Below are 142,298 nucleotides of genomic sequence, written 5' to 3' on the forward strand. Positions count from 1 at the left end.
AGATTCAAAAACAAGAAACAGGAGTTTGTTTGACCTGAAACAAAACGTTTCATCTTGTTTGTTTACTTTTTTCCCCGACTGAAGTCAGGTTTATGCTGATTTCCTTTTTCTTTCAGGTTCATTTTTAAATAACAAAGTGAAAAGCAAGGAGGCTTCGTATTGAACCTGCCAAAGAATGGTCAACTTCTGAGCGCTCCCAGAAGGAAATGGGAATGTTAGAAAAGCTCAATATTAACTCTTTCATTGTTTTCAAAAGAAAAAAAAAAAAAATCTCTGCTAGCCCTGTTAGCGGAGTTTAGCCGGAGTGCACAAATACCGCTGGGTCCACAGATCTCTTGTTCTGTGTGTCTGTATTTGCATTTGGTCAGAGCACAAGGGGGCTTCAGAGCCCAGCTCTTCGGACCGTGGTGCAGGTAGAGCCGCTCCCTGGGCTTTGCTGTGTCAGAGGCAGCCGGTGCACAGCGAGGACAGAAGGTCCCGAGGACACGACACCGGGGCTGGGAGCAGGGACAGGTGAGTCCGGGAGAGGCTGCTCATGCAAAGCAGCCGCTCGCAACAGGAGGGAGCTGTGGCCAGTACAGCCACGCTTGCGCTGAGCTCTGCTGATGCCGTGCCCCTCGGCAGCCCTGCTGGATCTTGTTTACCGCAGAGCCAGGGCGAAGGTGGTGCCTGGGCGTTTGTGCTTCCCCTGGGGAGCCGGCGATCTGCTGGTGTGCCGGGCTGTTTATAGCATAACTCCGGGTAACTCATTGACCTCCGCGCCGGCGGCTCTGCTAGGAAGCGGAGGTTCCCAAGATGATAAGCTGCTCTTGGAAGAAATTCCTTTCCCTGTGCGAGGGAGTGGCGGCGCTGGGCACGCTCGCCCGCCTTGCAAACACGTACACAGCCCCGTGCACACAGGCGGTGCGCACCGCGTCCCGGCGCCGGGAGCGTTCCCCTGGGGGACGCGGCTTGGAGAGTTTGGAGCTTCATGGCCAAGAGTTCTCTGGGAGGAAAGCGGTGCTGGGGAGCAGAGCAAGGGGCCCCGTGCAGGCGTGTGCGGAGGAGCAGGTCAGTACAGCCGCTCGCACCGCTCTGCCATGCCGGGTCTCGCTGGGTGCTGGTCGCATGCCTGTGTCCTTGGTCCTCAGCTGAGCAAACACAGCTGGGACGTGGCGGTTGCAGGCGGCTGGAGCGGTCCGGCACAGGGACACAGCTCAGTACATCCAGGTTGGGGCAGAGAGTTTGCATTTTTAGTCTTGGCTGAACTGGAGGCTCAGATGTGATGGTGATGAGCACACTGGGGAAGGACAGGTTTGGTTTGGGTCCTTTCTACCCAGGAGCTGATGGGAGAAGCAAAGGAGAAAGCACAGCAGACATGTTGGGTTTAGGAGAGCGGATTTGGTCCCGGGGAAGGGTGCTGCTGTGTGGCAGCCCTGGAGGCTGACAGTGTCCCCAAAGCTATGTCCCCTAGACAAAGGGTGCCCAGGCAGGCACCCTGCCTCCTGTTTTGTGCCCTGGGGAGGGAACCACGGCCAGCTGGTGAGCTGCAGGGGCTGCCCGGCTGGCATGGCCACACCAGCTGCACAGAGGGAGCAGAGACCCTGGAGAGCTGGGATGGGCAGAGACCCCCAGCCAGCACAGCCTGAGACCCTCAGGAAACTGTTTCTGAACTTACTAGGGCTGGGCTTTACCAGGGAGGGCAGGCTGAGGGCTTCAGCAGCAGCAACGGGGGCTCTCCAGGGGTGGTAAGCAGCAGGGCAGGCAGTGGAACTAGAGGTGTTTGGGTTGCTGGCTAAAAGCAAAATTCTGATCAAACAAGAGGGTAGAGGGGTGGGTTTGGTCACTAAGTTATCTAGGTAAAAGAAAAGAGAAATTTCAAAACTACTAAGAAGGACGTTTTTGTTTAGAAAATGAAACATACCATCCAGTTGATTTAAAAAATATAATATGGGTAGAAGAATTTGATGCTAATTGGTGAGCAGGTATGGCTAAAACCAACAGCGTTCTAAGTGAAGCAAAAATCTTTGTCAGAAAACACCTGCCCTGTTCGAGTGCTGACCGCTTTGACAGCATGGGCCCAAAACAGCACCATCTTTCATGCACAGATGTGCCTGACTCCATCACTGAAACTCAGGTTGTGTGCTTGGAGCACAGGCAGGCAGAAACCCGTGTCTGGATCTGAACTCCCCCTCCCATTCCTGCACCTTCAGAGCATCCCGAGGTTGACTGAGGGAGTTTTCTAAATGCGGAGCTTTCCAGGGGCGACGTGCAACAGGAACAGACAGTGTGCTTGCCACAGGGAGGGCAGCGCTGGCCTGTCCCAGCAGCTCACCTTCCTGCAGGTCCCGCAGCTGCACAGCTTGGCACGGGAAACATCAGCTTGACTTCAGCACGCCAGCAGAGAGCTGCAGTGCTCTGCACCCCAATGTCTGGGGCTGAAGTGACCTCAACATTTCAGCATCTGGTTTCTCTGATGAGGACTAGAAATCCCCACTCCTTCAGCCTTCTTGGCTGGCAGGCTGGTGCCTGGCCAGGACTGCATGGAGGCGTCGCTCAGTGCAGCCTTCCTGCAGAGCCTTTTGGTTTGACTTTGCTTTCGTTAGAAGTTTCCTAGCCAGCTCCATGAATCTGTCTGGTGAGAAATGACTCACTGGAGTAATTACTCACTACTCTGGAGAAGCTCAAGGCCCTGCCGTGCATTGGGATGCAGCCTGGCTGCCTGGGAGAGCCAGCGATGCTCCTGAGCACACCACAGCAAACAGGTCACTGCTGTTGTGACAGTGGCATTGGCAGGTTGCCGAAGCAAAGACCAATCCCTGAGAAGACTTCCCTATCTGTGACTTCTCTCCCTAGACCTTTTGGGTTTTATTTTGCAGGGGCTGTGTTGCTCTTCCCCAGAGGTGCTCTGCGAACATCTGCCATCTGTAGCTCAGTGAGACCACACAGCTGGTCCTGAGTCCTGGTCCTGGAGGCTGGGGAAGGTCAGAGCATGTGAGCGAAGAGGGAATGAGACTCGACCCTGGGCAGCCCAAGGGATCCCACGCAGCAGCCGAATCGGTCCCTCCTGCTGTTGGCATCTGGGGTTCAGACAGTTCAGATCTCAGAGGTGAGATGAACCCTACAAGCCCTGCAGGAGCACACGGCTTCTGTGCTTGCAGAGAACTTGTGTGTGGCTTGCCTGGACATCGCTCTGCTCCGCTGAGGTTAGTGTGGAGCGGGCAGTGCTGCCAGCTGCCATCGCTGTGAAACAGGGAGAGCGCCCGCTCGGCCGGGCAGGAAGGTGGCCCAGGACCAGCTGCACAGACAGCCCTGGATGGGGGATGCTGATGGGTGTCCCCGCAGGTGAGGCAGGTGCCGGCCACGGTGTCAGGAACAGAGTGGCCTTTGGAGGTGTGAGGAGATCAGCACTGAAGGGGCCAGCGGGAAGCTCAGGCAGGCTCGTCTGAGCACAGGGCTCCCCATGCCGCGGCGGGCAGGAGGAATGAGAGGAATGTGCCACGTGGGCTGGGCGACACGCTCCCAAAGGCAAGGGTGAGCGGAGCCAGGGCAATGGCAGGGCCGGCACGGGGGGTTGAGAGCATCAGGAGTTCTGTGCCCAGCGCTGCGACCCCCAGCACAAGAAATACATGGATCTGTTAGAGAGGATCCAAAGGAGGGCCATGAAAATGATTGCAGGGCTGGAACCCCTCTCCTAGGAAGAAAAGCGGAGAAGATTCCAGGGAGACCTTTTTTCAGCCTTCCATTACCTAAAGGGGCTTATAAGAAGGACGGAGAGAGGCTTTTTAGTAGGGCCTGTAGTGACGGGACAAGAGGCAATGGTTTTAAACTGAAAGAGTGTAGATTTAGATTAGACATTAGGACGAAATTCTTTACTTTGACAGTGGTGAGACACTGGAACAGGTTACCCAGAGAAGCTGTGGATGCCCCATCCATGGAAGGGTTCAAGGTCAGGTTGGATGGGGCTTTAAGCAACCTGGTCTAGTGGAAGGTGTTCCTGTCCGTGGCAGGGGAGTTGGAAAAAGGTCTTTTAAGGTCTCTTGGGGGACTTCAATTTACCAGATTTCTGCTGGAAATACAATACAGAGGAAACGGTCTTGGGGTTTCCTGGATTGTGCGGAAGACAAATTCCTGAGACAACTGACCAGTGAGCCAACCAGGGAAGGTGCCCACTGGACCTGTTGTTTGTGAACAGAGGAGGACTTGTGGGTGATATGATGGTTGGAGAACAACTTGGGCAAAGTGATAATGAAATTAAAGAGTTTTCAGTGCTCAGAAAAGGAAAAATTTCTTCATGGAAAGGGCTGTCGAGCATAGGAACAGGCTGCCCAGGGAAGTGGTGGAGTGACCATCCCTGGAGGTATTTAAAAGACACATAACTATGGCACTTTGGGACATGGTTTAGTGGTAGACTTGGCAGTGTGAGGTTTCTGATTGGACCTGATGATTTTAAAGGTCTCTTCTAGCCTAAATGGTGCTATGATTCTATGATTCTATCCCAAACCATTCCGTGACTCCGTGCCCATCGCCCCCGCCTCGCCGGCAGCCGGTGCCGGTCAAAAGGCGCATTGTGCATTGACGCTGGGGCCGAGCCGCGGTGCCGGCCGGGCAGCGAGCGGCCACTCGCCCCGCAGCACCTGCCAGCTCAGGGCTGGCGGGGTCGCTGGACACATGGGCTGCTGCCTGGGGACCCCCTGTCGCCAGGACCTGTCCCTGGGGTGCACAGGTAAGCTGCCTGTGGGGATGCCACAGCCCTGCCCTGTCCGAGCGGGGCTGTGAGAGCTGAGGCTGCAGAGCTCACCCCGCTGCTGGGGCTGCTGGGGAGACTGACGCTGAGCACTGGCTCACTTTGGTGGCTTGCCTGCATTTCCCAAGGCGGCCACTGCTGTCCCCTCCTCTTAACGGGTGCTTGCTGCATCGCTAGATTTGGGTGTGTGGGGGATGAGGCAGAACATTTTTGCCAGGGAGGGGAGAGGGTAACTTAGGGGATTGTTTTATTCCCATGCTGTTGGTTTTTCAGTGCCCACCTTGCCACCCCTGTCCTGCTGCCACTGCTGCCCAGCAGCACCCCAAGCACTGCAAGGCTTGCAGAGCCCTTGGGGTGCTGGCAGCCCCCGACACGCGATTCCCGTCCTGGTGTGCAGGAATGAGCTAATGGGGCTGTGCTAACGGGCTGGAGGAGGGAGGTGGCTCAGGGCCAGGAGCTGTGGCCACGCGTCCCCCGGGAGAGCCGGTGCCAGCGGGTGCCAGGAGCACTTGAGCCGCGGCTGTTGGGACCGCAGCCCTGGGCACTGGGACCTGCGCTCGGCTCCGGGCTGGGGCTGTTTCCTGACCACTGTTACAAAACACACCGGGGAGGTAAATGAGTCACTGACATGACCGGGAACAGCTCCCCACCAGCAATTCCAATTGGTCTCTTGAAAATACTCTCAGTTCCCTTTCTGAGCCTGGCCCTAACAAAAATAAACACTGAATCGGTGAGTGCAGCAGGGAGTAAACCCATTTTTCCTCTCACCCAAGCGAGCCCTGGCCCCTGCCTGGCTCGAGACCCACCGGCATGCTTTGCCATGCTGCTAGCAGAGACAACAGCAGCAGTGTCCAACCTGCCACCTCCTTTGGCACATCAAATGGAGACCTCTCAGGCAGGGAGCATCCTGCAGGGGATCTGAACGCCTCTCCCCACCACCTGTCTTCCCCAGGCGAAGAGTGTGACTCCTGCTGCCCCCGCTCGCCTGTGCTCCTGCCGCGCTGGGACCTGCATCACGCCGCAGCCGAGTGCCAGGGAAGATGGTGTCGGGAGAAGACCATGGCATCAGGTACCTGTCCCCGGGGAAGGGGAACCAGCCCCTGCCCACCAGGCCCTGCCAAACCCAGCAGAACCCACCCGGGTCTGCCGGGAGGAGAGGAGGGGAGGGAGGAGTGAAGCAAGCGGCAGGCAAGCCCAGCCCAGGCAGGAGCCAGTTTGGGTTTAGCTCTGGCTCGTTTTGCTTCCCTGTCTCCCTTTCTGCCATGTGTGCTGGATGAAGTCCTTTGTTAAGTGTGTTCAAATCAGCTGTTGAGAAATGTAGAGCCTTTTGTTTCAAAGAAAAGCTCATACTTTATGTGTCCAGCCTTGAGCCATTCTTTTCCACTGCTAACTATAACTAAGGATTATAATTCTGAGTGCAAATAACAGTTTATATTACTGACTAGCAAAGCTGGCTCAATAAAAAGAACTGTAGAGTACAGTTATGGTCACAGAAGTGACTTAGAAAAGCTGCTGCATGTTCCAGCTCCAGATCTCTGGGTACATGTTTGTCTTACAAATCCAATCTAATCACTGACAAAAACTGGGTTTTAATCTTGTTATCCCTCCACAGCCAATACAGCTGTGGAAGGGCAAGCAGGGTTTTTATGTGCCTCAGCTTTCATTAACATAATTACCAGCTGAAGTTTCAGTTCTCGAATCCTTTATAGCAATAGTTGACAATGTGTGAAGCATAGAGTATGCAGCTTGGATTTCAGATACCGACCAGAGCAAGCAGGGGAGAAAATCTCATTTTGACTGTCAAACTGATGAGCAAAGAGTTTTGCAAGTCCTTGGCTCTCCCGTGCTGGGGAAGTGCTCTTGCTCTGAGTTCTCCTCCAAAAACACCCTCTGTGCCATGGGGTCATGCTTCTACCAGATCTGCTCAGCGAGGGTCTGTCCCAAGAGCAAGGAGGAAAAGTCCCCTCACTTCAAAGCCACTCCAGCACTGGAAAGAAGCCAATCATCAAGGGGATCGGGTAGTTAGGACACACCAGTCCCGTGGATCTTGCCTCCACCCTTGAGTATGATTGTAGAGTGATACCAGATTCGCACAGTCCCCAGCCAGATCTGCAGTGCAACCATGGGCTTTGCTTTCAGGAGGCATGGTTAGGGACAACATCATAGACCTTTGCCACAAAATTTGACAGCAGCTCTTCTGTGTCCCCCCTCCTTGCTAGGTAAGGTTGGTACATCGGAGCCAAGCGACCCCGCTACCAAGGCAGCAGAAAGTCCACCGGACACCCCCTCGGTGCTGCTGGCTGTCGAGGAGGGGTTTCCACCAGGTAGGATGCTGCCTTGGGCATCACTCAGGTTTCCAGTAGTTGAATGTAGCAAGATCTGGCACTGCAGCTAACCGAGCTCCTGTCGTCGCTTGAGTTTCTCATCTTGGCTCTGGGGCAGGATGACAGACTGCGTTTGTGTTGTTTGAGCATCACAACCGGGCGAGGGCTGGAGGCACTGGTGGGGCTGGCTACAGGGAGGTGGTGCGGTGGAGTCGATGCCGTGTGGTGTGGAGCTCCTTCTCCCCCTTAACCCTTCACATTTCCTTTTCTAGAGATTTCACTCTTCTTCTCCGTTGAGAGCCGCTCCTCCCGGTGCCTCAATTCCCAGCTCCAGGAAGCAGCCAGAAAGAAGCTGTGGGCCTTGGAGAGTGACGACAGAGGCGTTTGTGCCCTGTTCAAGGTAGGACACCCAGCCTGGTAGGGCAGAACGTGTACTGGGAGGCTCCTGACGTGATGGGGTGTGTGATAGGACATCAAACCAGCCAAGAAAGAGAAGCTTCTCCAAGGATGCTGCTGCAGGGTGTGTTCCTGCACACAGGGACTCTGCTGGAGACCAGAATGATGGGGGAAATGAACTGGTAAGAGGCAGATACAAAGTTGAGCCTCGTGTCAGAACCCTCATACTGGAGTCTCTGAGCTGCCTGAGGGATCACACAGATAGCCCAGGGGTGAGTCTAAATAGCTGGCGTTTCACAGGGCTGGGATCACCAAAGCTGTACACCAGAACCAGGTTCCCAATGGAGGTGGCATCTTTGGACATGCACAGGGGTTCTCAGAGTATTTGCCTTCACACAGAAAAACCGCCATAGGTATAGAGACGTTTCTTGGACCGAACTCTCCTTCCCTGCTGGTTTCTAAGGCCCTGGCTCCTCAGGGCTCCCTGCAGAACTTCCCAGAAGATGTGGAACAGTGCAGACAGACCAGTGCCAGCAAGAGCGAAAGGAAAGCTGCTCCCTCGAGGCACAGCCACTGCTTGTGGCCTCAGAGCTGCACTTTGGAAGCTGTAGCTGCCCTGACTGAACATTAACATGGCTGGTATGGTTCAGGTGTCTGGATTTCAAAAGCACGGTGGTCCTGTTGTGCGCTACAGGGGAAAAGATTTGTAGGAGGAGGTGGAGCTTCTTTGCCCTCCCATTGCTGCACCGTGGGGAGCTGTCGGCAGGTGCTCCATCCCTCCTGGCTGAAGGACTCAGGTGGCTGAACCACCCTCCTGTTAACCCCAGGCAACCCACTCACACACCTTCGGTCTCAACTATGCCCATAGATGAGTGCCTAGTCTCATTCCAGGGTCTAATATTACTCCCATGCTGAAAAGGATACCCCCTCTCAGAGTCCCAGGACCGTCCCTTAATCTTGCTTTGTCTTCCGAGTGTAGGAGCTGTCAGCCAGGCTGGTCTGTATGCAAGCACAGGAGGATCGGTTCATCCTCACCTTCAAAACCCTAGAAGAAGTCTGGAAGTTTTCCACGTATTTGACTTTAGGTAATGTTTTCAAGGTATGGGAGATCTGAACAGTGCAATAAGTGGCTTTGGAGAAAGAATTATTTGACACCCAAAACCCAGTGACGTAACAGGGTAGACAGATAAAGAATATGAGTTAGAAATCCTTGGTGTCCATCTGCAGATTTATGAAACCGCTGTCTGCATCAGAGAGACCCAGGAAGGATGCCTTTTGGGTGATGCCTCTGTTGCATTTTGGGGATGGAGACCGAATTAGAGGCTGTTGCCTCATTTATGGCAGACTGGGAGACATCTGAAGAGCATGTCACCCCGCACAATGAGGAGGGGTGCTAGCACTGCTTTCTCTCTTGCTTTCTTAGGGTATGTGGGCAGCTGTTTGGAGCAGCTTCTCTTTGACCAGGAGTACTGGCTAAACTGTGCTCTGATGGAGGACACAGAGGTCAGAGTTACTGTGGATGAAGATCGCCTGGCTGCCATATATAGGGGTCTGCTCCTCCAGGAAGGTGAGGAGGGACTTCTCTAAAGCATCTCAGCAGGGCTGTGTTGTAGCTGTGTCTTGCACTGTTGCCATTGACCTGGCCATGACTCCTTCTATCTGCAGGTAACTTTTTTTCCAGAGCAGTGCCCAGTGCCTGGCAGCCAGAGCAGGAGGGAGAGGAAGGTCTGCAGCTCTGCGAGAACATGCTGATCCACGTGAAGAGCATTGGAGAGGAGTCCAAGTGGGAAGGAATGTCCTTACTGACAGGTCAACGAGGTCTGGTGCCTCTGTCAGCTCTGGAGCCAATAACTCAGCCATTTTACCAGTAAGTAGACTGGCCAATTACTAGTGATCAAGCCAAGATCCTTTCCAGATCCTGAGTATGAGCTAGCACCAAGCCTGGGGTGAGACACTCTGCCTGCCTCTGGCAATGGGAAAGAGTTACACAATGTCATGAGGATATACATTATGCATAAAGACAACCACTGGAACCAATTCAGGTCCTGTTAATGGGACAGAGCAAGGATATGCTTCAGTTATCATTCTTGTATGATATTGATTTAGGTCATACAGGAGATTATTTGTGATTTACAGGTGAATACCTGGGAGAAAAAACATAGCCCAAGACTTAGGCAATAGCAGTCCAAGTGGGGCCCATAGCAGCTCCGGCACTCCGGGGGGACAGAACATCTGTCCTGCTCATGTGAGACCATCCCTGGTGGTGGCCTGAGGACAGAACTGCTCAGAAAGGACCAGTGTGGTTCCCCTTTGCCTTGCAGGTGGTTCCTGAAGAATTATACTGTGAGTTTTGGCATCTCCCAGGAGATCAGTGGGACAACCTCTCAGCCAGTTGGTGAGTGATACCTGTGTAACGCAGCTGCCCTTCCCAGGGAAGGGCACGGCCCTTGCAAACCTGGGTTTGGCCACAAATGCAAAGGGTCTGTCTCTTGCTCTGACAATAACACTCCAATGCAAGGTGCTCTAAGGGAATGCTCTAACTCTCTTGAATGGAAAACAGAGCTTGAAAATTGCATGTTCTTAAAAGGGTGATCTGAAGAACACAGAAGGCTGCTGGTGGCATCCCTCTGCCACTAGTTTTTTCTATTCTGCTGCAATTTTATCTCTCCTTTAATTCTTTCAGGACTGAAGTTTTAAATAATTAGGCTTCATTGTGCCCCCCATTCACCAATTAGCCCCAGGCCATTCCCACCTGAACATGGGCACTGTTCAGAGCTTGCTGGCCACAGGAGGTCACTGCAGGTGTGAATTTGGTGTGTAGTGTGATGGACATTTGTGCCGTTAAAGATGTCACTCCTGGCAGAGAGTTGAGACAGCACAGCCTCTGTGAAGCCCCATGTTCCCAGCCACCTTCCATACTGCAGCTCTCAGAGGTTTCAGTCTTTGGCTGCATGGCGTTTATCCCAACCTCTAGTGTATTTCATTATAATCCTCTTCTCAAGAAGAAGCTGCAGTCCGAGAGCACAATAAGTTTTAGGGGACTGAGAGGCAGCCTTCTCAAGCTGAAATCATGGTCCCTCCTTGACCAAGTCTTTCCAGCGAGGAAGCTTTAACAGGGGCCTCACACTGAAATGCCCTTGTTTGCCTTGGTTTCCCAGTCAAAGGCAGATGCACAGCCACAGAGGACCACAGAGGAGCAGCATGGGATGAACTGAGTTTCTCCAAAGGGGACAGCATAGAAGTCATCGGCTTCCTCATTCCAGGACTCCCGTGGTTTGTGGGCAAATCCCTCAGCAGTGGGACCATCGGCTTTGTCTCTACCCAATACATAAATTCCAAGGCTTGTGAACCTCTGTAAGTTTAATGCTACTATCTAGATTAATTTAAACTCAGAAGGAAAGGGATACTCCAAGTATCAACGCAAGACTATGTGAGAGTCCAGAGCAAGTAATGTGCTTTGCAAGGCCTTCATAGAGGATCCATTTGGGGTCTATCCAGAAGCACTGGCCAGGCTCTGCTGCCAACAGGCTGCAGGAATCTCTGCCCAGATGAAGCAATCATATTCCACTTGCCACTGGTGATTGTTGGAGAGTAACAGCTCTGGCCCTGGGCTAGACCTGGCTTTGTGTTAAGGCAGCCCAGGACATCTGTGTACCAGACAACCTGGCTTCAGAGTTTCACCTGGAAATGTTCTTGACTTTGTAGCTTTGTCTGAAGGGCTGTGAGCCTGGCAAGGGTGTGGAGAGTGATCACTGCTGAGGCTTCTCCTCCAAGAGTGTGTGTGGGGGGATGAGGCCTTAACCTGTTGCTAGGTCTGTTGGGCTTTTCTGGGTTAGGCTCACTCCAGGTAAGCCTTAGGCACTTTTCTCTGACACTACAGAGAACAGAGAGGAGATCAGATGAGTCCCTGGCCTCAGAGAGGGCTTCTGGAGACAAAAATGACCACTAGGTCCCTTCCTCTTGCACCCTCCCTGGAGAGGCTGGATTTGAGAGCCCTAATGGGGAAGGTGTCCGGACTCTTGTATTCATCTGCAGAACTTTTCTACTGGGAGGAAGAGGAAGGGTGGGAAAAGCCATCCCACAGGACAGCTGTAGTGTCAGGGGATAGGGACACACTGACTGTTTCCCATGATGTCTGTCTCAACCTAGGGGAAAGGGCTCAGTGTTTCTGAGCGAAGAAGAAAAGGCCCCGCTCCTGCGCATCCCCTGCAATGGTGGCGAGCAGCACGTCACTACCCTCCTCGGTGACCTGGCACGCACTGACATCACCTCTGTGTACCGCCTGGGTGAGCTTCCCCGCTCCTGATGTGCTCCATGGCAGCAATGCTGCATGGTGTCTAAAGAGCTCCACGCTCAGGGCTTTGCGGGGGACACGACCTCCATGCCCTCTGCTCAGCCTGGTTGTGAAGGCTGTAGATACCCTCAAGGGATGGACCATGCCACACTGCAGTTTGCAGGGGTCTTCTCTGCTTCCAGAGCAGCTCCTCAGCTGTGGTTCACCCTGGCAGATGCTGCTCTTGACTGCTCATGGCTGTAGGTCCCTACCTACAGCAGGTCCCCTGCTGCTGTCTGACCTTTGGGTGTATATGGAGTGGGATACACAGCTAAAGTGGCAGGTGACATCATCTCCATGCCCACAGCAGGAGCCAGGAGGGCGGGATTCCTGGGTGCACTTTTGAGGTTCTCTATGCTTGCTGTGTGGTTTTGGTCCACAGCTAATTATCTCAATTTCTTGCTTTCTCACTACCCAGAAACACAATGTGGCCATGCAGGCCTGAGCCTGCGATCTCCTGGGGTTCAGGAAACTGCCCAGACCAGCCCATTCAGGTGCAGTGAGCCCAGGGTACAGCCTGTCAGATATATTCGCATATCTGAAACCTCTGAATATGCACAAAAAGGCTCTTAAAAGAGGCAGATACAGTAAAATCCACTTGTGAAAAATAAGACCTGCTTGTTCCCAAGTAACTATACTCGTGCCACCTCACCACCAACTAAAAGCTGTTCTTCGTGGTCTAAGATGGAGCCAAGCACCAGCAGACAGAGGGGTAGAAACTGCAGCTGCATGTGGTGCCTGCAGCCAGAAGTGATCCTGGTCTCCCACATCAGGTCTGGGCTTTAGCAGAGCAGCAGCAGATCTCAATAAGGTTTCAGCACTGTGTCTGCACATTAACAATGACCATGGCTTTGGGCCTTTTGTTTTCTCTTTGTCTCTTTGTGTAGATGGTTTTGAACCCACAGCCATGCTCGCAAAGGTGCCATCAGGTGAGTATGTGGAGGGGACAGAATGGGATGTTTTTATGATGACTTCTGAGGGTGAATTTTGACATGACAAAACATTCCACTATGGTTTTCCTGTCCTTTCCAGGGGCTGTTCTCTGTGGCTGTAAAGATATCCAGCTGCTCCAGTCTTGGGAGGAAATAAATGATGTGGTTACGACCAGCACCTCCGAGTTGTCTAGCCCAGGGAGTGAATCCATCCCTCCTATGTTGGAAGATTTTCTCCTGGAGAAGCTGGATGATTTTGATGATCCCAAGTTCTTTATTGACCTGAATGCTGGACACATGGAAGATGCTGATGTCTTTGACCCCATATTGACCTTCCTTAACCAAGACAGTTATGTGCCCAGTTTTCAAAGCCTCTATGATCTCAGTTTTTCCTTTCTCAATTCCACTTTTTATGGTTTCTCTGACGAGGATGAACTGGTCTTGTACCTTGAGACATCCAGGAACTGGGCCAAGAGGACTCATTCAGTTTGGGCTCATGTCAGGCTCTGTTTCCTCTTGGGTAAGCTCTGCATCAAAAAGGTAAAGTTATCCCAGGCCCGAGTCTACTTTGAGGAAGCCATGAGCACCCTGGACAGGGGTTTTGGGGACCTGCCCCTGCTTGCTGCGCTGCACGTGAACCTGGCCTCCATCTACTTGAAACAGAACATGAAACACAAGTTCTCCTCCCTGCTGGGAAAAACAGTGGCCTTGCTTGTCTGCTTGCCCGGCCACTCCTTCAGCTCTGAGAACGAGCTGGAAGTCATGATGTACATCCTGAGGGAAGCCATTGCTGTGGGTAATGTGCCCTTGGAGGCACGGGTCTGCTTCCTTGTTGTCAAGCTTTTCCTACAACTGGGCAAAAATGATGAAGTGCTGCCCTTTACCGAGCATCTTCAATGTCTCAGCACCACTTTACTCAGCCCGGGCCCTAGTTCTGTGCCGCTGGATGCCACCCCCATCTTGAGCTACCTGTATGACAAGAAGTACTTGCCAAATATCGCACTGGCCTCTGCCAGGTTGTTTGTTCCCAGTGGCATCAAGGGGGCACCAACACCCATTTGGAGAGCTGGCTTCATCCTCCAAAATGCTTCCAAGCTCTTGGGAAACCAACTGGAGAGGAGCAGCATCCCAGCACTGGCTTGTTTCTACCTCAAGCAAGCACTGCATTTCTCCTGTGAGAGGAGAGCTGTGCCCATCCAGAGGACACTGTGTGCCATCTTGTCCAGGATGTACCTCCAGCATGGAGTGTTGGACGGGGCGGTTTGTTACGCAGCCACGGCCGTAACCCTCAGCAGACTCATGGGCGAGGAGGAGGCTTTTGCGTCTTCCCTGTCTTTGGGGTGGATGTATCTCCTGCACAGGCAGCCGGGCCCGGCTGCAGACATCATGTGGCAGCTCTTGCGCTCTCTGCACAGGACAGACGGCGTGACCCAGGGTGGAGCCGTGCACAACCTCCTGGCCATTGCCCTCAAAGGAGAAGGGCAGGTGCAAAAGGCTGCAGAGAACTATCTCCTGGCCCTGCACAAAGCCAAGGAGACCGGGAACAAGAGGAACCAGGCTATTGCCCTGGCTAACCTGGGGCAGCTGAGCCTCTCGCATGGGGCAAACCAGCTGTCTGAGCTCTACCTGCTCCAGTCGGCTCAGCTCTACGCTGAGCTCCAGGGAAGCGAAGACCTGGAGATGGAGTTGGTGCAGGTGCTGCTGTGGCTAGCACAGGCCATGGTGAACAGGCAGAGGATGGAAGATGGCAAACTCTGTTATGAACTGGCCTTGGTTTTTGCCCTGAAGTGGCATAACATGAGGAGTGAGTACAGCTTTGCGAGGGCAGTGTTCACCTCTGAGCAGCACCCTGTTGGGTCCCTAACGCAATCCCCTGACCTGTCCTTTTTCCCTTCCCTGTACCATGCAGGTCAGCTTCACATCACTGAGTCTCTCTGCCATTTCTACAGCAAAGTGTCCCCCGATCTCCAGGCCTGCATCACCTACCACAAGCACTGGGTATCTTTGACACAACAGCTGCAGGACAGGAAGCTGGAGGGCAATGTTCGGCAGACCCTCAGCCAGCTCTACCAGGCTTTGGGCACATCTGAGTAAGTGCTGTCTGTGGCTGTTAGATGCTGTTAGAGTGGGGTCCCTGCCCACCCAGAGCAAGAGCAGGGGTTTTCCTGGGGTGCCCTAGAGAGACAGCAGCTCTAGCTGCCCCACAGGTGGGCTGCTGGTTAATGCTGAGATTAACGAGCTTCGTGGTGCGAAGGGGAGCAGTTCAATGTCAACCGGAGCGCCGTGACAGCTGGGCAAACCCTGGGCTGTTAGTTGGGACAGAACTGGGGGCTGGCCCAATACAGTTTTCCAGAGGGACATTCAGCCTTGATTGGAGGGGACCCAATGACAGGGAATTTGTCACTTCCTTTGGAGGCTTATTGCAGCGATTAATCACCATTCACCAGTAAAAATAGGTTCCTTATCTCTTATTTGAATAACTCTGGCTTCAGCCTCCAGCTGCTGAGTCTGCCCTTCCTATCTCTGCTGGAATATTTTCCCCAGGGAAGTACTTAAGACCCTGTATCAGCTCACCTTTCAGTCTCCTGCTTGACACACGCAAGTGTCTGATTAGTTTAGGCAGGACGGGAAAGGAAGAGACCTGGACAGACCACAGATCTTTCTCAGTTTTTGAAAGCAAATGTGTTAAACAGTGGAGAGCTAGAGCCCGTGTCCCAGAAGGACAAATTGGGAGTGGCTGTCATTAACTGGGACCTTAACCTTCCCATGCTAGGTCACAGTGAGTTCAGAGGGAAGGTATTTAGGAAGCAGACGCCTGTCATGTGAACGGTGCTATTTAAGACCACAACGCACCCCATTCCCTGGACACGAAGGACAGCTGGAGCCCAGCTGCCAGCAGGCAAGACACCAAGCAAGCAAACATGCCCTGGGCACTGCCCGGCGCTCCCTTTGCCACAGCTGGCATGTCCAGCCCACTGGCTCACCCTGCTGCTTGTCCCTTTGGACTCTTGGGGGGTTTCAAGCCTTCCAGGGGCTTGAAAAGGGGCTATAAGGTTTTGCACATGTGCCCATGGATATGCCTCTTTGGCTGCACTGAGGGATGAGCAATAAGCAGATGTGGTTTTGGGTGCCAGATGCTGTCTGGAAAGCAACGTGTCCCTGCCTATGCTCCCCTGTGTAGCTGGGAGTGACTTTGGGGCTTAGTGTAGGAGGAAAACAGGGTTTGCAGGTGACCTGGACAAAACCCTCTTTATCAGCTGGAAGCAGCAGTGGTGGGGAGCAGCCCCTTGGGGAGCAGGCTGCCTTGCGGCTGCGCTTAGTACTGGGGTCCCCGGCTGATCTAAGGTTACCAGACGATACACACACGTGCACTAAAGCGTGGAGTCTTTGACGATTTTACCAGGACACACTACTCAGAGATGTGGCTGCCCATTTGTCTGTAACCTTTGGCAACTATATGAGAAGACAGGATCGCCAATGGGGAGGTGTCGTGGGAGCTTTGCAGCTGGTTGCTGGGGGTGTCCTGTAATTTCCCTGCAATGGCTTTTTGCCTCTTCACCATCACAGGGCTTTGAGACTGTCCCTGGACTGCACCAAACAGAGTCTAAGGATCTTCATTGACCTGGAGGAGACTGTGAAAGCAGCGGAGGCCTGGCTGCAGGCAGGCAGGCTCTACTACCTCCTGCAGGAAGATGAGCTGGTGGAAATGTACTTTCAGGTATGGACAGGTGGCTGGAGTGGTCCCATTCTCACCCTGTCTCGCTGCATCCCCATCCCAGCTGTGTGGCTTGGTAGGAGCCTTTTGGGGAGGGCAGACCTGGAAGAGAAAGTTCTTACGAACAGTGTAAACCTGCTGCTGGAAGGAGGGGCTGTTGCCTTACACTCATGCATTATCTGGGACTAAATTTCCTATCTTCCCATCCAAATGCTGGCTTTAGAGAATTCTTGGGTGAAAGTGAGTGAATTTATTGATTAAGAAAGTGCTATAGGAGTGCCAAAGGAAGCTGGAGGTACCAGGTGACTGGTTCCCATTGCACATAGATAAGGGGTAAGGTGCCAGGAAAGTGCCTGGAGACTTCTTGGAGTAGAATACTAGTGGCTTCTTTCCATCTCTATCACTATTTTATCAGCTGAGCTGCAAAGAGGGAGAGCAGCTCATAAAATCCTAGGTCTCCCTCATTCAGGGAGCAGCTTCTGTTAAGATGGGAAATTCTTTGACGTGCCCGGAGTGAGCAGAGCAGAGGCTGGTTAGGTTTGGTGGGGTTTGCACTGGGCTGGACTATCCAGCAAAGCACCAGCCTGGACACGTGTAGATGATGTTTTGGGTCTTTACCCTGTTAGCCCAGCAGCACTTCTGAACTGGTGGGGCTGGGTGACTGAGGCACATGGTGTTGGGAACAAGGACAGAAGCCTTTCCCATCAGCCACACCAGCCTGCCCTAGATCAGGTTGGCTCACGTTTTCAGCAGGGGCTAAAGGAGGGGTGGCTTTCCATTAAGGAGGGTCAGTTGACGTCAGATCTCAGCAGGGCATGTCTGAGTCCCTGAGGGGCCCCTTCCCGGGAGAGGTCACCAGCAATGACAAATTGTCACGGGGTAAGGAACAACCTGTTCTGGCTGGAAGGTGGCACCAAGGCCAAGCGCATATTTGGCACAAATAACAGTTCTTCCCAGAAGTCAGCATACCTGCCCTCCCTCCTGCGGGCTCTGCCCTTTCTCTGTTCCTTTCGTCAATCTTCACGTTGGCTCCATCACAGCAGTGACAGACCAGGGCCAGGACAGCTATGCCATCCCAGCTCTGAATCCTGATGCTGTTGGATATCCCAGCTGATCAGCTTGTCGCACTGACCCGCACAGGGATGGGTTATCTGGCTTCTGGCTCCATCGTCACACACATCACTTGCAAATGCAGCACAACAGCCCCACACACCTTCTGGCCAACCTGCCTCCAATGCTGTTTGGAGTGCTGGGGCTCACGTTGATGATGACTTGGTTTTATTTAATCACACCAATGTCTATGTGCAAATGTCTCTTTCCAAGCCTTACTCCAGTTCCTTTTCCTCCTAGGCAGCCATTCAGACTGCTCTGAAATCCGAGAATTTCTCCTTGGCCATGGATCTTTATGAAAAAGCAGGTGATACCTTTTTTAGTGGCAGCCGAAACAGGGATCGAGCGGTGGAGTTTTATAGGGTACTGTTCCCTGCCAGCGTTTCTGTTCTGGTGTTGTCACGAGGCGATGGCCATGGGGAGTTTGCCCCCGGGCTGGCTGCAGCTCCGCATGGCCAGACTGGAGGGACAGAGGGTGGAGAGGGGTGAGCTGGTTCTGAGTGTGCCACACTGCAAACATCGCTGCAGGGGAAACCTGGAGCACAGATATATTTTGCAATGGCTGCAGCTCACCCCAGAGATTATTTGGGAGGTGGGAACAGGGTCCTTACTTTACAAGTCCTGGCAGGGTTAGGTGTGAGCCAGTCGCTCCTGGGGACATGCTCAGAGTCAGAATTTCAGGCACCTAAGGAAGGGCAAAGATGTGGGGCTCAGGTTTTGAGAACCACACCCTGGGATTTGAAACTCATTTTCAGGGGAAAGAAGGGGCTAGAACTTGAACCTGAACATCTGCCTGCCAGGTCAAACCCTTGGTCCATCTCCTGCTGCTCCGTCACCCCTCTGTGGGCAGCGCTGTACCGATACCCCCAGGAACAGCTTGGACTCACTCTTCTCTCTCCTCAGGGAGGTGCTGTGCCCTTGGCCAGGAAACTAAAGGCCACTAAGACAGAGCTACGGCTGTTCAATAAGCTGGCAGAGCTGCAGATCGGGCTGCAGGGCTACGAGAAGGCGCTGGAGTTTGCCACGCTGGCAGCCAGGCTGAGCATCAGGGTCGGTGAGTGCTGCACACCCGCAGGATACCCGGAGTTACGGGGTCCTGAGGATGGGGTTGCCTTTTGGGATGAGAACAGTGTGCCTGTGAAAGGGAGATCACCTGCTCTCATAAGACTGATGGACCTGTTCTTATCCTAAGTGGTAACATCTTTTTAAGGCCCTTCCCTTTTGGAGCTGCAGGACGGCCACGGGGGATTGCTGTGCCGTGGTGGTGGTGGGACCGGCTGAGCAGACGGTGGTTGCTACACTGGGGACGGGAAGTCTGACAAAGGCACAGGACTGAACAGTTCCTCTCTACCCTGGCTCTTCTGATAAACTCATCCCTTCCCATTATACAAATAGTTTGAATGGGCAAAATGCCAGCATAAACGTCTGAGACGGAACTAATCTTGTAATAGCCCTTTGCGGCACCCAAGAAATCCCCTGATTGAATGACATACTGCCGGGCAATCTGTCCAGCCTTGGTATCAGCAACCCTGCCAATGGCTGTTTTCTCTGAACGCAGTGTCTCCTTATGAAGACGTCCGTGCCCCCAGGCTGAGCCAATGCATCCCCACGCAGCCCAGCGTGCCGGGCTGGACATGTATTGTGAGCACACTGCAGGCTGACTCTATCAGCAACTCTTTTCCAGGAGATCAATTGCAAGAGCTGGTTGCATTCCACCGCCTGGCCACAGTCTACTATTTTCTGCACATGTACGAGATGGCAGAAGATTGCTACCTGAAGACACTCGCCTTGCGTCCCAACATGCTGCAGTGCTCTGGAGAGGCCCTGTACTACTGCAAGGTCTATTGCCACCTTGGCAACCTGACCCTGCACAAACTGAAGGTAGGAAACCTTTCCATGATGATGCGTTGAGAGCTCTGGTCTTTACAGAGAGCTGGGGGTAGAATGTTGATCACATATGCTGGCAGAGCAGCCACACGTGTAGACAGTTGCATCCTGTGACTCTCCATCCTATCCACAGCTTCAGAGTAAATGCACATGATGCTGGCACAACCAGGTTTTGAAGGGGGAAAGACAATTTGGAAGGAAGTGCTGGCACTTGGCTGCAGCTATACAGAACCCATTTCAATGAAGTCAGGCGTCATGGGGTTCTGCCTGGAACCACCAGCCTCTCCTCCAGCTCCCTTGTACCCTGTGACCTTCAATTAAACCACTTCCTAATGCCTGCCCTGTCCTTTACGGTTAGGATGAACAGGATGCAGCAGCCTACTTCCTCCTGGCCCTCGCCGCAGCGACCGAGCTGGGAGACCAGGACCTGCAAGGCGTCATTCGCGCCAAGCTGGGTGACATCCCCGGGGCCCTGCAGGGGACCGAGAGCGCACCGGGCTGTGCCACGTACCGGCCCAGATGGTTGAGCGAAGGTGGCCACATCGTCTGACCAACCCGTCACTCCAGGGACTCCGGTCCAAGGTGTCAAGCAGCATCGTGCCATGCCGCTGGCACTAGTCCACGTGCTCTCCAGGACAAGTGGCCCAGAAGGTCCCTGCGCCACATCCTAAGGAGCTGGCAGCACTTGGTGTTCTTGTCTCTGACAGGCAAGGGACCAAGAACTGGGGCCCTGCCCTCATTTTTGGGGAGCAGGGCTGTGCATTGCAGCCCAAGTGGCACATTGAGGCTGGGAATCTGGCAGGATGAGGCCCCAGCAGCAGTGCTGGGGTGTGCAGTGCAGCAGGGCTGAGTGACAGACTGCAGTTCCCTGCCCGGGACAGCAGCAGGAGAGCGCTGCCATGTGCCTGCCCGTCCCCCCCAGCTGCCCCACACACCTCAGGTCCAGTGGGGCAGCTCAGCCCCAGCCAAATGTGTTTTAACTTGAATAGCAACTTCTTTATTTATTCCTGTCTGGTTTCCGTCCTGTCTGCTCTGCGGAGGTCAGTGACCCATTCTTCTGCAGAGCCTGGGGCTTCTTTGGTACAAAGCCCCACCAAGGCAGAATTAGGGAAAGCAGGAGAAACTAAAAGTGCTGGTCAAGCCTGGCCTGGGGACAAGCCCATGAGCCCACCCTCACCGCAGCCCCGCGGCTCAGCCTCAGCTCTGGATTGAGGCAGCTGTGTTGGCTTCTCCTGCCCCACAGCCCATGGCACTTTCGGCATCAAAAGCATGAGCACACTATGGGTCCTGCATGGGGAAAGAGCCACCAGCCCTGGCCCACCCCAGGCTTTGCAGCCCAGCACTCTCCTCAGCCCCTGTTCTCCAGGCTGCGGACCCCGCAGGACGCGGGTGCACGGGGAGCGGATGGTGAGGCTGGACCCGCTGCCCCTGGCTCGCACCCAGCCCTGGGCAGGGGTGCTGGTGAGGCGCAGGGGGACTTCTGGTGGGGAGAGGCAGCTGTGCTGCCTTTGCATGGGCCATTGGCAGCACAGGGAGAAGCCGGCCGCCTGGCAGGCAGCAAGATGCCTTCAGGTAGCCTGAGCTACATGGCTGGAGGAGACGCAAAAGCTCCTTTGCGGAGCAAGCGAGGGCAGCGGGAGGCACCAAGGATGCTCGTCCTGGGGCTGCTGCCGGCACTGGGAGAAGCACAGAGCTCCTCCACAGCCCAGCTCACCACCAGGGAGCAATAAATGCCCACGTTTGCAGCCTCAGGCAGGCGAGTGCTGCTTCCCAGCTAACGCCAACCTCAGGTTTCAGTTTGGGCTGGTGCAGAGGGAAGAATTAGCAGTTTTTCCAGCTCATCTCTTTGCTTTGACAACCAGTGGCCAGACACCCAGCTAGGGCTTCACAGGGAGACCCTGTTCCAAGTCCTTCCACCTCCCTGACGCGCTCCAGTGCTTAGAAATGCTAAATGCAGCACATTTATTTCCTCGCTGCTCTTTGCAAATGCTGAGTTCATTTTACCCTTCTAATCCCTGCGAGGCATCCATCATTGGGGCAATGAATAGTTTACTGCTTGTTTACTGAGCATTCCTGCAATGCCATTAGGGGAGACTCAGCCCTGAGCTCAGAGGAGGTAAATCTTAATCCCATTCGAAATATAGCAAGCTTGGGGGAGAACTCGTCCCCAGAACACCCCTGCCTCATTGTTCGGGGCTGCCAGTTCTCAGTGCAGGTGGCTGGTGATCGCTGTGCTAGGGCAGGATCTTTTCAGCAGTTTTTCAGGTCAGTTCCCCTTCTTATTTTCATACATGAGGAAAAACACCATCTCACATCTTCGTACCTGAAAGCAGGTTGACAACTGTATGTCAGGCTATTGAGGGGAGGGGAGAGAGGCTTTGATTGCTCTGGAAGACCTGCAGGTCTTCATGGTGTAGAAATGCCCTCCCCTGGCACCAGGACATCTCTCCTGCCATCCCCAGCCCCTCACTCAGGGATGCTGCCCAGCCCCACAGTAACGTACCCGCAGCGGCTGCTGCTCCTGGTCTGGTCCCCAGCAGTTCCCTTCGGGTCCCTGGGATGAGGCCCGAGGCCACCATGAGGCTGCTGCCCAGCCGTCCCAGCAAGGCTTCTGCTACCACTGTGCGGCTGGTCAGGCTCTGCATCTGGGGGCTGGGACGTGGGTGATTGTGGGAGAGCCCCCAGACCCACACCACTGGCCAGTGGCTGTTGTGGCTCTTGTCAAAGTTAAGCCCAGTGGAGGGTGAATCATGCAGAGAGCATCCCTGCTAAAATACCCCTTCCAGTGCCAAAACACAAAGCCGTTCCGCCTAGCACCAGTGAGAAAAAATGGGCTTTGTTTAAACCTAGAGGGTCAGTGTCTCAGCTGGTCTAAATCAGCTAAGCTTCCTGAAGTCAGAGATGTTCTGATTTGCAGGGTCTGTGGGTCTGGCTCATAGTTCTTGACCAAATGTGTCCTCTTTAAATCACAGCAAACAAGTTTGTGGTGCCTGGGTGGGAGACGTGCTCCTTGGGAATGTCCCATGAAACATCATTCCCCCACTCCCTCTTCCACCCACCCACTCCCACATGCTGTGACAAAGCTCGCCTGTTTTCCTGGCCAGGGCTGATTAAACTCCATAATGATATCGGGAAATAGAATGAAACTTGGAGCAGTCAGTCGTATGAACCAGCTCCTGGGCCTGCGCCCGAAGGAGGGTGAGGATACCAAGTACCTCCAGCTGCCAGCGCGGTTCTGTGGGCAAATGTGCTTCAGGACTTTGTGCTAGAGGAGGTCACCAGGTGACAGCTCAGGTTTGGGGGCAGCCAGGCTGGGGATTATCACCCTCCATCCCTTCCCAGATGGAGGGGATATTGTCCATCATTCCCAGGTCACGGTGACCTGGAGCTCTCTGTCTTTTAGACACATCGGGAGGCACCTGTGTGTGTCTGTAGTGAGGGAGCGCAGGGACCATGTAAAGAGCACGCACTCAAGGTTCTGCAGGGTGCAGAGCCTGGCCAGAGCTGTGATGTTGCTCCAAGAGGAGGCTGGAAGAGCAGGACTGTAGAAACACGGGAGGTATTTATCCTACAGTAGGCACAGGCCACCGGTGTCCAACCTCCTTCACCAGCACTGATGTCAGCCCAAACAGACAGAGGAAGAAATAGGGGAAAGGGAACGGATGGATCAAGTCTCCTCTTACACCAGGTGTTGTCATCTTGCTGTGGCTCATGACATAGTTCTGAGCCGCATGTGACTGTCTGCTCCATGCCGAGTCCCAGGAGTTCTCCTTCCTTCGATTCTCGGCCAGCCAGGCTGGAAATAGGACTGGTGGGGACCACGCGCAGCCACACGTGTCTTCAAACACCTGCTAAAAGCAGCACCTTCCTCTCCATAACTTCCAGAGGGTGAAGGGTGCTGTGGGAACCTCCTCGCTTTGGCTCCAGTGCTTTTACGTGCCAGCGTCTGGACCTGGTGCCAACCCGTCCTGCTCCAATAGCTCACCACTGCAACCCTCTGGGCACCAGTACTACCAGTCCTGACGTGAGCCCGCCTAAGAGCCAATGCTGGCACTCTGACCCCATTTTTGTTTAATGCCTCGGGGCACCATTTAAGGACTAGAATAAAGAGGGAGTGGATTTCTTTAACATATGCTCATTCTTGGTCAGTGGAAATACCATGACAAGAATAATTTTTGCATCACCTTAGCTCTGGCGTGAGCCTCCCAAGGCATTAGGAAAAAGGAAGCACTGATAACTGTAAATAGAGATACGGACAGAAGTGTAGAGATTGCTAGATTTATTTGGGTTTACATGAAAACTACTCTTTCCTGCAGAAATGTAACACCCAATAATAATAATTATTATCAATAGATGTCTTTCATCATTCCTTCAATGTACAGTGCTGCAAATCTTCACTGGGTCTGTGCTGGACAGAGGTTGGGCAGGATGGAGAGACCTTCTGCACCACACAGCTCCAACCCAGCCTTTTTCCTCTCCGTGCCTCAGATCCCATGGGTTAAACAAGGGATAGAAACCTCCTGTAAGTACCGTTGAAGGCTGGCAATTGGGCAGGGAAAGTGCATGCTGCTTGGGAGGGAAATCTGAATTTTGGTTGTATGCTGCACAGAACTGGGGTATGGATGAGAGCCACCTGTCCTATCCCAAACACCTGAACCTGGTTATCCCCTTAACCAGAGGAATCAGCCACAGCTGATGCTGCTGCATCACCCCTGCTAAAAGCACAGATAGCTCTGTAGAGCTGCTCTGGAGCTCAATGCCTGGGTTTTGTATCTGAATCTATGGATGTCACATCATTTATCCAGCTCTGTCAAGCCTGGATTTTGGCAGAGGCTGGTCTCCAGCACAGCCTGCCTCTGCTGCAGGCTCCTCGTTGCTGTGGGGATCAGAGGGTCTGAGACAGAGGTAAAGCTGGGCTCTGATTTCAGAGGTGGCTGGTCCTCTCCAGCCAGCATCTTCCTGTGTTGCTTGGAGCAGTAATGAGAAGTTGGTAAACACCAGCTGTTCTGCTAAGCAGAGGTGAGTGAAGTGTGTAAACTGGACAATTTAGATTAAAAATTGTTTATTTTTCACAGCAACCTGGGTTTTTGTTCAGTGATAACTGAGATCATAAATATGTATGCCAAACAGCGTATCGGAGGTTGGTGTCGGGAGGCTGAGCAACAGCCAAGAGTCACTAACAGCAACTGCATGTGCTTAAATAAATCTTCCCTGTGCTGCAGTAGTGTGGGCAGCAGCACAACACAGCCTGTGTGTGCTGAGATGGGGTCTGTGTCTGCACTGCTGGTCCCTGTCCTGGAGCTTTGCTGTGTCCCTGGGCAAGGGGAGAAGCAAAACCCCAAGGAGAGGAAGGACAGCGCAGCTGGGAAGTGGCCAGGGAATAGTGAAGTCAGATGTAAAAAAAATTCCCCACTGAGCTTAAATACTTCTTATGCTGAGATGACACCGGGCATGGGTCAGCCCTGGAGCTGTCACCTCTGCTGTCACCGTGCACACAGGTATCACCAGGACTTACCAGCACTGATCTCCGGTTGCTTTCTGCTCTTGTGGGCACTTTGCGTTCAGCAGGACTGACTGGAGACCGGTGCTGGATGCTGTGCTGTGCCAGGGATAACATCTCTCTGGGACTGGAGAGAGCAGAGAGTGTGAACTGGTAAACATGGTGCAGAAAACGTTATCCCTTCCAAGTGTACAGCTGGTAGACACCATGTGTGCTAGTGACAGGGACACATGCAGGGCGACTGGCTCTCCTGAGTACCAGCTGATGGGCAAAGAGCAACACGTTCCTGTCTTGTCCCAGCTCTGCAGACAAATGCGACGGTGCCAGGGGGCACTGAGGGTCCCAGCTAAGCTGCCTGTAGCTCCTCAGCTCCCCCAGGCTTGTTCCAGCAGCTCTGGCTCCTCCGAGAAGGAAACACGGACAGGAAACCTGGTAGCAGGAGGCTCCCCCCACAGCAGCACTGGAGACAAGTGTAGGAAGCAGCACAAGTGCCAACAATTCCTGTCACACTACAAGAGAGGAGGGAAAACAATATTACTATTTGGCTGCCATGAAGGCTGTTGGGATACAGTCCAGGATCGGGATGAATACAAAGAAATGAGCCCCTGAGCATCAGATGGCTTTTGAGAAAGGAAGAATGAATTCTTACATAACCAAATTCCCTTTGTGCACTGGTTATGGGATGGTGGTTTTATTTTGCCTTTTTTTTTTCTCCCCTTCTTTTGCACCTGCTCTGACAGTGGTGCTGGGACCACACAACAATGCATAAACATACATCTGTGTTTGGGGAGCAATTTACATCCTGACTCTAAGGCTGAATTCTGCCTGGGACACCTTCGGCTCCTTGCAGCTGGGTTCTGAATTGCAGCACAACTTTTGCTACTGCTGTCCAAGACTTAAGCCATGCTTGATCCCAAAGTATTAGTGCAATATTAATCAGGTTAGAAAAAAAACTTGCTCGAGTGCTTTGGGAAGGATTTGCAGAAGCTGCTTTATGACTCTGGTGCCTCAGGCTCGTGTTTGTCTGAAGTCTCTTCCAGACTTCCATACCGATCAGCTGGGCTTTCCCACCTTGTGGTCTGGCAGAAGAACCAGCTGTGTGCTCTGGTGGTGGCACCTGCAGGGATGCTCTGTATCCCTTGGGCTGCCAAACTTGGCAGGACTGTCATTGCCTTCTGTCCTCTGAGTCTCCATCATTTTAGGTCTGTTTTGGAAGCTATTTGATGTTCCAGAATCTCCAGTCTTTGGGGATGACAAGACCTGCTTTATACGTGGCTGTACCTGCAGAGTTTGTGAGTCTGTCCTGGCTTCTGTTAGTCCTTTATCAGCTCTGTTTTCCTTGTGTGTCCTGCTAAACTCCTCAATAAAATGCCTTTGTCTGGGATTTACATTTTTTCCTTTTAAATCTCTTTGATGCTATCTTGATAAACTAGAAGACGTAGCACTTGTGGGTCTTAGTTTAGTATGGTTTGTTCTCAGATTCTTTCCAAACCTACCTTGAAAACTGGCTGATAACTACTCTTCTGAAACCCTCGGTCATAGCTTTGTCAGGACGGCTCTTTCCTTCACTTTTCTGCTCTGCAAGCTTTAGGATAACAAGTTTTCTTACCATGGTGACTGCACAGGAACCATATGCACATAATTTTCCATTGTCATGTTTTTCTTGGCACCACCCACGACCTTTCTTTGCAATTAGCTTTCTCTTCTGCTTTCTCTCTCTGCCTATTCTCTTGGATGTGTTTTGCCTTTTTCTCTCTGTTTCCTTTGCTGGGCTGTGGAACATTGCTGACCCTTGTTCACTCACCCAGCAAGCCTGACCCTTCCTCAGACGAGCCCCCTCTTCCCATTTTGTAGTGAACAAACACGGCTCTGGAGGTTGGATTATTTCGGATACTGGACAGCAGCACTCTGCACATCAGCCCAGGCGTGAGCTCTTTGGAAAGTGACACCAAAACAAGGTGGGGAAGCCAGATGCGGGGAGAACATCCAGGCTGGCAGGGGCTGGAGGGACCCCCGGGAAAGCCTGGGGAGGGCAGGCACTGGTTACAATAGCAGCTCAACTTTGTCCTGATCATGGTTCGTGTTTATTTTTGCGTCAGCCAAAGCCTCTCACCCTTGTTCGAAGGCAAGGGAAAGGAAAGGGCTCGTTTCCCTCAATCAAAGAGGATTGACAGCAGTGGTTTGGCAGGGGATGGGTTCAGGGTGCCTGAGAGAGTGGAGTTGTGTCTGTGAGGCTGCCTGAGCTAATGGCCTTTAGCCTGGAGAGCAGGAAATATTAACGAGCTGTTAATTACTCTCGAGCTTCTCCCTCCCACACATACACTCCCTGCACACATGCACTATGGGGATGGGTGAGGTGGCATTGGCAGCATAGCCAGCAGATCCTGGTGGCAGGAGGCTGGCTGGGGGTCACCCCCAAGGTGCTCAGCAGCTCGGAGCCTCACCCTGTGGGAAAGCAAGGGCCAGCCTCAATGGGCTGTAATGTGTGCTGGAACACATGCTCTAATTTATGTGTATTTGTGTGCTAATATGGATTCAGATGGGCTTTGTTATGGATCTGAAAGCAGCAGTCGAAAACAGGGTACAGCTGCTTCGGGAGATGCTCTTCAGGCTCCGATCTGCAGCGGATGCAGCACGTGTGGACTGCGCACCACACTGCGACTGATCTACGGTGCTTCCCTGCTGCAAGATGGAGTTTTCAAAGGCCTTGGAAGCAGGTGGTGCTCCAACAACCACTGGCTTATGGCCTCATCTACTTCCCTCACAGCACCTTTTAAAATCCCCCTTCTTTTCTGATTATTCAAGTTTTTATCAATATTAATTCTGAAAGTTATCATTCTGGGCTCCCCAGGACATTCACAGGTGTTCCCCTATTGGCCCTTGATCTCCTGGTTTAGCTTTGTAGAAAGACATCCCATTCTCATTTCCAAAGCCCGCAAGTAATAGCTGTTCTGCTATTTACTTACCTTGCTTCCCATTCTGAATGTGTCTGATTTTCATTGCCAGGCTCTGGATCTGCCTGTGTCTTATGCTACTCAGCTGAAGACCTTCTTATCATCACAAAGCTTTTTTCCACACTGGCATTTATAGCCTGTAATCAAGTTACCCATCTGTCTTCTTGTTTTCAAAGAGAATAGATGGAGTTTCTTTAATCTGTTACCACAAGTCCAGGTTGCCAGATGCTTTTTTTTATACATAGAGTGCCCCTCAGCAAGAGTTGTGTCATATATGTGCTGATGGAGCTTTTTAAGGAGAGGAGAGAGAACTTCCCTCCAAAACTGGATTAATTTTGCTGTTCAGATTGGCACCGCACTCGCCAGTTTTGATGCTGTTCCCGTATATAAATGTGTTTAATGTTCAGTTCCACAGATTAATAAACAAGACCCTTTTCTGGCTGCCTTTAGTTAGGCAAGATGATGTGTTTATACTGCAAGACTCAAGCCCTGTCCTGAAGCTTTTACAATGTCATGTGAGACAAGATACAACGAGGGGAGTTACACGGTCATATGAGAAAGCACCAGGGATACCTGGGCACAAATGCCTGCTTTGTGCTTACGAAGATGGCTAAACTGAATTCATGTTTTAGAAGAACAGAAATCAGTGGTGACATGAGGGAAGCATCAGCCACAGGCACATTCAGACAGCCAAGGGGCAGCACAAGTCTGGGTACCATAGGCGGATGTGAGGATTCGGATTCTGAGCCCGCTGTCTCTCAGGATGGGCAGCCAGCATCTCCTTCAGCTGCTCCCTGGGGATGGGAATGTGGCTCATGTGCTGGGAAGAGCTGACCGAGGGTATCGGGCGGGTGATACAGGGGTGGCAGAGGAGGAGGAATAAGATATGGAGGGAGGCTTGGTGATGGGGACATGCACAAGTGTGTTTTTGGAGGGTGAAGGACAGTTCGGACACTGATTTCTTGGCTCTTGGTTCTGTGACAGATCGGCCACGCCAGGCTCATAGGGCTGCAATCACAGCTCCCAGGGACGTACCATGAATAGCCACAAACTCGTTATCATTGCTCAGTGACCTGTAAATGAGCCTGGCCATGACTGTACTTCCCACCCCTGAAGATTCATTCACTCTCAGCAGTTTGATAACACCAAAGAAATAATGAAATAGGTTTTAAACCCAACCTGGGAAGCTTGACTGTGCAGGAGATTTCCCACAGCCCCTCGGTCGGTCTCTTTGCTGCAGGGGCTCTGCAGGGGTGTCCGTGCTGGAGCCGCCTCAGCCCAGAGCTGCGTCCCTCCCCACCGTGGTGGAAAAGAGCTGCGGGAGCAGCACAAGCGATGCTGGGACATTGCATTACTGGGTTCTTCATGAAACAAAACATTTCAGTCAGGTAGCTCCTGGGATAGCTGTGGGCTTGTGAGGGACAGCATCTCAGGCTCTGAGTCTGCCTGAGAAAGACACGAGCTGGTGCTGGAGGTGGAAAAGGGTTCGTTCCTGTGGCTGCTCGGAGCGGGCTCTGCTGGGTTGCCCTGGACCTCTTCCAGAGAGAAGCCCAAGCAGGAGCCTGTAGTCACTGCCCACCAGAGCTGCTTTACATACAGGCATACATCAGCTGAATTCATTAGTTCGGTCTTAGTGAGACAATAATTGCATGTTTATAAAGAAACAACAGACTTTTGAAAGAAGATTGAGGTTCAGTGACTGCCCAGGAGACGTGGATTGATTTCCTGCTCGTCAGCCAATCTTTAATTATTATTATGTGTCGTTGTATTTAGTTTCATAAACAAAAGGCAATGAAGACCAAAGAGATTGATATTAGACACCTATAACTTAATTTACAGATAATAGCTTTATGAGCTCAAAGCCTGGAACATTCCAGGAGAGCTTTAGCCCATGTCCTGGAGATAAGAGCGCTCACAATAGCTCTACGGTGGTTTTAAAAGAGAAGCCAGTGGTCTCTCCCAGCCCTCCTGCTGACATCTGCGGTGCTGGGCGCTCGGGGCGACAGCAGCACCCCAGGGTTCAAGTGTCTTGAGTCTCTATCAAGGCGTGTGTTGTTCTCACTTTTAAAAGCGCTCGTATTTCAATGTATACCAGCACATTATCTCGGAAAGCCTGCCCCGCGCCTGCTGCTCTGCAGGGTGCTTAAGGGGAATGCCACGCTGAAGCACTCGGTGGCCCTGTCATTTCTTGTGCATGTCATGGCTTCATCATATGTCTCGTTAGTTAATTAGAGGAAGGAAGAGCAAGCGGCAGAAGTCAGAGGAGTCCTACAAAATGTGTGAAAATGTCAAATGAGCTCAGAAAGTAAAGCCCACGGTGCTGCCCTTTGCGAAAGCCACACTTTGGGCATCTTGTTCCTGTCGCTCAGGATGAACACAGAGCGTGGGCAGATCCTTGTGCCGTGCCAGGACAGCTCTATTAGTGGAGAAATACACTGAGTGCGGTGTCTCGCTGCTGCACCGTGCCCAGAGGGCACCTCCTGTTCACAAGTGACCATCAGCAACATGCCACGGCCCCGGCTTTCAGCAGGGACCTTTCAGCAGGGACCCTCCTCACAGCACAGCAGGGTGAAGGGAGCATCTCCTGGCCACCCGAGGGCTGTCCCCCAGCCTTTGAAGGTGATTTCCAGCACTGCATAATTTTTACGGCGCTTCAGAGTTGGGTTATGCTGCCCTTGGGAAGCCAGGCTCCCTGTTAGTCATGTGGAGAGGTGGCGGCTGCTCTGCTCCTGGTTTGCCGTGGGCAGTCTCTGCCAGCCGCATAGCTCCTATTAATTTATTTACCGAACGAGCGGTGTTTCCCCAGCTCTGCAGCGCTCAGCACCCTCAGCCCCGGCCACAACCAGCCAGGGAAGCACCAACTCCCGGCCCCACCGGTGCTGGAGGAGGACAGGAGATGATCCTCAGTCTCTGCCCAAGAGGCAGAGCAGCAGTGCTGAATTTGTCTCTGCCCAGATTAATTTAAAAAGCAAAATAACTTGCCGCAGTTCTACCAGTGTCCCTTCTGCAGCCCACGCCGTAGGCAGTGTGTACATTGATGCTGACCCAGGCTCATGGGGGACAGGGGGAGCAGGAGTGAATCCTCCATTGCAAAATGCATACAGTGCTTTCTGGAATTTGCTTTGCCATGTGGTCTGCGATATTGATTTTTAAAACCCTTCCGCTGGCTATTTAGTTCTGAAAGCAAGCAGTGAGCTCTAAATTTAGGGAGTATATTGTACCTGACTAATTTTATGGTCTGCATTGCCTTTTATCTTGGCTCGCTATTAATTTAGCAGCAAATCTCTGTGTTTGTCAGTTGTGATTCCTGGGGTACCATATAATTTCGTTTGTAAATTGATTTGTGCTTTCTGATACTTCAATAAACCCATTTGGTATAAACACAGCTCTTCATTTCCCTGTGAGTACGTGGTGAACAAGCAGAAACTGAGCACAAAAACAGACATTTATTTAACCATAAGTATAACAAGGGGAGGGCAGCAGGGACGGGGAGGTTGGACCAGCAGTCTGCTCATGGCCACTAAACAAGGTGATGGTTACAGTGCAAACTAACCAGCAGTTTTGTCTTTTGCAGGACCTAATGAATGCAATATCCTGCTTATTTGCTGCTCCTTTTTCCCAGTTCACGTGTCCCTATTCTATGTGCTCGTTCTCACCATCCCCTTCTCGTGCCTGATTTCTTAGCAGCCTCACCAGTTGCATATCCAGACCCCGAGTGCCACTGTCAATGCGGCAGGAGAGGACAGGCATGGCTAATTTGTATTTCTTTTTTTTCAAACAGCTTTTCGTCTGTGTTCTCCTGCAGGATGCCGAGGCCACTGCATGGATGGTTCGTCATTCTCACCCTGCTCGCATTTCTCACGGGGAGACGGGCTGTAGGTTGAGGCTCAGCTAGATGGCTGTGTGGCCACTGTGGCACCTTCAGCACACAAACGGCTCTTGAGAGCCTGCAGTAACTACTAATTCAATTAATTTGATAGCTGACACCCCAGCTCTAGGTGGTGGGTGATTCACAACAGGGCGCTTGTTCGCAGTATTGGCTCAGAAACCTTTTTCAAGCTGGAAACCATGTGAAACGCTGATGAAGACGGAGGAGAGACACGGCGTTCTCAGCCCAGCATCCTGGTAGGAGAAGGGGCTGGAGCGGAGCGCCATGCGATGAACCCCTGGACCAGAACCACTGCCTGGTGGCACGTGGCTGGTGCCCCCATGGGACCAGGGAACCCCGGGCAACATGGACCAGCTGCTGCAAAGCTGGGGGCGCTAGGTCTGACCGCCCTGGGGTGCCAGCGCACTGTCACCTTCCTGGGGAAGACCAGGAGGAGATGGGCAACCATTCCGGAGGCTTTTAGTGCTGAAGACGTTGCCATTCACATGCATTTATCTCCTACACTGTCCACGCAAAGGGGTTTGCAAGGAGAGTGTCAAGTTTTGCTGACTGCATTGCTAACGACTTTGGTATATGGGGTGCAACATATAGTCTGCATGAGCAGCATCCTAACGAGAGCAATGAGGGCTCGGAGTAAAGCTGCTGAAAGCCAAGAAGATACAGGGGGTGCTGGGAAATGCCCTGGTACGTGGGGCTACACTGCATCCATGCAGTAAGGTAGGCGGTGGGAAGGAAAAGTTGCAGAATATCAAACTACAGGCAATGGAAACCACCTCTATAAGCTGCTTTTTAGTGTGCTAAATGGAGAGACTTCCTTTTGTTTCTATAAAGTGAGGCTTTAACGTCTCCCTTGACAATCAGCAGAAGGTAGTTTTAGTAACCATTCTCCTTTTGTCACTTATTTTATAACCCATAAGCCAGTATAAAGGCACATGCTTTGATTACTCTATTCACTTTCTCTTCAAAGCTGTATGTTCTGTTTCCTTTTTCCCCAGTTAATGAAGCTCACTGATGTGATTGCAGATTGTGAGATACATGAGCTGCAGAAGTTTTATTTCAAATAGCTGCCAATTGTCATTTAGACTTCTTCCTTTTTGTCTTCCCAGATCAATACTGTTCTTAACTGTTTCAGATTGGAGAAAAGCCATCAAGATATTCTATTTTCACAAAAGATACATGATTAGACCGCTAGTTTTGAGCCACTAATCATTTGTATGTTAACGATTTGTCCAAAGGCACTTTATTTTTCATTTCTGATACATTTTTTCAGGAACAGAAACATCAGGAAGCACCAGCTAAATTAAAACTTGACTTTTTGTATTGTAGCGCATCGATTACTTTTGAGCGTTAAAGCCTTTGGAAAAATATGGATAAAGAGTTTGAAAACCAGTATAAAAAGCGAGCCCGTTTCAATCCTCAGAAATAAAACAACATGTTTTCGGAAGGATCTTTTGCACAAATCCCTCTTCAGCGTCTGCTGCAGGCGCTGGCTGGGAGATGTCTGTGTGGGAGAATGAAATTGCCCAAGCCGCGCCGACTTAATGATGTCGAGTCAGATTTATTTATTTATTTCAAGTCTTTTCATCTCTCAACATGGGGGTTGGTTTGGTTTGGTTTGGTTTTGTTCTTACCAAGTCTGAAATGCTGAGGGGAATGAACTGTGCAGAGAAAGGGAAGTCAAAGAAACCACAGAGGTCACAGAATCCCGGAGTGTCAGGGGTTGAAGGGCCCTGGAAAGCTCATCCAGTGCAATCCCCCCATGGAGCAGGAACACCCAGCTGAGGTTACACAGGAAGGTGTCCAGGCGGGTTGGAATGTCTGCAGAGAAGGAGACTCCACAACCCCCTGGGCAGCCTGGGCCAGGCTCTGCCACCGTCACCGGGAAGAAGTTTCTTCTCAAATTTAAGTGGAACCTTTTGTGTTCCAGTTTGCACCCATTGCCCCTTGTCCTGTTATTAGTTGTCACCGAGAAGAGCCTGGCTCCATCCTCCTGACACTCACCCTTTAGATATCTGTAAACATTGATGAGGTCACCCCTCAGTCTACTCTTCTCCAAGCTATAGAGACCAGGACACTTTACCAGTCTATTTTATCACCCCTTTAATTAACTCATCGCTGAACAGTGCGCCCACCTCCCTGTGGACAGCAGGTAGATGCTTCTTCAGCCCGGGGAGAGGTGACAATACCTGCGGTGGTCAGGGCTGGGGTGGTGGGTGCCACCGGGGGGGCTGAGCCACATTTCCCTTCCAGGAGCACTGAGGTGGGCCCTTGATCTGCCCTCTGATGACCCGTCTCTTTGTCTACTTAACACATATTCCCCCCACAAAGCCTGTGTGTGGGAACTGGAGGGCTGTCCTGCTCCCCCAGTGACACCCTTCAAATGACACACAGAATCCGTGATGCAGCCAAAGAAGCAGAACAGAGAAAGAAGCTCAAGTGGCTGCTTTAACAAAATGCCTCTTTTTTCTTCAAAATGCATTGGCTGGATCCTGATGAAACCTGTTATTAAACGAGCACCCTCACCTTTTTAATTATCTGAGTTGTTTGTAAAGTGCTCCCAGAAACTGGAAATCATATCCTCTCCTCCGGCTCTTTGTTCATTTCCATCTGGGGGAAATTAATGAGAATTCATTTATAAAATTATTGGCACCCCAGAGCCAAAGGCAACGGGCCTCTCAAAATGTCCAAATAAAAAACGCTCTAATGAATAACCACTGCCAAATGGCCGGGCACAGAGGAAAAATAGGACAGCAAACAAAACTAAACACAAACTTAAGCAGTTGCCTGTTAAGCGGAGGCTGCAGTGATGAGTTCTGTGATTCACAGCCCACCATCCACCCACCATCACTCTCCACCGAATGATTCAAGGCAGATGGCGTCACCCCAGTGCCCTGGGACTTGCCTTTTGTCAGTGAAAAGAGAGGGCGGAAGGCAGTTGGGATACTCTAGACCTACAAATGCATCTTAAATTGTGACAGTAAACTTGCCATTTTGCTCATTGCAAGGACAAGTCAGCAGGTCAAAGCCTGCCTTGAGTTCTCTCCTTGCCACCATGGGGTGGGCAGAAGGTTCAGGTGAGGAAAATGATCTTGGGAGCTGAATCTGCAGAGGGACAGGGGGAGCATCACCTGGTCCTGGATGGTGGCGTGAACATGGTGTCTGCTGCCAGCTGGAGGGAAGAGGGATGGAAAACCACCTGTGCTGGACTCCGCTACATTGAGCAGATAGCAGCAACCTACATATTTTCAGCACACTTTTTCTCCCTGCATTCAGCTGGCAGGCCATAGGGACCCTTCCCCAGCCACCCCTGTCCCCCCCACCCCCCATGGTGGGAGTGGGCTCGGCAGCGTTCGGGCTGCACTTGCAAAGGCTGCATCAATATTCATCTCTTTGTAAACGCAAACTGCCCCTGCTGCTTGGAGTCGCTTCAGATTATTCATATCGATTCAACACTGTTAATGACTAAATACAATGTTCTTCAAAGCCTGCGTTCGACAAGAAAGCTTGATTGGATTTACTGTTTTGAGGTTGGGTGGGTTGTTTTCAGTTATGTTGCTGATTTTTTTTTCTCTCTCTCTCCTTGTGGAACATTGTGTCATTTTGCAAATGAAGAATTACCCTCTTGCCTTTTTATTAAAAACTTCCATCTCTGAAGGATTCACATCCTCCTGCTTAATCAGACAACTGATCCACTGCATGTCCCACCGCCACCCCCTGGGCCCTTTCCCCCACAGCCATCACCTGCTCCTGTGGGGCCAGCAGACTGAGCCGACCCTGCCCAGAAACCACAGGCTGGAGAACAGGGGACTGAACAGGTCCCAGTAAAGGCAGACGACTGCAAAGCACCTGTCTGTGGGTGACATCCCTCGGGTAGGGAGAATAACCATTACAAAACCTGGTGCTTGTCCTGGAGAGAACTTCATGCGCCTACTGAGCAAGTCAGAAGACAAAATGCAGAATAAGGTGATTTAGTTGATGTTACCAGTATCCTCTTGGCAGTGCTTGGAAGGAATCCCCAAAACCCCAGTGCAAAGCACTGTGCAGTTTTGCCTTCCAATAGTTTACCAGGAGTCTGTCCATCCATCCATCCATCCATCCATCCATCCATCCATCCATCCATCCATTCCTCCCAGACTCCCAGCCTCCGTAGGAGATGTTCAGACTTAAATCTGAAGGAGGGACATGTTTCCATGTAGGACCAGTAGGATACAATTGCTGTACATATCTGGGGCAATAGCTATAAGTGAACCAATACATAGTTTTACTGAGAGGTGTCATAGTACTTATTTTTCATCTCATCTTTAAGACAGATAGCATGTGAGGGCTCAACCGCACATGTTAAAAAAAAAAAAAGAGAGAAAAATAAAATAGAGAACACAACAGTGAAATTGCTGAGTTGCTGCTGGTTAGTGACAGTTTAAAAAGAAGATGTGAAATCAAAGATTCAGTAAAAAAAGCCCGTGACCTGACAAAGGACAGAAACTCTGCGAGAAGCAGTAGAGGGAAGACAGATTGCAACTCAGCAAGACGGGTCCATGGTGGGGAGCAGCAGAGCCCGGCGTTTCCCAGCGCCTGGCAGCATCCCTGCCTGGGGACAGGGACACGGATGGGGACAGGGACACGGCTGGGGACAGGGACACCGCCCGCCCGCCCCAGCCCAACGCAACGTGCATGAGCAGCGAGATGGTTGCTGCGTATGTGTGGGCATGAGTAGGGTTCTGCTCCCCAGTCCCTGCACCTGAGAGGAGATGGACAAAATAAAAGTGACCCAGAGGTCTGGGGTTACATCTGGTTAGACTCAACGAGATGAAATCCATTTTGGGATCTCTAATGGCCCTCGCTCGGCGGTGTCACACTGGAGCCAGGATATTAAGGGCACCTGTCAGGGCTATTTTAGGAAACTGAAGCCTCCTGCCTGGTGCCCCCCTCCCCTCTGCACTGAGCTCACGTTGTGTCAAATGAGGTCTGCTGGAGCAGGGTGCATGGAAAGTTGTGGTTGTAGTGGAAAGGGGCTTTTCTGAGCCCCCTTGTCACTCCAGCCGGGACTCTGTGGGTTTATTTTCAGCATCCTCTGTGCAACTTCCACCATGAGGTTTGGGATGCAGCTGCGTAGCTCAAGCTTTGCCCATCCCCGGTGACAGCAGGAGGGTTGGGGCTTCTCCTGGAGAGCTGCCACCTGAAGCTGAGCTGTTCTCCCATGGGGAGAGCCAGGGTGAGAAGGGAAATGAGTTCAGTGTCCGCACATGGACACTTCCCTCAACACAGTGAGACAGCTTGTGTGCTGGTCGTTTACAAACAGGCAAAGCAGCTGGTTCTGACCTGCCGAAACACGATGCTTTGGGTTTCAGATGTTGGTCTTTATGTCAAGCCCACCAAGAGGTTGAAACCCCCAAGCCTTCATGCCCTGGTGGGTCTAGCCTGGCTCTGACCCATTGCACCAGGGTGAAGGCAGCAATGACTGGATTTGATTTTCCACAAGAGCTGTTTCTGGAACTACCTCACTTTTTCTCTTCCTGATTACTGCCACAGGTTACAGTTCCCTTGGTTTTAAGTAGCAGGAGCGGGGCTGACCTGAGGCACCTCTCCATGGGCAGTCAGGCTTGGATCCAGCAAAGCCTGCCCGTGCAGGCTGTGGTTGGGAGAGCTGCAGATGCAGAGTGCTTTGTTTGATCCGGGACAACATGGGGAAAAACACAAAGTGTGTTTTAAAACACATGGGGACAGAGTGTGTTTTAAAAGAGAGACTACCAGACAAACACGTTAAGCATTCTGCATGCAAAAGCAGGAGGAATCCTTCCTGCAGCTGAAGACAGACCCTGCTGTGACTTGCATGTGAAATGAACCCTTGATGAAGGAAGGTAGGTACACATTTCCTCATCAAAGGAACAGAGTTTTCAAGATTATGTTGCAATTAATTCAATTTAATGTCAGATCCTCTTTTTTCTTGTCCCATTGTCTCCTCCAGTGCTTCATCAGACTCAAGCTTTCTCTTTAGGAATTCTGCTTCCCAGCACACGGGAGGTCACCACCACGGTGCCAGCTCCCCCAGCAACACGTTATGGAGGCAAGGGCTCCTCCTCAGCCTCATGACATTTCGCTTATGAGCCTTAAAACCCAAAGGTGAAAAAGAGAGAAAACAGCACAAAGTAAGAAATGGTCAAATAAAGGAGTTAGTGCTTCATTTAGGAGATGCCTGATTTAACCCTGGTACTGACACGTCCAAGCCATGAGCTGGATTTGGATATATTATCCACCTTTCGCTTTCAGCCTCCATCATTGTAATTGCAAACTTGGACTTTTTCTCCTTCTCTCAGTCTAGATACAGGGAAGATGTTCCAGAGAGCTTTATAAGCCAAGGACTTGGGTTTTTCAAAGCTGCTGGTGGCTTCTGATAGGGAGCTCAAGACTCAGTCACACACTGATGATTCAGTAACAAAGCTACTCCCAGCGATGGCTTGATTGATGAGGACTCCAGTAGACTCCTGCCTACCAACAAGTGCATCTCCAGCCACCCAGCATGGTCCTGCAGAGCCTGGTTTCCAGCTCTCTGAAGGCATCTGAGATGAGCAGGCAATGCAAGCAGCCACTTGTGTCTCCTGACAGAGACCCCTTCCTGCAGTGAGGGCACAGCCCCTGCCAGTCTGCTCATCATCACATTCCCAGGGGGAAAAAACAAACCAAAACAAAACAAACACCACACTATTTTTCTTCACTGCTGCCAATAGGAAAGTCAGCAGCCTGGGAATCCTCCCAGTTTCTCCCACCCTGCTTTCCTTCCCCTCCCCCAGCTCCCCTTCTCTGAAGGACAGAGGATTGCCAGAACATCACAGCCAGGGTGATCTCCACAAACACCAGCAGCAGGTACATTCCCACAGCATCCCCTATTCCAAACACACATGAAACAAAGACAAATCCTTCTTTCTCTCTATAGATGCAGTATTTCCCTCCCTTAAGCTTTCACGTGCAACCTGGATTGAGGAGCTCCCCCATTAGCACTTATTTTACACACCTGTGGAGCTACTTTAGGAAACAGCACCAGATCCTATTCCCTCCACAGCATAGCCACAAAAATTAGAGCTGTAAATTAAGGGCAGCTGTGGAGAATGTAACGACTCATCTGTGCAAGAGTGGCTGCTGGCAGGAATGAAGGGAAGGCAGCACTGGCTGCTCAGGTATAAATAATGGTTTGTTTCTGATACACTTTGGCTGGGGAGCTGCCAGATTACCCAGGCTGCAGGTTTATGGCTGAGGAAGTATGTTCACCTCTGTCGGAGCTGCTCGTGTCTGTGTCTCTGCTGGGCATTCCTGATGGCCTCTATGTTCTCCTGCAGGCAGGAGCCAGGCTGAGCCCTGTGCCTGGGGTGCTTGCTCTATTCTGCAAACTGCATTGCGCAGGCAGGCTGTGCTGGCTCTCTCCTGATCCTTCTCCTAGGGTTTCATATGCCAACCTAATCATCCTATCTTTGTGGCTGGTGTTGCTGCAGGAAGGAGTCTCTCCTGAGATTTCTCCTTGGAAATGTCTGTCCCCACCCCAGCTGCTGTGGAGGAGCCCTTGGGGATCCCCTGACATGGGGGAATGACCTTTTGTATCTATTTAGTTTAGCTATGGGAAGGGTTGAGAGACCTGTGGTTTGGTTCCTAAGGTAGGAAACAACCCTTTCACTTATAAATTCTGTTGCATCAGCAGGAGAATTTTATGTTGCTGAAGGCTGCTCTAATCACTAAAAAACAGAAATATATCTTCCACTGAAGAGTATCCCTGCACTTGAGCAGGGAATACAGATACATCTCAGCCCTCTGCATCTAGAGATAGAAGGAATAAAACAACTTCTGTTGTTTTTCCTTGCTTTGGCTTTGGAACCATTAAGGGTGGAAGGAAATGGAAGAAAATGGGGAGATCCATGTGGGTGAAGCTTGAGCTTTGTCCATCTGACCCTGGCAGAAAGCAGCAGGGCTCTTTGCTGGGGCTCCTGTCCCTTTGCAGGGACCCCCCGAGCTGCTCATGGGTGGGGAGGACTGAGCACCCCTGGCCATGCTGCTGCTTCTCCTCTGCACTGGAACCCCCGCTACCTGCCCCAGGCACAGCGGGGACCAGCTGAAGGTCTCAGGCAGGCATAAAGGGCACTTCTGTCATCAGACAGACATCTGTCCAAAGCAGGACAGAGTCAGGGACTGTCCTGGAGAGATTAACCCCGAAAAGGGGATGGAAAAACAGCCCTGACATGAACCTGCATTCCCTGTTAGAGAATCTGGAGGGAAATTCAGCCGCAGGTGCAGGACCTGGTGAGTCAGGCTCCTTTTTCTCCCCTCTAATTATACCACCCTGAGAAGGGTCTCTGGGAGTTGGGACTGGGTTACGTGAGGTTGTGGGGCAGCCTGAGCAGGGGAGGGTTCCAGGGAAAAGTGCAGCTTTGGTAACTCTGGAGGGCCTGGTGTGGTGTTTGATTTACACCTGTGTAAATGAGAGATGAGATCCAGTTTTGATGTGGCTTATCAAGAAATACCACCCTGAAAACCAGGCATATATATGCATGTGGGTACAGCATCCCTGAAAGGAGCATTCTTCTGTCCCACAGAGCTCCTGCAGAAGTGCCCACGCAAGAGTTTTTCTGTTCCAGAAGACGACAAGCTAGATAATAAATACTGGGGAAAGCTGTGAAGGATAAATTGCTGCTGCAAAAAGAAATCCCTTCAGTCTGGCAGAAGCTCTATTTATCTCCCAAAGACTTTAGTCTCGGTCTATCCCAGGGGAACATTAATGGAGCTCATTAGGAGCTCCCATGACAAACAAAACTTTGTCACACACCAAAAGGACAGGCAAGTAATTCAGCCGGCTCCCTGGTCCCCCCCGGAGACAGGAGGAGATGCTTCATGCTGCAAATGCTGTGCCAGGGGACAACGTGACGGTGCCACTGAGCGACCTGTCTGTGTAGGGGCTGTACAGCGGGGCTGCTGGTGAACATCAGGTCCCTCTCCCTCGAGGTGCCGTGGGCTGGGCACCCACCTCCCTGTCTGAGGAAGGGGCTGGAGGCGGCAGGCACGCTCCCCAGGCTCCGTCTGTGCTCTGCATCCCCAGGAGACACCACGGGGCTGGGCTGATGCTGGTGCGTTTGCCTCGTCATCACCTTGTCACCCACCTTGCTGCTATGGATGGTCCCCAGCCCTGACCCGAGCTAATCCCAGCTCCCTCTTTGTGGAGTCACAGTATCACAGTATGTTTGGGATTGGAAGGGACCTCAAAAGATCATCTAGTCCAATCCCCCGAGTCACATTTGATAAAGTCCTGGAACAACAGCAGCCACTTGTCCCGTCACTCCTGGTCCTGCTCCCTTTCAGTTTGGCACTGCTGTTCGTGGGACAACCCTCCTGTGGTCACACGCTCATCAGGTTAAATTACTCAGTTAGTGACTACATTCATTAGTCAGATATTCACACATCGTGGTGAAGAAAATGAGGCCGACTGCTGCAGTGACTGCTTTATTGCTCAGTCTGTTAAAAGAAAGCTGCTTCCCTTTTGCTTCTCCCCAAAAAGCTGAATAATCTAAAGGTCAAAAGGATGTCTCAGCATGAATCAGCCAGGAGACATATATCTAAGATGAAAGGGATTGTCAGTCCAATTAACAACCTGGGTTCCTGTAGCAGCAGGAATTTTACGTATAAAATATACTCTATTCAATGTTTCATCTCCGAGCCCGGGTCTCTCTGGAAGCCTTTCTTCTCGAGTATTTTTCCCCATCTCCCTGCTGTCCCAGACATCCCTCAGTTGGTAGAAGCTGTTCTGAAACCAAGAGTGTAAATTCTCTTTTTTCTCTTCTTCCCCAGAGACAGTCTGTCTCTTTTTTTGAGGTTAATTAAAACTACCAGATTTTCACATTGCAGCTCCCTTCCCAGGTCAGAGGGAGGCAGCTGAGCATGTTGGGCTGTAGCAGAGAGCCAGGCCCTGGGTTTCAGATCATAAACAGGGCATGAGCTGAGCAGCCAGGAGATGAACCTCCCTTCCTCTGCCTGGGGATGGGGCTCCGAGCTGTTGGTTGTTCTCGGAGCCGCTCTGCACATCACCGCCTGCCCGGAAAGGGAGGTCACAGAGCTTTGGCTGCATGGAAAGACACTATGGGTTGATTCACGCATAGCAGGGGAATATGCACTGTGGAAGCTATAAGGGGTGAGTAAATGTTGTTGGATGCATACATGAGGCTGTATGAACCCCATCTTTGTGACCATCCATCAGGCATCTGCTGCTCCAGGGGTGCGCAGTGCCAAGATGCCCATGGTCCCCAACATGCCCACGGTCCCCTCCATGCCCAGGACCTGCGGCTCCTCTGCCCCACTGCAGCTGGTCTCTGCCACCAGCAGAAAGAAACGGCGGTCTGGAAAAAGGGTTTGCTCAGAGCGGGTTAAAGTCAGCACGTTACACCACGTGTAACAACTTCTCAGTGGAAATGAAGATGAGCTGTTAATGCTCTGTGTTGGTGCCGGTTCCTCAGGGACGCACGGGGCACCCGCATTAATACCCTATTAGCACATTAGGATTCATGTGGGCACAAGGGAGTCTGCACCAAAGGAAAGAATAGTGATGAGGCCATTATTTTGTTGGACTTTCTGGAAACACCAGCATCCCCCAGGCAGAATTAGCACAGGCAGCAGCAGTGTTGTGGGCAGGCCAGGAGGACTCGGTGAACCCCTGGGACCTCGAAGCACCCAAACTGCTGCTCTTACCCTCTGAATCCCAGTCCGATGGGAGGTGGGAAACCACTCCAGCGCTGCTGTGGTTGTGCAAGGAGGCTGCTCCCTGGACAGGGATGGCTTGTAGGAGAGAGGGACTTGACACTACATTTGCATTGAGGCCAATATCCCATCCTGATAGCAGCACCTGATGTCCCAGAGGAACACAGGGAATACACAAAGCAAGTAAGTCCTGGCCAAGTGGACAAGGTTTTCCTCTTCCTCTGCCAAAAGAGTAACACAGCAGCATTCAAACCCAGAGGGCTGCACTGTATTTTAAGCTCATCCCAATTCACTCAGGGGAGCCATCAGACTGTACACAACAGGCTGGTTCCCCAGCCATGGGAAGGTGGGAAGGATGCAGAAATGCCATGCTGGTGGAGGAAAGCCCCCCTTGCCTTGCTCTCTGATACCCTCGTCTGGCTGAATCTGGAAGCTCAGCCTCCCAATGGACAGGACAAATCCATCTCAAATGGGTCCTCCGCAGCTTTTAGGACAAATGGGTGGGTTTGGGACCATGAGTGCCTAAACCGTCAACGGGTGAGGGGCGGAGGGGACATGGAATGTCCTGGGAGATGTGCCTGTGGGTAGATGGGGACTCCGTTTCTTCTCAGCAGCACACAGGGATCAGTGCTGAGCAGGCAGGCTCCTTCTGCAGCCCGTGGCCAAGAAATGGAGCCGCAGCTGCGCTTTGGGAAAATACATCCCCATATCAGAAGGAGAAGAGCAAGAAGACAAAATACTCTTAGAAAGGGATGTACAGCTCAGGCAGTTGCTCCATCGGGCAGCTATAGAGTGCTAAGCTAAGGGGAATTCACAGCAAATAAAAAACCAAACAAACCAGAATTTAAAAACATGTTTGCTTCCTTCAACGTTATCCAGCAAGTGGTTTCCTACCAAAAGTAACCTTGGAGATGCAGCCGTCAGGTTGACACGGCATCACGCCGCTCAGCCCTGCGGTCCCCAGCTGTGCCGTGGTGATGCTGCTCTGGTACATTCTGTAATTGCTAACAGTGCTCTACAGCTTGCAGCCGCCCCAGGAATCAATGCTTAAATAAGCACAGGGAAGTCTTAGCTAATGAAATGGGTGTTCATTTCTGTTCTGGGGACGGGCTTGTTCTCTTGTTCCTGGGGGTAAAACCAGAACCATGGGCTTCCCCTGAGGTTTCAGGGCATTTGCCCCAGGAAAGCTGCTTTGCTGTCAGCCTCGCTGCGACTGCTTTATCTCCTTTGTCAACCCCACTGCCTTTGTTCGTCTCACTGGTGCCATGTTTTGCCCACCCCTTTTTGAGCAATCCTTTTGGCTGGGAAAAACACACCTTAGCTGCTGGGAGGCCAAGAGGTGGAGATTGTCCTACGCACACAGAAAGAAGCACTGATGAGGCTTCAGGACTTGGCATGAGCATCTTGTGGGCTAATGGTCCCCTCTCCCTGCAGGACCCAAGAAGAGAGGGGAGGCTGCAGGCACAGTCAGGGCTTCGGGTGGCAGAAGAAGTGGTGTGTTTGTTTGCAGCAGGATGAAAACAACACTCTTTGAAAGCTTTCCAGGGACTTGCCCTGCTGGTGTATCTTTATTAAGGGTGTCAGCTTTGGAGCTCTTCTGGCATCCTTGGGTGCCACCACATGATCTGGCTCCCATCAGCAAGAAAATCCTCTCCTGTGAAGTTCCTCTGTTGGATCGGTGCAATGACTGTCCCTTTTCAGTCCACCTCCCTGACCCTAGAAAAAGCATCTTTTCCCCCTGCTTCCCTCCTTCAAGCCCCCATCTAGGGGCTGTGTTTCTCTTCTCTATCCCAGCCCAGTGTAGATACAGGTCACTATGCTCAGCATCATGTGGTAGAGAAGCTTCAGCCTCTGGCTGGCACCTTTCAGCCGTGCCAAGACTGCTGCAAACTTGCCATCCTAGTCCCCATTGCTGTCAGCAGTGAGTTCTGAGCATCTTGCTCTGGACCTGCTCCCTCCATGCCCACGGAGGTCCCGGTTTGCCCTTCCAGCCCCCAGCTGGGACAGACCTTTTTGCTCAGCAAATCTGAGCCCTCTCTGTTCATAACAAGCCTGGCTCTTCTGCATTTGGGGCTTGCTAATCCCTCCTGCCATCAAGCACACTCCACAAATAGCACCAAGGCACCGCCGAGCGCACTCTCAACAGCAACAGGTGCCATCCTGGAGCCGCCGCAGCCGACCAGGCTGCCCGGAGCCCCCAGGCCCCAGCCGCTTGGCAAACACAGGGTAATTTCTCATGCCGTTATCCTGTGGCTCGTTGCCAGGGGCACCTGGGATGCATCAAAGGCTGAGGTGCAGGTGGCAACACAGGAGGACAAGAAAGGGCTCCCCCTCCTCCACTTGTCCCACCAAAAATCACATTGGGACCAGTTAACCCCAGGGCGGGGGTGTCCGTGTGGCACGAGGGCTCCGTTGCCAAGGGGGATTTCCAGATTCCCATCCAGAGTTTGCACAGGGACCAGTGCGAAGCACTAAACTGCAGCCGCAGGATGGAGAGCTGGAAGTGCCATTCAACTCTGGTTAACCACAATTTGGGGATCAAGGAGGCAGATTCCATCAAAACCATATTTTTCTCAAAAAATCCCACGTCATTTCTGATGACGCTTTCATAGGGGTATCTCTGAAACATTACAAACTTCGTTTTGGTTTGACGCATTCATTTTGCTTTGGTTTTGATCATAGAACTGAAAAATTTAATTTCCTCTTCATTTGCTTTGTCCCCGAACGCACTCGTCCAGATGATGCTGAGGGCGGTCTCATTTTTCCCCTCCCCCTCCTTTGTTATTTAAAAAACCCCACAAAAAACAAACCACAAAGCTTCTCCAGCTGCAGGAGTGTAGAACAGTCCGTGGGTCAGTGCACTCCACTTAGCGTTGGAACAGGGAAGGTTAAGAATGTGGCAATGGGGATGTGACTTATTTGTTTTTTTGAAAGGAAACATCTGAAATGATTTTTCAATGATAACAAACATTCCCTGTAAAACAAACAATCAACCAAAACCGAAACAAACAAATCAAAACCTTCCCAAAACCCTACCTTTGCAAGCTTGATGCTCGTTGTGCAAGTGCTTTCTGGTTCTGCAATTTTTGCATGTTTCTTGCAAGAGTCAGCAGCCGATGCTCCGGCTGGACTTGCACCCCAGTCAGGGTGTGCGGGATGCAAAGGGGAATGTGCTGTTCCCCAAAGCAGGACAATGCTGTATTTATTCTCTGCCCTGGGAACGCTGGCACCAGGAGCGAAATGCAGCTCTCATATAGCCCAGTCCCCATGACTGCACCCGTGCAGCGCCATTGAAAAGGCTGCGGAGGGCAGAGCAAGTGGCCAGGATGTGTCTGACCCAATGCAGGTGTCTCCAGCCGAGCTACTCCAAGGCGCTTTTGTAATCTTGGTAGAAAAATAGCCTGTCTAGAGAGACAGTTTACCCTAGCGCAGGACAGTCATCATTTCCTGATGTTTAGCTGACCTCTGCTTAACCAGGGCATACACTGAGATGATGCTTGCTACCCCGGGATGTCTCCTCTGCCAGACCTTTATTCTCCTACTTACCTGCTCTTGCCTATTTAGATCTTGAGCCTTGCAGGACCAGCCCCTTTCCTGCATGGCTGAGGTGATAACCAGAGCTGTGGAGCTCCCTGATTCGGTTGCTGGGTTGCTATTGCCATTGCAAACACAGTTAATAGTCACCCGCACCCCTGGATGCCCATACAAGCCTTTCCTTTGGCTTGGGTGGGCTTTGGATGAGGATTAACTCTTAAAAACACTGGCTCCCCATGCAGGCTGAAGTCAAGACTAGCAGCAAAGTAGTTAATGGTTAACAACAGCATTAGATATTTCTCTACTCTTTCCATTTCCAGTCACAACAGTCTTTAGAGAAGCAGCTTCAATAAAACAGCCTGGTGTTTGTAATGCCCAGATATATTTTGCTGTTTTTTGGTGTTTTGGGTTTTTTTTTCGTTTTAATTACCATAATTTCCATTTCTGTAACACCCCTTCTTCCTGTTTTTCCCTTCCTGCTGTCAGATGACAGCCTGGTCTGTGCAGATTCACATTTTCATTATGAATTTCACTGACAGACACATATAGAAAGAACAGCAAATAACCCAGCCCCCATTACTTCCTCAACTGATGAGTCAAAACCATTCCCCTCAGCATCAGGATTCTGCAATCGAAAGGTGACCCCTTTTATCAATTTCCATGGAGACCAAACAGGGGGTTTAAATGTTCTCCCATAATAATCACAATTACGGTAAATTACCAGCACAAAGTTATTTAATCCAACATTTGCTGGGATTTGTGCCTATAGAACTGAAAGCAAATGTGCCTGGGAGACCCAGCAATCAGGTCCTGCCTGGAGAGGCAGCGCGGTGCCAGCGGGGGCTGCTGGGGCTGCCACATGAGGTTTGGGGGTAAAATCGGTGCCGTGGCAGCCGTGCCCTTCGGGGCGGTGTCAGGACAGGGGAGCAAGACCAGGGAAAGGGACACGTCCTCCAGAAGGCAGATAAGGGAGGGAAGGTACTTGCTGCTTATGCCCAGCTGTGTGATTTTAAAAAGGTGCTAAGAGCTGGGGGACCATTGAACAAGGGGATGTGGCTGCGACTGGGAGGGACCACGGGTCGGTTTGGGAACCGAGCCACCCTTGTGGGCATGGTCCTCTCAATCCTCCTCCGTCCCACAGGAAAATCCGTGCGCAGAAGCAACAGGGCACTGCAGGAATGTGTCCTACAAGGATTGATGGGGACTGGGAGCTCTGCTTACACAGCAGCTAACGACCCTAAAAGTTGCAGCTGGAGCAAACAAACATTTCTTTCCTCCTGTTTTGCCGCTGGCCGCATGTGAAAAGCCCCTAACTTCTCTATAGCCTCTGCTATTTGGCAGGTAGCAGGAAAGCGTGGAGCTTTTTATTAACCTGTTTACATCTGCAAGTCAGGAGGTGCCTCATCCGCTGCAAGAGGTGACAGTGCCAGAGCCTGGGATGAACAAACAGGTCAGAAAACAAGGAGCACAGAGTGAACCTGCTGCTCGGTGTGGGTGAAAGGGGTCGTTTGATTCCTGGAAGGATTAAACTGACTTGTAAAATAGCCCCATTCAGACAGCAGCATTTGTGAGTGCTGACATCCCAGCTTAACGAGGTTCTTTACCAGCCATTTGAGAAAACAATTGTACATGCCGCTCTCAAGAGGTTTAAGTTGCCATAATTCATGTTCATACCTCTAACCATGAAAGGATGAAGAAAAGGTTTATTGCAGTTATGTGCTGCAATAATCTCCTCGTGGCTCTTTTATCTGGATTGCTTTAAAGCTTTAGGAACTTTAAAAAGATATTTGGACATGTTCTGGGATGTCTGGAGGCAATGGGGCTGCGTGTACTCTTGGCAAATAAGGTTCACAATTTATCCAGACCCAAAACCCAGGGCTGACCCCAGAACTCAGTAAATCCAGATACAAAGTCTGGGAGATGGAGAATCGGGGCACTCCAGGCCCTCCAATATTTTCAATTGGGATGATTGTCTAATCACGAATTCTGTTGGAAATGCGCGGTTTTGATTATATTGTTGTTTGGGGACCAAATTCTTCTTTTGACAACTGCTTCCGAAAAGCTGTGGTGTCACTGCCACCCCGCCTGTATCACTGGGAGAACAGCTGTGGAGTGAGAGGAGGAGCGGAGGAGCCTTCTGCTCTGTCACCAGCCTGGTGTTTGGGCACAGAACCAGCCCTTGGGACCACACGCTGCCACGTGGGAGTCTCCACATTCCTCTGTTGCCATCCTGTGAAACCCTTGGGAGACTTAGGACCCTCTTTCATCTGTCTTTTTTTTCCTCCTCCTTGATTTCTCTGATCTCTCTCCCTCCTGCTCCGCTCCACAGCTCCCGCAGGACTGATACATACGTGGGCTGCCTTGCTGCTGCTCAGCTCCTCTCTCGCCTTGTCCCACAGCCCCATTCCCAGTGCCCAGAGACATTGCAACCCGTTACCCATCAGCAAGCATCATGGAGAGGCCCTGCAAGCTGCCCTGGTGCACTTTGTGTTTTGATTTCCCCTGGCTGTTCTGCCTGCATTCAGCCTCTCCCAACAGCCCCCAACACCCACAGGCCCTTTCTGCTCCCGCCGTCCAGGTGCAGCCCCTTCCTCTGCCGCCGCTCGATAAACAGCATAAAAACGAAGAGTGGGATGAGGAGGACTTTTCATTCTTTATTTGTAAGAACAATTTGTTCGGTGAGCAGAACAGAGCTCTCACAATCACAATGGTGCTCTGGCCGAGTGCTGCACACAAAGACCCCCCCAAGCAAGCGCTGCCTGTGGAGCGTCACCCACCTCCACTGCTCAGCCTGGGCTTTGCTGAGATGGAGACATTGTTGTGTACTGTCCCCAGCAGCCGTTCGTTCCCCACATGATAGGAGTGCTCATTGCTAACACTGATCTGCCTTCGGACACATCTCTGTGTCTGCACCTTTCCTGCGCCCCACATGCTTTGCAATGAGGGGGAGAGCAGCTGCACAGCTGCTGGGGACACCGGGCATTGCCAGAGGTCCTGGCTGCTCCGCTGGTGGGTGCAGACCCCTGACAAACTGTGCACGGGACCCCTGACAAACTGTGCACGGGACCCCTGACAAACTCTGCACGGCTGAATTAACAAACAGGCTCGTTCTGTGCCTGACTATGAGAAAGAAAGACAGGGAGCAGCAGTAATCAGGGAGCCAAAGAGATTCCTGGAGGAGGAAAGAGGAGCACAGATCAAGTGGCAGAGCCTGACCGGTACACAATGAGCAGCAAGTACTTGAAGAGCATCCCTAGGAATAATGGAATGAAGTTTTCGGAAGGAAATACAGGTAGAATACTGATAGCAGGTCCTGACTTAGACTACAGGGCAATCTCCCAAAGGACAGCACAACAACCCTGGTGTCGGTGCATTTAAAAATAGACCCAGCACACCACTGCTAAATGTAATGCATGGAACAAGCCTGAAGGGTCATAGGCAGATGGATTTGCAATAAATCTCTTCCAACTCTTCCAACCCTGCAAGGAAGCAATAAGCAGTAAACAGGTCACTGCTTTTGGGCCATGCTGGCAAATCACCAGACCAAGGGTATCCCTTTCATTGACTGCAACCTGGTCTCACACGTGAGAGGATTTGTGAGAGAAAGAGCTACAATGATCTCATGTGTGTCTCTAACCTGAAAACTAATCCCAAGGGCAGTGTTTCTGTGACTAGAGCCATCCAGAAATCTTCTGAGGAACAGGTTTTCGTTGGGAAATATTTCCATCCTGTGTGGTGGTACACAGGTCTGGACAAAGCCTTGGTGGGGCATCTTGGAGGGAAGGGTAAGGGAGAAACCAGGCTTTCCATAAAACAGGACAGCTGACAACGAGTGGATGCTGCCAGCGGGCCAGTATTATAGCAAAATGGGTAGAAACAGCCAAGGCTGAGCATGAGCCGTTACAGCACAGCTACAGCGTTATCTAGAGAGGCTCATGTTTGCCGGTCTCAAACTGGTGGTGCTAAATGGGTCTGCATGAGGGTGTCTCTTCTGGACAGAGCAGAAAAGGCTGCCAGGTATTAAACCTCTGTGTACACACTGCTGGGAGCTTGCCTGGCTGGAAATTTGGCCTCCTGTGAGTGTCCAAAGCTGGGATGTACACATAGTAAGTTTGCTTCATTACAGCTGGGAACACACGACCTGGGCAAGCAACTTGCACAGACACACATACCCTGCACAAGCACGGGTGCGAAGAAAATCTAGCTAGAGGGGCTCTGCAGAGCTTATGCAGCCCTACAGCTGTCCTGCTGTCCTTCCCAACAAAGGTTTGCTCTGCCTCTTCTTAATTCTGGAAAGATCAAAGTTGCGCACTCAACCCAGGCAAAGTATTTCTGGTTTAAGCGCAGCGGTTTCCTCCTGCCCCACGTGCACACGCCATGTGCACAGATCCAGCCCCCCCAGCGCACACCGGCCCCACATCCATTGCACAGACACAGCACACGCTCCCCCACTCCGTCCTCTCAGCTGCGGATCTTTGTGGGGAAGGTGCTGTTTTAGCAGCTTTGCATCAAGCAGCAAGAAAATAAATAAATAAATACAATTGCACATGAGGAATGGGGGTTTGCAGCTGGAAGCCCAAGAGAGAGGGTCTGAGATGGGGCTCCTGGCACAGTTTGGTACCGACTCGTCTGCCCAAATCTCCCGGAGCAGCTCGGTGATCAGTGACCTGCAGCTGCCCAGCTGGGCACGGCGGTCGGCGGCTGGGACACCACCTGCAACCAAGAAGTGCACATTTTCCTGTTGGTTTTGAATCAGTTTTACCTAATATTTTCTGCCTGAGCCCGCTGTCACTCCCTCCGTCTGTCTCTTTCTCTTCTTAATGAGTTTTTTACACGGCTGAGTGTGCAGCCAGCCAGCACGCTCATTTCCACAGCTACCGGAGAGGGACGGATGCTCTACAATATTTTGGGGCTCAAGTGTTAAAACTTGGCTTCCAAGTGTGGCTGGTCATGCCAGTGTGTGACTGCTTGCAAGTAAAAGGATTGCCACATTCAAGCCTTTCTCCTGCCTGAAGTGCAGGCATTACAGTTTCAGATTTGTAGGCATATGGAGCAAACAAAGGCCCTGTTACATCTGCGCTGTGCAATGTCAGCCCCATCTAGCAACAGCTCTGCACTGGGCAGCACAGTTGAATACTGGGCAGGATTTGCCCTGTGCTATTATAATCTGCTTGTTTGTGAGGGTCCGGGCCCCACATGCAGTACACATAGGCCTAGAGAGAAAAAGAGGTAGACCAAGAAGACACCAGAAGGAGAAACAAGCACAGAATAAATCAAAGCAATCTTCCACGCTCCTTCCCTCTCAGTCCTGGTCAGGTTCTCATTCTGTCTGGAGCATGTCCCGCCGCTCTTCACCTGACCACAAGGCATGGACCTTGCCATGCCGCTTCCAAACCAGCCACCGGAGATGGCCACGTGGTCCTGATACCCCCTTCCCTTTTTAAAGTGCTTTCCAAGGATGCTGTGCCAGGGAGACCCCTCTGCACCTTTTGTGATGATTCGGACATTCCCCTCCTTCAGTTCACAGGGCTCCTGTAGCTTCTTCCCAGAGCCAGTCTGGTATGCAGTGACTCCCGCAAAGTGCCTCTCCTAGTGCCGGCCCCCCAGCTGTGTCCTCCGAGGCTAGCAGAGCCTTTCCTGGTCCTCTGGTTATCCTCCATCAGCTTCTCCTTCAGGTGATGCACGATGGGCTATGGGTTGGGATGAAGACATCTGCCAAGGCAATCACTTCCCACAGCATCCCCGGGCTCAGAGAAGCAGGGCCATGCTCCTAACTCGACCTCTTCAGAGCCCTCATGAGCTCAGGATGGTGAGGAAGAGAGGTCAGCCCTTCAGCTCTCAACCATTCCTGGACACCCTGGGATCTCTGTGGGACAGAGAAGGAAAGGAAAAAATGGTCAGTTTAGCATTGTAGAGACTGGGGCAGAGGGGGGATTCAGACGTGATGATTCTCCTGCAGTAGCTACCAAAAAGCAAAACTTCTTTGCGTGAAATAATTGGAATAAACAGATGCATCTCTACAGATACACTCAGGTCAGCTGTCCGAAAGATAACAACACATTTCCTTCTGGTTTTAATATCTGTGAATCTACAAAAGGGAAGAAACAGGGCATTTTCTTGATTGTCAGGAAACCTGAAGGACAGACATGTTAGATGGAAAAATGAGAAATCAATCTTGAGATAAAGGAACAAGTATGGGATATGCCTGTGCTTTCATTTATTTTAAGGTTATATTTTAATAAGTGCATGTCAAAGATTATGGTCTGTGCTTGTGCGGGAAGAAAGCAGCATTTAAAACCAGAAAGCCAAAGCTCGTATCTGTTCTTTGGGAACACAACGTCTCCCTCTGAGGCATCCTGGGTATCCAAGATGTAGTTGTATTTCTTGTGCAAGTCAAAGATGAAGTTCCAGCATGCGAGAGATGGTTTGCAGTGTCAGGTGCCGATGTCTCTTTCAAAAGACTGCTCACAACACACACAGCCCAACTCTGTGCTGCACTTTATTTCCAAGGATGCTACTTTGCACAAAAGAAGGAAGAAGAGTCTTCCCCCTCTTGTGTTTCCTCCTCCTAAAAACCCCCCTGGACCGCAATTCCTTCTGCTGGTGCAGGCTGTGCAGTGGGGTGTGGGCTGGGCTGGTGATCATTACCACCGAGCCGATGAGAAACTGATTCGCTAAATCAGCTGGATTTAGATGATCTGGACATGTTAATTGCTACTGTTTAGTTCTGTACATGGATCGCTGTGGGGTCTCAGAACCTGGGGGCATCACCACCGTAGCCCAGAAATCTTACGGATCAGAAGCTCTTTAGAAAATCCCTGAGATTTTCCACAAGGAATAACAGCAGCTCCACAACTCCAGCAGCTTTCACAGACAACAGCCCTACAGTCATTCAGCATGGCAGCGAGGACCGATGGTTTAACCAGGGAGGAATGCTATACCCAAATATGAAGTAACAACAACGAAACCAGTGACTTTCTGCAATGTGGTATGCTAAGCATGCTGGAGTTTTTCCAGAATAAAACTAGAATCTCTGAGTGAAGCTTCTCTGCCCTTTTTCATCAGCTTGAAACCAAAGGGCTCTTCTTTGGCTATCCTATAGATGGAGCTTGTAAGCTTACAAGGAAATCTGAACTGTGCTGTAAGCTTCCAGGGCAAAGCCACTGCTATAGAGTTCAAATGGGAAGGAGGAGGGAATTCTCCAAACAAACTGCATGTCTGCATTGAGGAGACAAAGCCGTGAAGCAGAGCAAGGTTATGTTTCTGATTCTGCATCCCTCAGCCACTGTGATTTAATTGCCTCCTTTCCTAATTGGGAAGAGCTTTGCTCTGAAATGGTGCTACTATAACCACCCTCATCCCTCACAGGCCAGTCCTGAGGTCCTGACTTAGCTCTTCCTAGGAACCCAAAAGAAGTCAATGTTTCTTCATATCTGGATATTTAATGACATGACTACTATAATAGTGACTTTCTGGTATTCCAAATCAAAGCCACGCACGAGAGTTTTGACAGGAGACAGAAGTGCCATGTCCTCTTCCTGCTGCCTTATTGGATGAGCTTCACGTTCAAGCTCTGGTTTCTATGGCAATAGTCAGAGTTTTGCTTCATGACTGGTAAACTCTGCCTCTCCCCACCAGTAAACGTATAGGCTGCTAGTGAGAGCAAAACGGGTGGGAAAACTGGGGCCGTGCTCCCTTAGCTCCCATTTCATCTTCACGGGGCCACCTCCCAACCAAGAGTGCGGACAGGGAGGAACCTCCGAGCTGCCACCGGTCCCAGGTTCAGCCTGGGCTGCTGAACCCCATGTCTGGAGCTCAGAGCAGACATCTGTCCCCAGAGCTGTACAGTGTGGATGTGGGAACCATTTCATGCACCCGGCTGGGGTCCATTGGGGCTGGGAGCATGGAGAATGGTTTTATTTCTCCTGTTGATGATAGCTGTGGCTGGACCCTTGGATAAGAAGTAGAAAGGGAAGGACTGTGGTTCCCTGGTTTCTGAGGTTCTCCTGCTGCCTCCCACCTCTGCCAACATGGGGGAGGCTGAGAGATTGGTAAAGAATGGCCTCAGCTTTTTGGAAAAAAGCAAGAAAGTGTGAGCTTAGTTCCCTGGGACACCCGTGGCCCTGTCCTGCTTTGTGGCACCTCCAGGCTGCCTGGTGGTTCACACGGAGCTCATTTCAACTCGCTGGCTTTAAAGCCATTATGCTACACATGGCTGCATCTCACTGTGTTAAAACCAAGCCACTCAGAGCAAACGCGTGCTATTAAAAAAGAAAGTCACTTATGAACAATGAAGAGACTGGCCAGATGCCAGCAGAAGAGGGGTGTAAATCAGCTTGTCTCCACTGGTTTTAATGGAGCAAGGCTGACGGGCTCTGAGGCCACTGGGCTCTCCAGCTTCCCAAAGAGCAGCCACCAGAAATCCAGGCCCTCCTTGCCCAAGTGTCTTTAAACAGCAAGGTTGTTTGCGAGGGGAAATACCCACTTCTTGTCTTCTTTTGCTTAAATCTGCAGGCTGGAGGCAGAGCAGAGCAGAGAGGCCAGTACCGTTTTAACAACCAGACTTTCATGTCTAGCTTTTAGGAGACAAGGTGGGAAAACGTAGAAAAGCAAGTGGGCAAGGATCAACACCCTGCATGCCGCCAGTACAGAACACCTACACCAACTGCTTGTGCCCTCTCAGAGGAGAAGAGCGCAGCCAGCATTCCCACCTCTCCTCCAGCCCTCAGCACCAGTTGAAAGGGTAGGTCCTCCACATGCCCTGTCATCTAGGACCACCCATTCCTCAAGACATGAAGATACCACTGCCTTGCTCTCCATCATCATCAGCAACACAAGCCAAATGGTCAGATTCATCTCCATATGACTCTCCTGGAACAGGCTATGGGACCAATCACTTTACAGAAGAGCACTGGTTTATTCTTGTTTCACCAATGACCCACTATACGGACTTCTTCAAGACCCAAACTGTAGCGAAGGTGCAGCTCATTTGCATCAGCATAATGATAGTGAAATCCATGGAGTTGTTCTCCATTGTCACCACAGTATCCAGAGCAAACCCTGGCCTACTGTTCAGTAACACAGTGCTGAGCCCAAGTACTTTTGCTCTTGTTCCGGTGTAAATCAGCAGCAACATTCTGAAGTCAAGGGAGCCTAACTTTCCTTTACACTGCCATTACAGCGCTGACGTCAGTGGAGTGATTTCAGATTTATGTTAGTGTCATTGAGAAAGGAATTAGACCTAATGATTTACACCACTGTAAAACGAATGTGCAAGGAGAACTGGGTTTGCAGCACACAGTCCCGTCCAGACACTGATGGAATACAGGGCCAGCAACCCAAATAACGGCGTAATCTGAAGAATCCTTATTTATGGTCTTCAAATGTGTGCGCGCACGTAGGAAGGAGGTTTGGAAGATGGCAATTAAAATAAACAGCAGATCACTTCCCCTAAACATCTGCCTCATAAAAGCAGAAAATCAGATGTTGCCCTGGAACGCATGCTATTTGCTGCTCCGAGTAACACAGAGGGAGCACAGCTTGCCTGACCTCTTCCAACGTTTCCTCTGCCCTGAGATCTGAATTCCTCGGGGTTCACAAGTCAAAATATAATATTCAAAACAGAAGTCAGCTGAAGAAACCTCGCAGCCTCTGTTCCCGACCGGTGCCTGTTCACCTGTGGGAAGTCTGGATTTGCTCACCAGACAAACATCATCGTGAGAGGACGGACCACCCGTATCCCACAAAGCAAGGGATGTGTGAAGACAGGCTACACACATTCATCTTGCTATCTATGTAGACAGCTGAACATCACTAATTTACATTCCTTTATTCTGTTTCAGTACAGCCCTAGAAAAGGAGGAACACTAATGATGAGATCACTTTTGGTCATTGGTCATAATACACACCAGGATCAACGGCAGCCATTCTGCAGGGTGAAGATTTGATGAGAAAGTAAAAATGACCCTTTCAGTCAATGGGAATTGACTATTGCCCACATGGTCACAGTGGGACTTAAAAATGCCTCCTAAGGGACATTTCCTAGGGGGTCAAGGAAGGGATGAAGACGGAAAAAATTCCCTCTTTGGCCCTAAACTGCAAGTTGCCAGTAGATTGTTTTAGTCATTTTCCAAGTGTTCTTTGAAATCTTAGATTTGCTTCACTTAATTTGAGGCATCTGAGCTAGAGAAATGGACATCCTCAGACCGACGTAGCTATCTGCAAGGCAGCTGAGCAGATATTCCCCAAAGCATCAATGGGATTGGGGGGGAACAAGGGCAGAACAAAACAGGGTTTCACTCTACAGCCTCCATGCACTCCAGGCAAAGACAGCCTTGCATTGCACAGTTTCTGCATCTATTAATAAACGGGGGTCTTCCAATCTAGTAAAGATTGGCAGAGGTTGTCTACAGATTCTCCCCTCTTTCCTTTCCTGCCTCTTCAATCTCTCATTAGAAACTCTTGGTGTCTTATCATGTTTCAGCAACCTGTCATCTACCATTTGCCAACAATTCTTTCTGTAATCTTCAAGTAGCATATATTAGAAGTGCAGGGTGTAAAAAGAATCCTAGGGTACAACAACGTTAAATGAACCACCAGTTACTTCTTCACAGATCCAGGTAAAAAAAGCACCAGTTAATATGTGCTAAGAAGCCGGGGTGTAACATAAAGACACAAGGAACATCAAAATGTACCGATCCCAGAGTTAGGCTACTTCATGACCATACTTACTTAAGAAATGAAAAATTCACATCTCAGCCCTTTCAGTTTGCTGTAACTCAAACCTGTGCTTTAGGCATCTCTGTACTTGGCTGTACGAGGCCATCTCTGGGTGACACATGGCGATGCTGCTTGTTTTGTTGCAGGGCTCTGACACAGCATCTTCCCTCCAGAGTTCATCCACGACTCCGAGGTACAAGTCACAGCCTTGGGAATGCCTGTCAGCGCCTCTCAACACCTTGTGACGTACCCATCAGCTCAGGGGTGGTATTTCTTCCCTGTCATTCTCCCACTAGTTTGTGCTTGTTTTATATCCCTTCCCCATGAGCTCTCCTGTGGGCAGGGATCCAGCAGCCAATGCAACAAAGCCAAACTTTAACACAATTCCCAGTTAGTGTCAGTTCTCACCACATGTCCAACCTGCTACCCACTAGCCAGGCACCAATTTAACTCCATACCTCCACTTGTTGGTTGTGGTATCAAACTCCTCTGAAGTCCTATGTCCTCTTTGTCTTTAATCACCAGCTGAAGAACACAGATCTCCCACCACCAGGATATCTGCCAGGCTCTTGGTGAAGATCATCAGCTCTTAAATTGATGCAGATGGCAGTCCCATCACTAAATTCCAAATCTGGATCTTCATTTACTTTGCCGAGAAATAATGTCCCAAGCAAATTCTAGGGTTGAAGGACTTCTCCTTTTCCTGACAGAGGATCATCAAAGTAGCTCTGGAAAGCAGCCAGAATGGGAACAGCTGCAAAGCAACAGGCTATTAAAAGCTGTCTCATTTCTCTCTCATTTGCTTGCCCCAGCTTTTCTGAGGGGCTTGTTTATTTCTTCCTCTTCTTCTTTTTTTTTTTTTTTTCTTTTTAATTTTTGGGAAGTAGGAAGGACTTTATTTGCTTTGCCTTTTTTTAATCATTGAGCAGATTGGAGGTGGTTCCCAACAGAGCAACAATTATCTTTGAAACTATTACTCTAAACTGTAAAATCCTGCAGTCCCCCAGTGGGGAATCTTGACTGTCAGAGAGCTGGGAGCCTTGTGTAATGCTTTACTGGGGTTTTATGGGTTTTGGCAAATAATTTTTTTCCTTCTTGTGTTTTTTCTGACAATAGAGAAATGTTCTAGGGCATGTGCTGCCATTGTGCACTCAACTCTTTGCAGGTGATAAGACTTTATCTAAGTGTTGCAGCTGTGACTATCAGGGCAAGTAGGACTGTAGAAAGGGAAGATGCTTTCTGAAGCCTTGATGGAAGCGGTTTACTCTGAAATGTGAGCTACTGCCTGTGCACATGATGCAAGTGTAAAATACCCTGTATGTGGGATCTCACTATGCTCTCGAGGTACAGAAACACAGTTTCATGGCTACATGAAAAACCACATCCTTTCAATGCTCTGCAAATCTGAAATTATGAGAGATGAGTGTGCTGTTATAACCCGTCCTGGCTGCTCATGGCTTGGACTGGTGTACTCTTCACTGGGTAAAAAACCTTTTGGATAGCCAGACCCAAAGAGTTGTGGTCCCTCAATGACTCCAGTGAGATCTTTCCAGGAACAGCCTTTAATAGTGAGACCCCTGAGCTGGAAGACAGGGATGGGGAGCAGACTGAAGAATAATCCAAGGGGAAATGGTAGGTGACCTGTGACACCACTCAGACTCACACAAGCCAGAAGGGATCCACCCAGGGGTTCTGAGGGAGCTGGTGGAGCTGCTCACCAAGCCACTTTCAATGATTTGTCAGCAGTCTTGGCTAATCAAGGAGGTCCCAGTTGACTGGAAGTTGGCAAATGTGACACCCAAATACAAGAAGGGCTGGAAGGAGGATCTGGGGAATTACAGGCCTGTCAGTCTGACCTTGGTGCTGGGAAGGTCATGGAACAGATCATCCTGAGGATGGGTTTATGAAAGACAGGTCCTGCTTGAACAACCTGATCTCCTATGACAAGGTGACCTGCTTAGTGGATGAGGGAAAGGCTGTGGATGTTGTGTACCTGGACTTTAGTAAAGCCTTTGACACTGTATCCCCCAGCATTCTCCTGGAGAAGCTGCAGCTCGTGGCTTGGATGGGTGTACTCCCAATTCAGGGACCCAATCCACAACCAGCGACCCAGCTGGAGATAAGGGAATGGGGAAGAAGGTCAAAATCCCTGCTTCTCATTCACTGGCAAACATCCAAACCAGCTGTCCTGTGGTTGCTTGGACCACAGAATCTCTCTTTTTAGAGAAATTTGGTGCATTTTCTACATGTATACACCCGTAACTCACAGACAGCTACCCACACTGTTCTAACCTAAATTCTGCCTCCTTGAACCGAGCATTTCCAGGATGGCTGTCAGCCTGGAACAAGGTAGAACTCAGGCCAGCTGAAACTGGGCATTACCGTCTCCCCCTTTGGAAACACAGAGACTCACGTTCTCATTTGCACTTTGCTGTGAGCTTTTGTGATGCTGCTGAGGTTCCCTCGAGACTCTTCCTGGGAGGACAAGGCAGCAAGAGAGTGCGAGACACAGCGGACGTCCTCCCTCCATCTCTCACGTGCAGCTCTGCGCCGTCTCTCCCGCAGGCGCTGTTCCCATGTGAGGATCCAGTGTGGATGATCTCTGATCCCAAGGGCACGAGAGGAACGGCCTCAGATGTGGGAAATGGTTTACAACCGAGTCCTTTATCCTCAGGCAGCCTGTGAACCCCACGCTAGCCCCAGGGGCTAGGCAGAGTGCAGGGAGGCTGAACAAGAGCCTTCCACCACAATTACTATAATTGCTGTGCCCTGCTGAGCATCCACATGCTGGGAGCTGGTGGGCACTGGCGTTTCCTTTCCTGCTGGGAAGGAGCAGAGCCTGGCGGAGACTCGCTGGAGAAGGACACGGGTGGTTTGTGTCCATCACACTGCAATGCTCCTGCCTCTCAGCCTGTCCCCACACTGCTCTTTCTCCTGCCTCAACTAAAGCCAGAGTGTGATGTGCATTGGGCGCTGACACCACGAGATGCTGGAAAGGGCCTGAAGTGAGGCCAGATGGAGGAAATGACTCTTGTGACCCTCCTTGAGAAGAAAGGAGGGGCTCCTGCCTGCAGGTGTGGCACTGTGGTCCCACTGTGGTCCCACTGGCAGCCAGGAGGCAGGAGGAATGGAAGTCATTAGCCTGTTCATGTCAACAGAAAACCACTATTTCCCTCATTTTCAAAATGGTGCATTTCATCCACTGATCTTGAAGCAGTTGGGAATCAAGTTATATCTCTCCCACCCAGCAGATCATGGGTTAGGATCTGACCAGGGTTGCTTAGTGAGCCAAAGCCACTAGTATCCAGGTCTGGTTTCCAAACCTCCAATCTTTAGCCAACTCTCTGCACAGTTCTGACATCCCCTGGCAAACATGTGAGCTAACACTAATGCTAGTTTATGATTAACATGACTAATGAGGTAATGCAGATAACTACTTTAGACTCAGAGACATAGTGGAAGCCATTTCAGCACAAATAAAATTCTTTATTCAGATAAATCCCTTCCTTTCCCTTAGAAGAACATATTCTCCAGAGCTGCGTAGTACCCACCTGCTTGACTTCTTGTCATTGGGATGTGGCAAAGAGGACGAGGGGCAGGGCAGGAGCTGTGAGAGGTGACCATGGGAGAAATTCAGATCTTGCAATTTCAAATCATTCCATCACGTTACACAAATTCATATTTGGTGAGAGGATTCAGGCCATGGAACATCTCAAAAGCAGCTGTTCCTAAATATGACTTTGGGGATATATTTTTGTTTTTAAGCATCACAGCTTGGGAAGGAAAGAGGAAGAAATCACCAGTTTCTGTTCTGTTCCCATCCTGCTGGTGGGGAACCTCACCCAGAGGTGTGGAAATATTTCCGGGGCTGCTCAGGACAGATCGGGTTTGTTCAGAGGCTCAGGGGGCCTTTTAGCCTGATGAAATGGAAGCTTCTCTGATGTACGGGAATCAAAGTAGAAAGAGAAACCGATGAAATGTTAACGCTGCAGCAGGGCAGGAAATGCTCTCTTCTCTCAGGAGTGGTTACGGTGCTCGTAAAGGTCAGGGTTTCTTTTTTAGAGCCTTAGGTTTTGACAACATTTGATGTGGTGAGGCATTGCTGCTGCCACGTGGAAGTAAGAGATATGCTGGTGCCCCTTGGGGTAGGCGGTGGCGGCCTGAAGACTTGAAGCTGGCACGAACGTTAATGGCTCAGAAGGGAGCAGGCAACGAGAACAGGGGAAAGCAAACAAAAGAGGGAGAAGAAAGAAAAGCCACAGGTTTTAAAGTTTTTCTCATCCAGACTTAGGGGGCCCGTACAGTTTGCCAACACTCGGGGAAAGGCTGTTACATAAATGTGATTCAGCACAAAGAAACCATCTGAAGACAGGGAGTGGTTCTCCACTGGTGGCAGCAGTGGCTCTGGCTAACAGAGTGTGGAAATAACACAAACGCAGTATAAACAACATGGCCACCCTCTTCACAGCCCTTCTCCATAGCCGTGCTGCACAGTGACTGTCCCACGGGACACGGTGGCTCTGGGGAAGGTGGAGGTGGCACTAACACTCCCTGAGCTGGCACCTTCCCTGTGCGTTACAAAAGGATGTGAATGTGGCAGAGCCGTGCAGAGCACAGCCCTGAAACCAGACCTGAGGCAGGTGGGTCCCCACATGATGCTGTTTCCCACCTAAGAACAAGCGCAAAGTCTTATTTCCCAGACTGAGCAGCGTGTTATGCCCCTCAGACATTCTCCCCATAGGCTATTTCATAACTGCTCACACGCCTCAGTGCAGAGCATCTCTTGGCTCCTTCCCATCCCCTCACAGCACTTAATCTAATAAAGATCTAACCTATTTTTCACCTTACACAAGAGCAACCTAAAAGCAAATACATTCATTTCACACTATGTATGCTGGAGTCACACAAACAACTTGAAGGAGAGTCTAAGTGGCAATTATTGGCAATCACGGTTATATCATTGGTGTTTGGAGAATGCTGCTCTTAGGAGGTCTTGTGGCTCTATCATCCCATTAAATCAGTGGCAACTACATTAGAAATACATAACTGTGTGGGCAGGGAGAGAGATGGAGCCCTAGCCATCCTTTAGTTCTCCCTTGTGCAACTAATCTCCAGTAACTTTTTCAAAAGCATCTCTGGAGCTTAAGTCACACTTTCAAAATTGCCTTGGCTAATCGCTCACTCCTGGATAAGTTATTACTTGATGAATGAGCGCACCCTCAGCAAGTCTGCAGGTGACACCAAGTTAAGTGGTGCAGGTGACACACCTGAAGGACAGGGTGCCATCCAGAGAAACCTGCTCATGGCAAGGGTTGGACTGGATGAGCTTTGAATGTCCCTTCCAACCCAAACTATTTTATGATTCTATGAAAGTCCTGACTCTTTTCTCTTATCCTGCTCGCCCACATCACATGGCGGAATTCAGAGGTTTGTGCCAGGGCTGACAGGGCTAAACTTGTGCAGAAAACACTCAGCCTCACCACGGCCAAGTCCACACTACGCTCTGGTTTCCTTCATCACAGCAAAGCCCCAGCCAGCCGAGCAGCGCTGGCACGGCGGGTGCTGCACGGGGCCGATGGTATCGCGGGCAGACACAGAGCAAACAGCATCAAGGCAGCGGCAGCCAGGAATCCACGGGTGGAGCGGGCATCGCACCTGGGTAAATACAACCCCTGCAAGAAGGCCTGTTTTCTCAGAGCCTGGCTTTGAGCTGGTGATTGCACCACAGCAGCCCTCAGGGGCTGTTCTGCTTTGCTCTCTAGCAAGCACCTTCTTCAGTGAGTGAGCAAATGGTTGGCATCTGCCACGGAGATATAAAAAGACTTTCCTGCGAGGTGGAGCTCGACTTGTTGATGATCTCATGGTTTCAGTCACGGTGACCTGCTGCACTTGCTGGGTGCACCCCTTCCTCCAGCGCCCTTGCCCTTGTCCTCCTCCATCAGCAGCTACTTCTCTCTTCATCTGAGCCCTCAGACAGGCGGGCTGGCTTTGCCAAACCCATCCTTTACAGTCCAAATCTCACTTGCACACAACACAACAACCTCCTGGTCCCCAGAAAGGGGGCTGGAAATGATACAACCCTTGCAGAGGTTGACCAAAGGAGAGGAAAAGCCCAGCGAAACCTCCCCAAGAACATGCAGAAATGGCAGCGGCAGAATGTGAAAGGGACACTGGGTTCTCATTTCAGTTATTTATTTATTGTAATTTCCCTGCTCTTTAGGAAGGGCTGAATCTTACCTCGCAGCATCGTGACCCTGCAGCAATTGCAGGCTGTGCTGTGAGACCCAGCTGTAACCAGAAACCTCATTTAAAAATGGAAGGTCCTAAGACCTGCAGGAGTGACAGCCCTGGTATTTACGAGGGGTTTGAGCAGCTCATCTACAGCCCTCTGATGGCCTGATATGGAAGGGCTTTCAGGTTTTTTGTACTTTAAATCAGTTGCGTGGTTATGACAACACTGAAATCTGAAGGTCTCCAGCTTCTTATTGGAGAGTGCCCAGCAGCTGTATAATGTTGTTTCCTTCACATGTGACTCTGTGATACAAGGGCTCTCTGCAATGGCCAGAGGACAGAGCAGCACTCAGGATCGCAGGAGTTACCAACTATGTGCTAAAATGGCCAATAGATAACCCGTGGTGTGTAATGAAAGAGTGGTTTCTGTGGCACAGAAATCCATCCAGAGGGAGTCCATGTGGAAACTGTAACTGAGCTTTTCATAAATTACTGGAAGTCAAATGTTAACAACTTCCATGTAAGGAAAGATAAAAGGCGTAGCAGGTGAGATGCACACATATATTCAGCTCTATTATTCTCGCCTCAAAAACCTGTCCAGCCAGCCCTTTAATCACTCAACAGCTCATCTCTAAATTGTCTCTATTATTAACAATAAAGAGCTTGTTATTTGCATCACCATCCGTTGCAGCAGCTGCAGATGAGGATGCCTGAAGTGAGAGGCCCCGGGATGCCTCTGCTGCCCTCCTTGAACAGAGATGCTCCAGAGGAAGGATTGAAACCATAATTGTGAGCAAAGGGGTAAACCGAAGGGGACCCAGGCATAGGAAACAGGGTCCCTCTGGGGTGCCCCAGACCCTTCTGTCTAGAGAAGAGGTGGGCACCCCCTCGTCCTGCACAGGGCAAACAGCATGAAAACCTTTCAGTTGACTTCTGACCACAATACACACATCCCTATGTTTACACTAAAGCAGAAAAATCCTCCAAAAATGCACAAAATTACCCAAGCGATCTAGTTTCTATTAGTCACTTTACTTGTAAAAAACAGTAACTGGAACTCCTGGCTATAATCACTGGGGATTTCCTCAGGCAAGGCCATAGCTTGGACCTGGCTTTGCTGGTGCTATAATTAGCTTGTATACGGAAAAGTACCCGTTAGCATTCATCAGCTTCTCTGGCCCAATTTACGTTGATGTTCATGATGCAATTGCCTCTTAGAGTCGACTTCTTGTATCACCTACAGAGAATGCGGCATCCCTGGATGAATCATGCAAGAAGCACGGGGGGAAGAAATAAAGGTCTCTGCAAACACAACCTCTTTTATCATTGGCTGAAGGAAGGAAATTTTAACATGTACGCAGAGTTAATGAGAACGGGAAGCTTTTGCAGGGGATGCAGTCACTTTTAGATTAGGCAGGATGACTCAAGACTAACTGATAAATATAACACAACATGGGCTTCTACTGCTACTAGGCAAGGGTTGCCCTCTTGGAGCAAAGGGTGGTGGTTTATCCTTTGGTGACCCAGCCCCATTCTCTCGCCCTGGGTGGCAAGGCGTAATGACCTAGTGGCAGTTGTCTTACAACCTCACAGTACTTTAGGTAAGCTCTGGCAAAGTAACAAAAGAGTTTAATTGTTAATGAAACTGGAGCAGGCTGAGGTTCAGCTTCCTGCTGCAGAAGCCAAGAAAGGACAATATCTGGCAGTTGTGAAGCATCTTCTCTCCAAACTCCGGGACACCGCTTGCAGAGACACTGTCCTTCCAGGCACCGCGCGCCTGGATGGCTCCGTTCTGCAGGCAAGTGCACCGAGATGTCAGATGAGTCACCGCCGCAGAGCGTGGACCTCAGTGCTCCCGGCTTCTAATCTGGGTCCTGCATCGTAGATGTTTGTCACTGCGGAACAGGGTGATATTTTCATGCTGTATTTCCTCCCGCAACCTCACATAAAAGCTTTTGCTTCGGAGTGGACTGAGGTCTTGAGGAATTATGTACAAAGCCTGGGTAAACTTTTTGGCACTACCGACTCACATGTGTTTCATTAACAGTGCGTTCTCTCCCCAGTGGCAATATAACCCAGATTGCTTTTCAGGGGTGGCTACAGATCCTGCAAACTGGGGGTATCTCCATGTTACTCCCACGGTGCCTTGCACAGAAGGACAACTCCATGGATGGACCATGGATGGTTTTGCACCTCTAATACAGCCAGGGTCCTGCCAGCTCCTGGTCGGGTTGGGCTCCCACCTCCCGCAGGAGGTCTGACTGTCCTTACCCCTCCGCACACTGTTGTCAGCCCATTCATCGCACTGACAAGTGTGCATGATGGACACACCAGGAGAAGTGAGCTACACTGCCCTGTCCCTTCCAAACCATAGCCACTGGCTGGCACACCTTGCATTGTAGAGACACCCCAAGATAATTAATAAAAGGCAAAACAAGAGCAGCAAAACTCCTGGAGTGCTGCTGATGCCGAAGCCCAAGCAGCATCCCTAGTGCCACCCAGGTACCCAACCCTTCCCACAGCTCTCCTGGGAAATCCCCTGCGCACCCCGCAGCTGCATCTCCCGCTTATCGCCAAGGTCATGGCCGCAGCGGGGCAGGGAGACGGCTGTCCTGATTTGTCTCCGTACCTGTCAGACACACTCACTGCAAAGGCGCGTGTGCTTGCAGAATGGCAGGAATGCCTGCTCCGTACCCTCCCGAATCGCGCCTCGGCAGGCGGCAGAGCGGCCTCTGAGAACGAACGAGCTGGGCTGTTCATTTGGGAGGAAATCATCGCCCTGCACAGAGCTCCAGCAACTCGGGAAGGAACCTGGGAGCTGAGAGGAAATAGTGAGTTATTGCTTTGTTTAATCCTGCCCTGCTCTAAGGATTAGGAGGGGACTTTCCACATGCATTGGCTTGTCTTGGTGTCTTCTACAAGGAAGAGGAGGAAACAGATGCTTCAGGAATGAACCAGTTTGTAGGACTCAAGTGCCCCAGTTCCAGAAGGGGAGAGATGGAAAATAAGCAAAATAAAGATGATATATTAAGATACGGACATCAGGCTGTTTTCATCTGTTGTCCATCACTGATTTTCTCTGAGTGTATCTATCTACAGATGGAGGCTCCTAATAGAAAACACATTTTTAAATGCTCTTTTAAAGCCACCTTCTAATTTTTTCAGCACTCAAGGACATCGGAGTTAAAAACCCAAGCTAACGCCAGCCAGAGAACAAGCGGGCACTACACGAGCATGTCTGCCCCACTTTCCAAATCAAGATGCTGCTATCCCCAGCTATGGCTTTTATTCAAAAAACAATGCATTTGGCAGGGACTCTTCTTGGCCATTTGGTTTGTGTTCCTTTGAATGACGCTCACAAGCATTTCATCCCACCCATAGGAGCTCTTTCTTAAAATAAATGCAAGCAGAGACTGCCACGTTTTCCACTTGACACCAGCAGAAGTCTGCTGGGGAATTCCAATTTTGCCAGGAAATAACTTGGCCCTGGGCTCCTGGGTGCTGGATGAAGCCCTGTGAGCTCTGCTTCATTCCTACACAGCATAGAGGGTTGTGTGGGTGCCTGACCCCGAAACCCCCAGAAGTTTTTTGTCCCTTCAGCCCTGCGCAGAGCCGAAGACCCAGAGTATGCTGCTGGGGATGGAGATGGTAAGAACCAGGTCTGTTCCCTTTCCACTGTCAGAGCACCTGCTTGGGTTGAACCTTCCTGACACATCGGGAGAGGCATTTCACCAACAGCAGGGGCTGCTTCTGCGCTCAGAGGCTTTATACGCTTCAATGCAGCGGGCAAAGCCTGCTGCCAGCACAGGAAAGACAATGTCTTCTGGTCCAGCAGCCACACAGGCTCCCACGTAGCCCTTGTTTGGCAAAACACAGTCCCTGTGCCAGGACATCTCTCTGCAGCCACTGTTGGGTCCAGCAGCTGCTGGCTCCTGCCTCCCACCTCCAGCTCTGAGCGAGCTCCCGTGTGGATCCCAGCAGAGGGCGATGGGGCAGCTCTGCCAGCACCGCTGCTTGGGGACCCCCCAACGTCCCAAGGAGATGGAGGGTAAGTCTTGTCAGAGGCCAGAGGCAGCTCAGGACGGAGGAGAGGAGAGGATGAAAGGTTTCTCCTTTCCCAGCTGTCACGGTAGGAAGGGCAGGACCGGTGGGCACGTTGGAGGGGTCACTGACAGCGATGCCAAAGGTGCAAGCCCTGTGCAATAGGAGGGTAAGATGCAGATCCAGGCAGCAAAGCACAGAGAGAAGAAAGCAGAGAGCTTTGCCTTGTGCAGCAGTTGCTCACAATGAACCAGCTCTTCTTCAGCATCTCCCACCCCCAGGAGAAACCGAACCCTGCACAAGGCATTGGAGACAAGGGAAAGGAGAGTGTGCTGAGCAACCTGCCTTCCCCCTGAAACAGCCAGCCGAGGCAGCACTCAAACAACACCTCCCTTTATCTCTCACTAGCCCTCTCGGTGAATCAGGTGCTTGCTCTGCCTCAGGTGGAAAAATTCCAGCTCCCATTTGTCACCGGTTCCCTGGCACGGTCCTGCTGCACAGCCACCTGGCTCAGCTGCTGGGCTCTGAAGCTCCTGGCAGCGTGTGCTCTCCTCACATTGCTCATCGCTCGGGTGATTTGGGTTTAAACATCACCCCACCGCCCTGTGCCAAGCCCTGCCCGCTCCCTGCCCAGGACATCTTCCACAAGTGCTGGGTTGCAAGGGCAGCACTGGTTCTGTCAGGCAGGAGGAGAGAGTAATGGTGTGAGACAAAAATATTTGATGCCATTTATGGGTAAAGGCAGAATGTTTTATCTTGGTTGAGGTTGTTTTTCCCCTGCTCTTCCTGAAACTGGAACCCCACTGCAGGGGGTAGCATGGCACGGGGCGGACAAGACCGTCTTCAAAAATAAAACAACACTTGCCTTCCTTGCTCTGGGAGTGTAAATTAGGCTGGACTCTTGCCTTGGACAACCCCCCCCCGATGCTGGGAACACGCTGTGCATGCTTTGCCTCTCCAATGGACACCCTCTCTCACTCACAGCTCCCCAGAAATTCTATAGCACTGAGAAACTGTCCCCTCTTCCTTTGTCCTGCCAGAGCTGCTAAATCAGACTGACAGCAGGCAAGGAACCCCCGGGGTGGGAGGGAAGAGGCACCAGTCAGGCTGCCTGCACTGAAACCCAGTTCCTGCTGTCATGGCATTTTCCAGCCCTGTTTCTTCTCCTTCCAAATCCCTTTCCAGCCTCTCCCTCCTCTTCCACATGGGATCCAGCCTCTTGCTTTCCACCTTGAGTTTCCTGCTGGTGTTTGAGTCATTGTCCCTCCTAAGTCCCTTTTCTCATCTCCATTTGTTTCTTTGCCATTTTTTTACACTATCCTGGGGCTATATTTCATTTTGCCTCTGTTCTCCGGTTGCTTCCATTTGCCTCTCCAACCATTCTCCTTCAAGTCCTTCTCTTTCTTTCAGTTTTTCATCACCAGCCTATACACTGGATTTATGACTTTATTGGCAAAGTTGATGGAAGGCTCCTTACAGACCCAGCTCAAGCTGCACCGTCCAAACCTATGCTAAAAAAGTTGGCCCTGTCCAAACAGTTTTATCATCATTTTCCTCTCCTGAGTTTTGCGTGTTAAATGGAATTCTGAGGCAGAGAAAGACAATATCTCTGAAATAACTTTGACTTTGTTATAAGCCTTTGGCTTGGTATATTCGTATCAGAAAGAAAAATCCCCAAAGCTCTGCCATCTGTAGAAGCTGAAATCCTACCCTGCAGGCAGACTATGGTTGGACTCAATGATCCGGAGGGTCTCTTCCAACCGAAATGATTCTATGATTCTCTCAGTGAGTCCAAGTGTGCTGCTCAGCGGTTGCTTGTCCCCGGCATGGTGGATTGGAGCCAGCCCAGCCCAAGACCAAACCTGAGCAGATGCAATGCCAGCATCCCCTCCCGGGGTCCCTCTGGGGTCCAGCGGGACATTGAGAACTGGCAGGGACACCTCGTCATGCCCCCAGCCAGCAGTTCTGCATTGCCCCACGCTTCACACTTCAGACCAAAAATCCTTTCCTCCTCTCCAATTCATTTCTGTGTCTCCTGGCCAACACCCACAAGTCGTGCCTAGAAATCACAGCCCTGCTGCTCTCTGGCTCGGAGGCTGATCACAGCCCGGCTCTGCACCCTGACCTTTCCTTTCTGGGAACAGCTCGCACCCCTCGCCTCCATCACTTGACTCTCCCCACCGCCAAGCGAGAGGCAGCCCAGCCCAGCCCCCTGCCCGTGTCCCGCCTTGTCCTGCCCGCCGTGGTGGCAGCCGGTGTGTCATCGCCTCCCGGGCCGTGGGGACATGCCCACAACTGTCCCTTACAGTCCGCTAGCAAATGTCAGCTGGGCCCCTGCGCAGGAGGGCTGGGCCGGCAGGAGGAACAGCCTGTACATCGCTCTGCTGGGGACAGAGATGTTCATTCTGGGCTGGATGACACTCCTGGAGGGGTTTCCATGCTAAAAATAGGTACCCTGAGGATCCCCTTTTAAGAAGGGTCTTTATCTGCAGCAGGGACCCCAGAGGGATGGGGGTCCACACAGCCAGCTTTTAAATGAACTGAACAAATCGTGCTACGTAGTTACTGAGGAATGGCCACAAAATGTCCTTCTGCGGTTCTGCTCCCCCTTTTTTCCTCCCATGTGTCCCCCCTACAGCTCCCCTTTGCCTCAGCTGCTGTGCTGAAATGCCATGAATCAACTCCAATAGCGGTGGATTGTGCCTCAGCTTAGCGCCTCCCCCACTTGCACATCTATAACTGTACATACTCTTACTCTGTAGTGCTATATTTGTATATCAGCTGGAGACAGGAGGACCTCCAGGTTTGAGTGGGACTTGTCTCCATTGCCTCTCCACCACCACTGACATTGCTCAGGGCCACATGTCCCAGGGCAGGGACTGTGCTGACACCCCAGTTGTGCAAAACCCTAGCAAGTTCACAAATGACTCCACTTTTATGAAGCTGAAAAGAAGAAGAGAACAACCTGTGCTTGCCAGGAGGATACAAGGGGAGGGGTTTCTCTGAGCTACAGCACTTCAAAGGGCTGGTCCTGGTGAAAGGCAGGTCCCTACCAGCACCCGCTGCAACCCAAAGGAAAACGCCATAGTCCAGGGTACGACACTGCTCTGATGTCTGTGCTTGAAAACATTGTCATGCTGAGGAACGCTTACACCTCCAGACCAAGCATGAAAGCATCTCCCTTCCCCTCCCACCTTCCACGCCACAGACCTGTGTGATCAGACACTGACCCTGCTACAAGCAGCCTGTCAAGATCACTCAGATTGTCAACCAAGTCCCTGTCACGACCGATTTCAAGAGTTACCTTCCAGCTCCCACCATGGCGGCTGGCACTGCAGTCCGGCTCAGCAAGAGCGCAGGAGCAGAGCAACACACACCCCAACAGAAAATCTGTGACCTGACGGGTTACAGCAGCTCTTTCACAGATGACAAGCTGGGTGGAAAGAGGTCCTGCTTGAACTGGGCTGGCTTGGAGCCTGACAAGACACAGGGGCAGGAAAGGCATCGCAGGGCCCAGCACAGCAAATCTGGGAGAGCATCCTACAGCCCAGCCTAGAAAGTCAACATCTCTCCATATCGAATTGCTGGGCTGCTGTGAGGGTGGTTCTCATCTGAGCACAAGGGAAGTGGTTTTTTATCCTTTTCTTTAGCTACAAAGCTGTTTGTATAGTCCTTCGCATTCAGCAGCTCTTCACTCCAGCTTTAAGACTAACTTGTCCCATGCTCAGCCAGCCTCACAGTATCACAGTAATAATCTGTGTTACAATGAGGTATCACAAAAGACCTACAGTCAAAGCTTATCTCAGCATCGTTCTCTTGTGCGAGCCTGGCTGCATGCTCACTCGCTTCCTCTCTGAAACCACCAACAGCAACATCTTCCTATTTTGGTGAGACACAGAGGTCAGCTGGGGTCCCGGGCAGAGGGCTGGGAGAGGGGGTGGCAGCCTGCACCTGATCCCACCCATCCCCAAGCAGAACAGCCAGGTGACCATCTGAACAGTGAGAAGAGATTCCCTGGTGGCGGGGTATTTAGGCAGCTCCTCCACTCCGCTCCCCTGCACATCAATACAATGGGGCTTCCACCCCCTCTGCTACACACAGACGTGCTTCCTTACTCTGCTAAGTGTGTATCAGAAAATCAGCAGCTCTCTCACCAAGCTGTCGGCCAGGCCTACAGAGACTTCTCTAGCGCTTCTGCTCCAGGTTTTCCCGGGGAAAAACTGTCACTCATTTCCAGACATGAGACCAATACAACAGGATGGGCATTTCAGACTTTGGAGCAGGGACCCTGCAACCCCGTGGATATTTCACACTGGTTTTAAAGGCTTCTTCAAGGCTGCCTAGCCAATTTACTGTCCACACTGTCCATCCAACAGCCACTAAGAACGGTGAGAGCCTGACACCACTGTCGTAGGCGCCATTTGTTCTGATGCCAGCAGGCTTGGGCAGCAGGAGCAGTGCGGCTTTGGGAGCAACAAGCAATGTTTTGGCAGTGTCGTTCTTGCTTGGACTGACGGCTGCAAAATATCAAGATGAGGGCAGTCCCCACCCAGGGGCGAACAAGCATTTCCTTTAGACAGAGAGAAAGAAGAGATTAAGGAGGGATTTTTCACACTCGTGTACACTTAAGAGGAAAAAATATTTACATGAGGGAGAAAGGACTTGGCAGGGTCTCCCCAGAGGCCGCTTGCTGTTTATGCATTTCTCAGGACTGGGCTGAGGCTGCAGAGCTCGGCAGCGGAATCCGGACCCCTCTGAGCCACCGAGGAGGCGGCACAAGTGGGGAGCTGCGTTCAGACCGTATCTGGGGCTGGTGAGAGAGCCTCTCGCCATTGCTCCTGTTGCCCACGCCTGCGATGAAGTCATGTCTGTGAGATGGCAGGTGGCTCTGGCAGCGGTGCTGCAGTTTCCTAACGCCTTCCCTTTGGCATCACTGGAGGACCAGGGCCAGGAGGGGCTGCTGGCAGCAATCACCAAACACGCTGGGAAGCAGAGGCTGGGCTCTAAGCATCTCTTAGGACCAAGCACCTTTCTATGATGGGATGTGAAATGTTCTCCAGTCTGAATGTCCTTTTTAACCGGGGTGGGGGGAGCTGGATGGCAGCTGAGGCTTCCCCCACAGATGCTGAAGGTCTGACTGATTCCTTCTTCAGGACCCTCGCAGTCAGCAACAGCTTGCATTTCTAGCTGGGGGTCTCTATCCCTTGAAAGCACAAAGTTACAAACCCATAAAATATTAGAATTTGGGCATCTGCTGTGTTTAGAAGTGCCTGGTGTAATCCCTCCCTGTCCACGCTGCAGAACTACTCCCCACTGTTGTTTCTGGAAAGGAAAAGTTTTGAAATGTGCAGGGCACACACACCGGCCTCTGCTGCCAAGTCTTTCATCGTGGTCTTAAGTGGCATAAAGAATGTGAAATACCCATCATTGCAACATGCTGGGCTGGGATCCTACTTTACATTAACCATACTCTTTCTTCACCCCCACCTGAAGCAATAAGAGCACCAGGACAACAGGGCTGGGCCACAGGTAACAGAGAACAGGCCAGGAGACTACAGTACTTTTCCAAAGACACCCCCCAGAAGCACTTCCAGTCCTAATTAGGAGATAAAAGCAGCCTGGGACAGACAGCAGTGACATACAGCACTGTGCTCCTGTCACCCCCGTTCTGCAGGGCAGTTCAGAGTGGAGGCAGCACCGGCTTTACAGACAAGCCCTGCACACATTTGGCAGTGTTTCATATTTCCCATCCCAACCATCTCTGCACTGGACATCTGTGTTGCTTCCCAGTCCAGGGGAACACTGGCACTGGTGACCAGCACCAGCACCAGCTGCAGCGGCCCCACCACTGTTTCAAGTCTAAACAAACAGGAAAACAGGTGGATTTTTAAAAACCACTTTGTCTGTAAACCCTGACAATATAAGAGGTGAAAAGCAGAGACGCCTTTTTACAGCGAGGTGCTGGGCAGCTGCAGTTTCCTCCCCGGTTCCAGGGCTCAAAGCGTTGGATTAATTAATGAAATGCTCATCTGCTCGAGGAGGCTGCGTGTGCCTCCCCACCAGCACCAGGCTATTCGGATGCTGTTTCTTTTTAATGAGCCCTGAAGGATTCACTAGAAGAGTCTTGGAGAGTATGGGGGAAATACAGCCACCAAAACAGCCTTGACACTTGACTGCAAGCATACCATAAATACTCTTTATTTAAACACAATGTCAATCAATAGGACCTGCAATAAATACTTGAACTTTTGAACATACAGATCTTCATCTATGTCTCTACCTAGCACAACAAAACATCTTTACATTTCCTTGTTTATACACAGATCTATGTATCAGTCTATATAAATAATGGAGATATATATACACGCATATATATCTATCTAAATATATATACACTTGTGCAAAAATGACCTTACCAAGGATAGTAAACAAATATTTCCCAATCCACTCTCGCTGGCACTGGCAATATTGCACCAAAATTCAGTTGTATGCTTCTGCCATTGGGAGGGTGAGGAAATGGGAGAAAACCTGAAATTGCATGCGTGCAGAAGCAGCAAATCCACTTTCTTCATGCCGAACAACATTTGTAGAGGCTCAATGCCCCCTGAAACACTCTGCTTGATTCATCACCCTTACACACAGCAATTCCAGCAGACACCCACTGCCAAATCTAGGGGAATCAGGTTTGTATTCTGCTCTTACAACACTTAGCAGGAGCGATAACCTCCTTCTAAGTTCTGTCTAAACTCAGTTCCACGCGTGCACTGCTCTGTCCAGCCCCAGGCTGTGTCACTGAGACCCCAGGGGAGCATCTGTGCTCCTGACCAAGCTGGCTGCACTTTGTCCTGTGGCAAACACGAGCCTCTGTCCTTCAGCCGAGGGTGCGAGAGGCAGCAGTTGTGCCACAGCACCTGCCTGTGCCCTGAGGAACAGCTCCAGCGCATCCCTCAAGAGGCAGCGCTGGGTGAAATATTTGCTGCCCAATTCTGTAATATGATAAAAAGCACCTACAGGTTCCCATGGGTGCCCCGTGCAGCTGGTCACCCCACGGGAATGTCTCTGATAAGACACTGTAGCTACCCAGCTGCCAAATGATAGTGTCCTCACAGCCCGGGATGTGTGCTCATTGCAAAATGTTCTCTTTGCCCCCAGGAAGAAAGGTTAGGACTAATACTCGCTTTCAAAACAGTTCCAGAAAAAAAAATAAATAGAAGAATAACAAAGGGAAGAAGTGTTCAGGCTGCTGGGCTCAAGTCTTAAAAGAGACAAGCTTTCACATTGAAAAAGACTTTGTTGCAGAGAGAGGAAATGCCCAAGAGTGGCTGTGGTCCTACTCATAGACCTGAGAAACCAAGCACAAGTGCAAAAACAGTGATGTAAAGGACCATAGTCCTTGCCAAACACTGGGCTCAGGACCCTAGGGTCGCAACACCTTTCTGCTGAGAACAACATTCAAGGCCAGCGTGGCTTTTCAAAACAGCCCTTGCTCATCTGAACTGGAAGAACAACCCTGGGTACCACACACATTGCAAACCTGAAGTGCAGGCACCGATACTGCGCTTACAAGGTTAGCAAAAGATGTGAGTCAGCCAAGGTGTGAGGTATGGGATCACAGAATCATGTTGGTTGGAAGAGACCCTCAAGATCATCGAGTCTAACATAACGCTGTCACCAAACCATGTCCCTAAGAACCTCATCTATGTGTCTTTTTTTGAACACCTCCAGAAACAGGGACTCAACCACTTCCCTGGGCAGCTTGTTGCAATGTTCAACAAACCTAATATCCAGTCTAAACTTCCCCTGCCACAACTTGGGCCATTTTTTCTCATTGTATTGCTTGCTACTTGGGAGAAGAGACCAACACCCTCCATGCTCCAAGCTCCTTTCAGGCAGTTCAGAGATCAGAAGGTCTCCCCTCAGCTCCTGTTCTTCAGGCTGAACCCCCCAGGTCCCTCAGCTGCTCCCATCACATGTGTGCTCCAGCCCCTCATCAGCTCTGTTCCCTTCTCTGAACTCATTCCAGCACCTCAAGGCTTTCTTGTCATGAGGGGTGCAAAACTGAACAGAGGATTCAAGGTGGATCCTCACCAGTGCAGAGTATAAGGGGAATGATCACTGTGCTGGTTCTGCTGGCCGCACTGTTCTTGATGCACACCAGGATGCTGGTGGGCTTTTTGGCCACCTGGGCACACACTGGCTCATGTTCAGCTGCTGTCACCAACACCCCCAGATCCTCCTCCACCAGGCAGCTTTCCAGTCACTCTTTCCCGAGCCTGTAGCATTGCATGGGATTGTTGTGACCCAAGTGCAGGACCCTGCACTTGGGCTTGTGGAACCTCATACAGTTGGCCTTGGCCCGTCAATCCAGCTGGTCAGATCCCCCTGTATGGCCATCCTACCCTCCAGCAGATCAACACTCCCACCCAACTTGGTGTCATCTGCAAACTTACTGAGGGTGCACTTGATCCCCTCATCCAGATCATTGATAAAGAGATTAAACAGAACTGGCCCCAATACTGAGCCCTGACGACACCACTCAAGACCAGCCGCCAACTAGATTTGGCTCCGTTCACCACAACTCTTTGGGCCTGGCCCTCCAGCCAATTCTTTATCCATCAAAGAGTATACCCATCCAAGCCATGAGCTGCAGCTTCTCCAGGAGAATGCTGTGGAATACGATGTCAAAGGCCAAGTACACAACATCCACAGCATTTCCCTCATCCACTAAGCAGGTCACCTTGTCATAGGAGGAGATCAGGTTGGTCAAGCAGGACTGTCTTTCATAATCCCATGCTGACTGCACTGATCACTCAGTTGTTTTGTATGTGCCGTGGGATGTCACTCAGGATGATCTGTTCCATGACCTTCCCAGCACCAAGGTCAGACTGACAGGCCTGTGATTCCCCAGATCCTCCTTCCAGCCCTTCTTGTATTTGGGTGTCACATTTGCCAACTTCCAGTCAACTGGGACCTCCTTGATAAGCCAAGGCTGCTGACAAATCATTGAAAGTGGCTTGGTGAGCAGCTCCCTCAGAACCCCTGGGTGGATCCCATCCAGCCCCATGGACTGTGCTTCACCGGGGCTGGATACTTCTGCAGAGGCAGCTGGGGAGGGGGAAGACTGGGGTGACACTAGTGATCAGCCCAGCAGGCACCTTCCCTGACTCCTTCTTTCCGTCCCCATTGCCCAGAGACACAGGCAGGTGCTGACTCGGTCGGTCGGGAAATCTTTGCTTCCCTTCTGCTTTTAGAAGGATGGCACCTTCTGTCTGCTGACAGAGAACAGAGAAGGGAACATGCAAGACAGGCCATTCTCCCTCCTGCCAGAGGAATGAACATGCTCATAAAAGCATCTCCTTGGGAAATGAATCCATCATACCAATGAAAACAAACTCTCAGAGGCAGAGTGCTGGCAAAGGGAGGAGGACAAAAGCCCTCCCCTTATCCAGCGCGGGTATTTGAGACTCCTGGCAGCAGGAGAACTGTAATGCCAGAAGGGCAAGAGATTGCAGCTTGCTATGTACTCCTAACCAGCCCCATCAATACCCTCCCCCCCACAGCAAAAACATATTCTTTATAGTAAATAAACACAGGAATAAGCCCTTTGAAAAAAGCCTGGTGGCTGTGACATGGGAGACCCTGCTCACACACCCGTTCCCTCTCCAGCAGCCGGGCTCTCCTTTCTACACTACTAATCCCTGGCCTGTTCTCAAACTTTTGGGCACATTTGGGAACTTAAGTCTCTTCATTCCCTCTCTGCTGTATCCACTGCCTTGGTAGCACCCTTAGGCCGGGGCCCCACCTTCACCTGAACCACAGGAGGGGCCACCAGCTGTAGACTTGGCTACACAGCCGAGGTCAAGCTCCTCATGGCCACCCCAACACCCCACAGCAACACGATACGCGCTGACAGGCAATGCTGTGCATTAGGAACTGCTCAACAATTTGGAATACAAAGTGCTTTGGGATCCTCAAGAGGCGCTTGAGTCCCACTCCAGGGGGTTCTGCTCCCGGACCCTCCCTCTGCCAGCCCCCCTTGCACTTCCACACTTCCCCAGTGCTGGAGCAAGCAGCCGGTTGTATTTCAAGGCCTGGCTTCCCAGAAAGCAAAAGCTCTCCAGGAATGCTCCCAAGAGGCAAAGGACTGACATAACTCAGCAGCTCTGGGTACTCTGCCTGTTTTGGAGGACAAAGCAAAGACAGCCCCGATGTGGAAAGTACAGCTGCCTGAGTCACAAGCCTGACTTACGGCAAGGATGGTATTTTCTAACAACACAAAATCTGTGTTTGTGATGCTCATCTTGACTAAGACTTCAAAAACAATAACAATCTGTCTGGCCAAAAGCAGCAAATGTCCTGCAAAGCTCCAGTTAGCTGAACACACCGACAGGCGGGGTTGGGCACTATCCCACCCGTGCTCTCTCCACCTTTGTGACAATGGCATAAGGAACAAACCAGCAGCACAGAAGGCAGCCTGCTCTGTTTGCAGTAAGAATTTGGTGTTCTGTCACAAAGATTTTCCTCCAATGAAGACACCGATGTGATTTATCAGATGCATTTAAACTGAGCCAACTCCCTGCTAGTGTAAAATCCTAATAACCCTAAAATCAATTTAAGCAGCTAGTGTCCTGACTTCAGTGCTCTATTTTTTTAATGCCTAGCATGTATCTATAAAATTCTATTTTTATTATAAAATATTGTAACAGGCCAAAGGATTCATTTACACAGCTTTTCTTTTTCAACCATGGAACGGGATAGGTTTGTTGTTTGGCTCCGGTGGTGCCACAATATTTTCTTCACCAATGTTTCTCTTTTTCAGTTCCACCTGCCCCCAGAACCACAGAGTTCATATTTCACAAGTTTTACTAATGTTGCCTTAGAGGAAATAAATCAGTTCTTCACCACTCAGAATCCACTGCGAGCCTGAGGTTTCCTAACACTGTAGCTGAGCACTGGAGTACCGAGGGCAACTGCCCAGTGCAAACAGTCCGGTGTCCCCTGTCCCTTCCACATCCACGTGCTCTGGATCCTGTGGTGATTCTGCAGTTAGGCACTTCCTCATCTCTCAGCTTTGGCTCCACACAGCCACAACATCTAAAGCATGAACACAGCCAAACAAACAGACCAGTTATTTAGACAACAAAGTCCTGGTCCACAACATGTGCTACTGAAATGCAAATAATGAATCACTGAAAACATACAGACAGCAACTGCAATGTGGACACTGGACTTCTTTGTGCCCCAGGCTCCTGTCCGAAAGCCGGTTGGAGTTTGGCTGCTGATCCGCTGGCCCTGGTCCCCTGTCAGGAGCTATCGCTGTGGGACACGTCCTCCCTCTGTGCCCTTGCCACCCGCCAACCTGAGCTGCCGCTGGGCATTGCAAAATACAGCAAGCACCTGGCAACATGAAAAACACAGGAGATTAGACACCGGAGATACTGATTGCTAAAATCAGAAGGTTAATTTTCACTTCCCCTTGAGTGCTAAATAATACATGGCCAGCACCCACCTAGAGTGCACCTCTAGCCCAAGAGTGTGTACAGCACCCACTGCACAGCACGCCAGCCCCTGGCGTTTCAATCCTTGTGCAGTATGAAGCAAACAGCACCTGACTGCAAGTCCTGGTCCCACACCGGGTCTCCCGTTGCTGGGACAGCTTGTTAATGTTTATCTGAGGAGCAAATGTTTCTGCTGACCTGGGGCCTCACACGCCACACCATGCCATCACACCCTGCCTTGCCCAAACGGCTCATGCTCAAAGTACCTCGGGCACTGCTGACAACCCCACCGAGGCAGCAGGTGAGGGTACAGACAGGTGCAGGCATCGAAGCTGACAGTGAGAGGCAGGAGGGAAGGCTCTCAGGTACATTCCGCTGGAAAGGCAGCGAGCGGAGCTGAGGCAGCACCCATCACAGGGCTAGAGGGCAACAGGACTCTTACAGGGGTTCCTCCTTCTCAGCACCCTTTCCAAGCAGGATCCAGACTGCTTTGGGAAAGAAAGCAGGGAGCACTAGGAGTTTCCAGAGGTGGGGTGTGAGAGCTCCAAGACAAGTTTGTCGCTGCCCTGCACCTTTCAGCAGCTGCAGCAGAGATCAGCAGCAACCCCCCTCTCTCACAGCCCTGCCAGGGGGCATTCCCCTCCAGCGCTCCCTGGGGCTGCCCCTATGGTACCAGCGCATGGGGCAAGTTCTCAGAGCAGCCAGGAGATGCGAGGCTACACAGGGACTGCAAAGAGATGTCGGTAGCCAGAAACCCTGGTCCATCCCAGCCTCCAGCCTGCCCGGGACGGTACACGCTGCTTTCTTGCAGTGCTGCCTCGAACTCCCCTTGCCGCCTGCAGCGGGGGGTACCAGCCCTAAGGGACTCATACCACTGCATCTGCAAAGCTCTGCCGGGGCCCCAGCGACCCCCAGACACCACGCACTGACCGCAGCACGGCCCCACCAGCAGCGCAAGCAAAACCCCTGGAGTGCGGGATAAGTGCGTGGAAATGCGGGGCGGGGGGGGAGAAAAGCCCGCACAGCCGCGGTGCCCGAGCACCCCCCCGCGGGACACCACGGCCCCACGGAGGGCAGAGAGGTCCCGTGAGCACCATTCCCCTCCACCTCTCCCGAATGTTTCTGAGAACACCTCGCACTTGCAAACCTCGAGTCCAGCCTTTCACACAGCAACAGCGGGTGAAAGCAATGGGGGGGCGAGGAGGGCGGCTCCATTTCCACCCCCACTGCTTCCCTCCAGCTAGGGACTTCCAGAGCTCTCGGCAGCAGTGTCCCTGTCCCCGTCCCGGGGTGTCCCGCAGCCCACACCTGCCCGCCCGTGTCTGCGCCTCCGTGACAGCGCTGCGCGCCCGCCGCCAACTCTCGCAACCCGGGAACAAAATGCAGAGCCTGCTGCAAGGGGAAAAAACCTTCAACAAACCAACCAAGCAGCCTCCAGCCGTCCCGCGGCCAGAGCTGCGCTTCAGTCCGCCACAGAAAACAAAAACACCCCCTCTCTTCCCACCTCCTCGGGCTCACTGTCATTTGAGACCAAGTTAAACAAACCGGGCAATTTAAAAGCTTTGGTTGGAGCCTCCACAAAAGGATGGTCTGTGCTTGTAGCAGCATTTCACCCAACTTCCCAGTACCACATTCCTGAGTCCCACAGTCACAGTCTCACATTCTGGGCAAATAGTCCGTTTATTTCTATTATTATTATTTCAGCAGAAAGTCCTATACCACTCGGCAAAAAAACATTCGTTGTCCCTGGGCGTTGTTTAAACTGTCCCACTGACGGCGATAGCCGACACAGCCCTACTGAGCCGCGCTCAGCCCTGCTCCTGGCACCCCTTAAGCCCCATGGATTTTGGCGCAGGGTGCCACCTCCGCACAGTCCCCCTGTGGGGAACAGCACTGGCACCACCGCTTGAGGTTGCCGTCCTGGCTGGGGTGCGGTCCCACGGCCACCGGCTCGGTTGTGAGAAGGGAAGCGGGAAGACCCCGCGGGACGCCCGGCTCCGCAGGCAGCGCTGCCCCCGGTGCAGCCCCGAGCCCGCTCCCGCAGCCACTCCCGGCTGCGAACAGTAAGGTCATGAGGTAGTGAAACACCGGCCACGGGCAGGAATTTCCTCCGGGGACGAGCTTTCTGCACAGCCTTAAATTTCTCCCCACCCCTCCTCAAGGGACCCACGGTTGTGCCCCTAAACAGGCAGACTGCGAGAAACCCCCCCGACCCTGCCCGGGGTAACCCCCCGATCCTGCCCGGGGTAACCCCCCGCCTGTTTACCGAAGGTTTGCTGAGGTTTGGGTTTCTTGCAGCCATTAGATTTTAGGCGCGCTCTAGAAAAGGATCATTATTATTATTAACGGAGGGGTTTGTTTTCCTTGGAGAGAAAGGCTCCACTTTCTAACCAATGTGTGGCACGCCAGAGCCCGTCGCGTCTCGAAGCTACCCGCTAGGCACAGTACCTTTGCAGTGCGAAAAGTCCTCGGCATGAGGGAAGGATCCCTCTTCGCAGAGCAACTCGCAGGTTTTGTCCGATGCCAGGGGGTAGCCGTTGTCCTCCTCGTTGTACTCACTCCTGCCGTTGCTGTTGGAGTAGCCGTTGACATACATCTTCGGGGCGGACCTGCGGAGGCACAGGAGCTCCTGGAAGGCGTACCTGAAGTCCGGGCTCCGGCAGTAGATCAAAGGGTTGAAGCCAGAGTTGACATAGCCCAGCCAGTTCAAGAGGATGAACACGTACTTGGGTATGATGTCGTCCTGGATGACGTGCACGATGTTGACGATGAAGAAGGGCAGCCAGCACAGAGTGAAGGTGCCCATGATGATGCCCAGGGTCTTGAGGGCTTTCTGCTCCCTCAAGAAGAACTTGGAGATACGGCGGTGCCCAGCTCCCCCTTTCTGCTCCTGCTCCTTGTTCTGGATGTGAAACCTCCCCTCGCTCCTGTCTATCTTCTGCAACTGCTTCTTGGCCACCTGGAAGACCCTAGCATACACAAACACCATGACCACAAGCGGCAGGTAGAAGGAGATGATGGAGGAGGCAATGGCATAGGCTTGGTTGGTGAAGAAGTCGCAACACGTGTCCTTCTCATAGCACAGGATGGCCTCGTCACTGTCTGCCCGGTACCAGTGCATTTGGATGGGCAGGAAGGAGGTAAGGACTGAGACCACCCACACCACGAGGATGACCACGCGTGCCTTGCTCTTGGTCAGCAGGCTCTGGTACTTGAAAGGGGAGGTGATGGCGAAGTACCGGTCCACGGCAATGACGCAGAGGGTCTCAATGCTAGCCGTGACACAGAGCACGTCCAAGGAGGTCCAGAACTCACACCAGAAGTTCCCAAAATTCCACATCCCCATGATGATGTGACTGGCGCCAAAGGGCACCACAGCCAGCCCCATCACCAGGTCAGCACAGGCCAGCGAGGTGATGAAGTAGTTGGTGACAGTCTGCAGGCGCTGGAACCGGGCGATGGCAGTGATCACCAGCACGTTGCCGAAGACGATGGCCAGCACGATCACCGACATGAGGATCCCCATGCCCACCACCCACAATTCCCGCGACAGCGTGGGGTCGGCGGCGCTCTGGTTGGCGCTGACGTTGCCACCGGGCAGCTCGGTGCCTGCCAGCTCCATGGCCCCCCAGCAGCCCCCCGGGCAGGCGGCGGGGGCTTGGCTTTGCCTAGGGGTCCTCCGCGGCAGCGCTGCGCCGGGAGCCGCGCATACGGGACGGCAAGTGCGGGGCGGGCTGGGCGCGGGGGCGCTCCCGCTGTGCGCTCCTGGGACGGGACCGCTCCGTCTCGTTTCGTCCCGCTGTATCTGGTCTCCTCCCGCTCCGTCCCGTTCCGTCCCGGGCGGCGGCCGCGCTCCCGCCCGACTCCCAGCCCGTTAGGCGCCGCGGAGCTTATAGCGACACCCGGCGTGACATCAGCCCGCCACAGCCAATGGCAGCCCGCGCCGCGCCCCGCGCGCACCTCGCAGCCCTCCACACCCCCCTGCCTGCCCCACGCGTGTCCCCGCCCCGCGCGCTCCCCCCCCGGCGGCGCGTGCTGCGCCCCCGCCGCGTCCCCGTGCCCCACGCGCGTTCCCCGCCCCTTGGTGTCCCCCTGCTCCACGCGTGCTCCCACCGCGCTGTGTCCACGCGCCCCCCCACTCGTGCTCCCCACCCCACAGTGTCCCTGTGCTCTCCGCCCTACATGCACCCCCACGTGCTGCCTGCCCTGCAGTGTCCCCATGCCTTCCACCCCGCAATGCCACAGGGGTGCCACTCCTCGCCTCAGGGGTGTCCCTGCACCCCCTGCCCCACTGGTGTCCCCACACCACACATGAACTCCCTGTTCTGGGGTGTCCCCACATCCCACCCCACCCATACACCCTGTATGCCCCCCATGCCGGGCTGCCTGCAGGACATATGGCACCAGGAGAATCCTGAGGACACTGGTGCTCACAGAGACTTTGTCCCTGCTGGGCACTGGGGTTTGTCTTTCCCCAGAGCCCCCATCCTCACCAGTGACACTTTGTGCCAGGATGTCACCCGGGTCTCTGTCCCTGCCATCCCCCAGCCTGCCACCGTTGTGGCTTCACTCGCAGCCCAGCACCCCTGTGAGCACCCGGGCAGCCAGGGTGGGGGTGCATCCAAGCACTAGAGCTGCAGCCCAGCCCTAGAAATCCCAGAGCTGCTCAAGGGCACAGACCCCCCCAGCTGTCCCAGGAGCACTGGCTGGGCAGGGGGGCTGCGCGACTGCCGTGCACTGTGGTCCCCCACGCTGCAGCCAGCCATGTGGTTAACTCCGGACACTATCACAAGTATTTCCCTCCAAAACAAATACATTTGATAAATAAGGACTAAGGAATCCTGCAAACTTCCTTTTAGCCTAACAGGAGATAACGCCACTGCTGGAGTTTCGTTTCTAGCCATTGCTCTGTACTGACACCGTCCAGTCTCGTGCTGCTTTTCCACAGAAACAGATCACGCTACCTGCAGGCCTCAGGGGGCTCACAAAGGTGACAGTGAAGCCTGAATGCTGTGGTTCTAAGGTTGCCCTGTGCCTCAGAAATGGAGAATAGGAAGAGTTGCTTTTGCCCAGATTTGCCCCCATGCCACCGGTTGTGCCAGAAGCAGCTGCAGCTCAGTGTCTCGTTGCGTGCTGCACCGTGTCCCTTCCACGGCAAAGGCAGCGGAGGGACTCCTGCCTTCGTTAGCAGTTAAACAAGCTATTTATAGAGAAGAGACGGGTGTACAGCGAGGAAGCTTTGTGGTTTAAAACAGAGGGGCAAATGAGGTGCTGGAATCAGGAAATCAGATGAAAGGCAGTTTCAGTGGTATGAGGTTCCTGTCTAGGCGGGGATCTTCTTTAACAAGTGGCTTCCCCGCACCCTTTCCACACTCCACATCTCATCCGCACACCTCAGGGCTTTTAAAAATACAGAGACGTGAACAGAAACACTGCAGGGCCCCCCTTCCCACTGCACACACATGCAGCCTTCAGAAAGCATTTTGGAAGAGCCACGTGTGCAGTGCTAATGACTTCAGCTAATTGCCAGGTGAGATAAATGAGACCGTACGTTTCCCACACGTACCAACAGGTACAACGGTGAGCAGCCAGTGTGAGCCTGTAGCACTGCACTGGCCTTCACGGAGTTCACACCAGCCGAGGGTCCGGCCCGTTTGCAGCCGCAGGCTCAGTTGCCACATACTGGGTGCAATATCTGTCCCCCAGCTCCCGTGCACACAGGCTCCCGCTCACCCTCTCTGCATGGGGGCTGGCGGTGCTCACCTCGCATGGGAAGCGTCACAAGAAACTGCTGGAAAAACAGAGACACAGATGAGATGCAGCAGTGGGAGAACAGAGCAGAAGGGGGAAGGAAAAGCAGAAGGTCTGGGAACTAAGCGTTGTCCTCAGCTCCCTATTTTCCCTTCTTTTTTAAGAGCTGATCCAAAAGGTTAAGTGCACAGGGGAAGTTTCTGGGGATAACCTCGCACGTTTGCTGTACTTTTTCCTGGGGGTTAGGCTAACATTTGGGAATACTCTGACACCAAATCAAAGTGTCTAAAAAGCATTAGGTCCCCTATCCTAACAGATATACAAATGCTCATCACTTGCATGGCACACTGAGTCTTGAAAGGAGGAGAAGCAGGTTTGGGGACTTAGTGGGAAATGCTATTTTTCTGGGAGACTCAAAGCTAAATTCTCTGCCTCATAACAAGTGCTTTATCAAAGGCCCCTGTTATGTCCTGCACATCCTGGTAACCGTCCTGCATCCCTCTCCTGAGCCTGCTTCACGACTGTGGAAGTCTCTGTGGCCCAGGGTACAGAAATCAGCTTGACTTACACCTAAATATTTTGTCTTTGTTGTACTATATTCATAGAAGCCTAAACCTCTGCTTTGGTTAACCAGGTGTGGTGGAGGAAGCAGAGAAAAGCTGATTTTTCTTCCTTGATTCTGCAGCTCTTGCTCGTGTTGCCAATCTCCATTCACCTGTGTGGGGTGTGCTGGGGTGGGCCCATGGCTTGAGCTGATTTCTGCCCTTGGCTATGCAGCTGTGACCCACACCACGTGGGACCAGTGACTACAGCTCCAAAATATAGGCAGGAATTTGCCACGCATAAAGATAAATTGCATCACCCAAAGTCTGAGTCGCTTTTGAGGTTTGCGTGCCTTCATCTGCGCTTTTGAGCAGTGATTAGCTTTCCAGCATGTTCAAGGCTTCCTATTCAAACAAATATAAACCCAAACCTCAGCGGGGAGGTTAGGAAGACAGTTAAGTTTGCACTTTTTACACTTCCTAAAGCACTAGGGAGAGCCCCAGCACACCCCAAAATTCCTCCTTCTGGCTGCCTTGCGTATAGAGGATATCAAACACAGGCATGTCTCCTTTGTTTCATGCAGCACATCTGCACCACTGACCCCGCTGCTTTGTCATCACGCTAATCTTTTCTCTTTTTATAATTGGATGTGTGCCCCCTCCTTGCTGGGTGACATTTGAAGAACGGCCTGTGGGATCAATGAGAAAGGCAGGATTGGTAGAAAGAGGTAATCACTTTTATTAGCCCAACTGACATAATTGGAAGGAACAGCCAGGCTTTCGGGCATGCAGGACCTTCCTCAGGACTAGCTGGGATGCTGGCCTTAACCCTGCCTGCCAAGATGCTTATCACAGGCTGGAAAGCATGAAACACTCTGATATCAAGCAGCTGGCCAGACCAGGTCCTTGGCAAGCCCTCAGATGTGACAGTCTTCAACACAGTGTTTGGCGGGAGAGGAATTTGTAAAATCCTCTGCTTGCAGAGAACCGATAAGCAACAGTATTTGTGTGGTATGTGGCTGTGGAGCAGCAGAAGCCGTGCGCAGAGAGCAGGGGATCACTCCTCCTCCCGCGGCTGCCGAGCAGCACCCGTCCCTGCTGCAGGTGACCCGGTGGGCACCCTCCGGCCAGCCTGGCGGCGCCTGCTCGGGGGGGCTGCATCCTGCTTGCCCCCTTTTCCCTGCTGCCTTTGTTTGCTTTGCCAGCAGCGCTGCAGCAGAGCGCCGTGCTGGGGCAGGTCACTGGGAAGAGGCATGGGGACACTTGCCATGGTCACTTCTGCCTTTCTCTGGCGGCTTTTGGCTTCCTCATTCTCCTGCTTCAAAGCAGCTTGGCCTGCAGGGAGCCCGCAGCAGGTTCCCCGTGGCAGCAGCAGTGCAGCCTCCTGGCTCTTGCTTTCCCTTCCTCTCTGGCTTCACAAACCATGAGGGGGAGCCACCCATGACTCATGGCTCCCCAGCAATCTCCGTTATGCTCTTTTGGAACAACAGTGCAATGAGAAATCAGGGTTTGAGTGACGAACTATTTATCTTTGTTCGCTTATTTCTCTCTTGGAGCTCCCTGAACACCCTGGTGAGAGCCTTGGGGTGTCTCCTTGCTCCAGGAGCCCCCAGCAGTCAGGAGAAGCCCAGGGCTTCCTTTGGCACCCACCTGCAGTGGGGAAGACAGCACAAGGGACAGAAACACTCCTGCTACAGGGAGATGCTGCCATTTCTTCCCTGGGCAGCCGTCCCCAGCCCCACAAGCACCGTGCCCACCCTTTGCTCTGCAGGGTACAGGGCAGCACAGGGGTTCTGCTCCGCTCCGGGGCTGCAGGATGGTGCGAAGGGCACCCAGCTGACACGGGAGCATCCCTGATGCTTCCACAGGTGTCACCACTGTTGAAAAGTGCCTGTCCCCATATTGTCCTTCCATGTGAGTGTGCCATGGAGGTGTGAAGTGAGCGAGGGCAGAAATCAATCCTCTTCCCCCATGGCAGGCAGGATCCTCTGCTCCTCTCTGTGCATCTCCAGGGGGAGATCCTGGAGAGATCCAGCAGATCGTGGTTATTAATCGCTGAAGTGCTGGCATTTGTAGGGAAGCAGTTAGTGTCCTTTTTTAGATCAAGGAAAAAGGAAACTGCTAAACTGCTGAATATGAGCGATGATTCCAGCGAAAAAACTGAGGCGCTTTATGTGGAACATGACACTGGCTGGAACAGCTGAACACCAGAGATTCATTGTCTCTGGGCCAAATACTGAGCTGCTTGTCTGTAAATCAATACTGATGGTGAATACAGGTTACAAAATGACACAACATGAGGGCAGCAGAGGAAACAGGAGACAGCATCAGAATAATAGTTAGAGATAAAAGATTGTAATCAAGACTTTTTTTCTTCTCATAACTGTTTTTCCCATAATTGAACATCACTTTCACAAAGAGAGGAGATCACCATCTCTAACCTGCACCTCCCTCTCGATGTGTCCCTGGCAGTGACCTCTGAGCCCCTGCTGCCACAGGTTTTTCTTATCCACTCCGCAGGATCCCGTTTCCCCGCATGGTGCAAAGCCGCGGTGTGAGATGGTGCAAAGCCGCGGTGTGAGGCTGCAGCAGGGGACTTTGCCACACAGCGGAGGTTTTTGGAGTACAAACACCTTCAGGCATCAACAGCATCGAGCTGGCTTCTGCTCCATCTCCCCCACCCAGCAGATCAGAGGAGACACCACTCAGGTGCAATGGGCACCTGGGGCCAGAAGGCAGATGATGCTACATAAAGGTCGCCATGATTTCATGGGATCTTGGGCTGGAGCCGTGCTGAATTGCACACTCATAATGTGAGGCAGACGAGCCTGATTCAAACACAAATGCACCGAGTTGTGGCCATACTGAGGCGCCTTGCTTCTCACTTCCACCCCGTTTCGTGCCCCTGTTCTTGCAAGGTGCTGTGAGCTCCTCAGATAATCCTCAGTATCATCAGGCAGGCGGCAGGTTGTGCGGCACCTACACTGACTCAGCGTAAACCTTTGACTCACATTAATAATGGGCATCTGAATAGGAGGCACGCCAGGGGAGCACCACGGAACATACAGGGCCCTCTGCCGCCTTCAACTCTCCACCATCAACGTGCTGTACCCCTGAGGTGAATAGGGGTCTTGGGGATAGAGGACCCTGCTTGTAGTGGGGCCAGAGCTTCACCTCTCATTCCTAATTTTAGAAGGCTACTTCATGAGCTTATAGGAAAAGGAACTCTGTGTGCCGGAATATGTGCCCAGTTCTACTGAGTCCAAGAGGAAATTTGTTTTTTCCTGAGAGCTTTCTTATCAAATCTGCTGCATATCAAACCCAAAATAGCTTGTGTGGCTGCTGGTCAGACTGAGCTTTCCCTCAGATCTGCGGGATGGTCGAAGGGCCAGAGGAGGACTTGCTAACTCACTACTCCAGTGGCATGGCCATGGCGGGTATTTTGTGCATGCTGGTGTTAAGACAATGGATTTTAATTTAGTTAATTCCCTTTTCTGCTGGGGGAAGGCCCTTGGCACGGTCTGAAAGCAGGTACAGCAACATGTGCTGGGGCCAAGGCAACAGCCGGAGCCTGGGTGCCCTTCCCTGGCAGGACAGAGCCATCTGGGGAGCTGAGATGTGCAAAAGGAGAAGGTGCCCAGGTGGTGATGGGGCTGAGCTCTAACGGTAGCTCTGCACTGTGTGCATGGCCAGGAGGACCGACAGCAGCAGGAGTGGTGCAGGAGGAACGGCTTCCGCAGTGCCAAGGTCCTGGACAGATTTGAACAGCCCGTGATGGATATTATGGCACCTTCGCTAGCTAGAGGATGGTAGGTCAAGTGTACCGTGCCCACAGTGCCAGCAGGTGCCAGGCCATCCTGCGGGCATCGCTCAAAAGCTGTCCCTGCAGAGCTATGAGGTCTGCGGAGCCCTCGGGCAAGTGCTTTGAATTTGAATGGCTGGCTCCAGACCTGGAGTGTCACTACACACAAGGAGAAAAGACTATAGTCTTTGGCATTTAGTTCCTAGATCACATCGACCTTTTCAATCATTGTGCCCTTAATTTGCTATTTTCCCTCAGTGAGGCAAATTAATTAATCCTTATTCCTCCAGGCATCTGAAGAGAACATCCACTAAACGTCTATCAGGTCTTTTGGAGCAGACTTCACAAGGTAGTGCTAAAAATATTGTTTTTCTCTGTGATTACAAAATATATAGTCCCACCCTTCCCCTAAATACCTTGCTGGAAAAAGGAAATTACAATTCTGAAGTGGCTCAGGGTAAGCCCAGGCTTGTCTCATTTCTTTGTAATGTCTCAGTCTAACTGTAGCCATCAGTTTTCCTGCTTTACATGAAGACTGGAAATTTGCGGTGGGAATTGTCATGGAAGTTTTACCATTAGCATGAAAGTGAATCGACACCCTAAGAGAAAGGTAGAAGTTGTGTTATGCAAAATTTGGAAGATCCTTTAATAGTTAGTGCGTTTGAGGAAAATGATCACACTGAGAGTCCTGGACGCAAACATCTCCGGAACATAGAAAAATAGTTATTTTGCTAGTTACAATCACTAAATTTGTCTAATAGGGGGCCTGTCTTGTAGCAAGAAGTGTGGTGAGCTCTACGATGTGCAGGTGGTGTGGACAGGAGAAGAAGGTGGGCAGAACTCAGTCTCAGCTCGCACATCGTTTGCGACCTGAACCCTGTTTAACCCATCCTCTGGCTCTGGGAGAAATTTGCAGCACACTTGCAGCTCATATCACATATCTCACCTACTATACACCAAGGGCCCTCATTTTCTGCTCATTAATGAAATCGGGCTAAATTGAGAGCAACACGTGAAAGCACAAGGCACCAAGTATCTTGACTGTCCAGACTCTTTACCCACCCCAGCCCACTCTGGAATGTCAGAGCGAACACTGTAACTCCTTAAACAATGTAAGTAATCGCTTTTAGATGGGCTATTGTGTGTGGCATTCATCTAGGAGATGGTATCTGTGAATGGTGTTTTTGTGTGTTAGTGCATTTTAATAGCACGTGAGATTACATCTCTGGCTAGTGTTTTTATTTGCTATAGTATGGTAATTGGGTGATTTTAATCTGTGGTTGATTTCTTTTAAATGTAGCTAGCCTTGAGGGAAATGGTGTAAGGCTGTCTCTTACTAAAATTAGCCTTGGCAAACTCAAAGTCTCCTCTTCCGCCAGCTCACGGCACAATACTTGGGATTAAAAGAATAATAATAATTGCAAGTTCGACCAGCTAAATCGATAGAAAACCTGCAAGCTCGGGTTTTCTCTCCCACTCAGGCTATTAACCTCTTCGATGGAGGCACAGGCTCAACATTCTGAGAGCCCTGTATCCTTCAGAACTGCTCCCCGTTCCCCAGAGGACAGACATGCTCCCCCTCAGTTCACCAGGAAAGTATCAAAGGCTCAGGTTTTTGCACCAAAAAAAAAGGTTGTGTATGATGCCCGATGACTTTTTTGATTGCACCCCTGGCGATGCTGCTGCAGCAATGGTCCAGCCCTGGCAGCTGGCACAGAAAGCAGGGGAGCTCTGCAGGAACCCAACATCTGAGCCCCCACTCCTGTCACACAGTCACCTGTGTCCAGCTCTTTGAGCCCATGGGGACCTCCATGTCACTAGATGTCCCCAGGAGGAGTTTTTTCACTCACATTTCTAGTTCTAGAAACAGTCACCCTCCCTCCAGGCCACTATGGTTCCAAACATGGGGTTTCTAGCAGCCCACCTGGCTCCTCTGTTGAGACGTTTGTTACCCTGAAAATCACGCTGAGCTCTTCTCCCCGCTGCTGCCACGTCCCTCTGAGTCAGGGTTTGAAGGCTCTTGTCAAAATGTCATTGCCTGTGCCTGGAACCTCTTCTGTGCAGCCAAACAGGAGCAGCATGCATGAAGCTCAGGGACTTGTACATTTTGGGGGGGGATGATGTAAATGCAGACGCAGTCAAATGAATTGATTTAATCCTCTATCTGGAAGCTAGAAGGGTCTGTGCACTTTCCTCCAGCGTACCCCAACGCCAGCAGAGAGCCAGTGTGCAGTGCTGTCCTTGTCCCACCTCCTTTGCACAGGAGGAGCCCATGTATTTCCCAGCGGGAGCTTTTATTCCAGTTTCTAGCCCCTCTGTGAGTCACCACAGCTCCCCACTCTCCCTGTTGTCCCTCTCATTGATGGATTCATTAGTCATCACTGCTTCATTTGTAACGTAACCAGAGGCAACCAGCTGGCTGCGTGTGCACCATAGGTGAGAGGCTCGCTGGGACAGACCTGTGTGCATCCCCGGCAGCACCAGCGGCTCCCTCGGTGCAGGATCAGCCACAGGGGCCATGGGGCAGCACTCCGTGGACTTCCCAGCTCCCTGCTGGTCCACGGTCTCACTCGGGGCACCGACAGAAGGTGACTGTCCCTTTGCCAGCACAGCAGCTGCTTTTGCTTCTCAAGACTGGAGCTTGGTACAGGAGCAGCCTTTGCATCCCAGAGCCAACAGCTCCAGGCTGTGCTCATAGGGGTGGAGGTACATTGGTCTAGAAACAGGAACTTTTGACCAACATCTGTTTACAAAACCCTTGTTTCTCACCAGATATCTGCAACAGATCATAAGCTACTGTAGCACAGCTGAAAGAAACAGGCTGAGGAGATTCACAGCAACCTGAACTCAATGTCCCCACTGGGACTGGGGGCACAGCTCCTGTGCTTGGCCTTGACACTGAGCTGCAGACTAAGGTGGGTCAGGAGCTGTTGCCACCACCGAATGTAGCGTGGGGCTTTTCCCCACAAAAAACCTGAGAAACAATTGAGGTGAAGGCTTCCTTTTGAGCCAACTCACTCCCTTATACAGTTTCCATAACAACTTAAATAGCTTCCAAAGAGACTGTCTGAAGTTAAAAGCCCACAGATGATTTTACAGGCAAAGCAGAGACAAGGAGGAGACCTGGTGGTTTGTCCTGTTTGATGTACGCTGCACCAGCTATTATAGTCTAGTGCAGCATATCCCAGACACAATCACTTTTCATCTGGAAAAAAGCGTAATCCCTTCCCAGATTTAGAGTTTTAGGGTGACTGTTGTTGATAGATCCTGATAAGATGGAAACATTTCATAGGAAGGTATGCATTCCCTTTCCTTGTAAATCTCAGCTCATTCCTATTGCATGAGTTAAGGCAGCTGCTGAGTCTGAGTGGGTGCAGTTTTAAAAGGGAAAATCCTGCTTGAAGTCCAAAATAAACAATAATGAAATAGCCATGTGAAAAGTAATTATAAGCTTTTAAATAGGCTAAACTAAAATAAATAGCAACCCTATCCTTCACCTGCTAGCAACTTGACTTCAGCAGTTGTATTTCCCAGCCAGGGTGGATGTGGATGGTTTACTGAAGCAGGTAAAGAAGTCCAGAACACACGAGGTGGCGGCTTTTTGCTGGTCTCTTGTGCCAAGAGTAACAATCGTCTCCTTCAGACCGAGTGTGGGACCAGGAGGTCGTGGGTCCTGGCTCCATCACTCACTTCTCCAGCCAAGTGTCTGAACCTTTATTTTCCCCCAGGAATCTGAAGTTCATTAACTAAACAACCGCCACAGTCTGTGTTCTTATTATCATTATGAGTGAAGTCGGCAGCTTTTGTGGGAGAGGTGGGAGACCCCAGTTCACAGGAGCTTCGCTATGAGGGAAGGAGCAAAAGCATCTGACCCGGCCCCATGAGACCCAGCTCTTGGCTTTTTCATGCCTAGTTACCACTTCTCTGTAACTAAAATCTTTCAAAGTGGAGCCCATGTCAAGAAGCAGGTGCCTCATAGCAAGGAGGCAAAAGTGCAGCTGGGCACAGACCCTGGAACTCCTTTGCTGTGTCCTTTACTAGACTGCACCATCTCATCTATAGCTGCTCCTCAGGCAGAATCTGCCTGCCAGTAATAAGCTGAGCAGGGCTGAGGAGAAACCGGATCATCCTGCAATTGGCCCTGTGCAATCACTTAAAATAAAACCACCTCTGACTTCAGCAGTGATGGTGCCGTTGCAGGTAATTGAGGCTGAAGCTCGATAATCCCAGCTCCCTGTTGCTCTGCACAGCTGTAATGCCCAGTAGCCATCTGCCATGACCAACAGTGCGTTGGGACCTGTGATCTTGCTCAGAAACCCACATCCTTAAGATTGGAAAAAAATTTAATCGGTCCTTTTCAGCTCTCTCCATCCTACTGGTGGCAGCACTACTGAATTTCTTATCTGGGTTGTCAGTAGAGCCAAATAATCTGTTCTTTGTCTATAAAGGGTCTGTGCATCTCTGGAGCCTGTTATCTCTGCTGTTACTGGAAAACTGATAGTAGGTATCCACTACTACTTCTAGGATGGTGGGTAGAGAAGTGCATGCTTTATATGGTCAATACAGTTAATACCACAGCTCAAATGCAGCTAGCCATCTGCCACATAATATATTGGTTTGGAATAAGGAATGAAGGAGCCTTAAGGGTTTTTTTTACCACTGTGTCCATCACTGTTTTCTTACTCACATCGATATATACACCCACTGATAAAGCTCAAAGGATTTGACTGGATGCAAGCGTACTTCATCTGGGAATAGGACAAAGCACTTCGGAGAACAGAACCTTGCGTCAGTCACTTTTGGACCACTCCGCAACAAGTGTTGCTGCTGATAAGGACACAGCATTGTTGGCTTTGGATCCTTCACTCCAGGGGGGGAAAATCAGCGCATAGCTCCCATTGCAAATTATAAATCATGAGTTTCTTAAAGGCCTATTGGCGGTCAGGGTTCCTCAATGATGGTCTGAGATGTTGCTGACAGCTCCCATTTGTGCCGTTGTTCAACAAAGGGTGGGCGATTGCTTGTTCTGCTCCATCAGGAGGGCTCTCCTGGGAAAACAAGAGAAGGATCTAACAGCAACTGCAGAGCTGAATCACCAGTAGCTCAGCACATTGCTGCTGGCTGACAGTGGAGGGTAATGAGCCTGATTTGCTTCTCTCAAAACCTGCTTTCACACGGTGGGATGGCCTCTAGTTTCAGCAAGACTTGACTGACACACAGTGAGGAGACACTAAGAGCAAGCAATGGGGAACTGGCAGCACCCTTTATCTCTGCACAGCAGAAGGTCTGATAGCACCCAAGGAAATCTTTTTGGACACCTCTCTCAAGCTCACTTTCACTTGACATGGTAGTTTGTAAAGCCAGGGGGGGAGCTGAAACCCTTTTAGTGCCACTGTGTCCAGCGCTTGTCAGCTCCTTGCCCAAAGAGAGGAGATGACAACGATGCAAGCTAGTGACACCCCGGGACCATCCCCAGGCTCCAGACCACGGCAAACACAGACCCAGGTCTCAGAGAAAAATAGGATGCATGGAGATGTCTGAGTGCTTACTCATGCATTGAGGCACGTTTTGAAGTTCTGCCAAGACAGAAGGATTAGTGTGTGTGTGTGTGAGGATTTTCTTTAACTGTTTTTTTTCAAAGATTGCTTTTAGTTGTGGTTTGGCAAAACAGCACTGTAGGTCTTTCAAGGGTTGAACTGAGCAGGTCAGTGTCCTTCATAAATATGCCATCGTGAGATGGGACTGAAGTCTGGTACAGCAGGGAAAGAACAGAAACAGAGGGCAAAGATAGTTCACCCTTGCATTTCTTCACCACTCAGTGCCTAAATGTGAGCAAATACAGATCTGCTTGCACACAAATTAACATGTGAGACCTCAGTGTCTGGTTGCTGCTCCCTGCACCTCTTTTTACACTACATTTAGCATAGTTGGGAAATATTGATTAAAACCCCTTTTACAGTTCAGGATGGCAGAGGAGAACTAAATAGAGCCATCAGTTGCCCTCAAGGGCCTTTATTGGAAGTAATGATTTTCAGAGTAGCCAGGGTTTGGAATGTAAAGAGACAAGATTTAGGAAAACGAGGAATCCACCCAAGGGTGAGCACTACTTTTATTAACGTAAAGTTCCTTTAATTTGATCTGAAGAGGCAAATCAAATGATTGAGGGTGTTAAGCACCACAGCCTGGGTGGCTGGGCTGGAGTAGCTGCTGGGGATGCTAATGAACCTCCTCTGTTCAACCAGGAAACCTCTGTGTGTGGAGATGACTCAGAACTGCTGATGTGAAGTCTAATTGTAATGAACAGTCTCTAGTAACAGCACAGGGAGGAAAGATGTTTTATTATCTCTGCAGTGCTTCAGGAGGGAAAGCAAGCTATTGTAAAATTTGCCTTAGCATGGACCACAGACCTACAGACTTTCTTCTAGAGTCTTGCTGACATGATGTGAACAGGCTATTGAATGTGGTAATTAACTTTAAAACACGCTAGTGGAGTAGAAAAAGAAAGAGCAAAGAGCCTGAAGAGCTGCTGAAGAAATGTTTCCACCTAATTCTGAGGTAGGAGCACCTCTTTATTTTTGGGAGAAGTGTTTCTTCCTCTCAGATTGAAGGTTGACTTATTTTCCTGCACACTTTCAGAGGCTCCATCATTTGCCTCTGTCTCTCAACGCACACAAGCCAGAACTGGAGCCCAGTGTACTGAAGACACATGTCACCATGGAGGACACATACAGCACAGCATGGAGGCATCCCAAAACTTTGGGAGCCCACAAATCACACACCGCTGTTTACCGGGCAGGCTCTGGACATGCTGGAGGAGTGTACACACGCGTGTGCATAATTCGGATGCCACAGTGTGGAAATATAGTTATGCTTGATTACTTGTTTTAAAATATATGTTTGTTTGCCTATGGCTTCTTTCTCTACTGCCCCGTGACTGACAGAAACTCCTCTGGAAGAGGCTGCTCGACGCAGAGCTGCCGCAGATGTGGTGCAAACAAACCGCAGCCCCGCGTGTTTGGGCATGTCCAGGTTGGGCAGGTCCGGTGGCAGCTGGGCCTCCATGCTGGGAGCAAGCGGGTCCTTTACTGGTGCCCTTATCTCAGCTTTGATCTCATTCTTCTCCAGTGCTTGAAGCCGAAGCAGATGCAGGCAGAGGTGAGGTGGAAAGAGGAAAGAAGCAGTGTGCAATTAGAGGGAATTTATGCAATGTTGACAAGCCAGGGTTGTTTAATAATTGGATTAATTTGTTAGTCCCCAGTCGACACCTAAAATTGTAAGTCATTCAAGCTTCTGTTTGCCTGTTGCACAGCTCATGTTCTTGGTATTTCATACGGACAAACCTTGTGTTCCCTCTGTCTCGGCAAAGGTTATCTGTGCAGGATTCTATTACAGCTTCTTGTCATACAGTATGAAAAGATGACTTTCTCGTTAGTCTCCTAGGGATATTCATAAAATCCTACATCACAGTGAAGTTTGACTTGGCTCTACACTCAGTATAATTCAGAGCTGGATTTGGAACTCCTGACATCCTCAGGGTAGAGGGACTGAAATTCAGCTCATCTTTTTGGACTTCCATACTGTGCTCCAAGGGATGGAATCCACTGCAACAGAGGAATGATTAGGACGTTAGCTGGCAGTGCTCCTAGTAGTGAAATGTCTTCATATCTGACCATATAGGGTATTAAGGTCTGCAGCCCAAAACTGTTTTAATAAGAAAAAAAACCCCAAAAATCTATATTCTGCATCCAGTGAGACTTGGTATTTGCAAGCACTGAAATGAGCTTGTGGCTGTGCAGTGCACTGAGGAAACTGGTCCTTACATTTTAAATCTTAGAACATTTCAAAGTTGTAACTTGGAATAACACATGGAAATGCTAACGGGGCTCTGTGCTTATAGGTCATGAGGACAGCTGTGCATTGCAAAACGCAAGGAAAGGACCTTTCAGATCCATCCCTACAGCTCCTGAACAGGACAAAGCACTTAACATCAAAGAAAAAACTCATGAACGGTGGGGATGATATCACTTCTTGTTTGCAGCAACAAAAGCAAAACTGAATGGGTTTCTAAGTGCCAGGAGTAATATTTTATAATCCGAAAGGTAAATCCATAAAAACTGGGCACTTCCTACTTTAGACACAAACCAGAGAAAGGTTGAAACTGGAGCACTAAGATAAGGTCTATTCTATACACCAAGAATAGGTTTGTTTTCCATGTAAAGGCAAGATTAAGAAGGCATTACTGATGCCTAGTTATGATAAGACTGTATCTGACTGACAAGTAGATGAAGATTACTAGTGCTGACCTCCTCTGTCCAAAGCCCATATTAAAGGAGATGGAAACAGATTTGTGAACAAAGCACAGAAACAAGATTGTTTTGTCCTGTTTCAGATATGCAGAGCACAGGAAATAAGTTTTCATACTATCTGTGGAGGTAAATGTTTGTTCAGCTACATTAATGCCTCCTTGACATCCTTCTTCAAGTGTCTCCAGAGAATATTCTTTCTGCCGAGAGGTGCTTTCTGTTTGCTTGGGGTTTTTTCTTTCAACTGAAGGCAAATTAGAAGACGAGCAAGATAAGACTTTGTAACTATTCAGATTATAAGAAAATAAATTAAAGTGCCAGTTCAGTGTCAAGGATGTTATATGTTCCTTTTCCAGGCTGAGGAAAGGTAAGAACAGGGATCAGTGGTTATGACAGTAGCTGCCACAGGGTTATTATGTGCAAAACCACTGAGACCAACAAGGAGCTTCTGCAGGTTTTCTCCTCTGTTATTGGGTGGTGACATCTGGGAATACATCATGAACTCCTTGTGCAGAATGATGTTCCACCGATGTTGTAGGAGATCATCCCTAGTATAGTGCCTGTTTCCATGTCTCCTAGATGTTGTACATTCTAAACTAGTTTGGTTACGGTTTGAACGTGCAGAAAGCTGCAGGGTTTGTACAGTACACTTGGCCAGCACGCTGGACAATATCAGCCTCATCCCAGGATTTTGTTGCAAGCTTCCCAGCCTGGTGCAGAAAGTCTGAAGATCCTTTAAAGTTTGTACATGCTGATGTAAACAGAGCCCCTTGCTGTGGAAATAAAACTATAGAGAATTTCTGGCACAATTCAGAACAACACATAGTTTTGCGGTGACCTCTCAAACACAAAGATCCATCTCTTTGCTTGGCACCATGAAAATTGTTTGACATTAATTTGAATTGATGTCTATCTTAAAAGGCTTAAAGATATAAAGACTTAAAAGGCCTCGAGGGCCAAAGCATACAGGCAATCTCTTAAGGGTCTTGTCCTCATTGCTCTTTGCAGAAGCAGAGAAACAGTATCAACACTGTTTTTTTAATGCAGGTCAAGCTGAAATGCGGGAAGGTTAAGTGAGTTGCCCAGGGACACACAGGAAATCAGTAGCAGAGCAAATCTTCCCAGTCCTGTTTCCCAACGCTCTGTGGGTGCCCTTAACACAGGTTTTCTCCGGTGGCCGAGGTGCTGCTGGGCTGAGCACCCGCTGACGGCAGGGACCGTACAGCCCACTCCAGCCCTGCGCCGATTCCGCGTCTCTTCCAGCTGCAGGTCTGCCCAGTTGTTTCGCTTTGTTTCCCAGACTGGGGAAGAAAGAAAATGCTGTAATTTGGCAGTGGTCTGACAGCAGTTGACCTTTACATGACAAGCAGTATTCCTCAGCAGCGTGCATCAGTTGGTTTACATTTATTTTGTTCAGCTTCATCTCTCGCAGGCATCCCAAGTGAAGCCAATTGGATTAGACAGGCTGGCTCGCTCAGCATCTTGAACTAATCTGTAAGGAACCGGCAGCATGATAGTCATTAGGCAGCAGTTGCTGCAAGCAGCTTTGGGGAATTTGTCTCCACTAAAGAGAGTTCTGGTGTCAGAGGGAGGGTTGGGAAAGCCTCGGCAAACAGGGTTTTGTTTGTCTTGGAAGAACTTCAGGGAATCACAGGGAAAGCTGTGACTGGTGGAAATGACCCCATCCAGCTTTTTACGTGAGCCTCTTGGAAGCTGTCGCTCTTCCAGCTTCCCGGTGTATCTTTTAACTAACCCTTTCTAAAACGCCAGGTCATAGCTCCATCCCTGCCACAGTTGTCACTGCACAAAGCAAGTTTTTTTCTGTAAAAGTGATGAAATTCCACCAAAACCGGAGCACAATTTAGGCACAGAGATACAGCTTAAAAGCTTTATTGGGGTATTTTGGACATGTGCATCAACTTGTTCAGACAGGGACCACTAAATTGTCTTTAAAAGTCCCTAAAGGTGAATCAGCCATGCAGCAGCCCTTCCTGTGCTGCTCACCACATTTCGCTTTGGGAGTGGGATTTTCCAAGCAGCTCTGGCCTTACACGGCTGGCACTGAAGCCGGTGGCAAAGCCAAGTCTGTTCGGGAATCAGTGCTGAGCAGTTTTGCTGGTGGTCCCAGCGCCTCCCCAGCGAGCGGCAGCTTTGCAAACCCCAGCAGTGCTGCGCTCAGCAGGAGTTGGCTGCAAGGAATACTCAGGATGGGAGAGATGCTGGGCACACTTGGAATAAAACTGTTTTACAGCTAGAGCTTGGCAAAGGTGATTAGTTTTGAGAGTTAAAAAGAAAAAAGGAAAAAGGGAGCAAATTACAATATCTTAATTTTCAAAGAGTCTCTTGGCATTGGTGAAGAATTGCAGCTCACTGCGCAGCCCAGCTGAGGTTATTCTGACTGTTTGTTGCACAGGTGGTCAAGCAGAGTCTGTGGGCACCTTGGCCTTTGGAAACAGCACTTTTATAAGCAGTTGAGAGGAGGCAGTGATGGGTCAGGCTACGTTCTCCGAAAATCCTAAACCAATCCCATCCTAGCTCCTATAGCTGCTCCTGAACGCTTGATGAGCTCAGCTCAAATGTGTCTGTCAGTGAGGACAACACGCCACAGGCTCAGGACTGTAAATGAAACATTAATTCCCCAAACTAGACAATGCAGAAGGTTGTTGTGGCCCAGAGTGTTTCCCCAGTGACAAGCCAGAATTCAGTTTGGGTTGAACACCTGTGACTGCCTACGAGACGAGGATGTACTTCCAAATTTTGCCCATCCCTGAAAAACCCTTCCATTCACGTACACCCATATGACCACAGTTTGCTCTTCGATTGATAGAGGTCCTGAGTCCATGCCCCACGGCTGCAGGTCAGGGGAGCAGTGCCTGTGCTCCTGGAAAACCTGCACGTGTGGTACCCAGGGTTCCTCTGATGGGACCCCAGGGCATGTTCAGGGCATTCTTGGGCTCCCGCAGAGGGTCAGAAATCTGTGTTGGACCTGGTCTTGAAGCATGGAACATCATGGAGGGACTTGAGGAAGTCTGGAAAGCTTTGGGATATGGAGCATGGAACATCCTCACCCTCGTCTACCATAAGAGGTCTGTTCTTCACAGGCCTTCTGTTGACAAGACCTTCTCTATGAAGGTTTTCCCAACAGGAGATAACACATAGATATGTGTTTGTAGAGGATGGGAACAAGAGCCGAGGCTCCAGCCTCATGCCCAGGTGGGCTCCAGCAACAGCGCCCTGGAGAGACCTGCGGAGAGGCAGCAGCATCACCCCCAGCCCTGGCCCAGCCTTATCAGCTTCTTCACCAACGTGACTCAGAGGAAATACCAGGAGGCTTTGGAGCTGCTGAACCAGGCAGCAAAGTCCTGTCAGCTCGGCACCGTTCCAGTCCCAGCAGGAAAAGAGCAAGGTCGCTCCACCATACCCAGGGTGACACGCTCTTCCAGGCATTAGCCTTTGCATTTGTTTTCATTTGCTGCTGTCAGAGCAGGACAGCAGGATCTGGCCATTTATCAGAGACATTGGCCATGTTTTATGAGATTTCAGGCTTTTTCACAGCCTCTGGACCTCAGGAATCTGTCATGCAATGACTCAGTTCCACAGGGGAACCTCTGGTCAGAGTCAATTCATCATCACAGCCCCCTGGCTTATCAACACACTGTCCAGGTGGGAGAACTGGATCAGGAGAATAGTTTTGAGTGGATTGCTTAAGAGGAATGTCACTGCCAGGAACAGAACCAGAACACTTCATTGCCACGTTACCACTTGTATGTCTGGTGCAACAGTAAATAATGTACTCTGGAAACATCAGGAAGACATTCTTTCACGTCTTAAAAGCAGAAATTGTGTAGATCCTGGAGACCCAATAATGTAGTGATGAAACATAAAAATCTTTGTATTTTTTTAAATTTCAAATGGGTTGGGCCGTATCCAGTGGTTTTTGGCATTAAAAGCAGAAAGACCATGCAAATAGAATTCGGCTTGGCAGGGTTTTTTGGTTTAGATCTGAATTAGAACTCACTAAGTAGAGTCAGAATATAACATGTCTGTGTTGGCATTAAATGATACCAAGGCAATGTCAGCATGTGTATGCTGTCAGCAATAGGTAGACATGCGTTCAGGTTCATATTCATGACCATATCACATGAATATCCACACCAGAAATGTCTGTATTCGCATCCCGGTCTAGCCCAAGCCTGCAAGTTCTGATAATTTACTGGGTGTTTTCCCACGTCAGCCACTATCCACAAGATCAGCATCACCAGTATTGCAACACACCTGTAAACTGCAGATCTGCGGTACGAGAGGTCCCACTACTCTCCACCCTGACACTGTAACACCATTTCCTGCAGCTCATGAACCTTCCAGTCTCTCCATCCATCCCCTTCCATGTGACGTTCATTCCCTCCCTGCAGTTTTCTTCACTCTGCCGGCACAGTTCATATGGATCTCAACTGGCTGTCAGTCCCTCCCTTTGAATTTCTGCTTGTGTTCCCGCTACGAAACAATTTTGCACGTAAGCACTCAGCTGGCTTTGACCTGATGAGGCTGAACTGCTGTGAACCCAAAAGTGTATCAAGCAGCTTTGGAAAAGGGCAAACCAGTTTTTACTATACAAAGCAGGATGTAGTACTTAGCGTTTCAAGCAATAAAGCCGTCATCTCCCCTGCGATGCTCCCAAAACAAGGTACTTGCTTTCCAAGAAGAAGAGGAACAGCGAGTGGTGGCGGGGCCGTCACAGAGGACAGGGAGGGGTAGGTCATTTTGGGCTGTGGAGCAGGCAGGCATCCACCAAACTGCGCCACAGGATGTCCCATTCAGCTGCAACCCCACAGTCTTCCCAGAGCAGAAGATACCAGGGGCTGACCACCAGCTTTGCACAGATATGTAGAGCAGGACAGAGGTCATGCCTGGAGCTCAGTATTTGCAATGCTGCATCATTTTTTGCTTCACCCTGTGCTCAGTTGGCTTCTGTTTATCTGGAGACCTCCCAGGGGATTTGTACAGGGGAGTCTCAGTGTGGCTCCCACCTCATTCCTAACCAGACACTTGTCAAGTGGACAAATGAAGGGCTAGAGACAACATGGTAGGTGAGAGTGGTCTCAGCATCTCTGTTGTGATGGAAGTCACCATGATACAGGGACATAATTCCTACCGAGCAGACTTGATACCAGCAGAAGTGAATCCTTGGTTGCTGACACACTGGATGGCAAATTCCAGAGGGTTTGTCCTCCCTGCCCTATGGGTGCTCATCAGTGGGACGGTGGCTGGGTCACAAGACCTCTTCAAGCAAGCTGTGGTTTCTGCAGCCTCTTCATGCTCTTCTTGATCTTTCTCCATCACTAAGTTGAAACTTGCCAGTTCCTGGGGCAGCAATTCAAGAGGGCTGGACAATGTGTCATTGGAGAAAACTTTTCTGAAGCTCAGCATTAGCTGATAAAATAATTATAGTTGGACAAGCCATTATCAGACCTTTCAGAAGTTCCTTACAGCTTTGGGGAATGGACCTTTCATTCTGGAAGCCCCCCCTGCTTCCTCACCACCTAGCTGCATGGTCTACCCTTGTCCTCAACACATTGCCTATCCCAAAAGAAAAAACACAGGCTCTTCCTTGTCAAACAGCCTTTGCACGGTTTCACCAAAAGACAGATTCTCTCCTGTGCGATATTAAACATCTCTTAGCAAAATATGAGAAAATCTGAACTGCTCAGAGTGTAAGTCCAGCTTGACCAATATTCTGCCTCCAGCTGTGACCAACTGGGGATGATCATGGAGAGATAATAAGCACAGAACGAACCTTGCACGAACCCTTCCCTGCGAGGCACTCCCGGTGCTGGCAATGTGCAGCTGAAGGTCTCCACGAGCCAGAGGTTGCAGCCAAGTCACAGACACGAGCAGAGTGGACACAGCAGAAATAATAGCTCCAAACTTCCCTTACAATATACAATCATTAGGGAGGAGAACTAGCTGTTCCCAAAGGAATCAAAACCAGGCCCCTCTGGACAGCCCATCACGGGGGGACTCAGGCCCCAGCCATTTGGTCTCCTCCAATATGTGCTGTGGGTCAGGGACATGTTTGACAATCTGGGTCTAGGAGGAGGAGACACATTCACATGAGCTCTCTGCTATTGCGTGTTTTGCTCGGCATTTCAGCTTACTTTGGTTTCATGTTATTCAGGTCCAATGATGGCAGAAAAAAACTGACCATGCTCCTGGCACAGGTTTTGCAGATTTAATGAAGGTTCACTTCTGTTGATCTGGTTATTACTGCTCATGTGATTACAAAGTACCATGGCAGAGGATTTCATCAGAACATGAGTAGCTAACAAGTGATGTATTCACCATCAGCCATAAAGTACTGTACAGCCAATATACCACTTTTGCATAACTAGTCTACTCTTGATCCAGCAGCATAAAAGAAAATATAACCGGTATTGCCAACACCATAAGAGGCTAGAAATTGTGGCATGCAACTGTGCAAGCACTTAGTTATTGCAGTGCCATGAGTGTCAGTACGCACAACAAATCCACATTTCCCTACTATTCACTGACCTCCTGCCCCTGCTATGTATCTCATCAGGCAGCTACAGAGTCCATCAGCAAGGAAGTTCATCTCCATGAAAAACCTCCATCCCTGAAGACATGAGAGCCTCCCGTAGCCCTGTAGCTGTCATGTGAAAGGCATGAGGAATGTCAGCACCTCCGTGAGTCTGTGGGCTGCACCATCTTGTTCTCAGCTCCTCAGTGCTGAGTGAGCTGGAAAAAACCTATCACATGCTCTTTGTTCCCAGGGCAGACTCTTGTTTTTATTAGAACATCTTGGACAGAATCTTGTCTCAGTTACATTGATAAAAATCCGGTTATGCTACTACAGACAACTAAAGTATTTCAGACATATCTTGGTGTGGCTCAGAGCAGAGTGTGTCCCTGTACTCACAAGGGACTCGTTGGGGAAGTTGATAAACAGCATCTGGGAGCACAGGAATACACACTTTGGATAAAAAAATTGTGCACAAGTATCATATGTCAAGCCATTCACATCACACATTTAACAGATGATGACAAGATTAGGCAGACCTTTTCCAGTCCATATTTGCATTTATCTTGCTGTTGAAACGCAGTGTTTTGGCTAGGAAACCGTGACAGAAAATGATAGGGGATTCCAAGCTGAAAATAACTGAGCAGCCACATATTCAAGCTCTGGCTAGAGTCCAGCATTGGTAAAGTAAGCTCATCACTGTGGCTTTAATTCATTTTTAGAGGAAGGAGCAGAGATAAAGCAGCTAAAGGTTTATGTAGTTTCCAGGCTGGACTGCTGGAGCTCAGAAATCCACAGCATGGGTGTTGCTACCACCACTTCTATATTTTCCTGTGAGAAACCAGATGAAAACTGAGGAATAGACTTCAGTTCAACGTAATGTGCAGTCTTCACCTAAACTTAATTGCGAGGTCAGGGTGGCTGAAACACTCAGGAATCCAGGGGCCAGCTGCAGCCCATGTGGTACTTTGGCCCTGTCTCTGGGAGCCGTAGGAGGCAGGAACAGGGATGCCCTAAGCTGCTCTTACTGCTGCTGTATCATGCAATCCCGGCTTAGCTGAGACATGGTGACAGCCTGCTTTGCAAGACACTGCCAAAGAGACTGATGAGACCCCAAAGGTAACTTCTAGATATGGCTAAGCTTTGCTAAAATGAGACCACAGATTCAAGAGCTAAGCGCGTTTTTAGGGTGCTTGGCCAGATTTGACTTACCATGGCCTCACACTGCACTTTCCTCCACCGGCACAGATTCACATTGCCCACTTAAGTTTGTTCCAAATACCAAGAAATTTGGCTATGTTTATCCTGGTAAACTCTATTGGTTATTATCTGTCCCCTCAGCCAGCACAAACACCATGTCTGGCACTCTGGGTAGTTCAGCAGCATCACATTTGGAAGCAGGTTGGTCCCACTCCAAGCCCGGCACCGTGCTGAGTGGTGGTAATGACCACGGAACCACGGGCTGCCCCAGGTGAGATTCCTGGGGATCCCCCTCCGTGCTCTCCTGAGGATCCCACACAAACGGTGCTGAGTCTCGGCTGTGAAAGTGAAGAACTGCCATCTTGCTGAGGACACGGTACACAGAGTTTGAAATAAAACATAAAAGCATTTGAAGGCAGAAATAGTAGCCTGCCAGTTTAGTGTTTATTTTTCTTTCCGTGGCCGAGTGCCAGCAGATAGGGCCATGTGATTTTTTTAACAGATACACAGAATTATAGTATCAGAGCAGCTGTACAGGGAGTCCAGCCAGCAGTTTCTCTGGTACTGGTGCCCACATAAACCTGGAAGTCAGTCCCTCGATGACTCCAGCGAGATCTTTCCAGGAACAGCGCGGCCAGTCGCGGATACAATGCCAGGAAGGTTGCTTGTGGGGGAGAAAGGAAGAGAGAAGGAGTTTGAAATAACAGCTGTGTTTCAGAGATGAGAAGTGAGGAATTTTGAGGCAAAGCCAAAGACGGGTCCTTGCAGACACCAGCTCTGTGCAGGGGGGGCACCTATGGCAGCACTTGCAGCTCCCTTGGGCTGTCCCTCAGTCCAACTGCTTCTCCTGCTGACACCAAGCTCCAGTCGAGGTGGTAACTGAAGCAACAGCTTCACAAATGACCTGGGTCAGCCGTGTTGGAAGCACAGAGCAGGTCGAGCCATCGCTGTCCCACAGCCTTGGCCATGGTCAGGGGGTTTCTTCCTCCCAGGGACTGCTGCAGGGCACACCACCCCGCTCTCCAGATTCCCTTAGCTAATGAATCAATGGATCCAATTATACCTCTATACTAGCTGAATTTAGGACAAAAGGGAGGTGCAGGACACCTGGGAGCCCTGGTTGGAAGCACCATGTCTGTGATGGCAGAGGCAGACTATCCTTGGCCAAATCACCACGGCTACTCCCATGGGGAAGCCCGAAGAGTTGACTGGCATAGGCAGGAGGAAGATCAGCGGAGCAGATAACCTACTGCCAGCTGCCCCGCCGCCTGCTCTGCTCTGCAAGTGTGTTTGCGAAGGGCTTTAGGTTTATTCTTGGCTATCGAGATGGGACACACTACAGATTTCAAGAGGACAGAAAGTTCAAGGCCACCTAAGCATAACAACCTGTCATTAATAAGGGCACAGCTCTTTGGTGAGCCCAGCCTAGTCCTCATTCACTGTAGTGAAAAACCAAGCCCAGGCAGGGGGTGCCATGGCAGAGAGGGGTCAGCTGCTGAGTGCTGGCATTGAGTGCCAAGAATATTTTTAGCACCCGGGGCACAAGATTTGAACAGATATTAATAATGTGCCATTCACTAGCAATTTGCCACAGGCAGAGGCTCATATCTGAATGGGTGATCCGAGAAAGACGGAAATCTTTCTCAGCGAAGCCGGGTGGCAATGATGTGCAGTGCTGTGCAGTTGTTGTTGCTGAGCGAGTAGTATCTAATACAGCCCTGCTCAGTCTCTATATGGCTGGTCTCAATGCACTCTGGAACAACGTGGAATTTAGAAGTACAAAAGGAACTATAGAAAGGCCAGAGCTTTTTTGTTTGTTTGTTTGTTTCAATTCTCTGTTTTCTACTAATATGAGTTATTTTCACCTAAAGTCTATGTAGCTGTGTTAGCTGTGCTATTGAGTTAGTAGCATGCAAAAAGGATGTCATTGTCACATCCTCCCAATCTCATTCAAGGTCTCTTCCTCCATCAGTGTAAAGTTTCTCATTTGTAACTTATGAGATCTTTGATTCATTTATAGCCCCAAGTTATGCCTTTGCTATCCAAAACGTGATTTAAATTTTATGTTACGCCATAAATCAGTGACATCACAAACAACAAATTTAAACTCTGAGGTTATAAGCAAGTTATTCTGCATTAAAAATGTGAATAATAGCAGAAAAGCAGTTTGATGGACCTGGTAGGAACTGCAATCGAAGGTCAGGAGAAGGTCCACATCCATCATTGGGTTGGTGATCTTTTTCTGTTTCTGCCCTGGCTGACTGGAAACCTTTAACCTTTCCAAATAAGCTCTGTAGCTACCCAGTGAGTCAACAACATCTAATCTGGGAAAAACAGGCAAAAGTTAAGTAACATTAATTGCCTGTTTCTATGACATGTGCTGAACAGAGCAAAGTTCACCAGCGTGTGGTGGGAATTATCCCTGGGCAACTGTGAAAGGACCCTGTGTGTGCCTGTGCTCACACACACCTTCCCAAGAGAGTCCCTCTTGTCACCGCTGATCGATAACAACTCCCCGTTGGCAGGGTTGGGAAATGCACGATGCTTTGTGAATCAGTCCTGCAAACAGGACTCTGTCTGTGCCTCTCGGACACCTCTCAGTCAACCCTCACCACTGCTCCAGAGTCACAAGTCCGTGTACAGCAAGGAAAGCAAGGGTCAGGATGGGCTGAATTTTCAGAGGAGCTTCCTCCAGTGCTGTCTGCTAAACTGAGGAGACCAGCCAAGACTCACAGAGCAGTCCTGTGTTTGTCACGGGATGGAAGGGAAGATCTAATAGGTGTTTTTTATCTCTTGATATCAAGCATTCAGGTACCACAAGCATAATTTTGTTTTCCCCCTGTTTTTTTTACCTGATCCTAGCCCATTTGATGCATATAGGGAGGAAACTGTGTGATGAACACTCTCCTTTAACCAGCTCCCAGTGCTTCTCCACACCATCCATTCACCTACCGGTGGCCCCACATGGATCCAGGCGGGAATGACAGCTGTCCTCAGACTGTTGTCCTGAGAGCTGTACCCTCTTTTCTGCTAAAGTTCAGTCCTTCTCAAGAGGCTGGAGAAAATTCAAGAACAGCAGAAACTCCGTGTGCTGGGCTGCCTTTGTTTATTACCAGTGATGTTACTGTCTTTCCCCAGAGCTCAGAATTTCACAACAGCAAGTTTTGTCAAGAGGTCACCTCTTGTCCTGATCCCATGGCACACTTTGCTCATGGGGCTCAGCAGTATGGCCAGCACTGCAGGGGACATTGAGAAAGGAATGGCAAGTGGAGGGCAGCTCCAAAAGGCACCATCAGAGCTGGAACACACCAAAGCACTCCTCCCAAATGGGCAGTGGCTTCCTAGAGAGGTGGTTTAAGAGATAAAGATGGCACTGATCGCAGTAGCAAATGAATCAGAAAATGAATGCATCTTCCAGGTAGGTCAATAAAGACAAAATGATGGCTTGAAGGTGTTTAGCTCTTTGCTCAGCTTCAAGAGAAGGAGAGTTCAAGGCGAACACACTCAATCAGCGTCTGAGATCTTTCCATTGCTGTTTTATGGAGCCAAAGATCTGTGTCCAAGAAATGGAGGATTCCTGTGGTGAAGGCTAAGTGGAAATTTAACTGTGTATTATAGACATTTACACAATTTCTGCTTTGAAAACAACTTCGACAAGACCAGATGCTCAGGCAGAACCAGCTCAGGAGCTGGTCTATTGCCAGGTGAATGATGGGTTCAGACCTTGAGTGTTTGATTCAGGTTTGAACAGCTCAGGAAATCCCATTTCCATTCTTCTTATGAGCTTGTTCCGTAGCCCCATGCAACTCACAGTTAGGAATTATTTCCTGACATTCAGCTTACACTTTCCTTCAATTAGTCATTCTATTTTTCTTAACTATACTACTAATTTTATCCTAATTGCTTTCCTTTTCTTGTTGGTGTGTACACCCTTGTGTTTGCAGATGGTTACAGGGTCCTATTAGTCACTGGTTGATTTGTACCACTTCCATGTTCCTTCATATGTCAACAGCTTGAGGCTTTCCATTTACTGCGTTTCTCTGGCTTTCTCCTCACTGGAGAGAGCAGGCACATCTCCCAGCATAGAGCAGTCACACCACCTCAGAAGAGAGAGGAGCAAAAAGCACTAACATCTCTGCTCTGAGCTTAAGGAGATTCCCCGTCTCACCTCAGCTGACAACTTTGGTGTTGTTTCACTCGTGGTGCTGGGACGTGAGACACACTGCAATCTCCCTTTCAGCTGACAAAGCTGGGCATGGCAGTTGCTCATGAAATACTTTCAGATAGAGGGACAAAAGCTCCAAAGCTTTAACACAGCCAGATGACTTGGGTCATCAGCAGCTTTTCCCTGAGCTCCGCGGCCCCATGTTGTTTATTCTTCTGCACCCGCTTTAACCTGGATGGTGACAGGGTGAGGAGGTTGTGAATACTCTGTGGTCTTTAACGACTGTTAGCAGCAACACACACAGAGGTGATCCTGCACTACAGTTGGAAGCGGACCACAAATCCTTTCAAAGCCTCTAACAGCTCAATTTACCCAGAAATTGCAAATTATCTCCTAGGGAGTCCCCTCTGAGCCAGGGTAAAGCTGGGCAGGGGTGATAAATACACACTAGTGGCCCAGCCCAGCAGTGACCGCACCTCACCAGCAGTGAAGGACACCCATGGTTGGACATCCTCAGGCACTTGGTACATTTCTAGGAATCTTCTGGTTCTGGCTGCAAATGCTTTGTCCACAGGGATCTGGAAAGTTTGCCTCCTGCCTGTCATTACACCAAATATTTGACATATTGAAGTCAATCCTGGAAGACAGAGCACAACACCTTAAAGTCCCGAGGCCATAGCCTGTAAAGGACCCATTGGCTGCAGGACTTTCATCAGTTTGATCATGGCTATGGGGAAAAAGTGTTAAAATTTAGCTGACAGGGAGAAAAAGCCTGATGTTGCCTGCAGTGCACACTCACTGGGTGCTGCTCTTCACGGGATCATGAAAGACAAAGGCCACAGCCTGAAACAATGAACACCCCTCCTGAACAGGTGAGATGTGCCTTTAACCAAGCTGCAAATGATCCAAAGCTCAGTGAGTACGACATGTCCAGGAGCAAACGAACACAGACAGAGAGAACACATGGGTGGAGGAAGAAAGGAGGTGTCTCATAAATCACCACTGCATCTTCAGCTCGTTGGCATTAGGAAAACAGACAGCAGGCTTCTCACCCCTCCAGCCTTTCTTTAAACAGCCCAGCTGAAAAAAGAGGTTCTCCTGTTCAAGTTGGTTCTTTGGACAGCCTGCTGTTGAAAGGAAATATTGGGCATACACCCACAAAAGAGCTGAAGAAGACTTCCAGGGCAGCCAGATAAATTACTGCTCCAGCACCCTCAGCACTGATCTGTCCCACTGTCAACACGGGCTCAGTGACACCCAGAACTGGCACTGGCTCTCCCACACCCTCAGATAAAGACAGCACAAGCGCTCCTGAGAGCATTTCCATGCCCTACCTTGGGTCAAAAATAAGAGCAAATTGGTCTAGCTGAAGCAAACCAGGGGTGGTCCCAAGGGGCAGGAGGTTGGCAATGCAGCTGCGATTCACCTCGGCTGGACAATTTTGCTTTCAGCAACAAGCGCAGCGTTAGGGCTGGGCAAGGAAATGAGGTGTGATTGTCTGAAGGGATGGCGGAGCTGTCTGGCTGACTCACTCCCAGATGGTTCGCACTTGTACCATTCACAGAATCATCTCCCTGACGCCCCAGAGTCAGCTGCTGGAGCTGATCTCAGCTAATCCCTAAATCCAGCTACACCCAGATACTGGTGCACAGTATTTTGCCATGTGGTTGCACCGTTGACTGGTTTCTGCTAAGCTGGATTTAGCTTTGCTGAGTCCTTGGTCTTGCTTTTGGGAAGTTTCATGTGTGAGGACTTCATAAGATGAGCAGTGTCACTTGGGAAGCTGGCAAAGAGCTCTCTTGTCACTCCTGTGGGGGGTTGCATTGGTGCATTAATATGATCCCAAGCCCACACTGGGCACCAGACACACGCAGCCTCTCCTGGGGTACACAGGGAGCCCAAACACACTTTGGAGCTGGCTTTTAACCTTGGGACGTTCCCGAGCCTTTGGCTGATGAGATGCCAGGGCTCTGGAGGAGGGACATTTGTCACACAGGCAAGACCCCTTGTTTTAGAGAAGGAGCAGAAGGTGGGCAGGGCCTGCCACAGCCAGTGTTTTTCCAGGGAGGGTCATTTCCAATGCTTTCTGCATCACCTCTTGCACCCACTCCACTTTGTTTTGCATTGTTTTCTCTTGATCCCATAATAATCTACTTCTAAATTCCAGTACAATTTAAAGACATGTGTCCTTGACCCGTTTTCCCAGGGTACAAACAAACACCCTCCCACACAGGAGCAGAGGCAATGAGGGGCTGGTGTGTTGCAGTGCGGGCTGATCGCAGAGGCAGCACAACTTGTTGCGCCGAGCATCACGTCTTCTTCCTTCTCCATGAAGAGCGCCAAGAACTGGGGTAAAGATAAACCAATTTGGTCACAGAAGCCTGAATATTTAGCAAAGATTTATACATCTTTTTCTCTGAAGAAGATGATGCCCTTAATACTTCAGGACCATCCACCCACTTTTCTTCTTTCAAGTCCCATGAAATCTCTTATTTCCCCTGTGTTCACTAAGCAAGGAGTGCAAATGCAGCCACACCATGCAAAAAAGCACATATTCCCATTAAGAAAATTATCTATGTTCACTCCACTCCACCCAGATCTGTACCATGGGTGAAGCTGAAGAAGAATAGGTGTGAAAGAGAGGTAGCAAGCACAACGGCAAATAAATCCCTTGACTGTTGCTCATACTGTATTTTACTCATTTCAATTTTATTAAAAAAAAAAAAGATAAAAATCTAAGTGTGTGAAAGAGGGAGCCTTTCCAGACAACTCTGCTCACAGAGTATCTTCACATCTGCTCACACCTCTGACTCATGAGCTCTGGAGGCATTAGCTTGTGCTGATTTAAGCAGGTACCACCTCCCCTGGAGAACTTGCCGGCGCGAACACATCGAGGTGACATTTAAGCCTCCTCAGCCAAAAGTGGCAGAGATGTGGGTTGGAGCCCCCAGCCCCCCGCTGGGTGACACGCCCCCCGCTCTGGGGTGACAGGTTGGCCAGGGCTGGTTGGAGGAGCCCCCGGCCTTGGCTGCATTCAGGCTGGGCTGTTCGGGCTTTCCCGGCTCAGCCGCCTCCGGGGGTGCCTGAGCAGCAGCTGCAGAGCTGCTGGATGGTGCCCGGAGCAGGGCAGGCGCCCCGGTCCCGACAGCCCCTCCGCGGGCTGTGCCAATCCCGCGCTGCTGTTCGAGGAGCTGCGGCACTGAAGGATATTTTGGTTTTAGTGTTTAACTTTTTCTTTTTCATGTGCTTATTTAAACTACCTCGAGCACAATCTTCAGACTGAACAGTTTTCATTTTACAGGAGGAGAGAGCAGTGCCCAGAAATAAATAATTAGGAATAGCTGGCGTGCAATAGCCATGTAAGGCTCTTGGGACAAGGGATGGTATTTCAGAGACAATAAGGAGCTTAGCACCTCCTTGGCAATCAGAGGGGTGAAAACAGGATGGAAAAAACATCTGGATTTGTCGTTGTAACACACTTTGTACCAGTCTGTGGCCAACAGGTCCTGCCTTCCTGGGGCCAATGAGGATGAACCTGACTAACCAGACTGTACAACCTTTACTGATTCTGCTAAGAAGTTTATCCTGCAGTCATCCCAGCCAGGTCAACAAGGGGACTCACCCCACTCAGATGAACCCAAAATTTTTCAGCTGCGTGTGTGTGAGCTCAGCACAGAGCGGCACAGGCCCTGGCCAGGGGCAGACAGATGGGTGATGGCCGCCCCTGTGCTAACACAGCACCACACATGAGATGATGCTAAGCGAACGCGACCTGGAACAACGTGGGCTGAGCCCGCTGCCCGGGCGTTCCTGTGGCTTCCCAGCTGGTTGCCATGGCCGGGACTGTGGTCCCGTGGGCACCTGTGCTGGAGGGACTGTGTGCTCAGTTGGTACCTGGCTGCCCATCGACCCCACGAGCACACGTTTGACAGTGCAGCCAGACACCTGCAAACATCCATCTACCTTCCTATTAGCCTCGTTTACACCAGCTTAAATCAGTTAATAACAATTTAAGCTGAAATACAAGCAAGGTTTGAAGGCTCCAGGCTCTGATTCATGGGTTCTGACAACTCACACCGCAGAAAGCAGGGGTGAGCGCCCGGTGGCCGGGGGCAGAGCCAGCCCCGCGCTGCCACGGTCCCTGCACCGGTGGGCATAAGGTCGAGCTGCAGTTAATGCCCAGGTGATGAATCACAGCTGGAAGAGGAGACTCACTGTCCCTTCTGCACCCCCAGCCCAAACAGGGGTTGACAGACAGCTGGGAGCAGTTACATCTTTCATTGCTCCCACATGCGCAGCCCAAACTGATGATTCAAAAACCTCCCGGCGCGTGGGCAAGTCACTGCAGCTCAACAAGCTGCTGCGCATCAGCTGGGCTGTGGTCACCTGCCGTGGAAGCACACGAAGCACATCGCACAGCCATGGCAAAAATATCAGCTTCAGACTCCGTGAAAGCGATGCTTTGCTTCTTCACCGGCTGATTTAAATGTTGCAGGCAGCAATTCCTGAATGCCACTCTGTAAGCACACGTTCTGAGAAAATTAATCATTTATGCTACCATGAATAAACTTTTGAGATCACTGCATGTTTCCATGTGACTGCTATTGAGACCCCTGGGAATGCTGTCAGCAGCTTAATTTTATTCATTTATTAACAATAGTCAGACTATTTTTGTTGTTTGTTATTTTTTACTATTCAACCAGTTCTGGACTCCTAATTTCTCTCCCAACAAATCTATTCTGTAACTGCACCTTTTCAACTGTTATCCTCCAAACTATCTTTCTCTGCGTTCAGCTCCAGTGAAAGTGCAGAATGGCTCGGAGGCACCATTTTCTGAGATGTATCAGCAGTCTGGGAGCTTGCAGCCCAGAATTGTAACGTGTTTGGGGGCTGATGCCCTAAGTGCTCACACCAGAGCTGCGGTGGGAATTGTCAGAACCCATGAATCAGTGACTTCATCACTTCCTGAAAAGTGATGTGGAAAACAAAGTTTCACGTAGGTCAGCTTTTAAAGTGGGCTCACAGCCCTAATTGCTGTTGATGCATTTGGAAACTCACCCCTGTGAGTCTTTCCCCTCCCTACAGACTCCAGCTTTTCAGGTGCTTTCTTTGCAGCGCCGACACAAGTTTTCAGCAGAGTGAGATAATGCAGTTTTTTCCCCTCTTAATCCCCAGACCTGGCTCCCAGCCACCAGGAATAGGGCAACAAACGGCGCTGGGCGTAGTGTGGAGCTTTGAAGTCCAGAGTCCCAATGACTTTGTTTTTGCAATAGGCACGTTTCCTTTCGAGCGGTTCGTGGGTTGCCCGGTGTCTTCTGCAGGAAAGCACTCAAACACGGCCTGCTGGCATTTCACATCTTTTGGATGCTGCCGTTCCCAGTCAAATCTTTGTTGGCTGTAGCAGCATATAGGGGGACTCAGGGTTAGATGCCTCATTTCTCCGCCAGGCTCCCTCTTCCTTGGCTCTTGCTCTTCCACCCTTCACCGCCTCTGTTAGCAATTTGCACGCTCCTGCTGTCACCCCCTGGGTTCTCATTAGCTCCTTGGGGTGCAGCCGTGGTCCTGGGGTGCCACACGGGCTGGAAAAGCACCATGTGCATTTACAGTGCTAGTTTTGAGGACTTAAAGTCCTAGCAGAATTATGGAGCACAGCCTATATATGAACATTTTACGTCTGTCTGGCAGCAAGGGAAGTCTCCTAAAGTGGGAATTCCTCTATCTTATTAAGAGGGTTTCTGAGAGCCCCACTTCCTCTCTGTTCATATAGACTGAGCCTTTCATTTTCACATGAAGTGGGATGCTAAACAGTGCCATCTGTTCTCATGCCAGAAGCCAAAATGCTCTTCTTTGCATCTCCCTATTATTTTATAGCCAGGCAGCTGTACAAACTCTCAGAACATTAGGCTCCAGGGAGAAGTTTATGTCAATCTAAGGTACTTTGCAAACAAATTATCAGGATGTATTTCCCCCGCTTCACCTCCCTGCAGTTTTGGGGATGTATGTATGACTGAGGCCTTAAAAATAATCTCTCCTCTTTGATAACCCTTTTCTTAGTGCTCCAGTGAAGCAAATCGTGCTGGTGTTGGTTGGAATTTGCAGGAAGCAGAGCTCTCCCCAAATATTTCTGATTGTCCCTGCCTGTTTTCCTTTCAAACAAGCCTCTTGCCCTCTCCTTTTCCTGGGCAGGGTCTATAAATAGCTGTGAATATCTGGCTCCTAGAGTGAAGTCCATATCTCAGGGAAGGTGTATACAGTTACTGTGTTCAACTTGACCTCTTAAATTAGCTCAGCCATGAGAAGGTACAAAAGAACAACAGAAGACAGAAGTTATGTGACTGTTGATGTTTATTCCTGGGGAAATAGGAAGGAGGGGTGTTTCATAAGATGTGCATGTTCTTTAATGCTGGTGGAAATGATGCTTTGACATCAGTGAGTGGCAGATGAATGAGTCATAGCTACAGCAACACAAACCAACCCCGTCAAGGGCACGCACAAGCCTCCCCACCCCCGGTCAGTGCCCCCAGCCCTGAGATCAGCCCCATGTTATTCCATGTGGCACCGGTACTGGACCCTCAGCCCTCCACGAGCAGTCACCACAACTCTCCAGATCTCCCCATTTCCCAAATCCACACCAACCTGGCATAAAAAGCCTTGACTTTCTCCTTGTGTAGCTAATGGATTTCATCAAAATGGAATGGCAGTGATAAGCAGGAAGACATCAGGCAGCTCCCTTCCCTGGGTCATTTTCCAGCAAGCATCTCCCCATGTGGCATCAGCCCCTTGTCTAAGCAACCCAAGCCTGACTCCTCCAGCAGCCCTTTCCCAGCAGAACCTGTTTGCTTTCCCAGTGGAGCAGGGAAAGAGTGAGCACCATGAGCTAAGGGCCACCAAGGGCCACCTAGATTGCTCACATATCTAATCTCCAATAAACAGCAGGGCGTTTGCTTTAGGAGAGCATATTTTGGTAGATAAGGGCTTCCTACTGTGTTACAGGGCATTTTCCAAAGCCCATTAGAGTCAATGGAAAAGCTCCTGCTGGCTCTGATAGACTTAGTAGGAAGTGTTATTAGAAGGGATTTCACGCTGAATCCTTAAAGTTTTGCGTATGTGTCTGACTCTCCAAGCAAGCTCAAGTTGTTTTAAGTACATTGTGTCTCACAGTCTTAAATCATGTACCTTTGTTTATCTGGGACAGAAAGAATTGAAGGCTGAGGATTAGCCTACAATATGAACCCACGCGTCTAAAACAAACCCAGGAAGGAGCAGTAAGTGGATTAGCCTGATGAAACAGCTTTGACACTGAGTGTCCAAATACCAGCACAGTATTTCCAAACTGAAATCCCTCGCTTGTTCTTCCACTGGCTACTGATGAACCATGCGTTAACCATAAGCGCCGGTTACATTAGTCAGCCATGCACTTTATGGTCCCATCACTCTCTCCTGAAATTTTTAGCTGCAACAGTGAATTAAATGCCTCAAAAACTGTTAAGAATTTAGCAAAAGCCTTGGAAGCAGACCGCTAGTTCCAGAAACTTCCTGAAGAACCAAGTCCTTGCTGACTCTTATAGATCCATCACAGATGTTACCGGAGTGCATTCAGACCATAATCTAACTTCTAATTACCCAAGCCGGGTTTACTTGGCTCCAGAGCTTGGGCACATGGATTTGGTGTAAATGCATTTGTTTCCTGAATAATCCCTGAATAATCACCTGGATTTGAGTGGGTTTTGGACTGGCACAAATAACTTGAACCCACACATACACTAAGTGGATGGCAGTTGCAAACTGACCTGCTGCTTTTGTGGAACCCTCTGCAAACAAGCGAGACGTTGGCCGGGCAGCAGCTGAGGCTGCATACAGGATGGTGGGAAAAGAGAAGCAAGCACAGCACACACAAAATATTGCATGTATTTTCGCATGCTCTCCCACAAGCAGTAACGCGGGCTTATTCCTCCCTGCATAGAACTCATTGCAGGTGTCTGCTGGAAACCTGGCATGGGTTTGTGGCCCATACCCCCAGCACCCACATGTAGCCCCCAGGTGCAGGGTGACCCAGGAGTCTTCTCCTCTCTTCACGTTTGACAGCTATTGTTATTATTTTCTATTTGCACTACAATAATACCCAGGGGCCTCAGACAGTATCAGGGTCTTGGACCAGATCAGGGGCGTCAAACTAACTTTCACCAGGGGCCATACCAGCCTCGCGGTTGCCTTCAAAGGGCTGAATGCAATTTTAGGACTGTATAAATGTAGCTACTCCTACACTCAGTGCCAGGACACTTTTGTTCCCTGTTCACAAAGTGCTGTTTGGAGTCCCAGGACTTGGAGCCATCTGCACTTGCTCAGAACTCACAAAGGAGGGCATGACCGTGGCTACTGGCTGCATAAACAGCCCTTTGGCATGAGACTTCTCCTGCAGTCGGGTATTCTATGTTGTGCGCTCTAGAACATCCTCCAAAGCTTTGGGCTACTACAAGCAGGGAGGTAGAGGATATAAATGGCCAAATATCCTCAGCTGGTGGAAATCTGTTTCCACCACAATCTGGCCATGACTCAAAGCGGTGGCTGTGGGCTCTGGAGACTACTGGAGGCCGGTGGAACTCTGTTCCCCTGGGCTCTACACCACCACCGGCCTCTCCAGGCTCCCACCGCCTCTAGATTTCATTTTTAAACTCCTGTTACGGCACAGCATCCTCTGTCCATCCCCTGCTTAGTCACCGGACACCAGGCAGGTCACCAGCAGGTCCCACCTGGGACACCTCGACAGCAATTCCTGTTTTGCAGAGGTTGGAGGACGGAGCGGAGAACATCCCAGACGTCAGCGGGGCCGGCTGGCACTGCCACCGTGCCGCGGGAGGAAGGGGAACGGACACCGTGAATCACTACAAAGGACAAGGCGGTGCTTTTGGCAACAAGAATGTAGTGGAAACTTAATTTTTCAAAGTATTTGCCTTGGCCTGAGAACATTTGGGCCATACAGCTGTGGCTTTAATTAAGGGACGCAGGGACAAATTGGGTGCCTTAAAGAAAAGTCAATTAATGCTCACTAAAAGGCAATGTTATCTTAAAGACCCTTGGGAAATTACTTTGTTTATTCACTATAAAATAATAACAAATGGTCTATCTAGCCACTGCCAGCTCAGGATCCTGCAGCTTTCTACAGCCAGTAGCTTGCTCATTTTCACAATATCCTCATGGATAAGCTAATATTACTGTTTCCCCTTTTTCAGATGAGAACAGTGAAGCAAAGAGAGGGGAAATGACTTGCTTGGTATTATCAAAGAGCCCTGTCCTGGCTCCCTTGGTCCTGGGCCAAGGATAAGTGCCCTGAAATGCCCACGGTGATGGGCTTAGCAGAGGGATGAAGGTCAAGACGTGCAATCAGGAAAATTTAATTCCCTTTTTTTTTTACCATAAAAGCCATGCTTCTAAAAAAATGTTCAACATTTAATGAGCCAGATACCACATGCCAGAATTTGAGGAAAAACGTTGCACTTCAGAGTATTAATCTGATGTACCTGAGCAAAGGCAAAGCGTTTCCTGCTTGGGCATCCATGTCCGTGGGACCCCCCGTCAGTCTGTACTGGTGGAGCTGAGCAAGGCACAGGGCTCTGTGTACAGCTCAGACTTGTGCCTATGACTTTAGGGAAGGGAGAGGGTGTTGGCTGTTTCCACACCTCTTGACAGAGGTCATTAGGTTATAGGAAAACCCTAAAGAATATCCAAAGAACGGATACGGTGCCTGCACCCTTCACATGGCTTTTCCCCCTCCGCAGGACAGGATCATGTTCCACTCCTGGAGAGCGACAGCACCAGCGCCTTTGCTCCCTTGTTCTCTTTTTTCATCTCTTCATTATCCTGGTTTTCCCACTGAAGTCCCATTTTCCAGCTCCTTGAAATCCTCGTGACACCTTCATCTCCTACACATGGACGACGGTGGGAAAGGTTGAGTCCTCCTGTTTATGAGCAAAGAAAACCCCTTCCTGGCCAACTCCTGTTCCACCTCCTGGTCAATGCAATTAACATTCATAATTGTTTTTCCAGGCAGGAATGTAAAGAAAATATCTTTCCTACTGCTGAAGACAGGAAAGGCAGGGTACAGAATACGAAATAGTGTTTGGAACTGCTCCATTGATTCAGACATAAATTGTCTGTCTCTATGTATATCACCGTGTACAGGGGCAGTTTGTACCGCTGTTCCCAGCTTTTTCCCCTGATTCTATTCATGCTGCAGAAACAAATAAATTAGCAGCTGCCTCTTCTTCCAGCAACAGAGCTGGGAAAACAGAGATGGTGTTGCAGCCTGTTCCGGCAGCGCCATTGGACAACACACCTGGCAAAACAGCTCCTGCTTTCCGCTCTGAGCCTAGAAAAAAGAACCTCATGAAGAAATTTTGTGAGTGGTTGCTTTCCCTTGGCCCTTGCTGAGCAACCACAGGAGCCACCATGAGCTTGCCATCTGCTTCTTTGCTCTTGCAAAACACCAGAGATGTAGGAGAGCTACATAAGCCTTAATGTAGCTGGGGTGGAGAACATGCGGACCCAGTGCAAAATCCTCCTGCAGAGCTTTGCCAAGCCACCCCAGCCCTGGACTCCTGCCCCCAGACTCTTATCTCTCTGTGCTCCTGTCCCCATGAACATCCCACAACCCAGATCTCTCCCAGGTTGCCCACCAGGACCCTGCCACCCCTTTGTACCTGTTGGCTGTGAGCACCTGCAACCCACCTGTGAGCAAAACTTCCACACTTGAAGTACACAAAGATGCCACTGTCTCAATATGACCCCTCCAACCGCTGGCGTTTGTACGTTTTTAAATAGAAGGTTGCATGATCGCCAACTAATTAAAGAAATCAGTCAGGCTGGCTTCATAAAAACATTGTTGATGAAGAAACTTTAATTCTCAATTACTTGGGAAAACATTGGATAAATGGAAAGTTATCTGTAAATGCTAATGCTACAGCTAAATGCTGCCACGGATGGTTAATTGCCTGAGAAAATTTATACCCATAGTTGATTGCAAGTATAAAATTAGAACCTGTTTATTTTTTGTGAGAAGACTAATGGTGTCCATAAATTTCAAGTTTTGAAGATGAAAAGGTATAAAAATATACAGATAGACAAATCCGCCCAGTGACAGGAAAACAGGCGGGCAAACTGGTTTTCCAGACTGGCGTATCACTGGTGATGTCACTTTCTAGCGGGCTGGCCACTGGCAGCCAGCAGCACTGAAATGCCAAGAGTAATTAAAAATCTGATTCCATCCAGTGTCCCAGATTACACTTGCTGGGACATGTTTCTTGCCATGTGAATGTCTCACCAAGTTGAGCTAAAGCCAAAAGTGCATGAGATTTGCTGGCTACATCAATTTCAAAAAGTGCTTATGGTAAACATTTTGTATTAGCTAGAGCATTAAAGTTTTTAAATGTATGAAGATTGCACTAACACCCAAGAATTTACCAGGGAGAGATTTGGGTTTATTTGAGCATCAGATTGTTGGCTTAAAAAATTCTTAGGTGAGTTCTTTAGCGTCACCTGCTTTATATCTGATTGATGCTTAGCACACTGGGTCTCAGTTCTGCCCAAGAACACTTTTAACACACATAACAGGGTGTGTGTAGCATTAAACCTTGAGTTCCCACTGCAAACCACTTGTCTAGATGATACCCTGGAAAAGTGTGGTGTTTCTGTCTCTTACTGTGCCATAGTCTCTTTGTGCCTCCTCACAAAATCCCCTCAGCCATCCTCCAAACAGCAGGGAATACCTTAAATAACATCAGCACCTACAGTAAAACAAGCTGGACGTCAGGGCTGAAGGACAAGTGTTCAAAAGCCCAAAAGTGCTGTGGTCTTTCAGGCCATAGCATCAGAGAGAATATAATTGATGTTTGCATGGGGACAAGTCACATGCACATGCTTTCAAATAGTTTTGAAGCCTCAGTGATTAGTATCAGATTATAGAACATCTCTCCGGGGAGTCTGTGCTGCATATCTCCGTCAAGCACAAATGGGCTTGAATTGCGTGCGGAGGGGAGGCGTTAATTACTGATTTACACCCTGTTTCTCCCGGGGACAGCCTGATTGCCACACGCCTGGGAATGGGGACAAATGGATGGGGACAAAGCCTGGCTGGCTGGAGCGCGGCCGCGGCTCCGTGGGGCGGCCGTGTGGCCACCGCGGTGCCTTCTGCTGCCGGGGACGGTCACCGGCTGCTGCGTGGGCAGGATCGGCACCCACCCTGCCTCTCCTCATGGGGTGTCCTCTCTTGACAAAAACCGTTAAGCCAACTTGCCACCTGCCCTTTTGTTTCTGGATCCCTCTGCAAACAGCGAAAACACCCTTAGCAAACCCTTAAGACACTGGGGGGATACTGGTGTCACTAATAACTTTGCTGCTTACAGTAACACACCCATAGGATGCAACCGAGGCTTACACAAGATATTGTAGAGCATTAAGTGGTTCCCCAAAATAACCATAACTCAAGGCTTAACCAGTGGCTCTCCCAGGCATTCTCCATCAATCAGACACCCAGCATTCAGGTGTATAGTATCTTATTGCTGCCTGAAACATGCAATACAATTCTCTGACCGGAGCTGCTCCTCAGTGGTGTGAGGGTTTCCGAGGCCATTTCAAGCGGCAGCAGGAGGAACAAGGTGTGGGTGCTCGGCAGCCCCCCCACCCTCTGCAGTAGTCATGGGCTATGAATGTGCTTTTTTAAAATACAATTTTGTGGGTGAAGAAAAGATAGTCCTGGCAAGTAACTCCAGTTGAGACTCCACTGTAGAACGGCTCATGTGATAATACCTCAGCAGGATATGCACTGGGAAGAGCCTGCAGCACGGTGCTCCTTGCTCAGCTTTACACTTTCCTTGCTTTGATTACCTTAGGAATATCCGTAGTATTTTGCTGTGTCTTTCTCTAGTTAACTGAGCAGCCCTTGCTGTGTAATTTTTCCTCTTGCAGTTAATGGTAGAACACGGTCACGTCACAACTGCAGCCTGTCTTCTAAGTGCTGAGTAAGCAGCTCTCTGGCTGCAATGGAAGGGAGATTGGGGTGAACTCAGGCCTGGGTTTCCCACAGCGTATTCCAAAGCACCTCTGACACTATCACATGGGGATGCATTCCCCAAATTTAATATATAGACCATGCATTCCATCCGACCCCACCAGGGCAACCTCACTGGTCAACACAAGTTCCTCTCTCCTGCCAGTGCCAGGGTGTGGACCACACAGGCACATCTCAGCTGTGTCAGTGTGCCTCCATCATCCCTCCATGGCTGGTGTGAGGACACAGAGCTCCAGGCATCACTTACACCCTGAGCACAAGCGCTTGCCCTGACACAGGACCTGGTGGCCTGGCCAAGGTTGACCCATGTCAGCATGGCCTGACCTGCTGGGCAGAAGGAGGTGTCAGCTCCATCCATCCTGCTCCAAAACATCTATTTTTTCTGCTGCTCCCCTTCACAAATTCCTCTTCAGCCACAGTTTCAAAAGTAAGGCAAACAGACCTTGCACTGGGATGTCTTCCAACGCAAAGATGAGGCATGTTGCTTTTCTCGAACTGGTTTGTTTAAGATATAGAAGCCAGTTCCACAGTGGGACCGAGCCCAGCTAGGCAAGCAGGCCAAGCTCCCTTCCTGTAATAAATCATAGGCTGACTTGTAAGACTGTTTGTGATGCACTGCTGCCAAAAACAGTAACCCAGGGACACATTTTCTTTCCCAGCACCTTCACCCAGCAGCACCCTGCACCTTGAAGTGATGGCCTCTCCATAAACCTACAGGTGCCCATCGAGCATCCCCTGTTGCACCCAGGCAAGCACAACAATAGCACCCAGTCCATAGTGCTTCAGCACCTTTAATGAAAGAGCTTCTACCTAAAACAGAAAATAGAGGTACTGCTGTGTCTACAAAGTGCTCCGGTGCTGTCCATCCCCTGAAGGATTGCTCCCAGCTTCACTGCAGCTCCAGGGGAGTGACTGTTCCAGAAGGAAAGGGGTTAGATAAACTCATGCATATCCCATGCTAAAGGAAGCTGCAAAAGTTGATTCTCCTCCATTGCAAGACTGTGCCATACAGAACCTTACAGTACAGACCTGGACAGCAACAATATGGCCGTGAAACTATGAGATGCAATACACAGGGAAGAGATGTGTTTGTCTTGCCTTTTCTGAAATGAAATATGCCTTAAATATCACCCAGCTAACCACACTGAAGTATCTAAAAGGTCCTGGCCTTTCCTATTTTCAAATCTCTTTCCTCTCGCAGGTGAAGCCCTCCGAGCTGCCACGTCATCCACTCAGGTCTCTGGATATGCAATGTTCTGGGAAAAGATACTTTTAGCATCATTTTCAAGAGATGAAGGAAACTTTCTGTCGGTTGCACAAAGATGAAATTATTCTGGCCAACATCCACACATTTCTGGCTTCTTTTGAACTGTATTCTTATCACCAGCCCCTATAGCATTAGTATCTGCCCCATCAAAACAAACAGCAGTGAGGGAGAACATTTCCCTGCCCGTGGTTAGAAACTGAAAGTGCAAGAGAAGTGTCAGTGCTCTGCTGAGAAAGTGCAAGACAGAAAGTGGGAAGACAGAAATGTCCTTGAAGGTCGATGCTCAAGAAGCAGGAAGGACGCACACTCCCTGCATGCGCCTTCTAAAAAGAAGATGCAGATGATGGGGTGGGGGAGAAGCTCTGCACAGCCTAGAGAAACTGGACGATATTACTGGGTAATATTCTCTTTCGAGGCTCCTTCCAATCCCTAACATTCTGTGATTCTGTGATTCTGTGATCAGACACCCTGAGCCCTATAACAAATGTGTCAAATACATACAATGTCATGCAAGAAGTTTTGCCACCCTGAACGTGGTGGTGTTTGTTCTTTTCACTTTCAAGATAGTTTATTTAGAAAGGTTTGGCATTAGAAGGCCATTTAAGATAGGCTCATTGAGAAATTACTCTGGAGTATTTATTCACACTGATAACACAGAGCATTTGGCTTCAAGCCTAACAACACACTAGTTGTGAATTTATTCAGTGATAACCTTTATCAGCCTGTGGTATACACAGCAATAAACCTCCACCGTGAATAGATTAATAACTGGAGTGACAGTGAGGTATTAGATCAACCTCAAAAAGCTGTTTATTGCATGTATCCTATCCAGAACCTCCAGAACAGGAGAGCTGAGTTGTGAACCTGGGATCGGAAGCTCCTGATGTTCTGGTAGCACCCTGTGGTGGGCTCAGCCGGCAGCTGCTGCCCTGCAGCCATCCCTGGCAGCGAGTGGGAGCAGATCCTTGCGACCACACATAGGGAAATACTTCTCCTTTCTTCAAACAGCATGCACCTGATGGGAACCCTGAGGCTCTAATAAATGCCCAGGTACATCCCCTGCAAACACGCAGTGGTTCCTGCTACAGTTTGCAAGGCTTGGGGGATGTGCTGTAAGGTGGGATCAGAGGAAAGCGGTCAGACCCGCAGGGTTTGCAGGAGGCAGGTTGGGCTGCGACCGGAGGGAGCTCAGCCAGCCCCAGCCAGGCCGGGCAGCTGTGCAGGCATCATCTCATCATGTATTTTTTGTATGCTTGTTTGGGTTTTGTTTGTTTTTCATTTGTTTCGCTTTGGTTTGGTTTGTTTATTTGGTTTGGTGGTGAGGTTTTTGTTGTTTGGGTTTGGTTTTTTCCTTGTTGCTTTCAGGGTATTTTATGGACTGTGCAGCTCACTTTTCTGAACTTGGCATCCAGGTGACTGAAGGGTTTAGGAACTTCCTCAGAGCCGCTGAGAAAGCCAAGCCTGCTGCCAGCAGAGCTCCTATGGCATCAGCATCACCGTCAATGGGGGATGATTCGGATTGCCGCTAGCAAACCTGCGATGGTGGTTCATTTCCTTCAGCTGTCTAATATCTGGAGGTTCCTATTTTTAATTTTCCTTCTTTCTCCAAACAGTTGAGTGTTTCTGAGCTGTAGAAAACAGTATTTCTGCCTGAAGACTTGCTACTTGATACAAAAGCCAACATTCCAACCTCATCACAGCAGCATCATCCTTTGTGAGGCTGGCGGGGTAACCGTGAGCACCCAGACTTGTCCGTGCAGCAAAACCACCCCGAAGGACCAGCAGCTCCAGTTGCCCAAGAGCCAGCACAGCAGCACCTGCTTTTTTTGCTTTACAAATACCTGAGACCGCGAAGATGCGTTTCCATGAGTGTTCTTCAGCCTGGCTGTTGGCCCTAGCTCAGTTCTTGAGCCTTGGCATTGGTTATGGACAAATAACCAGCATCTTTACATGCTGCTCATCCTGAAGCTGCTCTGGAGCTCACGCTGGACCAGGACTAGGAGTGTCCTCTCCTCTCTAAAGTAGGACACTTTGTCCTAGGGAATAGAATACATGCTGCTGCTTCTGATCAAGCAAATTAGAAGCCCTATTATGTTAATGGGCAGGATGTTTTCATTTCCTAAGCAGAATGTCTATGCTAATGACTTGCAACTTGTCAACAGGAACCAAATTCCTACGGTGTATAAAGGGAGAAACCATGGCATTTTGGCATTTTTCACCCGGCTCAAATCAGCCACTTCTCAGAATGATACCGTGGGAGAGAGATTGGTAGAATAAAGTAGTTGGAAAGAACAGAGTTTATTCCCCATTTCCTTTTGCCTCCAGCCACCGTGCACAGAGCTGCAACACTTGCATGAATTCTTTAGAGAAGAGGCTCGTCCTCCCATGTACACAAGGTTTTGGGGTCTCAGTTCGGATAGATCAGTAATTAGGCCTTTTTAATGTCATATATTTATGATGGGAATCTTAAGACCTTAATTATTTGAAAACATTTACATTGGAAGAAGAGATATTGCCCCCTATTCCTTGTATTTAATCCATTTTTAATTTTTAGAACAAAATATATTATCATTAAATACAATATGAACGAGATAATGTTCAAAACGCACCTTCTGCCAGTAACATGTACAATAACATAACAGTGCAGTAATGCACTGCTGGATCATATTTGCTGAGAGAATAATGTGAATTTTGGCATGTTCTCACCTGATAATTTTTCCCTAAAATAATTTGTTCAGGTTGTAGCCAACTTAATTTGTCATCCCAAGGCTGGTGAAATGGAGACCGCGGCTTTTGTGTCTGATAATGTCAGCATAAATGCTTCATTATTCTGTCTACTTTTGTTCATGTTGACAACAGCTGCCATCAATAAGGCAATATCTGCTGACCATTAGCATCCAGGTGCTCTCTGAGATAACACGGTTCATCTTTATATATACACTGGAAAACAACTGGGCTATTTCCAGATGCTGGCAGATGCTAATTTTTTTTTAATACCATGTGCTATATATAAAATACCAAACTATTTATGGATAATATAAGGCCTTAAATAACTTGCACCATAGTACCCACTGTTCACATCAAAATGTCACCGTCTGCCAATTCAGCGATGCAAGGCTGGACAAGACAACGTCCAGAAGTCCCTTCAGACCTGCGTTATTCCATCTTTCCAACCAACCCAGAGCAGAGAGAGAAGCAAACTAGAATTCAGGCAATTATTGTGTGCAAAAGACTCACTTATTGCGTTAATTCATTATAATTAAAACATCACTCAGCATTATAGATCAGATAAGCTGCTGAGATGGCCCTTCTCTCAGTTTTCCTAGAAGCTCCAAAGGGGACCAAGACTTCGCTGCCTTCAGTCAAGTGTTTCTTCTGCGCTGCCACCTCTGTTGCTGCGTTGATTGTGACTGTTAACTGATGGAAAACATTCTTAATGTGGTGGCATTTTTCATTTTCCTGTTATTTAATGAGATAGAACAGTGAGAGCAGAGGAAGAAGTAGCTCCCTATTTAGTCGACATGCAGTGTAATGAAAGAAAAGTAAAAATAAAGTTGCTTTGGTACCAGCTTGTCCTTCTTTACTCGCCCACACAAAAGTACTAGAGAGACGATACCCGCTATGCAAGTGAGCACCTTCACCTGTTAGAAATCTTTAAATTTTTATTAAGATGTGAGAAATGTCAGTTTCAGAATATTTTTCTTGAAATAACAGGGACAATTTGTGCTCGTGGCATTCTCATTGCTGGCCACTGGCTTGTGATCAGGACAAATTCAGTCCATCGTATTCATTCCAACAATAGAACATAAATCTAACAGCAGTATTTACGCTTGAGGGCCATTAGTATGCCTGGAGCATTTTGCATAGGGAAAACATGAATTATCTTTCCACAGCAAAGCTATCGCATGAATTAATGTTCCTTCCTCATTTCCCTCATGCAGTAATTTCACACTTGAGGGATAAAGCTTCTCAGTGCCAGGCACCCTCCCCCGCTCCGGAGCTGAGCGGGCTTCTGATTCACAGCAAATCAGTGCCCCAATAAAGCTGACAATTGGTGGCAAACAGACCCGGTACCACGGGCCGGGCTGTGCCAGCGTCTCCCTTTCCCCTCTCTGGACAGCCTAGTGCCAACTGCTCTGCAGGCTCCGGGGCAGCGGTGCCATCGTTAACCATCTCCCTGTCTGCGTTAATTACAGAAACAGAGGCACAGCTCTGAGGCCGAGCCCTGCAGGCAGCATTCACAGCACCCAAAACTTCTGAGGATGCTCAGATGTACTAGACTATAGGAAAACCAAAAAATATATAATCTTGCCCTAAAGTGCAGAATTCCTAGAAATTTATTCTGCTTGCAAACTGAGCCCAATTATACCCTACCCACGAGCTCTGGGGTAAAACCCGGGACAAGCCTGTCGTCTGTTCTGGGTGTCAGTTGGTCTAAGGAGTCGTCTCTGCTTCTTTCAGCTGCCTTTGCCCAGGCTGCAGCAGCATGCGAGGAAGGGGTTCAACCTTCTCAGCACTTGCACGTGAGAAATCTTGGCTCCTTAGGAGCAACTCATTTCTGTGCACTGGAACAATCCATTCAAAGGAAAAAAAAAAAAAGGCAGTGATTCTGAAAGTTTGGGCTGAAAGGCTCATTTCAAACTGTCAAAATGTAAAACTTCAGCACCTTTGGGGGAGGGAAGGTCTTGGAGGGGCTTTATTTTCACAAAACTTGACCCAAATTGTGTAAATAATTTTCTTCTCCCTTGAACTGCATTTTTACCAACATTTGTAATCCACTGAAGACAAGCACGCAATTTCACAGTTAAGTCGCCTTTGTAGCATTACCCTGGAGTAAGGGATAAATCTGAACAGAGGAGAAAGCCCTTGATATAAAGACATGGAGATCCAGGGATAATGATGCATCCGAGAACAAGGGATGGAAGAACTCATGGCGGGAAACCAATTTCCCTCTGATTTGGGCATTCCTGCACCTTATGCCACAATGAATACCCTTTGATCCAGGTCCAGGACTCAGTGATAAGTGTGGAGGGTTATTTCTCACTCTGCTTCGAAGTTTCTGATAAGAAATGTTCACATGCTCCCCCCAGAGGAATTAAAACATAAGGAACCCAAATCTGGCAGAGCTTAGTTCCACTCTGTTGTGCATAGGAAAAATGAAACAATTGAGCTCAGGCTGTATCCAACAATTTATTAGCCACTGCATAATTAATGAGAAGAGACGTGTTACGTGTGTTTTCTAATACGATCACATTTCCTGTGGATGAAATCACAAGTTGACTGTACGTTGCTACTTCTTCTGGCTTACATGACATATTAAATATTCATGAAAATACCAACTTTGCAGAGAAAATGCATGCTTCTTCACAATGAAATTATGTTTGAAAGCAGAAGTGCCTTACTGCCCTCCAAGAAGTGCCTTACTGCCCTTATAAAATAGATTACTCAGTTCTCCAGAATTATCTTTGTTGGCCAGCTCCTGTTCCTCACTCAGACAAGTTGAAGAAAGAACCTCTTGAGTCCTCATTTTCCTCAAACCCACGGTCCCCCGAATCTTCATGCTTTCACAGTAACTACCCAAGCTATCTTCTGGAAGGAAGGTGCTCAGAGTTCTTAAGTCTCCTGGCCACCTGTCCCATAGGTTGACAGAGAGGTTTTGGTGTTTTACACGGAGAGGACCTCTCCAGCAAGGGCTGGTGACCCACCCCAAGGTGCTCCAGGGCACATTTCTCAGAAAGAGGGTCAGAAGAAGGTCTGTCCACCTCTCAACTTCACTATTGACCACAGGGGTGTGGAAGTGTCCTGCGAGGTCCTTCTGGAGCTGCCGTTTTGCAGTAATTCCCGCACTGGTAGTGAGGAACAAAACGTTCCCTTTTGGGAGAAAGGAGCAGAGCTGGGAACCCCGAGCTGCAACACCACCGCAGTCGGGCAGCGCAGGGACAGGGCTGCAATGAACCCCAGTGCCAGGGCTCAGCCTGGTCTTGCAAACCTTCCTGTTACACAACAGGGAGGGAAACTCAAATTAATAACTCTCCCAGCAATTAAACTTTGCAGAGGCAGATCAAAGCAGAAGTGGCAGCACTGCAAAGGAGACAGATGTGCTGCAGAGCTGAGAGACAAATCAAGGGCATGTGAAGAACAGAGGGAAAGTTAATCCAGCTGCTTATCAAAACCAGAGAAAAAGCAAGTGGGTCTGGGTCATAGAACCAGCAGCTTCTTTGCAGCAATCATACCATAGCTTGTATTTCCTTTAGAGTCCACTTTTGATAACATCAGCAATCGGTTTTCACAGTGGAAAATAACTCAACAAGTGCATGAAATTTCCATGTGCAATGAAAAGTGCATGCACTTGTTGAAATATTTTCCACTGAAAAAATGGGTATTTGGTTAAATTAAATGTTGTCAGTTTCCCAAAGGGGAAGGTGCATTTTTATAGATAGGAAACATTTACAGGAAGATTGGTGAAAAGAAAAAAAACCCCACACAAACCACATATTTGCATTTTTGATTAATACCTTTCGTTTTGGAGAATGAAATGATGTTTTCCACAGCAAACTTCAGCAAGATGCTGCTTGTTGTTTTTTTTCCTTTCACTTCGTGCGGGAGAGAATGCCAATCTATGGTGAGTTCTACCCAAGCTCATCACCACCACCACGCACACAGGCTCACCCAGGCCAGCAGTGCCCGCTCCGCGCCTCGGAGGCTGTTGTCCCCATGGGCTCTGCAGCAGCGCCGGTCACCAGCCCTTGCAACAGCATCTTCCAGAGACTTGCACAGATGCACGTGATGGAGTGAAGCAAGACCTGAGGAACACATGCCAAATGGCCAGCAAGGACCATCCAGCCTCAGCGACTCCGCGGGCGTTCACATTGGGGAGACATTCATCCCATCCAAAACTGCATCAGCCTGAAAGCTCGCAGGGCAGGGCAGGGGGAACGTGCTGAAATGGGAGCAGGAGACTGGAAGTACATCTCTTATTGGGGAGAGGAACTCCCTTCCCCTCCCACAACAGCCCAGGGCTACTGGAGAGGGTGTTGGGAAAGGATGTGACCTTTTACAGAGCACATCTGAGCAGGGGAGCTTCATTATTCCATAACAGATACAGCCTGAGGGCAGATTAACTTGTCCCAGGGACAAAGCTGATCTCTGCAGTCTTCTTGCCAATGCTTCGTCAAGGCAGGGTTAGATTTAATGAGGTGGTTATCCTGTTCTGACAAATAGCAATAAAATAAAAGGGCCAAAACCAAGTTTGAATGCTTCTGCATCAGCCAAGCAAGGACTCGTGTGTCCCTAAGGTGGGACTGCTTTGTGGAATGGCTCTCTAAGGAGAAATCATGTACCTTGGAGTGGGCACAGAGGCACAGGGCAGCTTTAAATGGGACCCACTGGGGTGCTGAAGCACTTGGATCCAGCTCCATGGGGGCACTGGGCTGGGTGCCTGGCATGACACAAGCGTCACTGGGTCCCCGCGGTGGCTGCGGTCACAGCGTTCCCTGAGCTACATCCTGAGGGCCAGAGCCTTTTTGTACAAACTTGATTGGAAAGGCCTCACCTTCCCCACCAGAGCGTCGCCAGCTGGTCCGGAGAGTCCATCTGCCACCTCCCACCACGTGTCCCTCGCGTCCAGGGCGATGACTCAGCCCATGGGCAGCACCAGCTTCCCAATGCTACGAAAAAGAACCCCCCTGTTTGCTTTTTGTGTTCGTGCTCTGCAGGCTTGTTTTCCCACCTTTTGCTTCCAAGAGCCATTTGTGATGTCAGGGGAAAAAAAAAAGCACAAACACAATCCTGTCTGCTCAGGATATTTCTGTCTCTCTCCAGCCACCTCCTGTCAGCGCTTGGTGAACTCCAAATCTTCACGTTTAATAACTGGTATTTGAGCTGCCTTGCAGTTTTCTGCATGTCCTTATTGAACCTTGTGCTGGAGGTGGAGTGCCCAGCACCCCGCACGTTTATATAGCACATTATTTTCACGCTGTTCACAGTTGCTTTCCCGAATATGTGATCTAACAAACACGCCCACTATGGCAACCAAGCTCCTCAGTTTGTCTGTCTATCAGGGACAAGGAGCCGCAGTGCTAAGCAGGACTTCACCCTATGGGGACTGGCAGAGCTCCATCCTTGCAAGGCCAGCAGCACCAAAGAAGTTTCACCAGCCTTTACCTTCTATTCCACAAAGAGCAGGTGAGCTGAGGACTTAGGTCTCTCCATCCCCTGCTCTCCGCTAAATCTCATAGGGGACTGCAGAAAAGCTCAGCCTGTCTGTGGGGCAGCTTGTAGTGTTCACAGTTCCAGGCTCGCTGATTAGAATAAACAGTTACCATGACATTTTCCTAATTACGGAGAAGAGTTTCCTAAAATGGGCTGAACTCGCTTCTCTGAACGGATGGGAAAAATAATAACTGGCATGTTTTTAGTATTTTTTGTCCCTTAAGATCAAAAAGCATGCCATAAACATAATTTATGAGCAGGGATTACTTTACTCATCACTGAAAAACAACAACTTTGCAAGTGAGAAGGAGCAGGGTATGACAAGAGTGCTCTGCGGGTTTAGGTCAAGAAGTGGGAGGTTTTGTGTCCAAAGAGGGGCCATTACAGTTTGGGAGAAGAATAATGTGTTTGACCTAATGGGGATTCGAGCAGGTTGGTGCCCAGTGCCTCTTATAAGAAATGCAGAGCTGTCTGATGCATGCTGGTTTAAGACCACAATTTTTGCCTCTGTTTGGCAAACCACCACAGCTCTTCCAAAATGATCCAACACTGTCTTTTCTAAATCTCTCTGTAAATTCCTCTTGGGGGTTAGAAGCATCATTGTCAGGAATGCCATCTCTCAGAAATTGTTTAGTACCGTGATGGATTCTCCCATAGTTCAGCAAAACAATCTGCTTCACTACCAGCTTATAAGGGTGTTATTTTCTGGCAGGGGATGCTGGGGACGCACGTGAGACCTGTGTTAAGCCCCAGCATCAAACCAAAGGGAACCAGAAGCACAATGCTGCATCTGTCCATCACCCTCTGGCACACCTGTCCCTGGCTGGACGTGACTCCGTGGCCGCTCACAGTGACTGTCCCCTTGCATGGGCAGCCAGTGTCAGGGACCCCCCGCTCTGTCTGTGCTATTTTCTCTGGCTCTCACCCTTTCCCCAGCTGTAGCCCAGAGCATTGCCCTACCAAGAGGCTGTGCTTTTCAGGAATGAAACATAAACATATCTCTGAGGGACATTAATGACTGTTTATTTGCCTTGTGCTGTTGCCTCCTTTCTTGGTCATGGTTGCAAGAAAACTTTCTTTTTTTTTTTAATCTTAAATGGAAAAACAAATTGATAGCTTCCTCTGACCACGCTCTGCTGGCCAGTGAGGGCAGCCCTCACCCGCAAAGGGCACTTGTGACACTGAAAATATTGGCAACGCGACCGTGGGCTTTGAGAGATTTCACCATGCTGGGATTAAACACAAGGGATTTCTGCTGCTCCTCAGCCCAGCACTCCCAGCCAGGGTTCCTTCTGTCATCACTGTGCTTCTCCCCCCTGTATCTGTATTCCTGGCTCATCCCATGAGAACAAGTTCTTCTGGCTGCTGTCCTCGCTGGGAGCTGCGCAGTGAGGACGAACGCGGTGGCCGGAGCTGGGAGCCCCAAGTCCTTCCCCGTGGACAGAGGTTCCCTGCTCCTGTCTGCTCACCTCTGGCCGGGACCATCCGCTCCCTCCCCCTTACAGCTGAGAGCTGAGTACACGCAAAGTGGAAAAACACTGCATCAGAAGCAGCCATCTAATCTGTTTGCGGGAGGGAGATGTTTCCTGACCACCTGCCCAGTGTGTGATCACCCCCCGTTACCCAGCACCGTGTCATGCGGATAGATAACTGGTCTTCTCAGCATCATTTTTCAGCTGGCAGGTTTCATTTACTCTGGCCCCTCTTCAGTGCTCTGGGCTGGGGAAAGCGCTGCCTCAGCTCTTTGTGTGCACAGCCCCAGCGTGCTGCTCCGTCCCCATCGCTGCATCTGGGTCATCAGCTTCATTTGTTCCGTTTCCTTCGGCTGTTGTTTTTCTCACAATGAAGAGGAAGAAAGACGACAGAAAGCTTTGTATTCTGCTGGGGCAAGCAAAAAAACAAACAGCAAACCCAGAGGGTTGACAGAAGGGAGGAGATGCTTTGAGGTTTGCCCAGATCTGTGGGTGCTGGCTACCTGATGGGGAAACAAGGGCTGGCTATTGAGGAATTACAATACAACAAAGTAGGAAGAGAGAAAGCATAGGCAGCATGTGCTGGGGCTCAAACATGGTCACTCTTGCTCTTTTCTAAACGGGGCTATGTGTCCATCTTCCCCTAAAAAGCGATGGCTGGGGACAAGACATTTTCCCATGGGTAGGTCTCATGCATGGTCCTCAGGCCACAGAGGCTCTGGCATGTTCTATGCACAGGATCTCAGTTGCACACTTGTAAGGGTTTTGTCTCTATGCTAGCTCAAAGAAAGCCATATCTCTGCTTTAGAGAGGCGAGCTCAGTCGGAGCTCCCCAGATCACTCAGCTCCTGCACCAGGTACAAGAAACCATTCAGCCTCCTCTGTTCCTTCCCCCATTTGCAGGGTAATAACTTCAGTGATTAATAACACTCTGAGAATATGCTTCTTCAAGGCAGTAAGAACCTGTAGTGTCAATGCCCATATTCAAAAACTCAGGATATCCAAGAATCTGGAGATTAAAACTGGGGAAGTAAAATGAGCTGTCAGGCCAGGATCCAGAAGGACATCTGAGAAATCAATTATATTCCAAAGGCTTATCTTTTTGTGCTCACAGCTGCAAATATAGTACACAGAACAAGCTCTTCTCTGGCAGCCCTTGTCTGTTTTGCTCATCAGAATAGTAGCCAGCTTGAGGATAAAGATCTTTGCTGTCAACCCTTTTAGCTAAGAAATGAAGCTTGAATGAACCTTTTATGGACAAACATCTGGAGGAAGGTAGGTTGGAGTGAAACTGTGAGCAGTGTGATGTGAATTAACTCCAGCGCTTCAGCAATTCCCCTCCTCTCTCCAAGCTTTCACAACCCTCTTGCTGTTCTTCAGGATTGACTCCATTTACCATGTCTTCCCTGAATTTCCCTCAAGAACACAGGAAAAAATGCTCCAAACCCAGAAGATGGCTCCAGAATTTAGGTACATTTCACAGAGACCCAGGGATCTCCCTTAAACACTAGATCCAGATATCATATACCTATACACCATGCATGTCTTCTCCAACTTCATGCCTGTGGCATGTTAACAACAAGGTCTTTACAGTCACCAAGCTGGCTTTGTCCTGTCCCTAAATAGTGCTTTACTCTTAAGATGCCTCAGCACTTATCTACGGACATGCTACATAAAAACCCTGGTCAAGCTGGAAGCTGTTTAGAAAAGTTTCGAGTTTGAGGGGTCTTTAGGCACGGTGTGTTTATAGTAAGAACAGATAAACCAAGTGGAGATGTGCAGTTCCAAGGCTGCATTTAGATGTTTTAGACAGTAGCACATTTCAGATGTATAAACAGTCGCTACTTTTACTGCTTTCCCTGCAGAGGGATGTCACAACAGATAGTGCATGAACGGCTGATTGATGCTTGGCCTTTCAATCCGTGCTGGTGGGGAGCTCCTGGTACAAGAGAGGGCACTTTCTTGGCATGCTGCTGGCTCCTAAGGCTAGGAGGTTAACCAGGAAGATAAATTGCTTGGCAAACAACAAAGGTCTAGTTAATGTTAATCAGAATGAGGGTGGCGGAGCTGCTTGCAGATACGAAGCAGAAGTCTCTGATGAGAACTGACCTGAAGGGAGCTTTCCTTTCTGATCTGTGCCCCAAGCCTTGGGTATCCATGGCTTGAATCACACTGCAAATGACACCGCAAGTTCCATCGCATGTTTGGAATCAGTTTCCATACTTTCAAGATCTTCACATGCCTGTCAAAATTTGGACAGGTGTAAAATATTCCCCAGATCACACCATCAGTGTTTTAATACTGTATGAAGTTTTGAAGATAACTGATTTTTCAGCCTCCTTGGCCCCTATGACATATTGCAACAGTGAGTTCCACAGATTAACTGGGAGCTGTCATAAAAAAGCCTATTATCAATTTAAAATGCATTGCTCTGATTCTGCTGATTACACTCTTGCCTTGTATTTGTAGAAAAGATGAATTAGCTTGCTTCCCAATATATCTCTACTGTATTTCTCCTTAGCTCTTCATTTCCCTAAACCCAAGGCAGCGAGTGTACTCAGGGCCCTGACAAACAGTCCCAGTCTTCTCAGTTTGTTTTCACGAGGAGGTTTCCTCAGCCTCTGAACATTTTCAGATGTGCTTCCTCCTGCCGTGTACCTTTCTGGGACAGGACAACCAGAGCCAAGCAGGGTTAGGGCTCCATCACATTATACAGCAGCAGGACCATATCTCCTACCTCAACCTTTAGGCATACTAACACTGTTTTCTCTTCAGACCAGTGCTGCACAGGGAGATTTGCTCTTTATTTAGCTGTGTACATATGCCCAGATCCATTCCCTTCCCAGGTACCATCCATTTGGAGTTCAGCAATGCTCTAACCGTATGACGTTTTCAATCCATCCTTTCTAATGTCACCTAGTGTTTGGTATATGATATGACATTGTGCTGCTTTTTCAACTGTCTGACATCCTCTAGAAATTTATCAGTGTCTTTCCCAGCCTGACGAATTGAAATTAATTTTTGAAATCCAAATGATTTCTCTTTCTCCGGTATCTATACTTTTATCATCATAGTCGAATAATTATGGTAGATTAGAGGGTCATGAACTTCCTTTATAGAAATCAATTTCTTTTTCCTTCTTGTGACACATCTATTTAGAGGTTATATAACTTCCTAAAACCACAAATATATTAAAAATATATAACTTTATAAACCAAACACATATAACTTCATAACACCAAAAAGCATTCACGGGTCTAATCCCCAGCTTCTTTGCAAGCAGCTCCTAGGGCCGAAGATGCGCTTTGCCACCACGGACTCCTCCGAAATAGCTCAGTGGCGGTCCTTCCCTTCCTATTCTGTGCCTTGGCTACTTCACCCTTTGTAGCTTCAAAGTAAACCATCCATTTTTGGCCTTCAGCTGCAACTTTGATGTCTTTCCAAGTGCTTTTTGACTGTTTTCATTTATGGACCACTAAAAATTTCCCAGTGAAGACAGAGGCTCTTAAACCAATTTCACACCATGTGGTTTGCTGTGAAGAACGTGTGAAGCTGCCTGCCTTAGGAACCTTTTGTGGGCTCCAGTTCTCTGCAGACCTCAGCCTGAAAACTTCCCCTGCAGTTTAACACGAGCAGAAAGGAACAAAACCGGAGGCGTCATGTGAAACTTCATGCCTTACACTGGAAACCAAATGATGATCATGGTTTCTTCGGGTGCTAAAATCTGTAAGATTGTGAGCTGATGTAATAGCCCAGGAATGTCTGGGGAACAGTCTCTGCTCAGAAGGGCGATCCAGCTTTCCCAGTCCACGGGAGCTCTCGAACTGCTTGGAGTCCTTCACTGAACCAAGACATGAACGGTTATTGGCACTTCCTTCTTCGGTCATTTCAATTTTAGACAGTTTCTTCATCTTTATTATTTGAAAACAACATCCTGAAAGGTACAACTTGGTACCAATGTTATTTTTGTCTCGCATTTGAGTTGCAAATGTGATTTCCTTGGAGCTGGCTGTGCTTGGGCTGGATTTTCATGTTTTGAGTGATACTTATTTGACTTTAATAAATTCTTAAACCTTGCCAGGTTTTCACTGTTGTGTTGAGGTTTTGGTGGTGGGGTTTTTGTGGTCTTGTTGTTTTTGTTGTTTGTGTTTGGTTGGTTGGTTGTTTCCCGCTTGCCTCCTATTTCCCCATGCGACCGAATGTCACGAGGTGCTGCAGCGCCGGCCAACACCCTGTCTTCTCCACTTGGACTTTCGGGAGCTTCTCCCCTATCCCTTCACCATTGTGGTCTCTCCTTTTGAAGCCAGGACACAGTGTTACTCCTGGGGAACAACATTTCACAAAGATGCTGAATTTCATCACGTGAATTTCAGCCATATCAAACAGCACAACCATTTGTCATTGTCTGCAGCCAGTAAGACACTGAAGGCACTGACCAACTCCCCAGTTATTAAGGAAAGGGGAGACTGAGATTGCATTTACACCGAGGAAGGGCTTTGCTGGGCAGTTTGCCTCCCTCCGAGGGGCAGAGCCTCTTGACATGCTGCTGCATGGCCAGGAAGGCTCACGTTTCCCATTCCCGGAGCGCTCCTCACGTAATAACCTTTTTCTTATTTACCCACGTTTTCCCCTCTTGCTTGAGCGATCCCAGGTACATTCTGCTGTTTAGCACAGTGCTACTAATGCCTCTCGCACACAAAGGACGACATCCAGCTGGGGCTGCGATTGGGATTTAGCTGTTTCTTTCTCACCAGAGCCGTTCAAAAGGGACAGACAGACACAAGCTTGGCCCACAGTTTGCAGTTTCCTAGCAGCCAGTAGTCTCAAGTGGCTGACGGAAAACGATCTGGCGTGGTATTTTTGCCTTGCTAGTGTCAAAGCTACTTTAACCAGCTTGTTTTCTACCAGGCCTGCTAGGTAGCAGGATCAGCCTATATAAGATGATGTGATTTCTAGAGCTCCTTGTAAAAGAGGTTCTGATACATGGGCTCCCAGGGAGATACAGGGCAGCCAGAGGAATCGGATTTAGGCTGAAATCCAGATGGGCTTTGCCAGCACTTCCCAGCACCCCATTCCCAGCAGCACCTCTCTGCAGAGCCTGGGCGATGGGTGCTGATTTTATGGTCCTCTCCCTGCTGTGTCACAGAGGTCCACTTCTTACACCGCTCTTATCTTGATTTACCACAGACCAGGTGCTTCTTTATATTCATTTAATGGAGCGTAAAAATTGGAGAACACCATTTTTTATCCCACCAAAGCTGCTGACAGCTCCGCTGACTTCTGCTCTGAACTGGAACTGCCGCATTCAGCCCAAAGCAATACGACGCTGCCACTCACAGCTCAGCCCTGTCAGCTCAGTTGTCATCACCATGTTGCCTTTTGCTCTGCAGAATTAATTCCCACTTAAGCCTTGTGGCATTTGTTTGTTTTCCTGTATTCTTTGCCCAGGAATTCATACACTGGTGTGGCAAGGTCAGCCTGTTTCCCGCATGTGGGTGTCACACAGGACCTGCTACCAGTGCAGGGGTAGACCTGTTCCCCTCAACCCACAGCCATTCTTCTGGGTCTGCCCCAGTCTTCCTGCACCACGTGGCTTTTCCAGCCCCATCTCACTGGAGGAACAACTGACCCGATTATGTTCAGGCATTCTTGTGTCTCCAGCTCACGATGAACCAAGGAGAAAATAGTCAGATTTTGGCTGAGCCGACCTGCTTGGCAGCAGCTGCAGGCTGTGCTGGGAATGCCAACAGCTCTTGTTCTGCTCTGTGCAGGCATCTCCTCTGCTTGTCCCTCCAGGGCCTCGGTTTGTGCTGCACCCCGGGCGTCAGGCTTGAGGAGAACAGGTCCAGCTGGGATCAGGGAGGATTCCTGGTGGTCTGCTCTGCCCAGATCGAAATGTGGCTGCTGTTAGAAAGCACAGCTTTCCACAGAAAGGTTCAACAGACATGGACCAAGCCCCAGTCTGTCATTCCTCAGTGATACACAGTCTTAAATGTCCCCTTTTAATAGCAGGGTTGAATTTTTGAAAGCTGGGGACTTTTAATAGTCCTCCCAGGCTGCATCACCTCCACCTCACACAGATGTAACCCACTGGCCATTCTTCCTGGACGTGCATAAAGAGGAGAACACGAAACATTTTGACAGCAAATCATAGTCCATCTGAGGTTGCTTAAGCCCTATAGAATCTGGAGACAAAACTTTGCTCTGCATTTCCATTTATCTGCCAAATAAAGCTCAAATCCTTTTCTCTACCTTTAATCACAGGATTTCAAAAGAATTTCCTCGTGAATACACACAACCACGTATCAGCTCCGTGTCTTCTTCTCAGTGGGAGTTAATTCTGAGAATAAAGGAGGAGCCTTATCTATTAATTAAAACTAATGACTTTATAAAATTGCAGATGTGTTAAACTTCGAAAGACTTGCATTGGAGACCAATAGGAACAGGCAATTTGCAAGCTTGAATAATAAAGGAAATTGCCTCAAAATTGATATATCCTGCTAGATTAAAACCTCGGCAGCTCCTAGAAATTGCAAAGAGAATTAATTGTGTCTGGTAGTCCTTAGATTAACCATGTTTACCACCCTATTTCAGAGATGTTTCTGGGAATACTTTCCTTGTACCATGCAAAACTGGGAAAGGGCATTTTCTCCTTCAAGGTAAAATTGGACACAAGCTATTGCAATGATGCCCATTTGTTTTCTTCTAAATTATTTCCAGATTGAGCCTACTCATTTTGCAAACATAAGGAGTCCAGCTGGATGGGTGACACAGGCAAGAACCCATCCCAGACTGACATGGGCAGAGCAAGGAGAAAACAAATCTGGTGTCCTCTGCTGGCAGGAAAGCATCATGAAGTGTCAACTGTCCCCTCACTGCAGCTGCTGTGGGTGTCCCCAGACAGTCCACAGCAGCACAGGAAATCATGGCAGCAAGGCAGAGAGAGAAAAGCCTCTGCGAAGGGGCAAAAAAAGCTGCATGAATGTGCACGAGTTTCCTTGTGGGTTTTCCGGTGCACATGGGCCAAGCACTGCAGATTAGCTAGGACGTACTTTACTCACACACACAGCCCAAATCCCATCTGCAGGCTGCACTCGCCCAGATGTTTCCTGGAGCTGCCTGCTGCCTGCCTGTGCCAGATGTGCAGCCCCCTCCTGCGCTGCCAGATGTTTCGCCTGCGGAGGGTGTTTCCTCGGCTGGAGTTGGATTTTCCTAATTATCAGCCTGCTCTGTGTTCTTGCCTTTCAGAAATCGTTTATTCCTGCCAGCCGCTGAATGCAATGCTTGTAGGAGGTGTTTTCATGGGAATAAAAATGGCATGTGGACAAATCCCCAGTGGCAAAAGTTTCTCTTGAAGACCTTTTGCACAGAAACGGGGGAAGATGAAGAGGGTTGGGATAAGAGCCAGCCCTCTAACTGGTACACTGAAAGTTAACTGGGCTTCTCTTTCCTGTGGAGAGGCTGCCAAGCATGAATTGAGCACAGTGTCAATGCAGATTTCACGGTCTCAGCACTCACCGTGGGCTCAGGGCTGCTCTGCAGAGCCCGAGGGCCTGGCAGCGCCCAGGGAAGGGGCACGGCCTTGCTGCCATGGCTCCAGTTCACTTTGAAGGCAGAGCTGTGTGAGGAAGCTTTTGAAGAAAAACAGCATGTTTTGTTCTTTGGAGAGGTTGTATATTTTAATGTCTTTAATGAAAGCAATGCAATTTTTATTGTGACTCCTGATGACTGAGGGCATGGAAGTGCCTTGGGGTCTGTTTCCTTTAGCCTAGCTGCCTTTCTGCATAAAAATCAGATGATCAAAACGTGGATTCTGGACTGAATTCCTGACATCAGGCCAAAGAAGACATGATGGAGTCCACATGTTGCCTTGCTATGTGAACAGAGGCATGTCTTGCTTTCAGAAACCAGACGATGAGTGAAGCAGGCTGCAGCAGAAACCCCTCCCCTCAGACCTGATTTCTCACCATGGGAAGGCTGTGAGCCCCCCGAGACCCCACACAGCCCACCCACCACCAGCCTGGACCCTGCCCTGCAGGTCCTGCCCTGCTGACCCTCCTGCAGACAGGGAGAGATGCCCTGACTAGTTTCCAGTCCATATAGCGTGCACACGTATGCATGCACACCAGGCGGCATTTCATCCCCAAGGAAATGTGTCCTGTGTTTGCTAAAACCACCACTGAAGGAGGATGACACATTGTCCATTAAGAATCCAGCAGCTGAACTGAGTCTCAGACCAATTTCTTTTGCTTCTCCAAACCCACTGTATTTCCTGATCTGACAGCAGTGCAGTTTCTCTTCTCATTGCTTGTCATGGGTGTCACCCATTGCTATTTTGTCACCTTCTCCCTGCCACCTACTTATCACTCTCCCTCATTAAGAGAGAAGCATTTACATGGATTAGTCAAGGAAGTATCTCTGGGCAAGATGCTTTCTTAACACTAACAACACAAGAGGTGGAAAATATTGACTCTCATTGCTTTAAACTTTCCAAGCCTCCAGCAGCCTGGGAGATGAGTGCTGGTGATTGCAGAGGCGATAACCTGAACTACCTGTCGCTCAGGTTTGCATACGAGAGGACATGCAGCATTTATAGCTCCTGGCTTCTGTGTCTTTTCTCACAGCTGCCCCAAACACATTCCCAGGTGTCCATGGACCATTCTCGAATCGCGGCAGCTGCTCCACACCTGTGGAGAGCTGGTTGGCAGCACAGAGCTGGCTCTCCTCCTCGTTTCCAGCTGCTTCTTCAATTAAAAGTAGCTAAAAATATGTAAATGCTCTCCTGATACCATTTTCTATGTAAGTAAGAGGAGGGGGATGCTATGCAGACATGAATGAGAGATGTACTATCTTGTTCTCATTTGAGGAGTGAGGGGTGGAAAGCCTGGATAAAGTGAATTCCTCCCCAGGTGCAGCCCCTGCAATGTTGAGTTCAGGAAGCTCTTTGAGGACAGATTTTGACAGATTTGAGTCCTTTTCTGCATGGTCAGCTGGGGAAGTGTCAGGCGTCCAGGCAAATAAATAGAAGAGCATGGGTGACGCCCCAGGCCCTGTCTCCAAAACCGCCAGTGACATCAGGGCAGCACTGGGGCTTGGCTAATATGGTAGAGCAATGCCTGGCTCCTCAGATCTGTGTGTTCCTCTCTCCTGACAGCTTTACAACACACAAACTTACTTATACAAATCTCCTAAGTCAGCTGGTGTTTGCTGGATCATCTCCATCTCCTCACTCTCACTCATAATTATGGGAATGTGAGTTAAATAGCAATGAGGATCAACTCTAGGGATGGGAGCCCCCTCAGACAAAGGCATCAGGATCTTTGCAGGTGTGTCGGACTGGGGATCAGAATAGTGTACAGGTCACCAAAAGAAACTTTCAGGCCCCTCCAACACTTCTGCAGGGAGGCACCTTTCTCCTCTCCTTCAAGAAAGCTGCATTTGCCTGGAGAGGTGTATTCCAGACTTGCCAAGCA

The 142,298-nt window shown here is 50.0% G+C and overlaps 2 protein-coding genes across 17 annotated transcripts; one reads left to right on the plus strand and one right to left on the minus strand.

The window, feature by feature from the left end:
- Positions 1–488: 488 nt before the first annotated feature.
- SH3TC2 (SH3 domain and tetratricopeptide repeats 2) lies at positions 489–20,427 on the plus strand. Of its 12 annotated transcripts, XM_082063472.1 has the most exons (19): positions 489–1,050; positions 2,859–3,088; positions 5,679–5,795; positions 6,946–7,050; positions 7,323–7,450; positions 8,426–8,531; positions 8,870–9,013; positions 9,112–9,313; positions 9,768–9,841; positions 10,605–10,800; positions 11,596–11,732; positions 12,667–12,708; positions 12,812–14,515; positions 14,621–14,801; positions 16,279–16,429; positions 17,777–17,899; positions 18,440–18,590; positions 19,221–19,417; positions 19,782–20,427. In XM_082063472.1, the coding sequence occupies exons 2-19, from the start codon at positions 2,989–2,991 to the stop codon at positions 19,971–19,973; spliced, it is 4,050 nt and encodes a 1,349-aa protein (XP_081919598.1). In that variant the 5' UTR covers positions 489–1,050; positions 2,859–2,988; the 3' UTR covers positions 19,974–20,427. The 12 variants fall into 12 exon arrangements, 9 of the variants coding, with proteins under 9 accessions (XP_081919598.1, XP_081919599.1, XP_081919602.1 ...); XM_082063473.1 differs by lacking the exons at positions 489–1,050; positions 2,859–3,088 and adding an exon at positions 4,517–4,705; XM_082063475.1 differs by lacking the exons at positions 489–1,050; positions 2,859–3,088 and adding an exon at positions 4,938–5,456.
- A 125-nt stretch (positions 20,428–20,552) lies between these two features.
- On the minus strand, positions 20,553–82,368 carry ADRB2 (adrenoceptor beta 2). Of its 5 annotated transcripts, none has more exons than XR_014185215.1 (3): positions 80,963–82,368; positions 57,203–65,793; positions 48,660–51,891 (listed from the first exon to the last, which is right to left on the minus strand). XR_014185215.1 is itself a non-coding variant. In XM_082063479.1 (2 exons), the coding sequence occupies exons 1-2, from the start codon at positions 82,134–82,136 to the stop codon at positions 25,428–25,430; spliced, it is 1,179 nt and encodes a 392-aa protein (XP_081919605.1). In that variant the 5' UTR covers positions 82,137–82,368; the 3' UTR covers positions 20,553–25,427. The 5 variants fall into 5 exon arrangements, 3 of the variants coding, with proteins under 3 accessions (XP_081919605.1, XP_081919604.1, XP_081919603.1); XR_014185216.1 differs by lacking the exon at positions 48,660–51,891 and having other exon boundaries at positions 51,898–64,870; positions 65,605–65,793; XM_082063479.1 differs by lacking the exons at positions 48,660–51,891; positions 57,203–65,793 and adding an exon at positions 20,553–25,432.
- Positions 82,369–142,298: the final 59,930 nt, after the last annotated feature.

Source organism: Streptopelia decaocto (assembly GCF_964273445.1).
Source record: "Streptopelia decaocto genome assembly, chromosome: 12".
NCBI lineage: Eukaryota > Metazoa > Chordata > Aves > Columbiformes > Columbidae > Streptopelia > Streptopelia decaocto.

Excerpts from the sequence above, each read along its gene's own strand:
- SH3TC2 (XM_082063468.1), top strand. The coding sequence starts at position 5,537 with ATGCTTTGCCATGCTGCTAGCAGAGACAACAGCAGCAGTGTCCAACCT. Across the intron at positions 12,709-12,811 it reads GCTCGCAAAGGTGCCATCAG|GGGCTGTTCTCTGTGGCTGT; the intron begins GTGAGTATGTGG and ends TGTCCTTTCCAG. Across the intron at positions 16,430-17,776 it reads TGGTGGAAATGTACTTTCAG|GCAGCCATTCAGACTGCTCT; the intron begins GTATGGACAGGT and ends TTTTCCTCCTAG.
- ADRB2 (XM_082063477.1), bottom strand. The coding sequence starts at position 82,136 with ATGGAGCTGGCAGGCACCGAGCTGCCCGGTGGCAACGTCAGCGCCAAC. Across the intron at positions 65,794-80,962 it reads GGACTTTTCGCACTGCAAAG|CTCCCAGGTTCCTTCCCGAG; the intron begins GTACTGTGCCTA and ends ATTTCCTCTCAG.